Source organism: Pongo pygmaeus, chromosome 15 (assembly GCF_028885625.2).
Source record: "Pongo pygmaeus isolate AG05252 chromosome 15, NHGRI_mPonPyg2-v2.0_pri, whole genome shotgun sequence".
Lineage (NCBI taxonomy): Eukaryota > Metazoa > Chordata > Mammalia > Primates > Hominidae > Pongo > Pongo pygmaeus.
Window position 1 is genome coordinate 34,387,812 of NC_072388.2, and position 144,179 is coordinate 34,531,990.

General features: G+C 37.9%; 1 long non-coding RNA gene across 1 annotated transcript; it reads left to right on the plus strand.

The window, feature by feature from the left end:
* Positions 1 to 8,860: 8,860 nt before the first annotated feature.
* LOC134738106 (uncharacterized) lies at positions 8,861 to 99,253 on the plus strand. Its single transcript, XR_010123650.1, has 3 exons — positions 8,861 to 9,119; positions 98,085 to 98,229; positions 99,079 to 99,253. It is a non-coding gene; the product is annotated as an uncharacterized LOC134738106 (long non-coding RNA).
* Positions 99,254 to 144,179: the final 44,926 nt, after the last annotated feature.

Below are 144,179 nucleotides of genomic sequence, written 5' to 3' on the forward strand. Positions count from 1 at the left end.
TTCCTGAATATCTGAGGATAAGGAAGATAATTAAAATTAGGAAAAAAATTAACACAATGTTTGAAATGATTGTTCTTAGACCCTGAGGGAAAATTAAAATGTCAAAAATTTAAAAATAGTTCCTCTTTGGACACATTCCAACTCCCAATATTACTTTCCTATCTTGTGAGCTGCTTTCTCTCTGACTCCTCTCAATTGCTTTTTTCCTTGTTTAATATTCTTAACTCCTACCCCTCCACTTTTTCTGAGACAGAGTCTCCCTCTGTTGCCTAGGCTGGAGTCTAGTGGTGCGATCTCAGCTCACTGCAACCTCCGCCTCCCAAGTTCAAGTGATTCTACTGCCTCAGCCTCCCAAGTAGCTGGAATTACAAGTGTCCGCCACTACTCTCTGCTTATTTTTGTATTTTTAGTAGAGGGGTTTTGCCATGTTGGCCAGGCCAGCCTCGAACTCTTGGCCTCAAGTGATCCGCCCTTCTTGGCCTCCCAAAGTGCTGGGATTACAGGAGGTGAGCCACCATGCTCAGTCCCCTTTTTACCTAGGTTATCACCACCAAACCCCAGTCCTTTCTTCCTTTATTATGCAAAATGACTTAGCTCTACTTCTAAATTTTAAAATCTGTTGTTTTTCCAGTGGTTCTCAATTGGTGAGTGGTGGTGTACGTATGAGTTTGCCTTTCAGAAGCTATTTTTGTTGTGATAACAAAGAATTATTCGGCTCTAAATGTCAATAGCACCGAGGCTGAAAAACCCCAATCTATAAAAACTGTTTATTTTGCTTTTGGGAACCGTTTTCCTTCACTTGAATGGTGTAATTTTGGGGGAGCCCAAATTACCTAGTAGTCATAGTATATACTATGTAAGTCATAGTGCCTACATAATACCTACAGAGTAAACCACAGTACCTGCTCTCTGACTTACAGTGAGCACCCACAAGGCTGGGTCCAATTTTGGGGGACTCGGTATGGACATTTGGATCAAGTTGGACCAATCCTCACCTGGATTGTATTCTACAGATGCCTTCCTGCATGTGTGGAGGGAGGGAATTTACAGGGATATTCACTGCAACACCATTTGTGATAGCAAAAGCTCAATAACAACCCAAGTGCTCATCAATAGGTGACTGATTTAATTACAGTAAAGCCGTACAAAGAAATACTATCATGGTCGTTTGTACCAGTACCAGGTTAACTGGGTAAACTTAGAACTACATTTCCCAGAACCCCTTTCCTGTAGGATTCTAAGCGAGAATTGGCCAAAAGAGGAATTAGTGGGACATTTGGAAGGTGGAAGTGAACAGTACCTGTTACTCTCTTAAAGGCATGGAGATTGGATGGGAGACAGACTCAGAGAGGCTGGTGGTTGCCGGCAAGCCCTCACTCTTCTTTGCCCCATGTTCAACTTCTCCTCCTGACTGGCACCTTGCTAGAGACCCACAGAGGAAACAGCTTCCCATAGATTCCCCTCAGCTTCCCCTTTGTTGACCCGCTTTGTGGCCTGAAGTACCGTAGGGGCTTCTCATATTGACTAGCAACTCTTCAGAAATGTCAAACTCTCCCTCTCAGATCTTTACTTCCCCAGCTCCCCCAACACTTGTACAAGGTCTAATTTGTATACTGTCTCTCTCAGCCCATTACTTTAAGTGGTTTTGCCTCCCTGATAAACTCTGGCTGATACAACTACATGACCTTAAAAAATAATGCAGCAGCTCCATATACCAATATAAATTCATCTCCTAGATAAAAGGGAAAAGAGCAAGGTGCTAAACTGATGAAAATTTTTACAGATAAAGCTAGGGCCCCCTTTGACCAATACCTCTAATCCTGGTCCCCATTTCTTTCCCCCAGAGATTAATACTATTATTAGTTCTAAGTCAATTCTTATGGTCTGAGGAAGAGTCCTTAGCAAATTGTAACTCCTGTAGGAGACATTTTGCTAAGATTCTTTTATTAACATATATATAAGTAACATACAATAAAATGCACAGATTTTAAGTGCTCACATGATGAGTTTTGATACCTGTGTAACATCACCCCTTAAAAAGATATGGAACATTTCTACCCTCCACCATTTTCCTTGTGCAATTTTCTAGAAAATTACCCTACTTCTGCAACAATGATCTCATTTCTAGCTCCATAGATTTGTTTACCTGTATTTGGCTTTCGAAGGAATGGAATTATATAACGAGTACTCTTATGAGTCTGGCTTCTTTCATTCAACATAATGTTTTTGAGATTTGTCCATGTTGTTTTATGTATTAGTAGTTCATACTTTTTATGCTTGAATATTCCATTGTATGAATCTACCTTCCTGTTGATGAACATTTGTTTCCAGTTTGAGGCATTCTAAATTCCTGTAAGTTTTTTAATATAGCAAAGAGATTGTTGAGATTATGATTATTAGTATTTGAAACATTGTACAATCTCTAATTTTCCCAGAGAACTTTACCTCCTTCCACAAGGAATCACAAATTAGGTACAAAGTTATGATTTCTGTTTTTTTTCGGAGCCTTTCCATAGTTGTGGGAAAGAAGATGGATAAAGTTATTGTTAATCTGCAGAGGAAGGAATGATGCCAAGTTTTTCAAGGCTTCCAGAGTCACAGGAGGAGTCACTTGGTAAATCCAGGAGCAGAAACCAGGTACCAGTTGGAAGACTACAGTGTGTTTGTTCAGACCTGTGGGCCTCCTGGATCCTTAGCAAAAGACCACAAAGACAAGTGTTGAATGCAGCTTTTAAAAGTATGGAAGGGACAGTAAGACAATCCTAAGCGTGGACTAGAATATAATTTAAGGTTTCTGTGACACGGTGTTAGAACTCTTTCCTAGAATTATGAGAGCTGAACTAACAGCTCCCAGATAATTGAAGCATAATAATTAATCTAGAAAAGTGGCCTCTTCTTTTCTGTGGTTGAACCTAAGTGTAGTTTTTACTTTTAACTAAAACTAGGTCAATTAAGATCATTGCAACTCTGTGATTGAGGATGTGTGGTATTTATTGGGAATTTAAAATAAGATTTTTGTTCTTTTATAAATTTTAATATAAATAGATTGTTTTCCCTATAGTATTTAGTGTTCCCTATAGTATTTAGTGTTAATTAATGGGGCTGACACAATTAATGGCATCAAGAACATATAATTATGTTTATTATACTAAGAAATTATGCAATTATGTAATTGTTTTAATGGGTTAAGTGATCTTATAGATATTTTTATCTGTTTTTGCAACAGCTTTATCCTGATTTCTTTGTGAGAAAGCTTTTAATGTTTCAAAAATTTTGAGATAGACTTTTGTTAAATTAATCTCATGAAAAATAGTATATCTTTTTCAGTAACTGGGGATTTTCATAAAAGCCATCGAAGATATAATATTAAAAGAGCTGCTGTTAAGATAGCTGTTGTCATAAAAAACTGTTGATGAATTTTGAATTTTGACTATTAACTGTCCATGCTAATCAGATATTCAGAGAACAATAAGCAGCATTTGCTGAATTCATTTTTAAGGAAGTCTCAGTTAATATAACTGATTCTTTTAAATCTCCTCCTAAAAGAAGGTATTTCTTTGAAATATGCTCTTGCTCAAAGTTTAAGATCTGCAACAATTTATCATGCTCTCAGAGTCTAGTCTTAAGCAATTTAATATCATTGTGACAGGTATTTATTTACCATTGAAGTAAGAATCATTATTTGCTGACACTTTATGATTTATCTTCAAGTAGTCCTATTAGATGTGATAGGAATGAATTAACTTAATTTTATCATGATGCTCATAACTTTATTTTCCCCACAGAGGCAGCAAAGCAGGCTTCTTGCATGCTACACATCTCATTTTTCTCTTCCCAATGCTGTTTTTTTTTCAGTTCGTGCTTCATTAGTAAAAATATGGGTCCTAACTTAAAACACCCTCAATTCTGAACCCAGAATATTCCTTTAAGTAGATATACTTGAGTAGGTCTGTTCTCTTGAAGGATAGCTTTCACCTAAATGCAGTGTCTGTTTAGTATTTTTGTACCATAGAATAATATGTTTTGAATGTTGTTATTTACCTGTAAGTTCTTTACCCTTAGTTTTTTGCTCTGTCTGCAGGTTAAGTGACTAGCCTAAGGTAAGAGCCAGATTTGGAGCTTGGAATCTGATAGCCCTTAGGGTGCTTTATTCCCTGAGCCAATCCACACTTCTACCTCAGTAAGGGAATTAACTGAGGGCTCAGCTTTTCCTCTGCAAGAAACCTGCTCTCTGGGACAGTAAGTCACGCCCCCTGTGAAAACATCTAAAAAACATATTCATCTTTGTTATTGCTTCATGGCATCCTAAGAGTACAGAGTGATAGCCTCTTCGTGAGGGAAGTCTACTGAAGGTGGGCTGCTGTGTAATGCCATGGATCTGATTTTTCAGTGGACCACTCTGTCTGTATTAATCATGTCGTTATACAGAGACCATAAGGCATGAATGACATTGCATGTGTGAAAAGAAAATATGAGTTTTGTGATTTGGCTGAATGGAAAAGTGCTGTGTCCAGCGTCACAATACCTTTTCTGACTTCAGCGGAATATTGCAGTCTAAATCACCACACAGTTCAGGTCTTATTTCCATATGGTGGCATCTGATACTGTTCATTTACTGTTTGAGTGTCAGTCTTGCCTCTCTCAGAACATATTGAACTGTTTGTGTTGGGGAAGCAAGTCATATCATTAGTATCCCTTAATACGTCTGCTATGGTCTGAATGTTTGTGTCTCCTCCCCTACAAATTTATATCTGGAAATTCTATCCCTCAAGGTGATAATATTAGGAGGTGCGGCCTTTTGGGAGGTGATTGGGTCGTGAGGGTAGAACCCTTGTGAATGGGATTAGCGATCTTATACAATAGGCCCAGGGGAACTCATTCATCCCTTCCACCATGTGAGGATGTGGTGAGAATGTGCTATCTATGAACCAGGAAGCAGACCCTCAGCAGACACTGAATCTGCCAGTCGCTTGACCTTGGACATCCTAACCTCCAGAACTGTGAGAAATTCCTGCTGTTATAAGCCAGCCCTTTTGTGGTAGTTTGTGATAGCAGCCTGAATGGACTAAAACAATGTCTAAGACATTTGGCTGATTTAATTGCTGACTGAAAGAACTTTTTTCAAGGATATGGTACATAATTATATGAATGTCCTTTATTGCCAGCAATACTGACTGTACAACTTATAAAGTATAATAGCATGATGATTAAGAGCTTGGGTTCTGGAATCTGGCTATAACATTTCTTCTACTTGCTATCTTTGGAATCTGAGACACATTCCTTCACCTCTTTGGGTCTTAGTTTCCTCATCTGTAAATAAGAATGATAAGGGTTACTACCCATAGTGTTGTTATGAGTTTTAGATGAGTTACTATTGGTAAAGCAGAGAACAGTGTCTGTCACATAAGAAGGGCTTGCTATTGCTATTTTAAGAAATAGTTAAGCCTATAGGGTCTTGACATCCAGGTTGGCTATAGTTTGTGGGTTCAGGAAACCTGAAGATTCTATTCACACCTGGCCTAGGACCTCTGTGAAAAGTTTTGAGTTATGACTCCAGAGCTGGCTCGGGAAAGTTCGCAATTGGTCAGATGAGTACATGTGAGAAATGGAATTGAGTATGAATATAGCCATTTGCAAAAATTTTGGCCTGAGGCTAAGATGAGTTAAATTGATTGACTCAGAAGTCGTGGCAATAGTCTAGCCCTATGTACTAGAAGTTCTGTTATTTCAGCAAGAAATAGTTAAAATTCATCAGAGGATCCTAAGGCTCAATGAAATTCTGAATTCAAAATCTCTTTCAGCAAAGTCACTTACCGTTATAGTAGGTTCCATTGTCTATAAAGAATTTAAAAAGTATACTAAAACCAACTAAAAGTTGGTCTTCCTTTTCTTATCAGCAAGCACAAGCAATTCTAAATAAGGCTCAGTGATAACATATCCCTTCCCATGAGTGGATCACTCCCACTGCCTCTTTCACCCACCCTGCCTCCTGCAAGCCAGTGCTGTGAAGCCCAAGCTAGCCATGTGGCAAGGGAGATGTCTGCCCAGTCTCCAGCTGCTCCAGCCATCCTAGCCCAGGCATGAGTCACTTGAGGGAAGAAGCCATCTTGGATGTCCCACCTAGTCTGGCTTCGAGAAGACTCTAGCTCCTGCTGCTATCTTACTGCAGTTTCATGAAGGATCAAATGTCATAGCCATCCAGCCGAGCCTTGGCAAACTACAGACTGCATAAGGAGTTGTTTTAGGGCACTATGTTTTGGGGGTAGTTTGTTATGCAGCAATTGATAAACAGAAAAGACAAGAGGCATGCAAGAAGAAGAGAGCCTCTTTTATCTCTTAAAATAGCAACAAGTGTCCTTGGCTGTGTGGGGTCTCCAGAGATCAGCTAATCTTGATGTTGATAGAGGCCAAAAGTACTTGATTTCACTACCGGATGGAAATTATATCTGTGTAGATGTTGCTAAGCAACAAGAGATCAGAAACCTATAAGGAGTGACCGTATAATGCAAAGCATTGAGTCAGCCAACTGAGTTCCTCCTGCACTTATTTTTTAGAACCTGCTTATAAAAGAAGCAATGTCCACAATGTGTGGGGGGAGGAAAGTCTCCTGGGACCTTAAAAGGAAAGCGTACACTTCATCATAATTTGCCTGCCATGATCAGCAAACTAAAAAGTCAATACATAACCTGAAAAATGGTCATTGTTTGTGATTTAAAAGAAGAGTAAGCTTTAGGAATAAATACTAACAGCACTGGGAACTCTGTCTCATCCTCACATCCTTTGAAAAGGCATTTGTAAGTGTTAAAATCCTTTCCCCTTGAAATACCGCAAAGCTGTAAATATTTATTAAAACATCCAAATCTGTAATGCCTTTCTGAGCTTAACAAGGATATTATTAGGTGGTCAATGAACTTGAGGGTTTTTTTTGGAAGTCAGTGGGACCTAAAAACTTTTCCTTTGGCTGGTCAGAGAAGCAGGCTGAGAAAGAGGGAATCTTACCAAGGGTTTTGTGAATAGCCTAGTAGCAGGTGCACGTGAAAACACTAATGGTCAGAATAAAGTCTACACCCCTTAACTGTTCCTCACCAGCAATCATTTTCATTATTTCTGCTCAGTGACCTTTCATTCCCTCCATTCTTCTCTGATAATTAGATTTCTTAAATTAAAAAAGGTAGGGGGAGAAATGGTAAGCTCAATAGAAGACAAACAGGAATTGAATGGATGTATGCATTTATTTTTAATATGTTTTAGCAAAACCTATATGTACCCGCCCCCCCCAACACATACACATCATTGGGCTTTAGAGTCCTTGCTGAGACGTGGGTTTGAGGGAGATAACCACACGTGGTGAGTTGCAGAGCCTGCCCTCTGCCTGCCAGTGTTGCTGTGGGGAGCGCACTCTCTGTCGAGCGCTGCTCTAGCAGACCCACCAAATCCCATGTAAGTGGTCAGAGCACAAATGAGGCTGTCGGTGGGTAGTCCTACCCTATTCATGAGCTCTTTCAGAACAATTTTCATTACTTTTTTTAAATACTGTTTTTGGCAAACACTTGATACTTGAAATAAAAAATGCATGAGTCACCTACTGGGATAGGCACAGTGTGTGGTTCATTGAATTTAGCTAAATTGTGAGTCATCCATCAATAGTCCTCTTGGTGAACATACTTGTAATAATTTCACACATTACAAACAAAAATAGGTATGATTTTCAAGATTCTTGAAGCTGTTTCCCTTGGGGATTCTTTGGATTGTGTTTAGAGTTTTATTGTGTTGCTAGGTGGTGAGAAACTTGTCAGCCTTGTTTTCAGATGGATCCAAGGCTTGTGTCTTTGTCACGTGGTAAAATAACTTTGGTTTGGGAGGCTCAGAGGCAGAGTATGAAGCTGAGCGTCATGAAGTGGGGGAAACAGGAATTAGCGATTAATATTTGTCCTAGTCAGATCATTGACTTTTAAGATTGATTTTGGCATCTGAAAAATGTTTGGCTCCGCTCTCAGGACAGAGTCAGAGCAGTAAGAATATGCACCTGTACCCCCCACCCCCTTTTTTCTGATAGGAGAGAGCTGAGCAGGGTGGTTGTGTGTCTGTGCACTACTGCCCTCTGTTGGATGGCACTAGAATTTCTCTGTATCCACACCCCAGCTGAATGAGCGCTCCTGGTTGGCTGGCAGGTGACCCAGGCAAATATGTCAGTATTGGACTAAGACCAATTAAAAAAAATAGTTGGCCTGTATAAGCTAAGAGAGATCTCTCTCTGGTGGAGAAATAAGAGTGTAGACTTTCTGACCTGTAGGGTTCTTGCTTCTATTCTGGTGGCTGCCAGGCAAGAGGCTGGTGTCTGCTGCTGAATGACACGACAGACTTTGTGATTAAACTGCTAGATCTTTGGCTTTTCAGGAAGTGAAGATAATCACAAGATAAAGTATCCTTACTTGCATTTTTCCCCTTTCATAAGTGCAATAGGGCATAAAAGGGCTTTGGCTTTTGGCTACAACCAGAGGTAAAAGTTTTTATATGGATATAAGAAGAGAAGTTAAAGCTCTTTGCAAACTATGGCTAAAGTGCCCATGTCAGTAAGATGTATACAGTGACCCAGGACACTGGCTGGGAAGTTTTCTTTGTTTTGGCAGATTCCTCTACCTTCCTTCACCTTCTCCAAGGTAGCGAGAGTAAGTGTCCAGGCAGGAGCCTTGGGGATCCTGTCCTGCCACTACTGGCTGAGTAACTTGGGAAAGTTGTCTGACTCTTGGACCACATTTTTTCTTTTGTGTAAAATGAGGCATTTGAAACAGATGCTATCTCAGAGTCCTTTCATTTCTGAGACGCAATAAATTATCTTTTCTTCCTAGATGATAATGTAAGCACAAAGAACAAAACTATTTAAAGACCACACACATACCCTCTCAAACAAATCACCTCCCTTTGGGAAAGCAACATGTTCACTGTGATAATTCAGCACCAGGACCTGAGGTGGTGGGAAGAGCTTTGGTTGGTTTGCTGCTCTCCAAGGAGCTCCTGTGCCGGCCGCATTGGACAAGCATCTCTGCCCTGCGCCGCAGAGTCTCCAGGACCAGCAGATGGCGCACTTGCACAGTCCACACATTTTCCAGGTTCTCAAGGTAAATGGTGCTGATTAACATCCAGAAATAACACCCACTGATGTTTGAACAAATTGCAGCGTTTTCCAGGCCACTAAAACCATGGCACTTTGTGAGCTGGAACATTTGCTAATATTTAAAATGGTTAGAAAGATTGTTAATCTATAATACTTTCGAGTGTTAACAGCCTCTTTCACCCACGCATCAGAAACCCTTAATAAATTGGCCTTTTTTTTTTTTTCAGGTGGGGAAATTAGGGCAGAGGGTCAATTGGCTAAGATCACAGCAGAACTAGTCCAAATAATTCAGACTAAACACCTTGGTGATCTTTTAGAATTGTCGTTCCTCTTGCCCTTCCTTTCTTTAATGCCCACTTCTCTTGGTTGTGGAGGGGAATGTGTGTGTTGAGTGGGGATATGGAAGAGGAATTGACATCTTCTGCACTTTGGGGCATTGCCACCTGCCATGGTCATCATAACTCCTGATCGCCACAACCTATATTCGGAATACCTGTGATAATAAGAACTGGCATTTATTGATTACTCACTTTGAGCCAGGCAATGTTCTAAGCATTTCTCACACATTAATCATTTAATCTTTCCAGCAGCCCATAAAGGAGGCAGAGAGAGGAAGTAACTTACCTAGAATAACAGATCTTTGTATTTTTCTAGGCTCTAAAAGCAGCAATGACTTCAATCTATTTTTTAGTGGTAATCACTCTTTCATCCCAGATATTTTCCAGCTAACAGATCATTGACTGATTTTTAATATTTAAATTGAGAAATTTGTGGGACCTTTGGTGATATCATGTAAGCAAGCCTTGGTTATAGTAGTTTGTAATGCTATTATTAGTGTAGAAGACTTCCTTTCACAACCTTGTGCTTAGAAGGAATGATTCACTAGAAATGGAAATAAGATGTAAATGAAATGAGGAAGCTTGGCAATTTAATCACTCAAGTAATACATATTTTCAAAGTGCTCACTTAATCCATTAGTCACAAGGCAGCATTAGAGATGTGTTAGGGGGTTTCACTCCAACAACATTTATTTATTTCAAAAACATACATAGTGGTTACTGCAGACCAGGCACAAATATTAGTTCACTTAATTCTCCTCACAACTATGATGAGCCCCTTTTACAGATGAGGAAATCAAGGTTCAGAGAGGTAAGAAACATAGCTAGTAAGTGGCAGATCAAAATTTAAACCAGCCCCTAGCTTCTGATCCAAACTCATAACTACTAGGCTGTGCTACCCCTATTAATAGGAAGCAGGTATGCTGGTGGGATGTAGAGTAATTTAACCAGAGTCAAAGACAGAAACAAACAGTTACAGTGTTGATTTCCTCCTAACAACAATCCTTATATAGCAAATAATTTCTTTCTTTCTCTCTCTCTCTCTCTCTTTTTTTTTTTTATTTTTTGAGACAGAGTCTTACTCCATCACCCAGGCTAGAGTGCAGTGGCACGATCTCGACTCACTTCAGCCTCCACCTCCCGAGTTCAAGCGATTCCCATGCCTCAGCCTCCTGAATAGCTGGGACCACAGGTGCATGCCACCATGCCTGGCTAATTTTTGTATTTTTAGTAGAGACGGAGTTTTGCTATGTTGGCCAGGCTGGTCTCGAACTCCTGGCCTCAAGTGATCTACCTGCCTTGGCCTCCCAAAGTGCTGGGATTACAGGTGTGAGCCACTGTGCCTGGCCATTATATAGCAAATAATTTCTAAAATAAAAAGTGAGACAAAAATTAGCTAAGTTAGCTGCTAGCCTTGATAAAGGAGAATAGGAATTATAAAGAACAAGAAACTGTAGGGAGACCTACAGATGTTTTGTTTGTTTTTGAGACAGAGTCTCGCTCTGTCTCCCAGGCTGGAGTGCAGTGGCATGATCTCAGCTCACTGCAACATCTGCCTCCCAGGTTCAAGTGATTCTCATGTCTCAGCTTCTGAGTAGCTGGGACTATAGGCATGTGTCACCATGCCCGGCTAATTTTTGTATCTTTAGTAGAGACAGGTTTTCATCATGTTGGCCAGGCTGGTCTCAAACTCCTGGCCTCAAGTTTTCTGCCTGCCTCAGCCTCCCAAAGTGCTGGGATTACAGGGGTGAGCCACTGCACCTGGCCTGTTTTTAAAAATGAGTAGTGATGTTTGTGATACTTAGAACAATAATTAGTTCATCATTTTTACTGAAGACTAAGCAAAAGGAAGTTGCGTGACATCACAGTTGTGTGTGAGTGAACATCTGTTGTTTTTCTCCTTCCCGTTTCTGTGATGATGTCATCCTTCACGGCATGTTTCCTAGGAGAAAAACCTTCTCCATTTATAAGGTGCATGGAGTCAGCTGGGGATCTTGTTGAACTCTGGATTCTGATTTGGTGGGTCTGGGATGCAGCTCCAGATTCTGCATTTCTAACCAGCTACTGATGCTGCTGGTGTGCGGCCTGCTGGGAGTGGCAGGACTCCTTCCCTTCCTCATCCTGCTTGGGTGTGGGGTTGCCAAAGACGGTACCTTCCACATCACATTCCTTCTACCTTCTGCATAGGAGTGGTTGTCATGTGATCCAGATTTGACTAGATATGATTCTTATCTGGAATTTGGTTCTCCTGCTCCCAACTCATATACCTAGGAGAAGCCTGGCTTCAGGAGGAGGCAAGGAAGCCAATTCACTGAGAGCTGCAGAAAGAGGAAAGGAGAAGGGGGAGAGAGAACAAGGATGACTGGATGATGTACTTCGAGTTCTGGAGGCCAGCTCTATCCAGGAACACAAGCCAATAAAGTCCCTTTATGCTTAAGCTAATTTGTATAGTTTCTGTTCCTTGCAATTACAAGGGTTCTGCCTAATACAGAAGTAATTTAGATTTGATATAAAGGAGAATACTGTAACAGGAGGGTGCTTTGCAACTCTTGCTAAAGACCATTGGGAACAGAACAGATACTGAGGTTATTTTAGGGAGACATGCAAGAATAATATTAAAATATTTAATAATTAGCATGGCATGGATGCTGACCAGTCAAAACAGACACCAGCCACAGTGACATTCTGGGAACGCCAGCCTTGGTCACCTGGATGCCATTTGTAGTAGGTACAGGATCTACAGTATTTTTATGTTGAGTTATATGCCTGCATTCTTTAGGCATATAATTTTGCTAAGGAGGCTTTCATTAATACTTTAAAAGATACAATGTTCTCTTACCTTTTTTTAAAGTAAATTATAAACTTCCATTTTCCCCCCAATATTTTTACACAGGGTTAATTCATTGTGATGTCAGGTGATCATCTTCATTTTTTTAGAATAATCTTCAGAATGTTCTCCTATAAAATTAATTTTAATATCCCTAGCCTTTACTTAAATAGAACTATCTTATATTATTCTAAATGTATTAAGTAGATAACTGATTAATATTACAAAAATGGATACCTTTAATCTTTAGGAATTCTAGAATATTAGATGAAGTCGAGAGTGATATTACAATTTGGTTTTATTTAAACATGCTAAAAATATACCAGAAGAAGCCAGAGTCAGTTTCCAGGAGTTACAACTATGGTGTATTCTATCTTTAAAATATGCTGTTATGAAGAGAAGTGGGCTAAAAGGCACAAACATACAGTAAGATAGAAGGAATAAATTCAATGTCTGATAGCAGAGTAGGATGATTATACTTAACAAACATGTATAGTACTCAGGTGATGGACACCCTAAATACCCTGAGTCACTCACTACACATTATGTGTAACAAAATGTCTGATGTACCCCACAAATTTGCACAAATAAAAAAAAATTCTATTAATCTCACCAGGAGTAGAATAAATTTTTGTGGTTGTGGATTGGTGGACAAGGGGAATAATAGTGATGGAAAAATCCTGGAGACGCTTAGGTCCAGTCACTCTTTTAATGCTTTCTTTGCTTACTTAGTTTAAAGGCGGGAGCACTGCATTAGAAGCCCAGAGATCTGGCTTTTAGTCTGACACCTCCCTGAATTCCACTCTGCACCCCCACCTCACCTTCTCAGTTTCTGCTTCCCCCACCCACCCTGAAGCCCCAGTCTTTTGTTGTAGAACAGCATTAGTAGAGTCTATCAGAGGGAAGAAGCTCTTTCTAGGAATAAGATGCTATACGTTATTCTTAAAGGGAACGTGCAAGCTCAGAGGCTAAGATTCTCCAAGAAAGAGTCAAAAGGCCTTGATACAACAAAGCAGGATTCCAGAGCAGCCTGGCATTGTTCAAGTCTGAAGTATGGGGTAGTTCCAAAATTGGGGACCGTGGAAATAGATTACAGGGATCTGTGGCTCTAGAACACACATCAGACCCTATGAATGCAGTGAATAAATACCTCGCACGTATTGTATTACTGTTTTCTAATCTATGGAAGTGCTGTTTAAATGACCAAATTACAGTTATTAAAACTATGAATAAAAGGAATGAATTCATAGTAGCTTTCTCTTATATTTTTTTCTTAAAGACCTAAGATCTGAAATAGGAAATGCTAAGTCTAGATCATATGGCAGTCTCCTCCTTTAAAAATTTAAGCATGTTAAAAAAATAAGTCCGTGAAATTTTATAGGTAACTTGGATTTTTTAAAAAAATGAAAACTGAAATTCTTTCAGCAGTGAATGTGTATGTTTTTTTAATTCCCTGGATTGATCAGAGGGTGCTCGCTCTCCATCCTTAGGACTGTGAAGAATTACCTAGAGGCAAGACAAGAGCTCATTAATTAAATATTTCCGTGCTGGACACTCATCTGCCTGACAGTTCTCTCATTATGTGCCCCTGAGAGGGGGACTAGTTGTCAGAAGCTGATGTAAAATAATTTTCTCACTGTTATAACTGCACGAGCAAAGGCTTGATAGCAGTTCTTCATGTCTATTAGGTAAATCATTTGAGGGAAAAATGGTTTTGCGCTGAAGGGAAAGTCAAAACATCTCATGCAAAATCTTAAATAAGTTGTTTTTTAAAATAAGAAAAAAAATGAACTTTCTCTAAGTATCTTCTGTTTGTGCCCCAGGGATCCCTCTACCTTTGCTGTCTCTTTCCTCAGGTATATTTCTCTATTTATTCATATAGGGAATATGCTATATGCCCTGATGTGCTATATCAGAAATACCAAGCGTGACTAATTCAGTTATCCTTAGTGAATATTATAAATTGAGAAATTTGGTATTCTTTATGGCCTTTTTGGTGGGCAGGATCTCTGGGTACTCTTTCCGTATTCTTTTGCTTGATAGAGATGAGCACATTTAAAAGCCAAATCTATGTCTATGGTCTATGTCTGCCTGCAGCTGACCCCAGGTGAAAATTTTGCTTTGTGATTTCTTTTTATTAGGTTGATGCAAAAATAATTGCAGTTTTTACAGCCTCTGGTTATGTGGTCAATTATTCTGGTTCCAGCTAATCACATCCTGTTTCCGTAATTGATTTAAATGCAGTAAAAGGAGGCACATCTTGAAATATAAAAAGTCATCAAAGATCTACCTCCAGAAAAGCACTGGATTCATAGTTTTACAAGCTAATTCCTTAAAACTTCAATGAAGGAGATACTATTTTAAATATTTCAAAGCTTCACAATGCATTTTATAATCACTCTGATGCTCAAAGAAAACAACATATAAAACTTCCATACAAAGATGCCTTAGTGCCCTGCCCACATCCCATGGGGCAAGAGTGGGTTCTGACTTAACCACAGCCAGTCTGTCATTTCTTCTGCCTCAGACTTCCCCAATCCCTGGGAGCTTGGTCAGCCTGCGTGCAGGAGCAGCCCAGGAGTGCGGGCGAGTTAGTGTCCCAAAAGAGAACTATCAGCCACTGGGGTTAAAACTCAATGAGGAGGCATTCCGGTGTGCATGGTACACAATTCCTCTGAGGGTCCTCAAGGGGAATGGAGCCCCAGTTGCCCTCAGTAGTAATCAGCTCATCAATGTACTCTTTATTGTCTTTTCCTCTGTCTCTGTCTCATCTCTCCACTCCCTCACTTCAGTTTCCTGGGATTACCTTTCAAGTAGATTACTGTACTAATGTCCCTATATCAGGCTCTGCTTTTTGGGGGATCCCAACTAGGACTGGAGGAAGACAAGTTTACTGAAAAAAGTAACTGCTGTAAACAACTAGTATTCTAGGGACAGGTTTCCAGCAGTCAGGGGCATCATGCTGCAGAGGCTCCTGCTTTAAGAGTCAGCTGCTGGACAGAATTCAGGAACCTCAGCTGCCATCCCACTGTTGCTGCTGCTGTTGGCTATCGCTGCTTTTGGTATTACTGTTGCCGCTGCATCAAGTTTAGACTGTCCTTGCGGCTGCTGCCGCTATCAGATATACCATCAGAAACCAGAAATAGGAAGAGGATGGCTTCTTCCATCCTCCAGTCTTCCAGTCTTCTCCCAGTGCCTTCCATTGGCAGAACATACCGGAAGCCAGCCAGAAGAGTAGCTGGAAGATTTAGTTTTTGGTGTTCCTGTCTCCTTAAATATCAAAGCACAAAATGTTATGAATGAGGCCTTAGAGCAAAATGATTGGCTATATAAAACCTATAACCAAAACCATACATAACTGAAATTCTAGCTTTTTAAAAGTCAGGAACAAGCGAAAGATTCAGGTTATCACAACTGTTTTTTTTTTTATTTTTTTAAGTTCAGCGGTACATGTGCGGGTTTGTTACATAGGTAAACTCATGTCATGGGGGTTTGTTGTACAGATTATTTCATCACTCAGGTATTAAGCCTAGTACCCGTTAGTTATTTTTCCTGATCCTCTCCCTCCTCCTACCCTCCAGGAGGCCCCATCTATATGTCCCTGTGTTCTCATTATTTAGCTCTTATAAGTGAGAACATGCAGTATTTGGTTTTCTGTTCCTGCATTATTTTGCTAAGGATAATGCCCTCCAGCTCCATCCATGTTCTTGTAAAGGACATGATCTCATTCTTTTTTATGGCTGCATAGTATTCTTGCAGCCACATTTTCTTTATCCAGTAAATGTACCACATTTTCTTTATCCAGTCTACCATTGATGGGCACTTAGGTTGATTCTATGTCTTTGCTATTGTGAATAGTGCTGCAACGAACATACAAGTGCATGTGTCTTTATGATACAATGATTTATATTCCTTTGGGTATATACCCAGTAATGGGATTGCTGGGTCAAATGGTAGTTCTGTTTTTAGGCCTTTAAGGAGTAGCTACACTATCTCCACAATGGTTGAACTAATTTACACTCCCACCAACAGTGTATAAGTGTTCACTTTTCTCTGCAACCTCGCCAGCACCTGTTCTTTTTTGACTTTTTAATAATAGCCATTTGGACTGTTGTGAAATACTGTCTCATTGTGGTTTTGACTTGCATTTCTCTAATGATCAGTGATGTTGAGCTTTTTTTCATATGCTTGTTGGCTACATGTGTATCTTCTTTTGAAAAGTGTCTGCTCATGTTCTTTGCCCACTTTTTAATAGGGTTGTTTTTTTCTTGTAAATTTGTTTAAGGTCCTTATAGATGCTGGATAGTAGGCTTTTGTCAGATGCATAGTTTGCAAAAATTTTCTCTCATTCTGTAGACAACTCATTTTTTTGAGCTGTATTGATATCTAGTTCACACACCATACATTCATGGATAATGTGCAACCACAATCAATTTTAGACAGTTACATCACCTCAAAAAGAAGCTTTGTACCTTCCATCCCATATCCCTTCCCCGCCACTTTCCTCCCTCTACCTCACTCTTAAGCAACCATTAATCTATTTTCTGTCTCCATAGATTTCTTTATTCTGGACTTACGTATAAATGCAGTCATACAATATTTGTTTTTTTGTGACTGGCTTCCTTCACTTAATGTTTGCAAGGTTCATCCATGATTGTAGTATTTATCAGTACTTCATTATTTTTATGGCTGAATAATATTACATTGTAGGATTATACCATATTTCACAATATTTATTTAACATTTTCCTTTAAGTTGTAACTAGTTTAGTTTAAAAAGAAGCACGAATCTTGGGAAATTAAAGGTAAAATTGTCCTTATTTTCTGATTATAGAATTGTGTGTCTTGAAAAGCCAAAAGGATTACGGAAAAATGATTACAACTAGAGAGTTCTGCATGGTGACTTTCCTGTATGCCAACCAGTTAGCAAACATTGTGAAAACTACTTCATTTATATCTACAAAAGCTTCTGTACTTATAAACAAAAATAAGATGCAATGTACAGGCTATACACACACACACACACACACACACACACACGTCTTCTCAGAGACATGCAACTTCTATAATTCAGAAGCCAACATGTTCCTGGAGTAAAGACATATTGTAAATTGAGTGTAAATTAATTTATAAATATGTTTCTTTTGTATCAAAATCCTAATAACATTTATATAGTAACTTTGTAGAATAATTCTTAAGATTACCCGAAAGAAAAAATGGATGGGAATATATAAGTAAAATTTTGAAAAAGAAAAGCAGTGAAGTGAGAGTATATTGTTAGATATTTAATGTATTATAAATTAAAAATAAATAACAGCTTGTTTCCATAGCAAGAATAATAAGTAAAATGTAATACGAAACCCAGAAGCAGAGTTTAGTAAGTATAAGACATTTGTATGTGATAAAAGTGTAATTACAATTCATAATTATTATTATTAACTCATCAATTATTATTGAATGGGACACCTGACTAGTGATTTTCAACCCTATAGTCATCAAAGTTCCTAGTTGCAGACAACAAAACACGTTTTAATAAATTCCCTTCTGCCTAAAATTAGCTAGTTTTAGGTAGCCTTCAGAATCTCCAGGAGAACTGGAAGAAAGTAACTGCCAACCTAGAATTCTTTACTCAGCAAAAGTAGCCTTCAAAGAGAAGGTGGAATGAAGATATTTCCAGACAAAAACCTGGGAGAATTGTTCACAAACAGGCTTTACTAAAAATAAAGTACCAGAGGGAGGTCTTTAGGTAAAAGCAAAATGATTCCAGACAGAAACACAGAAGCATACGAATAAATGAAGAGTGATTGAAGATGCAAATGGAACAAATATAAATGAATGTTTGCTATATAAACAAAAAAAGGGCTCATAAGGTTTAAAATGTATGTACAATGAAAATAATAATTAAAAAGGTGGTGGTGGGTTAAATGGAGTTAAAGTATGCTAAGGACATAACATTGGGAGTAATAAAAGAATTAGTTTGTACTCTAAAAAAAATCAAGAATGCATGCTGTCAAGGAAGGTAACAACTAAAAGAATAGTAAAATAATATATAATTAACAAGTTAATAGAGGGGAAAATGGAACAACAATATATGTAATTCATTAAAGACAAGAAGAAGAGAAAAAGTAACATAAAACAAGTTGAAGAAATGGTAAGTAAAACAGGAAAACAAACAAGTTGGTAAATATAAACCCAAATTTATCTGCAAGTACATTCAATATTAATAGACTAAATTCTCCAATTTAAAAAGAAAAGTTACCAAACCATATTAAAAATGAACTCTGCCCAATTATATTATACTTAGAAGAGATACATCTTGAATGTAAATACAAAGGAGGATTGAAAGTTAAAAGAAGGCTGGGTGTGGTGGCTCATGCCTGTAATCCCAGCACTTTGGGAGGCTGAGGCAGGCAGATTATGAGGTCAAGAGATCAAGACCATCCTGGCCAACATGGTGAAACCCCGTCTCTACTAAAAATACAAAAATTAGCCAGGCATAGTGGCACACGCCTGTAGTCCCAGCTACTTGGGAGGCTGAGGCAGGAGAATTGCTTGAACCCGGGAGGTGGAGGTTGCAGTGAGCTGAGATCACGCCATTGCACTCCAGCCTGGGCAACAGAGCGAGACTCCATCTCAAAAAAAAAAAAAAAAAAAAGTTAAAAGAAATACCATAGAAAACCTAAGCAAAAGGAGTTATTCTGATATCAACCAAAAACAAACATTACTATAAATGAAAAAAAGACATTTTAAAATGATAAAGGGTCAAAGAACCCCAAAATAATGCAATTATAAAATTGTGTGCATCTAATAACCTAGGTTTCACATATAGAAAGCAAATTTTTTAGAACTAAATGAGAAATGGAATCATAGTGAGAAACTCCAAAATTATAATGAGAAACTCCAAAACAAGTCCATCAGTAATTGACAGAACTAAAAGATGAACCCCACAAGACTGTAAGTATATAAAATATTTATTAATATGATTAATGAAACTAACAAAATCAATGTTATCCACAGATAGAATACTGTAACCAGCAACTGCAGAGCATGGAACATCATCAGTATTGCACATATGCAGAGCTATATAGCATTTCTTGACTCATTTTACAAGACAAAAATTGTACAGATATGTTCTTAGGCCTCAGTGCAGTTAAGCTAAATAACAACAGAGCGATAACAATAAAATGCCCAAATGTTTGGAAATACACTACTTAATTGTACAAAGGTCAAAGAAGACAGTACAATGAAAACTAGAAAATATTTTCAGTTGAATGATAATGAAAATATGGTATAGCACAACTTATTGTACAATATAACTAAAACCATGCAGAAAGGAAAATTTTTAGCCTTAAAATGCTTATATTATTTCACTGAAAAAGTCATGATCAAAGTGTCCATTTTAAAGAAATTAGAAATGCTACAGAAAATTGGGCCCAGAGAATGTAAAAAAAAAAAAGGAAAAAATGAAGGTGAAAACAGAAATTAAAGGAGTAAAAAACAAACATACAATAGAATAAAAAATGCCAAATTTGGTTATTTGAAAAGATTAACAAATTGATAAGCTTCTAGCAAGACTGATTGGGGAAAGAAAAAGAGTGAAGGCACAAATTTACTAATATCAGAAATGAAAAAGGGGACATCACTGCAGATTCTACAAAATTAGTAAGAAAATAGGAGGATATTACAAAGAACTTTATGTGAATAATTTTGAAGAGGTAGATAAAATGGACAAAGTGCTAGAAAATAACAGCTTAGCAAAAATAATACAACAAGATATGGAAAATCTGAGTAGTCTTATAGCCATTAAAATAAGTTGAATATCTTCCCAAATGGAAATCTCTAAGCCTAGATGCTCAAACCTTCATTTAAAAAAGCATCATTCTTAAATTATCCCAGGGAGTAGAAAAAGAGTAATTCTGCTTAATGTGTTTTATAAGGCCAACATAACCTTCATACCCAAACGTAACAAAGACATTGTAAGAAAGTACACTCAGTCTTTCTGTGAACTAAGATGCAAAAATTCTAAATAAAACATTTGCAAATTAAATCTATTGATTTATAAAACAATATATATATCTCAATCAAGTTACTTTTACACCAAAGTTGCTTTAATATTAAGGTAACTTATAACATGAAAGAATAAAGAAAAAATATGATTATCTTAGAAGATACAGAACAAACATTTGACAAGATTCAATGATTATTAAGAAAACTTAGGAATAGAGGTAACTTCTTTAATCTGAAAATATATGTCTTCAGAAAACAAAAAATTAGCTGGGCGTGGTGGCGCATGCCTATGGTCCCAGCTACTCAGGAGGCTGAGGCAGGAGAATCACTTGAACTTGGGAGGTGGGGGTTGCAGTCAGCTGAGACTGCGCCACTGCACTCCAGCCTGGGTGATAGAGCAAGACTCCATCTCAAAAAAACAAAACCAAACCCTATAGCAGCTTCATACATATTGGTGAAATACTGAAAGCTTTCTCTTTGACATCAGGAATGAGACAGCCTGCTTTTCATCACTACTATTCAACACTTTCTGGGAATTCTAGACAGAGAAAAAGGCAAATAAAAGAAATAAAAGTTATAAAAATTAAAAATAAATAAACATAAATCTTTCGTTATTTGCAAGTGGCATGATTATGTGTGTAGAAAATCCAAACAAATCCACAGAAAAGCTAAGAATTAATGAGTGAATCTAGAAAGGATCTTGTGTATGATGTCAATATAAAACAGCAGTAAACAATTCGAAAATAAAATTTGAAAAATATCACAATATCATCAAAAACATTAAATAACTAGGAGAAAAATCTAGCAAAAGATGTGTAAGACTTCTCTATAAAACATTATAAAAACTATAAAACTAAATAAGTGAAGAGACATGTCATTTTTACGTATTGGAAAACTAATTTTTTTTTTTTTTTTTTTTTTTTTTTTGGGTGAGTCAGAGAGTCTTGCTCTGTCACCTAGGCTGGAGTGCAGTGGCTCAGTCTCGGCTCACTGGCAACCTCTGCCCCCCAGGTTCAAATGATTCTCGAGCCTCAGCCTCCCAAGTAGCTAGGATTACAGAGGCGCCCACTACAACGCCCAGCAAAATTTTGTATTTTTAGTAGAGATGGGGTTTCACCATGTTAGTCAGGCTGGTCTCGAATTCCAGATCTCAAGTGATCCACACACCTTGGCCTCGCAAAGTGCTAGGATTATAGGCATGAGCCACTGCACCTGGCCTGGAAAACTAAATATTGTAAAGATATAAATTATTCCAAATTTATCTATGTAGATTCAGTGTGATTTCAAATAAAGTTGCAGTAGACAGTATTTATAACAAAACTAGGTGACATGGTGTGTGAGGGATGCAGATGGCCACCCAGTGAAGACTTGCTGCCTAGATGCAAGGACTTGTTAGCTACTTCAGGAGCTGTCTCAGCTGCAGAGAGCTGCCTTACCTGGGATCATACGTTCCCAGGGCAGCCCACATGCAATGACGGAATGAGGTGAGATATAAACTCCTGGCCATTTTGGCACAATATGGGAGAATTCTGACAGCATTCAACAGTTGGGTTCTGGGAGAGGATTGAAATTGGGAAGAAGCACATGGAGGAGCTCCAGTACTGGCAGGCAAAGTCCTATTTCTTTTTTTTTCCCCCACTCTTCATAAACATAATTTTAATTGCAACATAACAATCTCTCTTCTAAAAATTCCCTCCCTCCCTCCTTCCCTCCCTCCCTCCTTCCTTCCCTCCCTCCCTCCCTCCCTTCCTTCCCTCCCTCCCTCCCTCCCTTCCTTCCCTCCCTCCCTTCCCTCCCTCCCTCCCTCCCTCCCTCCCCCTCCCTCCCTCCCTCCCTCCCTTCCCTCCCTCCCTCCCTCCCTCCCTCCCTTCCTTCCCTCCCTCCCTGCCTCCCTCCGTCCCTTCCCTCCCTTCCCTCCCTCCCTTCCCTCCCTCCCTCCCTCCCTCCCTTCCCTCCCTCCCTCCCTCCCTCCCTTCCCTCCCTTCCCTCCCTCCCTCCCTCCCTCCCTCCCTTCCTTCCTTCGAATAATTTCAATCTTTATTTTAGATTCAGGGGATACATGTGCAGGTTTGTTAACTGGGTACATTGCATTATGCTGAGGTTTGGGGTACAGTTGATCCTGTCACCCAGGTAGTGAGCACACTGCCCAACAGTTTTTCAACACTTGTCCCCTTTCTTCCCTTCCCACCCAGTAGTTCCCAGTGTGTATTGTTGCCATCTTTCTGTAAGTGAGAACATGTGGTATTTGGTCTTCTGTTCCTCTGTTAATTTGCTTGGGATAATGGCCTCCAGCTGTATCCATGTTGCTACAAAGGACATGATTTCATTCCTTTCATGGTTGCATAGTATTCCATGATGTATATGTACCACATGTTCTTTATCCATTCCACTGTTGATGGGCAGCTAGGTTGAGTCCATGTCTTTGCTATTGTGAATAGTGCTGCAATAAACATATGAGTGCATGTGTTGTTAAGTTCCATTTCTTGATGTAGGTGGTGTTTGACTCATAATAATTCATTAAGCTCTATATTTGCCTTGTGCTGTTTTCTGCATCTATGTTTTACATTATAATAAGTACCTCATATCATATGGAAATGTCAATTCCAGGTTGATTATAGATATAAATGTGAAAATTAAATGAATGCAGGAAGTAAAAAGTAAAATTTCTAGAAGAAAACAAAGAAGAATATCTTCATGAACCTGAGAGTGCAAGGATTCAAAAAACAGGACTTAAAAAGCGCTAACTCTAGAGGAAAAGATAGATAAATATGACTAAGTTAAAATTAAGAACTTTTGTTCAGCAAAAGGCAGCACAAAGAGGCTGAAAAAGCAAGCCAGAGAGTGGGAGAAGATATTTGCAAAATATTAATACATACCCTCCAGAAAACTCAAATCCAAAATATATGAAGAAACTCATCCAAACTGATGAAAAAGTAACCCAATAGAAAAATGGGCAAAAGACTTGAGCAGGCACTTCGTGAAAGAGGATATCTAAATGGCTAATAAACATGTGCAGTCTCCAGCCTGCTGGCCGACCATGCACAATTTGGATTTGCCAGCCTCCACTATCATGCAAGCCAATTCCTCAAATCTGTCTATATATACACATCCTATTGGTTCTGTTTTTGTGGAAAACCCTAATACAACATACAATGTGTAATTATTTAGTACATCATTAAGAGCAAAAGCCTTTAGCAGTGGCAACTGTATACTGTTTCTTGAATGTGTTAGCCTCCCCCTCCTACCTATACCCAGCATCTAGCATATGCTAGGTTTTCACTAACTACTTATAAAATTGATGATTAGGCCAAGTGCAGTGGCTCACGCCTGTAATCCCAGCACTTTGGGAGGCCGAGGCAGGCTGAACACTTGAGGTCAGGAGTTCGAGACCAGCCTGGCCAACATAGTGAAACCCCGTCTCTACTAAAAATACAAAAATTAGCTGGCGTGGTGGTACACGCCTGTAATTCCAGCTACTTGGAGGCTGAGGCAGGAGAATTGCTTGAACCCAGGAGGCAGAGGTTGCAGTGAGCTGAGATAGCGCCATTGCACTCCAGCCTGGGTGACAGAGCGAGACTCCATCTAAAAAATATAAATAATAAATATTCACAAATGAATGCTACAGAGGGGGGTCTTAAAGGAAAAGGCTTTCATGTAATTTAGGAAGTGTTACGTACATAAAGTTGACTCAAAACTTGGGAATGGTTTTTATTTAATTTTTCTTTTTGATTTGTTACTAAACACATAAACAGAAGGCCTGTGGCTTTATAGAGATTATAACAATTGGAAGCAGAGGAAACTTTGTTCATTAGTTGGGATATGGGCAGAGAATGTGTGCTTTCCAGATTTGGCATTGGAAAAATAACACTTAGAAAATAGGAAAGTGGTTCTGTGTGGTCACCAGCCATGAGGGCCTTGAAAGGTGCTCTCAAACAACAACACAAATAATATGTGGATATCTTTCTGTCTGTCTCAATCAATCAATCTATTTAATCTATCATAGTTTTAAGTGACCAGGAGCAAAAGATGGGAATCTCAGAGGGACAGGAGGAAAAACTGAAACCAAAACCAAAACACCATGTTTGCTCTACATTTCCAATTTGAATTGAAATAAATGGAGTTTAAAGTATCTTACAAAGGATCAAAGCAATCAGATCGTGAATTAGAAGAAATAAAAATGAAGTTTAGAAGTGACAGATGGGAACCTGGCCTGGAAAGCAAGCTGAAGCTTTCTGCTGCTGAAGAGGTTCAGAGGAAACGATCAAAACATTGTGAACACTGAAAGCTTTTGCCACAATGAGAAGAGAGAATGCCCCAGAAACTCGAGGCCATCCAAAAAAACGACTTATTGTCTATAAAATAATATCTGAAATGTCCTTTTTCCCTCCTCTGGCCGAAAGCTAACCCCCTTTCTCTTACTCATCTCATCTTACAAGTCAAATTGCTCTTACCTGTGATTGGCCGAGGGAGGTGATGATGCCTTCAAATTGAATACATTTGGTGCATTCTCTAGTGATGGCTTCTATGACTCCAGCAAAGGCTGCTCTGATGCTAGAGGCTGGGAACTTTTGTTGGGAGAAACAGCTGAGAAGGAAGAGAACCAACTATCCTAAAAAATAGTCAGTGAGCTGATACTATATTCTTGGCATCACTTATAGGTTCCAGGGATGAATCAATGACCCAGACAAAGTTTCTGTATTCATAAAGCCTGAATTATATTGGGAAGAAACAGACAATAAACACATATAAAAATATAAAATAATTTCAGGTAGTGACAAATGCTAAGATACAGAGGAACTTGGGGGTGCTATTTATCAGGATTAGGTGGGGAAGCCCTGATGTTAAAGTTGAGACTGAATGATTAGAAGGAGGCAGCACATCAAGCTCTCCATGAGTAGAGTTCCAGACAGGGGGGATAACATCAGGAACAAATACATGTGTTTAAGGGACAAAAAGAAAGGCAGGTGTCAGGAGCATGGTGAGTAAGGGGAGATGGCAAGAGATGAAGTTGGAGAGGGATGCAGAGGTCAAATCACATGGGGCTTTAGGGACCAAGATAAAGAGTTCAGATTTTATTTTAATTGCCACGGAAAGCCATTGGCAGATTTTTCAGCAGGAGAGTGATATGATCTGATTTATGCATTCCATCCATTTTTGACCCTTTCACTTGAACTTTGGCTAGCAATTTTTTAGCCTGGCAGTGCCATTAGAGAGCCTCAAATTACTAGCTCTAAATCAAATTGATGAGAAGTGCTGTCATTCTTAGAAAAACGTTGAAGTCAACATAGCAAGAACCAACTCAATTTAAAACATAAGAGATTTTAACAGACTCTTAAAAAAAAAAGGAGATATATGCATGGCCAATAAGCATATAAAAAGATGCTCAACATTATTAGTCAGGAAAATGCAAATGAAACCAATGATGAGGTACTACCATACATACACTATAACGGCTAAAATTAAAGGCAGACAATATTGAGTGCTGACGAGGATATGAAGTGAGGGAACTCTCACACATCACTGGTGGGAATGTAAAATGATTCAGCCACTTTGGAAATGTCTTGGCAATTTCTTATGAAGTTAAAATATTTACTTTTTTTGCCATATGATTCAGCAATCCACTGCTAGGCAAGTGAAATAAAAACATATGTCCATACAAAGATATGTATACAAATATTCATAGTAACTATTCATAATAGCCAAAATCTGGAAGCAAAATCTGGAAACAATTGAAGTGTCCTTCAGCAGGTAAAGGGATAAATAAATTACAGTGTATTCATGCAGTGAAATACTATGAAGCGATACAGAGGAGTGAACTACTGCTATAAACAGTACAAATGAATATAAAAATTTTTCTTAATAAAAGAAGATAGATACAAAAAGAGTATATAAAGCAGAACTCCACTTATATGGAAATCAATAAGAGGCAATGATTGACAGTAACAGAAGGCAGATGAGTGGTTGCCTAGGGGTTGGGGGTGGGACTGTAGAGGACTTGAGGAAACTTTTTGGAATGATGGGAATGTTATATATCTTGACTGTGGTGACAACTACATGGATGTATACATTTATCTACACTTATCAAACTGTGCACTCAAAATAAGTGTATTTTGTTGTTTGCGAATCTAAAAACATAGCAGGAAATACTTTCTGTATATTCTCATTAGGGAGCTATTACCTCTTAAAAAAAGAATCCTGTAACCTGGCTCTGTCAGCCTTGACCCAGTGAGGAGGTGAAGACCCTGGCTTAGTCAATACAGAGACACGACTTTCTTCCTTCCTTCCTCCCCTTTCCTACTTCCAACTCATTCCCTAGGGCCTCCTCTGTCCTCTGCTCTGACCCCTGAATCTTAGGTCACAGAATTTCCTGCCTTGGTTGTATAATTCACATCCTTAGACTTTGTTAGGGTGGCCTGTCATCTTCCAGGAGCTGTGGATCCAGTTGGTGTAATCAGCATTTCTTTTGGGAAAATTGGCTAATTCATCCTCTTACACCCTTTTGATTGGACCACTTTGTATCAGGTTATTTTCGAAGACTTTCAGTACTAATCTTTTCTCATTTTTGATCTAGTTCTTGCATTTTCCTGGAACTATTCAGCTTATTATTATAATTGTCTGTATTCCTCATTCCTTCCTTACACTGATAGAAATATGTGAGTATACTTTACAGACAGATATATCCTTCATAGAGGCAACAGAACACCCATAGATGCCAACAGTTACACGTGCTACTGCTGAATAATGAAGAGAAGACTTTTCTTTATGAGCACCCTAACTGTGGGGTGCCTAAAATTGGGTCTACCACTTGAGTAAGTGGCTGAGTTAAATATTTTGACTTGAATTTCATAACTTGTCACAGTGATCCCATTGGCAGTAGAGTGGTAGGTTGCCAAGAAGGCAATTAATTATCTCTCTGTCGCCCTGTGTATTAAATTTTGTTCCCTTTCCCTAAAGAGAGGTGATGCTATGGCTTACAACTACTGTGCTCTTGCAGAGCTCTCCACACCAATTAGAAGGGTTCTGTGTTATGACAGTCTTTTATAAGATGTTATGACACTCTTTGATAGAAAGCCGTTGTCCCATTGAAGCAGAAACTTCATCAGAAGCACTAAGAATCGAGGGTGTGCTCTAGATACCCCGAATGGGAGGGGACTCTGTGCTCACTGGGTCCATCAAACAAAGCGCCTCCCACATAGGTCTTTCCATGTGATCCAGCTATTTCCCTATGTTTATCTCCTAGCCCCACCCTTATTTAAGTACACAGTTGGAGGAAGGCTTGTAATATCACATTTAACTCGCTACTGGGAATGTTTTATTGTGTTTATTTAAAACTCTTAAAGCTCTCTTCTGTGAAAGGCAAACTTGCCCTTAGCACATGAGTGGGTAAAAGGTATGGGATTACTTCTTGATTAGAGTCACGCTTTTTGTTAGGAAAGGGTGAAAGTCACTGCTATAAGCCATGTCGTGACACTACTGGGAATCATGGATTTTAACATCTCCAACTCTAATTTCCTTTAGGAAGCCTTGTCTGTGGTCTCACATCAAATTTTCCTATCTGGACAGTGACAAGTCTAATCTCAGAGATGTGAGACCAAGTTGCTAATTACTTAGCACCCAAAATTCTTAGATACTGTTATGTTTCCATTATCAGGGCCAAGAACTGCATGAATAACTCATTGCATTGGTTGTCTCAGTCTCATTTCTCCCTAACTTTCTTTAGCTTTAAGTACAGCCAATTCAAATAACAAATAATAAGCAAACGAAACAACATCAAACCGGAGATTCAAAACTTGCTAACTTTCTTACCCCTGGACCTTTTCAGATCAAGGAGTCTTAAACTGAGCACATGGAATCTCTCCTTAAGAAAGTGTGAAGTTTTATGGGAAGATGTGCAATTAATTCAACCACTTGCAGTCCTAAATATATAGCTGGATACTTCTTAACCTTGGCATATCTATTCTTATCATATTTGTTGGTATCTTTGAATCCAAACAGGTTCTGGTTAGACCAATAGTGAAGAATTATGTTGAATTAAGTAATAGTTTTCAAAAGTGGATGAGATGTTAATGTTAATGGTGCTATCCAGTTTGCTCATTTTCATCTTGGAAAGTTTTCCTATTTTTGTTCAGAGGAATTACTCTGATATGTTTACCTGTAGTCCTTCCTGATCCTGATATACTGTCTAGGACAGTATATATGTCTATGTTTTCCTGTTCATCAGTACATAGCAGTCATTACTGTGCTGGCAGGTGTTTTGTTTGTGTGTGTTTTGTTGTTGTTTGGTCTAATATTTGATATGTAGAAATGTATCATAAAAGGATGAGGCAATGAAATAGACCTCTCAGAAACAGAGCTAAACTGGCCGGGCGTGGTGGCTCATGCCTGTAATCCCAGGGAGGCTGAGGCGGGTGAATCACAAGGTCAGGACATCGAGACCATCCTGGCTAACACGGTGAAACCCCGTCTCTACTAAAAATACAAAAAATTAGCCGGGCGTGGTGGCAGGCGTCTGTAGTCCCAGCTACTCAGGAGGCTGAGGCAGGAGGATGGCGTGAACCCGGGAGGCGGAGCTTGCAGTGAGCCGAGATTGCGCCAGTGCACTCCAGCCTGGGCAACAGACCGAGACTCCGTCTCAAAAACAAAAAAAAAAAAAAGAAAAAAAAAAAAAAAGAAAGAAACAGAACTAAACTGTAACTCAGGAAGCCTGAATTCTACTCCAAGCTTTGCTTTGTACTAGCTATATAATTTTGGGCAGATCACTTTGATCTGTATCTTCGTTTCTTCATTTTAAAAGATGGAGGTGATGATGTAACTTTAAGTATTATGTGGAAGCAAACACAGAGCCAGGCATAAACTAGATGTTGAATAAATGTTTGTTAACTCTACATCTAAAAATATTAATGTTCTGTAGCTCTAAGTTTTTATAGATTCTACAATAGCTGTAAATGTTAAAAAAAAATGCTTGTGTTTCTCAAAACCAGAAAGTGGCAGAAGTTGAGGATTATTGTGATGAAGGTAACAGTGATGAATTCTGAAGAGCATGCATTTGTTTTTAATCCTTACATTATTGTAAGATGTTGGTGCTTACCAACATACTAGGGTCGAGGTAGGAAGAAGGGAGAAGATACAAAAATGAACAAGATATTATTCCTGCCTTCTGGGAGCTTACAGGCTCAGGCCTACCATCAACATGATAGAAATCTTGGACACTGGTGCATTTGTTTTACGCTCTATGAGCGTCTCAACTTCAGTAGAGAATTGTTAATTTATTTGAAGTTGTTTTACATTTGTAACGGTATAAAATATATTTTATAGGACTTTCTACTTGTATTTAGTTAGAAGTTTGTTCTTACTTTAATCTAGAATAATTTCTGTCATGTTTCCAGCTACTTTCCTTTAAAATTCCCCTTAATCATTATTTACCCTTGTTATCAAGAGCTAGCCAAACCAATCTCATAGTGTATGTGTTTGTGTGTGTGTTTATGTATTTTTTCCCTCTTCATTTGTTTACTCCATTAGTTGTGATACAGGCTAAATTGCTGTAACAGAGACCCAGAAATGCAGTAGCTCTGTCCTATGTGGTCATTTGAGGACTGGGCTGGTGAGTCAGCTCTGTTCTGTTGAACATGTGGCTTCCATTTTAGACATCCAGGGTAGCTGTGTTAATTATTGACATTTCTCAGCCAAAAGGAAGAGGGCACAGGAGGTCCATGGCAAGGAGCTTTATCATTAAGTAGGTGACTCAGCAGCTACACACAACACTTCTATTCACATTACGTTGGCCTGAACTTCATGTTACTACTTCTAGCTGGAAGGGAGGCTGGGAAATGTACTGTCTAGATGGGCAGTGGGAGATTCTATTACTTAAAGGAAAAAAAGAGAATGGGCACTGGCTGATAACTAGCAGTGTCTGCCAGTCACTTACTCCTCAGTCAATATTAATTCACATGTGAATACCAGTCTCTCATTCGTTCATGTTCTCATTGGCAACATAGGGATGTGACCGATAATTCCAGAAAGACAAGAATACAAGAATGTTACTGGTCCTTGGAATTAGTTTCTTATGTCTGTCTGTCTGTCTGTCTGTCTGTCTACCTACCTATCTATCTACCTTATTTGTCCTGTGGGTACACAATTATCTGTAATTCTGATGTATGAACCTCTTGGTTATGGGTAGGTTCATTTTTGCCAAAAAATCTGTATTTCATTGGGAAAGTTAACTGCATGCAAATGAATAACTAGGAGTTAACTAAGAGTAGGAATAATTATAAAACACTTGTCAAAAGTGAAGTGCCATAGCAATGCTAAAAAATGACACTAAGAAAAAACTGATTGTCGTGACTTCAAAGGAAGTGTGAGGTTGGAGTGTTTTGACGTGTATAGCATTTAAATGATCTAAATAGGTGTTTAGGTGCTCACATGAGAGACTGTTCTAGCTACTTAGGGGGAAATAAGAGTCTGTTCTATCCACTCAATGCTTAGGTGTTTCCGTGAGAATTTTATCATCTTTAAATATTATTTAAAAAGTAAAGATTGTGTTGTTCTTGGTTAAATTTATCTAAAGGAAAAACATTGCCTAACAAAAATAAGACATTCTTCTTAGTTTGATTTGTTTCTGGAGCCTCTGCCTCTGATATGATCTGTTGCCTCTAGACCCGTGTGTTGACCAGACATACAGGAGTTAGTGCTGCAAACCAGCAGTGAACTCTTGTCAGAGATGGAACTTTGGGTTAGGCAACTTTCTTGTTTTAAAAACATGTCTTTATATATTTATTAGATATAGGAGGCCTCTCCAAAGGCAATAATCTGGTTATTTGAATGTTAAATGAAAGAGAAAGGAAGAGATTATATTGCTTGTAAGTATCAGTAGTTTTAAAATAAGAAAACAAATAGTTTGTATAGGAAACCTTGGAGTGTTTGAGATATCCCAAAACTCAACACCGTCTATACCCACGAATGCTTTGGTTTAAAATATTTATTCTGGTGTGTTATTTAGCACAGTGGTAAAACCTCTGGCTCTGGGCTCAGTTAGAGTTGAGTTCAAATCTATCCTGTGATCTTGAGCTGCCAAGATCTTCTTTCTCCATACCTGAGTTTCTTTACTGGTAAAATGGGTACTGGAATAATAATAATACATAATAGGGTTTTCTTTCTTTCTTTCTTCTTCTTCTTTTTTTTTTTTTTTTTTTGAGACATAGTCTTGCTCTGTCGCCCAGGCTGGAGTGCAGTGGCGTGATCTTGGCTTGCTGTAACCTCCACCTCCTGGGTTCAAGTGATTCTCCTGCCTCAGCCTCCTGAGTAGATGGGATTACAGGCACCCGCCACCACGCTCAGCTAATTTTTTGTATTTTTAGTGGAGACGCGGTTTCACCGTGTTGGCCATGCTGGTCTTGAACTCTTGACCTCAGGTGATTCGCCCATCTCAGCCTCCCAATGTGCTGGGATTACAGGCCTCAGCTACCGTGCCTGGCCTCTAATAGGGTTTTGAGAAGTGAGATGAAGCATGTGAAATGCTTATCATAGAATACGGTGAATGCTCAACAAATGTCAGGGATGATTTTCTGCTTTTCTTTGCTCAGATATTCTGTGAAGGGCAGCATTCACAATATTTTTCTGTGGATGATTTCAAATCTCAGACTCACTGGGGTTCCATAGAAATATTCTTTTATGATGTGGCAGTATACCTTAGTGGTTGGGCCCAAACATCTTCCACTAATCTCTACCTGTGTACCTTGGGGCGAGTTAGTTAACCTTTCTGTGCCTTGATTTTCTCATTTGTAAAATGGAGATCGTAATAGTACCTACCTCATAGCGTTCTTATAAAGACTGACTGAGATATGTGAAAGTTCTTGTGACGATTAAAAGGTAGGTCAAGTGCTTAGTTTGACACACAATAAATGTTCAACAAATGTGACATTAATTTTAAGGCTTAAAATTGTTAGTTTTTTTTTTTTTAGTGAATTGGTAAATTAGTGAATTTGGGTGTCTAGTACCACATTTTGAATATAGTTCAATTCCTCATTTTAAGAACAGTTCTTTCAGTACCCCGTGGTCTTCAAAGCAGTTTCTCAACTACAGGGTGCACTATCACGAATAAATGACAGAAAGAAGCACCACGCCGATAATCTAACATTCTAAATTACTGTTAAGTACTTAGTTCTAACACCCACCCTCTGGTTTGTTATAGTAGAAGCTAATTAATAAATGTGGGTGTTTTTATTTTCCCCTTTCTCCTTTTTAACTTCCTAATGAAGTAAACAGATGTCAGACAACTGGCACCAGAGGTGAAGAAAACTGGCAGTGCTATGGTTAACTTCCTTTCCTAAAGGACATGTGGGCTTTATCCTAGTGTCCCAACTCGTTACTTAGAGTGTTGATGGAGAGGCCTGAAGAAAAGGATCCCAGGGAGAGAGCAGGTGTGTCGGGCTGCTGGTGTTCTCCCTCAAAACTAACTGCAGACACAATACAGGTGACCTGGCAACACTCAGAAGTACCAGCCTTTGAGCCACATCTAGCGGCCTGTGATGCTGGGAATCCGCATAACCTTGTGAATGCTTTGAAGGCAGGAAGGTATCTTACTAGATTTGGTTTCTCTGGCATCTAAGTAACACTGGCATATAGTAGGTGCTTAATAGCTTTTTGCTGATCAGATACCTGGAAGTAAAACATACATCTTTATAATTTTGTATTAGATTTGATTTTATTTAGATGTTGCCAATGCTGGGAGATTATACTCTGCTACTTGATACTAAACAATTTTGTAAAAGTTTATATTTACTAAAGAAACTTTCTATTTAAAGAAATCTGTGAAAATCCCTTTGTAAAAATTGATTAATTTTTAATACTGTATGCTTTGTATATTTCTGTCTCTGTAAATAAAGAAGCACGAATCTAAAATAAACTGTTACCGAACAGGCATAATAGCCAGGAGAATCTGAAGTAGCCCCTTCTTCCATTTAAAATGTAGATCTGTCTTACTCCTTGCTTTCTTCTTTGGGGGCTGCCTGCCACTAAATGTTAAATGGAAACATCTCTACTGGCAATTGAAGAAAATAGACATGAAGGCACTATAGACTCTTCAGAATGAAAGTGTTATATTTCACCATTCTCTTGTTATTTTAAGGTGTAAGGCTTAATTCCTGTAGAGCCTATTCCTAAGTAAGATTTTAAGGCATCCCCTTGGGGCAGAGGTGAAAGGGGTGGGGGAGATAGGGGAGACAGGGTGAAATTTGGGGGTTTCTTTCAGAAGCTGTGCGTAGGGGGCTCTCAGAGCAGCTCTCCCCCGGCTCTGCTCCCATTGGCTGTGGAAAGTGGGGTGGGGTTAGCCATTTCTGCAGTTGCTGCTGGGGCAAGGCATGGACCTCTGAAAGAACCAGACACAACCTGCCTGATGTGGATCACTCTGTGTGTTCTCCAAGAGAGCACTCCGGCCCACGGCTTGACCTGCCTTTATTTTTCAACAAAAGGAGGAAAGTGAATTCCTTCTAGAGCTTGTTTAGGTGCTCCTTGGCTCCTTGGTGCTGGGCTCTGGCAGGATACAGCCGCTGAAGTGTAGTACATTTTAAAAAACTCTTTCTGGGAAATGAAAATATGATTTTGAAGTAGTCTGTAGTATTGAAATGCAGCACTCTGCTTCTTTGCGAAGCAAGACTTACTGGAGGCTCACTGGTACAGAAGGGCCCTCAAGGCAAAGAGGCTCAGAAACAGCAGGAATGGGATCTTGAGAAAGGTACCGCTCATCCTATGAAACAAATTGCTCTAATTAAAAAAAAAATGTGTCATGTTAGCAAGAGGAACTCAGCTGGAAATGTGATGGTGGAAGTAAGTTGTAAAAAGCCTCCATAGAAATATCTACTCTACTGACTTCATAATCTCTGCTGCTTTTTTGAGGTGTGATGAAAGGGATCGGAAATTGTTGGCCGGTGGCCTCCAACACTTCTGGCCATTCCCTTCTCCCCTCACCCTCTTCTCCCAGGAAAAAGAATCTCTCCTTGAAAACATTTCCCTTTTATTTTCCTTTTCATCCTCCTGTCTGAGTACATGGCTTCAATAGGGAAAGATGCTTTAAGACATTAACATTTTATCAACTTAAGGCTCTTTCAGCCATCGCCCACAAATCCCTATGGAATTTTGAACACTTAAGGTTAATTAGTTGTGCATTTGTTAAAAAGTCTGTGCCCTTAATAATAAAATAGGACAATCAAAGGGAAAAAATAACATTTATTAAAATATATGCAGTATTTGAGATCACAAATTTCTATGTCTACCTGGAAGTACTAGCCTCTATTTTCATTAGGGTTTATATTCTTGCTTTTATTTGATTCTATTTGCATGAATTAAAATATTTTGTTTTATTTTGCCATTTGCTTTTAGAAATGCTAAAATTTAGCCAACTTTAATTGAATCATATTGTCTATTGGTATAGGAAATTCTCATTCTATTTCATAATAGAAGAGAAACACCAAAAGCAAAATGCTATATTGAAGCAAAATATAGTCTACCTGTTTGGGGATTATAAATCTCTGTAGGTTCTTAGAAGAATTATCCAAAATTCCCATAGAGACATAGTTTTTTTATGCCAGTGGTTCTCAAAGTTTAATGTACCTATGAATCACCAAAGGGATTTTTGTTAAAATGCAATTCTGATTCAGTAAGTCCTGGGCAGGGTCCAAGATGATACAGTTGTGACAAGCTCCCACATGCTGCTGATTCTTCTGATGCTTCTGGGATAGAGACACACTTTGTGGAACTAGCACCTACAGACATTTGCATTTTAGTTTCTTTGGTTTCAGCTGTATGCTTTCACTGGTTGGTGGAGCTCAAAGTTTACTTAGAAGAATTTAATAAAACTTACATTTTTGATACTGACTTAGCAATGATAAGCTTTCTTTTCTTAAAGGAAGAGAAGCTGAGATTCACAGACGAGTTCTCAGCTGGCCCTGGGCCCTCACGCCCCTTCTATAGATGTCTAATGGGACTCTGGAGCTTCTCCTTTGTTCTCCTAGTCATGTAGAATTGAACTTTGCATTCTAGATATCAATTAGAGATGGGTGGTTTTTTTTTTTTAAAAAAGTGTACGCCCATTTTAAAATATTTCCTTATCATCAAGCTTTTACCAAGAGCCCTGAAGAATATTCAATAAATCGAAGGCCTTAGAGATAAGAGCTTCTCTGTATATTTTTGGCTGATTATAATATAGAAATAAATATTTCAGCTAAATAATGATAAAATAATCTTTTTTAAACATTAGTTGTTTAAATGTTGTCTCTCCCATTAGACTATTAATTCCTTTAGGGCAGGGTCTACATGTTAGGTTGTTGTTGGATTGTTGTAAAGAACTACCCGACGCTGGGTAATTTATAAAGAAAAGAGGTTTAATTGGCTTACAGTTTTGCAGGCTGTACAAGCATGGCGCCAACATTGCTTGGCTTCTCGGGAGGCCTCAGGGAGCTTTTACTCATGGTGGAAAGCAAAGTGGGAGCAAGCACTTCACATGGTGAAAATAGGAGCAAGTGACAGAGAGAAAGAGAGCAAAAGGCGATGGGGTGTGGGGAGGAATCACCCACTTTTAAATGATCAGATCTCGCGAGAACTCACTATCATGAAGATGGCACCAAGCCATGAGGGATCCATCCCCGTGATCTGAACAGCTCCCACCAGGCCCCACCTCCAGAATCGGGGATTACAATCTAACGTGAGATCAGGGCAGGGACAAATATCTAAACTATATCAGTCTATGTATGTTTCACCTATGTACAGTTGTATAACCGTAGTTGCCAACAGGTTTTAGATAGAGCTGGCAAACCATAAATACTGGATAAATGGAATTCAAGTATCAAGTTGACATCAAGTTTGTCACACAAAAAGATCTCTGAAAATGACAATGGCCATTCATGGAGAAGGCTAGGGTTCTTTTTCTTCTTAAGACTTGCGGTTCCTCAGACATGTGTAGGCCTGCCATTGACTCTGTGTTGCTCTCTGAATCTTAATTTTCCCACTTTTAAAATGGAGATAAAACATCTGTCATGGGTAAGGAATGGTAAGAGTGAGCTACAGGTGTGGCTGTTTAGTGACTCTCCCAGTGTGCTTTGCTGGAAATAAAGAGACAAATGGCATATACAAAACACCCTCGGTAGGAGCCAGCCTTCCTCCCCACCAGGCAGAGACAATGTTCAGTGTTCATTACACTGTGTTTTACTCACCATGCAGAAAGATAAATTGTTTTAAATTTTTTATTTTTTTGAGACAGAGTCTTGCTCTGTCACCCAGACTGGAGCGCAATGGATCCATCTCAGCTCACTGCAACCTCTGCCTCCTGGGTTCAAGCGATTCTCCTGCCTTAGCCTCTTCAGTAGCTGTGATTACAGGCATGTGCCAGCACACCCCTAATTTTTATATTTTTAGTAGAGATGGGGTTTCATCACGTTGGCCAGGCTGGTCTCGAACTCCTCACCTCAAGTGATCCACCCACCTTGGCCTCCCAAAGTGCTGGGATCACAGGTGTGAGCCACCACACCTGGCCCATAAGATTACATTTTTTAACCTTCCTTGTAGGTGGGTAGGGCTGGAATGATATGATTTGGAAAATGAAATGTAGGTTAAAATGATGATATAATTTCCAGACTTGATCCTTAAACACATCTTGCATTGGCCGGGTGTAGTGGCTCATGTCTGTAATCCCAGCACTTTAGGAGGCCGAGGTGGGTGGATCACCTGCAGTCAGGAGTTTGAGACCAGCCTGGCCAACATGGTGAAATCCCTTCTGTACTAAAAATGCAAAAATTAGCAGGCGTGCTGGCACGTGCCTGTAATCACAGCTACTCGGGAGGCTGAGGCAGGAGAATTGCTTGAACCCAGGAGGTGGAGGTTGCAGTGAGCAGGGATTGTGCCACTGCACTCCAGCCTGGAAGACAGAGCGAGACTCCATCTCAAAAACAAACAAACAAACAAACACCATCCTGCATCAACTGCTAGCCTTCTCTTCCCATTTTCTGGTAGCATTGGAAGCCACATGCTCCAGATGGGGTAGCCACAAGATGAAAGCTGTTTAGGTCCCTGAGCTTGGAGGATAGTCACCCAAGACAGCCACATAACCGATATGGGACTGTGCTGTGAAAGAGGAAAAAAAACCAAAAAACCTTGATATGTGAAGCCACTGAGATTTTTGTGGTTACAATGGCTAGCATTAATAATCGTGAATAATTCTAATTAATATGCCTCTTGATACTTGTAAGAGATTTTTAGTCTGGGGGAGAGAGGAGAAGCAACAGGGGATAAAATGAGATAGAAGGGTTGTGGTGCTTGAGAGAAGGGGATTGGGGGTGAACATACCATGTTCAGAGTCAGTCTACTTCTAAGAGAACTTCGCCTTACCGTTCAACAAGAGCTGTGTTTATTGTCGGGCCTATTGGCATATTGTGAACACTTTCTTTTCGCAGTAGTCAATAGGTCCCCCCAGATGACTGGCTATGACACACATCTGTATTTCAAAACTCTGTCTGGGGCCAGGTGTGGTGGCTCACATCTGTAATCTCAGCACTTTCGGAGGCTGAGGCAGGAGGATCACTTGAGCTCAGGAGTTTGGGATCAGCCTGGGCAACATAGTGAGACCTCATCTCTCTCTCTGTATAAAAACTTTGGCTGGTTACTGTCCAACATAAATAAGTTGGACTCCTCTCTCTCTTACTTCCTCCCTCCCCAAATACAGAAAGTTCCTGGTCTTTTGTGAATCAAAGAACATGAAGGTGGATCCCTGAATATTCAATACAGCAGGATGGAAGGAAAACATCTCATTGGTGTCCTTGGAAAAAGGTATACAAAAGTAGCTCATAAGCAAGGAGAGTGTGAAAAGGCATAGCCCTCTTATAAAAATAGCTAACATGGCCAGGCGCAGTGGCTCACGCCTGTAATCCCAGCACTTTGGGAGGCTAATGTGGGTGGATCACCTGAAGTCAGGAGTTCAAGACCAGCCTGGTCAACATGGTGAAACCCTGTTTCTACTAAAAATACAAAAATTAGCTGGGTGTGGTAGCATGCACCTGTAGTCCCAGCTACTCAGGAGGCCAAGCAGGAGAATTGCTTGAACCTGGAAGGTGGAGGTTGCAGTGACCCAAGATTGCACCACTGCACTCCAGCCTGGGCAACAGAGCAAGACTCCCTCTCAAAAAAAAAAAAAAAAAAAAGCCAACATCTAATGGTGTTTATTATGTAACTGGCATGGCACTGTGCCAAAAGCTAGACACATATCGTCTCATTTAATCATCACTACAGCTATATAAGTTATTTGTTTTATTTAATAAAAGAATAAACTTTCTTTTTTTAAATAGAAGAAGTCACAGAAAGGGTAAATTGCCCCGATCCCATGGTTAGTAAATGCAAGACTCAATGATTTCTCATTGCTTTTGAGACGGATAACAAATACCTTAATGCACCTTACAAAATCCCATATGATCTGGTTCTTGTCTATGAACCCATCTTACTACTGAAGCCAGACATACTGAACCTTCTTTTAATTTCTCAATCATGTAATGCTTTTTCCCACTCTAGTAACTCTTTCCCCCGTTCCCCCACCTTCCTTTTTTTTTTTTTTTTTTCCTTTTTAACTTGGGAAATTCTTCCTTGACTAGGTCCTGACCCGACCTGAAATTCTGTCAGTCCTCTTTCTCCGCATACTCATAGTACCTTGCACTTTGGTTCCTGGCATTATCAGAAACATTTATTTGTATTATCCTTGGACTATTGTCTGTCTCTTCTAGAATGTGATCTCTGTGATGCATTATCTCATGTGAGGCATTAGCTCATTATCTCTATTTGGCCCATATTAAGCTCACAGTAAATGTTCAGAGAATGAATAAAATGAATGATCCTTAGATTTTTTAATTGGTCCCCAGAATAAATACTGATGGAAGATGGGATGAAGGTGGGAGAATAAGTGAAGAATATTGATATTTGAAAAGAACTCTGAGAACATATCACTTGCTGGTATTCTTAATAGTTTCATTGTGTTGGAAAGAGATTTCTGTTTGCTTTTTAAATATTTTTCACAGTTCTGCAATGATAGGTACTCTTGATATTTTTTGAAGACAGTATTATTCTATAAAACTGGAGGATGGTGGTACATGCATGTAGTCTTAACCATTTGAGAGGCTAAGGCTAGAGAATTACTTGAGCCCAGGATTTCATGGCCAGCCTGGGCAACATAGTGATACACTGTCTCTAAAAAACAAAAATAAACAAAACTCCCCCAATTTAAAATAACAAACAAACAAAAACTTGGAGTTTTCAAGCTCCTGGTGGTCCTGAATTTATCACAAAGGATTCTTGAATTTATAAAAATATTGGCCAGGCGCGGTGGCTCACGCCTGTGATCCCAGCACTTTGGAAGGTTGAGGAGGGCAGATCACGAGGTCAGGAGTTCAAGACCAGCCTGGCCAACATAGTGAAACCCTTTCTCTACTAAAAATACAAAAAATTAGCTGGGCGTGGTGGCAGGTGCCTGTAATCCTAGCTACTCGGGAGGCTGAGGCAGAAGAATCGCTTGAACCCAGGAGGCGGAGGTTGCAGTGAATAGAGAGCACACCACTGCACTCCAGCCTGGGGGACAGTACAAGTCTCAAAAAAAAAAAAAAATTGGCGTTTTGTGTAGATTGAGTAAATGACATGCTTTTACATATGTGTACATATCTACACTATTCAAAAATATATGTAGATGCTACTGTAAATAATACAATGCCAATTTATTTAATAGCATGAATAAATTTCACAGTAATTTTATATAATTATGCTTTCCCTCTATCAGCAGATACCTTCACTCTAATTGTTTCACATGTTCTTAATATGAAAAAATGGTTCTCATACTTAAATGGTGAAAAGAGAACTAAGTCTTCTGACTATCACAAAATTAATTTTAGAAATGTTATTAAAATAGAAGTGATCTTTAGGTATCAGTGTTCTAGTTTTATATTGTATTTTTACATTCCTCATAGAGATTGGCTTCTTAACTCAAGGCCATTTCCAAAATTATGTTTGGTTCTTCTTTTTATGAGATATCTCTGTGTTTGTTTGTTCTCTCCTTAGCTTTTTTGTGGTATAGAGAATACTCGTGGACTAACTACTAAAGGCAAAAATTCATATTTAAGGGAGGTTATAAATTAATTTTGACTTGTTATAATATTAGGAAAATATTGTCATGTTACAAAAAATTTTCATTTGCTCATAATTATCAATTTGACTATATTCGTAGGAATTAAGAAAAGTGGAAAAGTATCTTTCCAATAAATCAAAGTTCTTGCGGTATCTCTTCAATCCATCCTATGCATGTCTCCAAAGTAATTTTTCTAGATTTCTTATTTAACATTTTAGTTTCTGCTCAAACATCTGTAATGGCTCTAATCGCCTACAGGTTAAAACCCAAATATTTTAGCTTAGCGTGCCATGTTCTCCTCAATTTGTCTCCAACTTATTTTTCGATTTTTATTTCTCAATATGTCCCTGCAAATCTGCTAGAGTGTGGAGGTTAAGCATTTGGTTGAAATCAAGAGAAACTTGGATCAAGCCCTAGCTGTACCAGTTGCCATCAGGCATTGAGCTGAGTGCCTAACAATCAATATCACATTTAAACCCCACAGCAGCCATATGAGAAGTGTTATTATCGTGATCTTTACTTTGCAGGTCAGGACACCAAGACTTCAGGGAGTTAGGCAACTGGCCCGATGCCACGCCAGTTACGTATATGGCCTGGAGAATGAGACAGGTTTTCAGTTTCTGCAAATGGTTGAAACATGGTCAGTTTTTAAATTGAAAACTTGAGGCATACATGGTAACTTTGAACATATTTGATTTAAAAAAAAAAACAAATCCAAATCTAAAAGAGAGAATGTGAATACTGCCATAGAGTTTATCAAGTGGAAATTAACTTATTTCCACACTTTTATCCTAGGATTTGTTTCTAAATAAAGCCTGACATTTAAGGTAGAAGGATGATTGGAGGGGAGCAGAGTGCAGGGAGGAGCCAGCAGTGAGTGGAATGTGGAGCCACCTCAGGCCCTCTGTGACTTGACATGCCACTTGGTCTCCCTGAGCCTTACTTAGTTTACCATATTCTAGAATGTGCACCCCAAGGGTCTTCTTTCTGACCTCACACCATTATTATCAGGATATGTAAAAGTACTGGAAAATGTATCACATGCTGGGCAAATAAAAAGTACTATTACTATCTTCTGTTCAAGATGTGACTATTTTTCCCATAGCAATAGAGGATGGAATCATACTAATTTCTACCATGGAATCACACTGTTTTCCACCTTGGTGATAGGAATACTTTCTTAGGACATAACTTTTTTCCTACTTTCTCCTACATGATTGTATACATACTTGAATTTAGTTTAATTTTCCACTGACACAACTCCATTTTGACTGCTGAGTAGATTAATCAACTGATTCAGAAAATCACTAGAAGCTTGGTTGGCTGATGAATAGGACAGAGATTAATAAGCAACTTATTTGTAAGTTTTAAAAATATAACCAGGACAACATTAGCCAGTTGCAAAAATGTTGTCCTATTTTCTCTTTATCAATACCCTACCTCACTGTTCACAAGCTCTAAGCTAAGCTAAGGGAATATGTGCAGACTAATCAACATTCCCACCTGTGTAGCAAAACAATTGGTCAGTGGATGGGAGAGTCAGTACAGTTCACAGGATCTGCTTGATCTTGTTTCTCTTTTTATCTTAAGTATATGTGACAGCCTGATTGTAGCATGTGAAGTAAAACTGTACTCATGTGGTTAAAAAAAATACAAAACTTAAGTTTCTAGTGTTTTTGCATAAGAGGCAGTATAAGACAATATAAAAAGTACCATATCCGTAATTGCTACACATTGTTTTGCTTTCGTATTTGGAATAGATTTTGTGAAACCAAGTCAATCTTTTCCTAATGTTTAGTCCTCACATGATATAATACGTAGTAAATAGTGCCAAGTACTAAGATGTGAAATACAAACAAAACGACTCACAGAATACAAAGCATTCATTCCAAATACTCATAAAAATAAATGAAGAGTAATAAATGAAAATAGATAATGCACCTATTTTACTTAATTCTCATACATAGCATAATTTCACATTTAGAAAAGAAAAAAATACAAGATATAAATACTCTCCATAAAGCTGAACCGAAGCTTTGAAGAACTTTTTACTATAAAATTATTTATAAGCAGAAATGTTTGTCCTGAATATCAAGATGAACACTGGAATGTTTGTTTCAAAGAATTAAATTATTTCAGTGCTGTCCTAAAGCTAGTTTCAAAATTATGGAAAGGTTTTTGAAACCAAATGCATTTCTTCTTTTGAGGATATAGATATACACATGCACACACACACACACACACACACACACACACACACACACACACTCTTAAAAGAACTGGGCTCATTTTTCAAAATGCAGAATACATTTTTCCAACTCCATTATTCCTCTCCCTCTGGCTTGTTGAGATGAGCACTTTACCAGGATAAAGGATTTCTTCTGTAAGGAAGTCTTATTTCAGATTAACTGGAACCAATGCAGAATGCAAACACCATTCACTTTCTAGAATGATATGCTGGTGGGTTGGAACCCATCTGCTGCTATTGCAGAAAGTACTTGGCCAAGGTTGCAGTTTGGAAAGAGATGGAGGAAAATGGACAAGGGAGCACTTCTCAGAGTGCAAGTTTAGGCTCCATATGAGGAGCTTTCCCTTCCTACAGGATGGGTAGTGGAATGGCCTCACAATTTTTACCAATATTTTTTTTAGAATTGCTGTGGACCAGAAAATGCTGTATATCTCCTATTGTTTCCCATTAATATTTTTTTCTTTTTTGAGAGGGAGTTTCGCTTTTATTACCAGGCTGGAGTGCAGTGACGCAATCTCGGCTCACTGCAACCGCTGCCTCCTGGGTTCAAGCCATTCTCCTGCCTCAGCCTCCTGAGCAGCTGGGATTACAGGTGTGCACCACCAAGCCCAGCTAATTTTTGTATTTTCAGTAGAGATGGGGTTTCACCGTGTTGGCCAGGCTGGGCTCGAACTCCTGGCCTCAAGTGATCCGCCTGCCTCGGCCTCCCAAAGTGCTGGCATCACAGGCATGAGCCACCACCACCAGCCTATTTCCCATTTTAAATAGTGACATTATCGTGAGTATCCTGTCCTGGTTTCTCTATTGTATAGTAAGTGCGGTGAAAGCAGGGAACTTGTCTTTTTTAATTCATAGGTTATCAGACCAAGGGGAACACCCAGGGAAAGACTGAACACCAACTGGAGAGCCTAGATTTTAAGCTGGTTGCAGTAATTGGCTGAGACTTTAGGTTTTTTCTTTGGGTTGGAGTGTTTTAAGTGTAGAAAGAAGAATGAAATATTTTAGTGACCAGAAGGGCAGAGAAAAATCCTACCCATTCACCACACTGTTTTTTCTCTCTAGACAGGAAGTTATTTAGATCACTTTTGGTATGACATTTTAACAAAAAAGGCTGAAACTGGAGTTATGGTTGTGAATGAGATGGAGTAAACATGTTTCACCCTTTCTCTCCCACTGAATATAACTGTAAAACCCAAACAGAATGCATGATGGCAATTATTGGAAGATTCCGGAAAGTAAATAGGAGCAGGCAGATTGGAACAAAACAGAATTTAAAGTATAATCTAATTCGTGGTGAATTTACTATTTTCCCTCTTCGATGTACCCCAACTTGAACTCAATGTGCCTGTTAACCTGGAAGTGAGCACTATAGTTCAGATGGAAAGGGCTCCAGGAGAAGCCTCTGTCCTTGGTTTGAAGCCTAGGAAAGGAAGCCCCTAATGCTCAGGGAGAATGTGAAAATGCCCTCATTCCTGTTTTCCGATCTTTTCTTTTCTTCATTCTTTTATTTCCTAGCCCACTGAAGCAATTCTGAATGGTAACAGTGGCAGCAGCTATGAAAACCCCAAAAGCCAAAACTCTGAGGAAGAGGACCATTCCTCTCCATTTGGTGGAGCTGTTGTTCCAAGACAGTGGGACAAACCCCTGTTGATTCCCTGCCTCTGTTCTTCTGCTTTGGCCAGGACACAGGTTTGGTCTTGAAAGTGTGTGACACAGAGTGTGACACAGCAGGGTAACTAGAACTCCAAGTGTTTGTCTAGTGGACCGTGTAGGGGAGGCCCAGGGAATGGGAAAGTATTGGAGAGATCTTGGAAAGGGAGGGGCTTGTGAAATCAACCCTATAAAGTTGTTCATGAGCACCAAGCTCACCTTTAAGCTTCACAAATATAGGTCTGATCCTCATTTGCATACCAAAGACTTTGAGAACTGAACTAGTAGACTGTCCAGGTCTCAGACTGACCATTTGGCAGTACACACTTAGGAAAGATCCAAAAAGCATGACAGAAGCTTTGAAAATTGAACTGACTTTGGAATCACAGTCTATAGAGAGTGTACTGAAACTTGTAGCTTGTACATACTCAGGCAATTGCCTGCTAAAACCAAATATCAATATTCTCCACAGAACTTAAACAAGACCCAGAGTGCCATGATATAATATTCAAAGTGTCTAGAATATGATCCATAATTACTTAGTGTACAAAGAACCACAAAAATCTTGACTCATGGAAAAAGACAACCAATATATGTTAATACCAAAAGTATACAGACATTAGAGTTGTCTGACAAAGACTCTAAAGCAGTTATTTCAAAAATTTTTGAAGGAACAGTCATGCTCTTGCAACAACAGTTAAATTAGAAAGCCTCAGCAAAGAAATTGATAATATAAACAAAAAAAATGGAAATTTTACAATTAAAAAATATAATTACCAAAAAAATTAAAAGGCTTTCTGGATGGACTTAATAGCAGAATGGAGATGAAAGAAGAATCAGTGAACTTGAAGATAGATCAATAGAGATTACTCAATCTGAAAAAGATTTTTGAACAACTGGAAAAAGAATTAGTAGAGCTTCAGGGACCTGTGGAGCAATAAAAAAAAAAAATCAAATTTTCTTATCTTCAAAGTCTCATAAAGAAAGGGAAAAATGCAATACTGAAAAACATTTGAAAAAATAATGCCCTAAATCTTGCAAGTTTATTGAAAGACAAAAACTTACTTAAGTTTATACTTATTAAGAAGTTGGGCAAACCTCACATAGTATAAACTCAAAGAAATCCATATGTAGAGACATTGTAATCAGACTGCTGAAGTCTTAAAACAGCCAGATTAAAATAATGCATTAACATGTAGGGGAATGATGATTTGAATGACTGGATTTGTCATCAGAAAGCAAGGAGGCAGGGAGGAGGAGACACAACATTTTTAAAGTACTAAAAGAAAAGAAGCGTCAACCTAGAATTTTGTTTCTAGCTAAAATATTCTTCAGGATTAATGGTGAAATGAAAATGTCTCAAATGAAGAAAAAGAGTTTAGAGGCAGAAGACCTATTCTAAAAGGATTGCTAAAGGAAACTTTTCAAACAAAAGTGAAAGGATACTGAAAGGAAAGGTAGAACATCAGGAATTAAAGAGACATGGAAAACATCTCAGTAAATATAATAATAGAGTATTCTTATCCTCTTGAGTTCTCTATGTTTGGCCGTTAAAAGCAAAAATTGGAATTTGTGTGATGAGGTTCTCAGTGAATGTAGTCGTAAGTCAAGACAACTGTAGCGTAAGTGGACAGGCTAAAGAAATATACAAAACGGTAGGGTTTCTATGTTCCAATTGAAGTGGTGATATATGGATTCTAAAAAAACTGCAAAAAATTAAATGTGTATCTCAAGTGAAATGACTAAAAATACCATACAAAATAGGAATAGATACACTAAAATGAAATATTTTAAAAAGGCTTAAATAACCAAAAGAAGGCAGAAAAAACAGGAATCCAAAAAAAAAAAAAAAAAGGAGACAAAATAAATTGAAGAATGGGAACCTAAACCCAAACATATAAATAGTTACATTAAATGTAAATGATCTAATTGCACCAATTAAAAGACAGATATAATCAGAATAGATTTAAAAACATGACCTAACTTACATATTGTGTACAAGAAACTCACTTCAGTTTGATACATAAGTAGGTTAAAAGTAAAAGAATGGAAAAATATGTACCATGCAAACACTACTATAAAGAAAGCTGTTAATATCAAATAAAGAAGACTTTAGAGCAAAGAAAATTACTAGAAATAAAAAGTGCTATTACATACTGCTAAAAGGATTAACTCAAGAAGAATATACAAATACTAGATGTATATGCCACTAATAATAGAGCTTTAAGATATATAAAGTAAAAACTGACAGGGATGAAAGGAGAAGTAGACACATCTATAATTATAATTAGAAGCTTCAACAATCCTCTCTCAGCAATAGATATAATGAGTAGACGGGAAATGAGCAAGAATATAGAACTGCAGAATGCTTCAACCAACTGGATCTGTCACAAAACACTCTACCTAAAAGCAGCAGAATAGACATTCTTTTCAAGTGTATGGAACATTCACCAAGACAGACCATCTCATAGATCATAAAATAAGCCGTAAAAATTGAACCTCATTGAAATAGTACAAAGTATCTTCCGAGGCTACAAGAAAATTAAACCAGAAGTAACAGCAGAAAGATAATATCTCTAAATACTTGGCAATTAATCATCAAATTTTAAAATAATGGGCAAAAGAGAAAGTCGCAAAGGAATTAGAAAATAGTTTGAAGTAAATGAAAATCAAAATACAAATTGTAGGATGAAGTTAAGTGTTTAGAGGGACATTTATAGCACTAAATATGCATATTTTAAAGAGAAAAATGGTCTTAAAGAACTTAAGCTTCTACCATGATACACTTGAGAAAGAACAAATTAAACTCAAATCAATAAGAATGAAGGAAATTATAAAGACAAAAGCAGAAATCAATGAACTTGAAAACAAAAAATAGAGAAAAATCAAAGAAACTAAAAATTGGTTCTTTGAAAAGATCAATGCAATTTGTGAAGCTCTAGCAAGAAAACAGAATGCAAATGATTGATATCAGGAATGAAAGAAGGGACATTACTATCAACTCTAACATTAGAAGGAAAATAAGAAATATGACAAACAATTCTACTCACATAAATTCAACAAATTAGATGACATGAATTAGTCCTTTAAAAACCACAAACTCCCAAAACTCACCTCAGATGAATAGGTAGCCTCGATAGTTCTATAACCATTGAAGTAATTGAATTTGTAGTTAAAAACGTTCTGAAAGAGAAATCTCTAAGCCCTGTTGGTTTCACTGGCAGTAAGAGGATTTTGAACGTTCACAACACAAAGAAATTATGTGTTTGAGGTGATAGATATGCTAATTACCTGATTTTATCATTACATGTTGTATACATGTATTGAAATATCACTCTTTTTCCCATAAATATGCACAATTATTACATCAACTAAAAGGGAAAATGTCTTTACATGAATCCCAGGTGCTCTTAAAAATACTTATTTGAGCATTAGGAGATATACCTAATGTAAATGACAAGTTAATGGGTGCAGCACACCAACATGGCACATGTATACATACATAACAAACCTGCCTGTTGTGCACAAGTACCCTAGAACTTAAAGTATAATAATAAAAAAAAGAAAACTTAAAAAAATCTTATTTGATAAACCATAAAATGCTCAAACATTACAATGGGCTTTAAAATAAATTCAAAGGAAAATACAAAAAGAAAATTGGTGGTGATAAAAACAGGTGAATATAATTATTTTGATAACTTTTTTTTTTTTTGAGACAGGGTCTCGCTGTGTTGCCCAAGTGGGAGTGCAGTGATGTGATCATGGCTCGCTGCAGCCTTGATCAACCTGAGCTCAAGCAGTCCTCCCACCTCAGCCTCTTGAGTAGCCCTGACTACAGGCATGTGCCACCACGCCTGGCTAATTATTTGTATTTCTTGTAGAGAAGTGGGTTTTGCCATGTTGCCCAGGTTGGTCTCTAACTGCTGGTCTCAAAGTGATGCGCCCATCTCGACCTCCCAAAGTGCTGGGATTACAGATGTGAGCCATCGTGCCCGGCCAAGAACACTTTAAAAACTATAATCATTGGAACAAACAGAACTCAACAGATGGGATACATTTTTTACTAAACCCAAAGAAAGTAAATTGAAAAGTGATGTTGAGAAACTAATCCCAAACATAAGACAGATAAGGGGATAAAAAATATGAAATAAAAATGAAGAAACATAGTATATAGGTTGAGGGACTCCAATACGTGTCTAGTGAGAAGCCCAGACATAAAGAATGGAGTGAAAGGTGGAGAGGCCATAGCTAAAGAGATAATAGCTGATAATTTTCAGAATTGAAGAAGGACATTAGTATTCACAATGAAAGTACACATTGAGTGCTGGGCTCAGTAAATATATGTTGAAAGGTGACAAGAAAAATTACCTCATAATTAGATACAAATGTACATGAGAATTTATACCAACCAATCTCTGACACTTGCACGTATTACATTTTATTAGAGTAAGTTTTGTAAATGGAATTAGAATTGTTATTATTTTCATTTATGTAGCCTCCAAAGCCCCTAGAAAAGGGCTTTGCTTATTGTAGATGCGCAGTATATTTGTTGAATAAATGAAAGAAAACTTAGGGAAGAAAAACAACTTCCCTCTATCTGGCTTTCCCGTATCTGTGGTAATTAATCAGGGTATAACTGCCTCACGCTGACTTTTTCAAGTGTGAATGGGAAGGAGTGGGTGTCTGAACTTGTATCTTTCTAAATCATTTTTCATGGATTTTGTACTCCTAAGGGAGGAATTTTTTTAGGGATCTGAGGTTAGGATGCTTGCTCTGGCTTTGTTTTGAATTCAGATCATAGCAGGTAAGAGTCTATAACTTAGTCTCACCTTGCTGAAATGACAGGCTTGGCTTTAGTGCAACTTTGTTTTTAACTGCCTGTGTCCATCCATCCAACTACGGAAGTCAAGGCACTAGGGTAGTTTGGTCTGAGGAAGATCTGAATGGACCATTTGCATTCTAAGCTTTCATCAGTGAAAAGCAGTGTTGTTTCCTCATGTGTTGCGAAATAAAAATATGCTTTTAAGAGGACATAGTTTGTCTGCCATGACTGAGTTCCTGGACCTGCCACCCTCATGCTATTTCAAGGCCTCTTCAATCCTGTCTTCTGTCTTGGGCAGCAGCAGCCCTCAGCTCCCAGTGAAAACCTTTTCCATATTCTTTTTTATGCTGCATTTTTGCTTAAAATGCAATATTCACGTAATTTAGGTGATAACATAGGCATGGTTTTCCCAATATTTCCCTCATCTTTCTTCCTGATAATGAATATTTAGACAAAATCCTAATCATCTACTTTTTAAAAATCCACTGGAATCACGATTAAAAAACGAAATTGCAAATTTCCGTGAATTTCCATCTCCCACTCCCTTCCCGTGAATTTCCCTCCTATGGATTCCAAGGTCATTGACAGAATATTGAGCTAATCAAAAGCAAAATGTTTCAGTAGTTTTCAAACACTGATTTCAAGGGGTTGTTTGGATTTTCTCTATATTAGTATTATGATATTTCAGGATTTCCAGTTAGATGTATGGGAAATAATAATTTTAAATTAGTGTCTAATTAGAAACAACTAGGAACTCATTCCACTCTGTAAAATTCAACAGGGATCATTCTTCAAAAAGCCATTAAAATCAATGTGTTATTGACAAAAAGATTTTGTATTTCTTATCACTTACACAAAACTTTGGAATTTTCTTTCTTTGCTCTTGACAATCAGTAGCTTTATCCTGTTAATCATAAAACATTTTCTTAATAGAAAGATTTATCTAAATTATGGGAAAATCAATAGTTACCTGAGTATGAATCTTTTTTTTTCTCTCACTGAGGAAAAAAATATGAGAAATAGAAGTGTTAGTGGCATATAGTTTACATATTTTTCTTAATAACTTGCAAATAAATGTCACATTATTTTTGTCTATGTAGAATGCTAAATACTGTGATGTCATGGAGTGTTTTGTAGGCGTAGCCCCTGATGAACAAGGTAATTTGTATGTTTGTGTGCGAGTTATACCCAGATATGATATTACACCTTAGTCCCTGTCTTTGTGGTTGCTAAAGTTACGGGTTCAAATTAGAAAAAGATGGTGGTTGGGAAGAGAGGTCTTTAAAGATTGCTCACTCCTGTAATGTGTAGATAAAGACTAAATATTTGAAATCATAATCCTAAGTACAAGTATCATTAATAAAATGTAACCCTTAATCAACAATATCATATTTTATTATAGCATTGAAATAAAAAAGAAACACGGGGAAGTTGTAGCATTTCCCACTGTTAGTTTATAAATAACAATATTTAAGCATAAAATATTAAACCAACATAATTAAGGCTCTTATACCTCAAGAGTCAGTTTGCAATAATATTGAAAGTATCTAAATTACTAAATGGTAGAGGAACAGACTCCCATGTAGTCTGGCTGCACTAAAATAGAAATGTCTCAGTTAAAGTCAGTGCCACGTTTTCTAAGGAACCAATCAGGCTTATGCAGTTAGTTAGAATAAGATGCCTGAAGTGTGAATGCATAAAGTTGACTGTCATACACCATGACCTCTGCAGCTCTCCAGTGCTCAGTTCATGCTTCTCTTATAAGTGTAGCTTCTTGAAGGCTTGTGTGAGAGCTGTTGAGAATGAGGGTAAATTTCCTAATATTTCTCCTGCTTCAGGTAGAGTGTTAGAAAAAAAAAAGGGGGGGGGGGTGGGGAGGGGCTTAAAACATTTCTTTTTTGCAGATATTTTTGGAAGGTTCAAAAGTGGAGAGGTGAAAGTCAAATATGTCACATTTCATGTACTTGAGCAGCTGCAAATTTCCTACTATAGAAAAAAATGATGGTCTTGTGGATGGTTCAGATGTACACCTCAAGATAATTGAAACTTTCACCAGGGGTTTTGGACTTTCTATAAGAAAAAAAAAACAATAATTGGAAATTGTTCATTGTGAATACATTAGATTTCTACAGACAAAACATTCATGAAGTGCAATTATAGCTAGTTTTGCTATATTAGTATGACTGTTAATAGCATGTTTGTTTTTGAAATGGGTTATGCATTCTGATAAATGTCTGCTTTAATCTAGTCATCTGTGTATCACTTGTCTAAGTACTCTCATTTAAGATGCCATATCCCTTCTTGTAGCAATAAAGGGGTAAAGCAACATTAATATTAAATAATTAGAAAAACAAAAGGGGAATGATTAAACATATTTACATAATTGAAATAACACTGTGTCGCAGTGGGAAATCGGGACAATGTTGTCTCCTTTCAAAGTAATTCATAATTCAGATTTTTAATTATGGCATATTCATTCATTTAAAGATGATTCTGGATGAGAGGGCCACTAATGAAATACAATCATTAGCATCTAAACAAAGTAATTTACAAAGTCTCCTTTAGGGGAAAAGATTTCTAGAACATCATCAATCACACAAGATATGCAAAAACAAGCAATTAAACCACACACAAGAACTACAACAGCCTTATATATCAGTAATGTACACATGAAAACATAACTGATTACAATGATTAGACTAGGGTAGTGTGGTTAATTTGTATTTTGTGTAGTGATTCCATGGAAGAATGCACCCGGACAGACACATTACACACAAGAGGAACTTTGTTTCATTCATACATACTTAAAATACATTACCAAAACTCCGCAAAAAATCCCACCTTGAAATTTGAGTCATTTCCTGGACATCCATGTGGGACCAAAATTCTGCCCAGTTTAATAAAACATCTTCCTTTCTCTTGCCCCTCTTTTTGCCTGCTGCCTGCTTTTATAAACTGGCAAAATGTGGAATTAGGAGAGTATTTTGTGAGAGGCAGGTGCTACATTGGTTTCTCATTATTTGCTCAAATCCTGCTTTAGGCTTCCAGTGACAAAGTGCTTCCTGCCCTCACGGGGTCAGTGATTTACTGGCTCTTCCGCCACATACACAATTATGGATCATTAAGCATGCAGCAGGCCTAACAGGATAGTACGATTCTCTGACTTTTAATGCCTGTATACAGTATCTTGCTAACTGTACCCACAAAGGGGCTGGTTTCAAACACTGCTCCTATGGGCAGAATTCTAATCTTGTTGAAAACCTACACTACTTCCTTCTGCTGGCTGTTTTTTCTTTGTGAAGGTAGAAGGAAGGCTTTGGTGTCAAAGGAGAAGAAATTAGAAGAGTGCTGTTGTGTGGGGAGGGGGTACTCTACCGAGGAGCTGGCACCCCGGTGTAGGCTGAGCTGCCTTTGATAACCACCAGCTACAGAAGCCAAAATATGCTCTATTTAGTACTCGAAGGATAAAAATACTAGTTAATTTTCAACAGTGCTCCTTCATTTGACTTTACAATTCACAACAGTGAACATTAATGCAGGAATGGCTTGGTTGAGGAGGAGTTTAAAATTAGAGCCCCTCTTCTCATTAGCCCCAACAGCCTGACCCAGGGTGACTGAGAAGCAATTTGTCGCCAGATTCTCATTTTTCTCCTGTTATGGCTCCTTGTAAATGAAGCGCGGCAATTTATTGTAGCACCTCTAGGAGTCAAGAACATAATGTGTAAAACACATACAAAAAAATCTTTCTTCACATTCATTAACACCCAGCACATAGAGGCTGTTCACTTTTCCCTCTAATGAAGGAGGGGGATCTTAAATCTGAAGCTTTCCATCAAGTGAAGAAGTCCTCTTCAGGCCATTAGACAGAGGCTGAGTTGGATTGAAGAAAGGTCATTGACAAAAACCGAGAATGGCAATACGAGGAAAAATAGAAAATGGATAAAAGGAGAGACTTTACAAGCCTCGAAGAATGGAGAGTACATTTTTGGCATCAATGATCAACCCTTCTCGTCTCCCAGTGTGTTTTCTGTTGTCAGTGAAGAAAAGAATATCTGGCTTTTTATTTAGCTGGAAATTGCTCTAGTGTTTGGTCAATTCTCATTTCTTCACCCTTGATCTGACCTTGCAAGAGGCATTAAGTTCGGTTCATTTGAAGAGTGTATTGTCTATGATCTTTAAAACATGTCTGCTTCTTGCCCCTACCCCCGGGCTTTAAAAAAATTGTAGTGTCCGTGGTTTTAATGCATTCTGATTGTGTAATAGGCTGCTCTCGCCCAGGGCTGGCTGTGTGCTTTTATCTTACTTGTGTGATTAATTCTGATTAATGATTTTGTTGTGTGGGGGTCCCACAAATGGTGCCTCCAGATGAACCTAATAACAAATTACTATACAGAGAAAATTGCAAGAGAGTCCGGGAGTCCTCATCTGGATTAGATACTGAACGTTGGTGTCTAGTGTACTCAGATGCTCTTCCCTACTTTATAATGTACTGATAGGCACTCAATATTTCTGGTAATAATGGTGGTCTTTTAAAATTCATTTCAGAAAAGTGAAACTTTGAGTTTGTAGAACCAGATGAAAATGTCAGTAAAATCTGACAGATTTTCTTTTGAGAGTTTCTTGAGTGTCTATATTAAGTGCCAGCCAGGTACCATGCCAGGCAGATAGCGTGAACTAAGTTGCTCCTCACAACACCATATGAGCATATGAAAATAGAAAGAGGAGATTACATATAGTAATATAGAGTCCAGATATTATTATCTTCCTTCCTCCTCACTATGCAGATGAGGAAATTGAGGCCCAGAGAGGTTAAATTACATGCTGAAACCTGTAGTTAGAAAGGGGCTGAGCCAGGATTCCCACCCAGGTTGTATTTTGCCAAAGCCTGCACACATCCTCTTGGCCTTACAAGCTACCACTGAAGGCATTTTTTGTTCTAAACTCCAATAACACCTGCCTCTTCTTGTTTCAATTAAACTTAACAAACATCTTTTTTTATGCTACACATTAAAATTTTCTCTTTAAACTATTGAGGTTTACAATACTAAGGTTCTTAAAATTCCATTTTACTGAATATATCAAATTTATTGCAGGGAATTTAATAATACCGTCTCTTTTCTACTTAACCCAAATAGTCAACTTTCATTTTTATGTTGCTTTATTCTTCTATTGTTTATCCTTCTTAATCTTACTCTTAGTATATCTGATACTTGGTTTGGACTTGCTATACGGTCAATTGATCTTTGGTTTTTAATATTTTATTTGTCCTTATTTATAAAAGTAATGTCTACTGACCAAATATGGTTAATATTTGAAGGACAAAATTTGACAGTTAAAAAAGGTGAAATTAAAGAAAATTTGAGAAGAATTCAACCATATTGTTCTGCCTTTTGGGTCTTCAGTCAGCATCCAAGTAGAACAGGCTGGTGGCGCTGTCTGGTATTCTTAGGTCATTCCTAGATGGGATCTCAGATTTTACCTGGGTATCTGCTGCCACCTGAAAACTCCATGAGATACAGACCTCAGCAACTTAACAGTGAAAGAACATTAGATGGTTCAAATGGCACAGCTGAATGTCAGTGCCACCTTGTGATTGTGATTGCATGCATCTTTCAAAGTTCAGCTGGACTGTAAATTCCACATGGAAGGGAGGGTATCAGTCTTACTGTGTTCCTAAGGGCAGAGCATAGTACCTGCCAACCAGTAGACCCACAAGTTATTATCGATGGCAGAATTCTTCTTTAACTAAAGGAGGCCTGGAGTGTCTGCTCTCTATAGGCTTTAGATAAACTTGAGCAAATGTGCATTAGCCAGAAACTGATGGTCAACATTTTCTGATTGTTTATTATTTTACTTAGAATCATTCAATTACTTTTGAATTGCTGTCACATCCTTCCATAATTCTTATTTTCTTCAATGGAATGTGATTCCTTGGGGGACAAGAAGTTTTTCCGTATAATGCTTTTTGTATAGTAAGCACTAAATAAAAATTGTGGATTGATACTCTAAACATTTATTCATCCTTTGATTGACTCAGAAAACATATATTTGGAACTACTGTATGCTGCCAGGCTCTGAGCTAGGTGTTGGAGATAAAAAGGTGAAAAATTCATGTTCTTAATAAGCTCAAGAATAGTGAGGAGAGACAAATACATAAACAGATGCAAAAATGGAGTTTCTTCACTGATGGTATTCCATGCTGAGGAGCCACAAGCTCTGTTTACACATCCAGTATCTAGGACTGTGGAGTTGCTATAGTCAATTGAGCTTTGGTTTTTGGATAATTGACTGAATTTATTTCTCACCTTCCTAACATCTGCTTTAGTGTGAAGACCCCAGGATACAGATTATGAAGTCAATCATGCTCAGAGTTTGAAACAAATACATTCAATATCTTCAGAATTGTCCCACTCAGTTAAATCTTTATTCAGTTTCTATATGATGTCACTTGGGTATTTGAGGGCTGTTTTCAGGTCCCCATAAGGTCTTCTGTCTTCTAGTTCCTTCTGCTTTATTTCATATTTCCCACTTCTGTAAAACATGAAGACCATAAGAGACAAATTTACAGTGAAGCTAAATTTTAAGGTATCTCACTCACATAGGGCCCTAGAGATGTGCTCACATGGGCATATATCTTTGTAAAACTGCTTCCCCTCTCCACTTGGAGTTCCCATTTGTCACACTTCCCCTCAGGTAGAGTATTGTCATAATGGCCTTGAACATTTCTGGGGTGCAACTAAGGGAAAATGGAGTTGGACATGCATATTGTCTGGATTCAGTGGGATCCATTTATGTGGCTTGAAGTCACTTCTGCATATATTTAAGTTATTCCAGCTACTGTAATCCTGATTTGAAATTTGAAATGAAACATGAAATTCCAAGGAATCCTGAATAGCCAAAACAGTCTTGATAAAGAAGACAGTTGGAAGACTCACATTTCTTGATTTCAAAACTTATTACAAAGCTACAGTAGTCAAACAGTGTAGCAATGGCATAAGGAGAGACATAAACCAATGAAATAGAATTGAGAACTTAGAAACAAACCCTCACATATGTGGTAATTTGTTTCCAACAGGAGCAACAAGACCATTCAATGGTTTCTTCAACAGATAGTTCTAGGAAAACTGAACATCCATATGCCAAAGTACCACTAAAGTATTCTTCAGGCAGTAAATAGGTGGAAAAGTATTGTAGAGGTGTGTCGAGCCCTTATGTAATATAAATATTATGTTATTATAACGGATTTTGTGGTATCTTAGTAACTTTTCCAAATTTAATATTTCTCGTTCTAAATAAATATCTACTTTCATATCTAATTTTCTCCTTATAATTATTTTTCTTAAAGAAATCCCTTTTCTCTACACCAATTGTATAAGCTTTAGGCCCCCTAAAATCTGGATTTGCATGTAGAGTTCAGGCAGGATCTCCACTAATCCACATAGCACATGGCATGACACATAAACTAGTTGAATTTCAGCTGCGCTCCCTCCCTGGGCTGGGTAACCTCACACAAAGTCCATATTATAAATTCTACACAGCAGCCCTGTCACCTGCTATATATGATGTTTTGAGTGGGTTTGATCTCAGTAAAAAGTAAAACTGTCTTCTTCTAGACACCACAGTTCTAATATGAATCTTCAAAAGAGTTAATGACTGTAGTTTGGGCATTGAGGCAATTAAGCACTCTGTGATTTCATAAATTTAAAAAATATTTATTGAGTACCTGCTCTGTTCAAGGTCCTGTGAGAAGCAAAAAGATGAGTGAGACCAAATTTCTCCCTCAAGTCATAGTTTAGCAGGGCTGCTAAGACATATTTATAACTTAGTACTATGTCATAAACAGTGGCACATCCCAGAGAGGCTCCGAGGAAGCATGATGGGTAGAGTGATACTATCAAGTATTGTCTAAACTACACTTTGAGAGTGAAAGAAGATGCTTCTAATAATTATGCTAAAACCACAGACATAAAGTGGGGCAGCCCCGGGCACACCAGCACCAAGCAGTTGCCTGGTTATGGAGAACAGTAGTTGAGGAAAAATCACAGTGGAAAGAGGAATCCATGTTAGATATAGAAACTGAGGCCAGAGAACCAGTGAGTTACAGACATGTGAAGTAACAGATCATAGACTTCTGATCACGACTTGTCTCAAGGTTGACGAGACCATGGTGCTCCCGATGCCTCAGAGAAATGTTCATTGTACGTTATTGTACAGTGAAAAAACTCAGACACTAATAAGATTACATATCTCTGAGTAGTCTCTATTCTGAAGTCACACATCAAAAAATATTTTTCAGCAGTGGTCAAAAGCATTTTCTTAAGAGAGAGTGTTTTCTGGTCAAATTCTGTTTTAAAATTGTAGCATTATACTGTCTGTCCTACCTTTATCAGGTTGTCTGCAACCTGATTAGTTGCTTAAAAGATTATTATTTCCCTGTGTTCAACCCACGTGTCTCAAAGGACAGGGCTGAGAGCAACCAATCAAAACCCAGGGTTTGGAAATGGCCAAGTATCATGAGGAATAATCCATGGACTATTTTAGATACAAAAATTCTGACAGCTTGTTCTTGTGACAAAGATGTTAACAAGGAAAGAAAATGGCACTAATTTAATCTATTCTTATAGTTCATTCTAAAATGAGACTAGCATGACACCAAGTTATAATAATAAATACTATAGTAATTTCACAATTCTTCCTACGTGCTGTTCACAGTCCTTTCACATGCAAATATGCCATCCATTGCCTCATGACAGCAATTTTAAGTGCATTAAAGAGTTCTGAATCTTCTTCTTTTTTTTTATACTTTAAGTTCTAGGGTACATGTGCACAACGTGCAGGTTTGTTACATATGTATACATGTGCCGTGTTGGTGTGCTACACCCAGTAACTCGTCATTTACATTAGGTATATCTCCTAATGCTATCCCTCCCCCTTCCCCCCACCCCACGACAGGCCCCAGTGTGTGATGTTCCCCTTCCTGTGTCCAAGTGTTCTCATTGTTCAGTTCCCACCTATGAGTGAGAACATGTGGTGTTTGGTTTTCTGTCCTTGCAATAGTTTGCTGAGAATGATGGTTTCCAGCTTCATCCATGTCCCTACAAAGGATGTGAACTCATCCTTTTTTATGGCTGCATAGTATTCCATGTTGTGTATGTGCCACATTTTCTTAATCCCGTCTATCATTGATGGACATTTGCGTTGGTTCCATGTCTTTGCTATTGTGAATAGTGCCACAATAAACATACGTGAATGTGTCTTTATAGCAGCATGATTTATAATCCTTTGGGTATATACCCAGGAATGGGATGGCTGGGTCAAATGTTATTTCTAGTTCTAGATCCTTGAGGAATCGCCACACTGTCTTCTAAAATGGTTGAACTAGTTTACACTCCCACCAACAGTGTAAAAATGTTCCTATTTCTCCACATCCTCTCCAGCAACTGTTGTTTCCTGATTTTTTAATGATTGCCATTCTAACTGGTGTGAGATGGTATCTCATTGTGGTTTTGATTTGCATTTCTCTGATGGCCAATGATGATGAGCATTTTTCTTGTGTCTGTTGGCTGCATAAATGTCTTCTTTTGAAAAGTGTCTGTTTATATCCTTTGGCCACTTTTTGATGGGGTTGTTTGTTTTTTTCTTGTAGATTTGTTTGAGTTCTTTGTAGATTCTGGATATTAGCCTTTGTCAGATAAGTAGATTGCAAAAATTTTCTCCCATTCTGTAGGTTGCCTGTTCACTCTGATGGTAGTTTCTTTTGCTGTGCAGAAGCTCTTGAGTTTAATTAGATCCCATTTGTCAGTTTTGGCTTTTGTTGCCATTGCTTTTGGTGTTTTAGACATGAAGTCCTTGCCCATGCCTATGTCCTGAATGGTATTGCCTAGGTTTTCTTCTAGGGTTTTTATGGTTTTAGGTCTAACATTTAAATCTTTAATCCATCTTGAATTAATTTTAGTATAAGGTGTAAGGAAGGGATCCAGTTTCAGCTTTCTACATATGGCTAGCCAGTTTTCCCAGCACCATTTATTAAATAGGGAATCCTTTCCCCATTTCTTGTTTTTGTCAGGTTTGTCAAAGATCAGATGGTTGTAGATGTGTGGTATTATTTCTGATGGCTCTGTTCTGTTTCATTGGTCTATATCTCTGTTTTGGTACCAGTACCATGCTGTTTTGGTTACTGTAGCCTTGTAGTATAGTTTGAAGTCAGGTAGTGTGATGCCTCCAGCTTTGTTCTTTTGGCTGAGGATTGACTTGGCAATGTGAGCCCTTTTTTGGTTCCATATGAACTTTAAAGTAGTTTTTTCCAATTCCATGAAGAAAGTCATTGGTAGCTTGATGGGGATGGCATTGAATCTATAAATTACCTTGGGCAGTACGGCCATTTTCACGATATTGATTCTTCCTATCCACGAGCATGGAATGTTCTTCCATTTGTTTGTGTCCTCTTTTATTTCGTTGAGCAGTGGTTTGTAGTTCTCCTTGAAGAGGTCCTTCACATCCCTTGTAAGTTGGATTCCTAGGTATTTTATTCTCTTTGAAGCAATTGTGAATGGGAGTTCACTCATGATTTGGCTCTCTGTTTGTCTGTTATTGGTGTATAAGAATGCTTGTGATTTTTGCACATTGATTTTGTATCCTGAGACTTTGCTGAAGTTGCTTATCAGCTTAAGGAGATTTTGGGCTGAGACAGTGGGGTTTTCTAAATATACAATCATGTCGTCTGCAAACAGGGACAATTTGACTTCCTCTTTTCTTTACCCTTTATTTCTTTCTCCTGCTTGATTGCCCTGGCCAGAGCTTCCAACACTATGTTGAATAGGAGTGGTGAGAGAGGGCATCCCTGTCTTGTGCCACTTTTCAAAGGGAATGCTTCCAGTTTTTGCCCATTCAGTATGATATTAGCTGTGGGTTTGTCGTAAATAGCTCTTATTATTTTGAGATACGTTCCATCAATACCGAATTTATTGAGAGTGTTTAGCGTGAAGCGCCGTTGAATTTTGTCAAAGGCCTTTTCTGCATCTATTGAGATAATCATGTGGTTTTTATCTTTGGTTCTGTTTATATGCTGGATTACATTTATTGATTTGTGTATGTTGAACCAGCCTTGCATCCAAGGGATGAAGCCAACTTGATCATGGTGGAAAAGCTTTTTGATGTGCTGCTGGATTCGGTTTGCCAGTATTTTATTGAAGATTTTTGCATTGATGTTCATCAGGGATATTGGTCTAAAATTCCCTTTTTTTGTTGTGTCTCTGTCCGGCTTTGGTAGCAGGATGATGCTGGCCTCATAAAATGAGTTAGGGAGGATTCCCTCTTTTTCTATTCATTGGAATAGTTTCAGAAGGAATGGTACTAGCTCCTTCTTGTACCCTGGTAGAAATCGGCTGTGAATCCATCTGGTCCTGGACTTTTTTTGGTTGGTAGGCTATTAATTGTTGCCTCAATTTCAGATCCTGTTATTGGTCTATTCAGGGATTCAAGTTCTTCCTGGTTTAGTCTTGGGAGGGTGTATGTGTCCAGGAATTTATCCATTTCTTCTAGATTTTCTAGTTTATTTGTGTGTAGAGGTGTTTATAGTATTCTCTGATGGTAGTTTGTATTTCTGTGGGATTGGTGGTGATATCCCCTTCATTTTTTATTGCGTCTATTTGATTCTTCTCTCTTTTCTTCTTTATTAATCTTGCTAGTGGTCTATCAATTTTGTTGATCTTTTCAAAAAACCAGCTCCTGGATTCAGTGATTTTTTTTTGTCTCTTTGTCTCTTTTTTGCCTTCTTTGTCTCTTTTGATCTTTGTTGGTTTAAAGTCTGTTTTATCAGAGACTAGGATTGGAACTCCTGCCTTTTTTTTTTTGTTTTACATTTGCTTGGTAGATCTTCCTCCATCCCTTTATTTTGAGCCTATGTGTGTCTCTGCATGTGAGATGGGTCTCCTGAATACAGCACACTGATGGGTCTTGACTCTTTATCCAATTTGCCAGTCTGTGTCTTTTAATTGGAACATTGAGCCCATTTACATTTAAGGTTAATATTGTTATGTTTGAATTTGATCCTGTCATTATGATGTTAGCTGGTTATTTTGCTCATTAGTTGATGCAGTTTCTTCCTAGCCTCGATGGTCTTTACAATTTGGCGTGTTTTTGCAGTGGCTGGTACTGGTTGTTCCTTTCCATGTTTAGTGCTTCCTTCAGGACCTCTGTAGGGCAGTCCTGGTGGTGACAAAATCTCTCAGCATTTGCTTGTCTGTAAAGGATTTTATTTCTCCTTCACTTATGAAGCTTAGTTTGGCTGGATATGAAATTCTGGGTTGAAAATTCTTTTCTTTAAGAGTGTTGAATATTGGCCCCCACTCTCTTCTGGCTTGTAGAGTTTCTGCCGAGAGATCCACTGTTAGTCTGATGAGCTTCCCTTTGTGGGTAACCCAATCTTTCTCTCTGGCTGCCCTTAACATTTTTTCCTTCATTTCAACTTTGATGAATCTGACAATTATGTGTCTTGGAGTTGCTCTTCTTGAGGAGTACTTTGTGGCGTTCTCTGTATTTCCTGAATTTGAATGTTGGTCTGCCTCGCTAGGTTGGGGAAGTTCTCCTGGATAATATTCTGCAGTGTTTTCCAACTTGGTTCCATTCTCCCCGTCACTTTCAGGTACACCAATCAGGTGTAGATTTGGTCTTTTCACATAGTCCCATATTTCTTGGAGGCTTTGTTCATTTCTTTTTACTCTTTTTTCTCTAAACTTCTCTTCTCACTTCATTTCATTCATTTGATCTTCAATCACTGATACCCTTTCTTCCAGTTGATTGAATCGGTCACTGAAGCTTGTGCATTCGTCATGTAGTTCTTGTGCCGTGATGTTCAGCTCCATCAGGTCATTTAAGGACTTCTCTACACTGGTTACTGTAGTTAGCCATTCATCTCATCTTTTTTCAAGGTTTTTAGCTTCTTTGTGATGGGTTCCAACTTCCTCCTTTAGCTTGGAGAAGTTTGATCATCTGAAGCCTTCTTCTCTCAACTTGTCAAAGTCATTCTCCATCCAGCTTTGTTCTATTGCTGGTGAGGAGCTGCATTCCTTTGGAGGGGGAGAGGCACTCTGATTTTTAGAATTTTCAGCTTTTCTGCTCTGTTTTTTTCTCCATCTTTGTGGTTTTGTCTATCTTTGGTCTTTGATGATGGTGACGTACAGATGGGGTTTTGGTGTGGATGTCCTTTCTGTTTGTTAGTTTTCCTTCTAACAGTCAGGACCCTCAGCTGCAGGTCTGTTGGTGTTTGCTGGAGGTCCACTCCAGACCCTGTTTGCCTGGGTGTCAGCAGTGGAGGCTGCAGAACAGCAAATATTGCTGAACAGCAAATGTTGCTGCCTGATCCTTCCTCTGGAAGCTTCATCTCAGAGGGGTACCCAGCCGTGTGTGGTGTCAGTCTGCCCCTACCAGGGGGTGTCTCCCATTTAGGCTACTCGGGGGTCAGGGACCCACTTGAGGAGGCAGTCTCTCCATTCTCAGATCTCAAATTCCACGCTAAGAGAACCACTACTCTCTTCAACACTGTCAGACAGGGACATTTAAATCTGCAGAGGTTTCTGCTGCCTTTTGTTTGGCTATGCCCTGCCCCCAGAGGTGGAGTCTACAAAGGCAGGCAGGCCTCCTTGAGCTAAGGTGGGCTCCACCCAGTTTGAGCTTCCCTGATGCTTTGTTTACCTACTCAAGCCTCAGCAATGGTGGGTGCCCCTCCATCAGCCTTGCTGCCACCTTGCAGTTTGATCTCAGACTGCTGTGCTAGCAATGAGCGAGGCTCTGTGGGCGTAGGACCCTCCAAGCCAGGCATGGGATATAATCTCCTGGTGTGCCATTTGCTAAGACCATTGGAAAAGTGCAGTATTAGGGTGGGAGTGACCCGATTTTCCAGGTGCTGTCTGTCATGGCTTCCCTTGGCTAGGAAAGGGAATTCCCTGACCCCTTGAGCTTCTGGGGTGAGGTGATGCCTTGCCCTGCTTTGGCTCTTGCTTGGTGGGCTGCACCCACTGTCCTGCACCCACTGTCTGACATGCCCCAGTGAGATGAACCCGGTACCTCAGTTGGAAATGCAGAAATCACCCGTCTTCTGTGTCGCTCATGCTGGGAGCTGTAGACTGGAGCTGTTCCTATTCAGCCATCTTGGAACTGCCCTCAGAGTTCTGAATCTTCTTATACTTAGCTCCTAATTACATTGCAGGAACATACACAGAATAGTACCGTATACTGGCACTTGGTTGATAGCATCTCTCTCTACAGTGGGTTCCTCTCTTCTCTTGACAGAGCATCTGTGTTCAGGAATGTAGGTTGCACCAGTAAGATAATCACTAGGAGTAGTGAAAGAGGGAAGTAAAATTTGCCAGAAATGAAGTCGTAATGAAATACCCAATACACCTTTGCTTTGCAATAGAAATCTGCATTTATATAAAGTTTCTTTTAAAATGGAGAATTTTAAAAGATATGTTTAAAGATTTTTTAAAAAGTTTTTGAGGACGTGCTTGAAAAAGACCACATTATAACTATGAAGAGAAGATATTCAAGATCAGTGCTCTTGGGTATCCCTTCCTTGCCTTTGGGGCAGTCAACCGGCCACAGGTGCATTGGGTGCAAATCACAGTATTGGTATTGGGTGAAATTCCAAAGAAAGTAGAAGTGTTATGATTTTTTTTAGGACCTTAAAACCCACACCAATTGAGATTTTCTCACGTGTTAGTGGTTGCTAGTGGCTGACTCACAGAATGCTTAGATCTAGTGGGCTGGATGAATGTGGTGTTTTTTGCTGGCTTCAAAGAGAATGAAAAGTCTGGAGAAAGCATCTTTCCCAGATTTAATCTAGTTTATGACCCATGGTACTATCTAATGCAAGCTTGTTTAACCTGTGGCCTGTGGGCCACATGCTTCCCAAGCAGCTTTGAATGTGGCTCAACACAAGTCTGTAAACTTTCTTAAAACATTAGGATTTTTTTTTAAGCTCATCAGCTATCATTAGTATTAGTATGTTTTATGTGTGGCCCAAGACAATTCTTGTTCAAATGTGACCCAGGGAAGCCAAAAGATTGGACACCCCTGGTGTAAAGGTAGCCCAAAGTAAGTATATTGGAAAATCCTTCACTTCAATGAAACTATTGAGAAGTGGTGGTCAATTTCATTACCTGCTTTTGTTTTTAAATACTTTCTCACATTTGGTGGTTTAATGGCAAGTGGTTGTGAAGGACTGAATGAAAATGTCTACTTTCTGGGAAATGACTTTGGATTGGGTCCCTCCCACCCCTTCTATTCAAATTTCTATGAATCCAAAATTGTTAATGAAGGAACATTCCAGGTGACAATGCTTCTCACCCATTTCTTTAGCATCTTTCCCACCAGGAGCATGAAGACCAGGCTCTGACCCTGTCAGTAACTTCTCTGTGTGCTTGTTTAATTAATTAAAGACTGTAGGTATATCACAGCCTCTGAAGTCGGCTTAATAGCCTTAATTATGCAGGAAAACAATACACTGTGTAAATTAGTACACACCAGACATGACATAATTACCAGGGCGGGGTGGACAGCATTTTGTTGAAGTGCTGCTTTAAATGACTCATTTCAATGCTGAAAATGTATTTTTTTTTGCATTTGAGAGCTAATGTACTGAATTGTTCTTTCAGAAATCTGGCTCCAATTGCTTTAAAAAGCCAGGTAGGAGGAAAATAATAAATTCTGTGTCTTCTGGGATAAAAACCACATTTTGTATTATACTGCTGGGCAGCACAATCACTGTAATTCTGGAAGGTTGCTATTACTGTATGAGCAAACTTTTTTTTTGTATTACTACTGTTTATTTTAATGCAGGAGCATGTTCTCTAGTAGACACATAATGAAAATGGCCTTGTATTAAAATTGTTTACCTGCTGTTTGCTGAGAGGAGTTGTAAAATTGGAAATAGAAAAGACTTCCTATGTCACCTAGCCCATCCCAGGAAGGGCAAAGAAAAAGATTATATCCTAATGCAGCTTTTCTTGGGGAGTCCAAAATAGGCCACTGTCTTCACACACCTCACAGAGTAATTTCTTGGAGGCAGGATGGGATTGTTTGTGTCAATTCAGGAGGAAAAACAGTATTTCTACAGATGTTGAAAAAGAGGGGTAGCAATTTATTGACAAATTTATTGACGGAGGTCCCATGTTTGAGGACTTTAAGATCAAAAGAAATTTGTAACATTCCCTAAATTGATTGTGCTGAATTATGCAATCAAATCAAGTAGGGTTTTCCTACTAATGTATCCAGTTATGTGGGTCAGTACATAAGCATTGAGAGGAAAATGATATTCTCTCTGGAGATAAAATGTAATATAACAATGGCTTGTTGAATTTTACTTGAATTTTACTACTTCTCCTTTCCTTCCTAAATTTTCCAGAGGCCATGAGAAGAAGCAAGAAATAGCAAAAATGTATATAAAATCAGGAAGAAGCTGATGAGACATAAAAGGCCTAGATAATTTACATCAGAAATGAACCCCTTATCCCTCAAAGGTTGAAGTGACATTGTAGTAATAAAGCTGAATTCGCCCTTGGCAAAATTGTGGAGCAGTCCTTGTTGTCGCTTCTCCTGGTTTTGAAGACATTTCCATCCTTTTCTCCACCCTTTCTCTCTCCTGTTAGTCCCCACCTACCCCCTGCTTTTCCACCCTGGGACCCAAGAACCCAAGAACCAAAGAACCCCACCTAGTCAACCAGAATATTCACCAAACTAAATTGGAAAGAAACTGATGTTGGCTATGTACCCATTTACTTTATAATTTCAATTTCTCATTTTGGCATACCCCTTCTGTCAGACAGACCTCCATTGTGATTAGAGAAGCTCTTAGCAAGTCTTTGTCACTTGAGAATTTCAAGGGCCTTCATACAGTGACTGTGGTCGGCAGCTGCTAATATGGCCCCTAGTGATCCCTACTTCCTGGTGTTTGTCCCTGTGTGTCATTCCTTCCGCTTGAGTGTGGCTGGAACTAGTGACTTGCTTCTAACAAATAGAATATGACAAATATGATGAGATACCACTTCTGAGATTAGGTTGCAAAAAGACTATGGCTTCTTTTTTAGGCTCTCTCTCACTCTCTCACTGGCTTGCTCTGTCTGAGGGAGACTGGCTGTCATTTTGAGTTGTCCTGTGGAAGGGAACAGAAGGAAGCCTTTGACCAACAGCCAATGAGGAGCCAAAGCATGCTAATGACATGACTAAGCTTAGAAGCTGATCCTCCTCTGTTAAACCTTCAGATGAGAACACAGACCTAAATGACAGCTTCCCTGGAATTTCATGAGAGACCTTGAGCCAGAGATATCCAGCTAAGCTATGCCCAGGTTCCTGACCCACAGAAAATGTGAGATAACAAATTTTCACTGTTTTCAGCTTCTAAATGTGGGGTTATCTGTTACACAATGAATGATAAACAGTGAACTACCTCATTTATAACAAACATAAATTTAAGTTAAAACGATAATTAAACTGAACTCAGACTAACGAGTCCTGGTGGTTGGAACACAGGGCTAATGAGGCTTAAGTTTATAATTTTTGACCCACTTATGAAACCAAGTAGTTGCTTAGCTTTTGTCCTGATCACAGGTTACACCACGTTAGGCTACATTATAAATTTTTCTTTTCATTCCAAGGGTATTTCCACATTTAGTTGACTGTGGAACACTTTTTCAAGCAGAATTTCGTGAAACTAGTGCTCTAAGGAACAAAGTTGGGGAAACATTGGTAAGCTATTGTCTTTTGTTGGACATACAAATTGTTTGCAGTTTTTAGCCTTTATAAATAATTCTCATCTTGGAGAACATCTTGAACCGTTTCCTAGAATACATCCCTTAAAGTAAAATGGCTGGATAAAATAGTGTAAATTTTTTATATAAATTCTCGAATTACTCTTCAGAAACATTACACCAATTTTATATTTCAATCTTAGTGTGTTTTCCTCAAACCCTAACATTGGAAATTATTTTAAAATATTTGTCAATTTGATGGGTGAAAACTATATCATGTATTTTATAATACATTTTATGTTTTTGACTACAAATATAATTAAACATTACACTTTTCTTTGGCAAATTGCTTATTTTTGTTCATCTTTGCTCATCTTTCTATTCATGTGCTTGGCTTTCTTCGTTATTGTGTGGAAGTTTTTTATATAATTTTCATGTGAATATAGTGCTTTGAAGCCAAATAGCAAGGTAAGAGTTTGGAGAACCAACAAAGGACAGAGGTTGGGGGCACATTATTTTAGACAGCATGGTTGGTAAGACTGCTCAGAGGAGGTGACATTTGTTTGTCAGAAACACCTTTTACTTGCCTCCGTGCAGGAGATTGTGCATTTGCCCCTCTAGGTTCTCTCTCTGCCCTTCCCACAGAGCTGCTCTCTGGGAGGCTGGCCCGTAGACACTGCGACAAACACTTCCTCTGGCTTCTCATTGGGCTTAGCAAATGAGGAGCCCAGCAGGAGATCAGAGGGTGGAAGAAGAGTGAGACTGGGATATTTCTTTCTCTGCTCCACTCTCCTCAGTGGTCACCTTGGCTGATTGTAGTCCTTGACTGAAGGTCATTGCTTCTCCCAAAGTAGCTCTTTCTACCTGACCCTCTCATTCTTGGTTCCAGCAGCCACACTATCCCTTCCTCCCCCAGCTCTAGAAATAGTAACAGTTCCATCTCTTGTAGTTTACCTAATCCCAAGCATGCCTTTATCACTAGTCCTTTGCAAATATACTATCTTTAAATTATCCTAATTTGAGTGTGCCATCTGTTTTCCTTTTGGATCCCGTACTGGAAGCTGTTGGCGCCCCACCCAGATCCCTTCTACCAGGCCAGTGTACCTGTCTTCCTGCTACTGTGACTGTTGGCTGCTTATGGCTTACAGTTGCACTCTTCTTCAGAGAATTGCCTTTGGCCCCTGGGAGCCACCTTGCTCAGAAATGCCTGGGAAGTTAGGCCCTCCTACCCTGGGGGCAGCCTACAGTCAATGCTGGCTGATTGGAGGGACAGGGATACAAAAGCCTAAGCCCTTAGCCAAGGTAACTTGAGAAAAGAACAAAATGTGATGAATCATTTTACCAGATTCTCGGCAGTAATATGAAACCTCATTTAAAACTGTGAGATACTTTCCCAGCTAGACAAATTGACTGATAGAGAAGAGAGAGAAGACAGACCAATGTATACTTGGGAGTTTTTATATGAGAAAGGGGATAAAATCATCAATAAGTGATGCTGAGGAACTTGGCCATTATATAGTACAAGATAAAATTAGATCGCTGTACCACATCATTCACAAAAATACATTCCAGATAGCTTAAAGACCTAAATGTGATCAGCAAAGCTCTAAAACTTTCAACCAAAAAATGGGAGAATATTTTTATGCCTTTAGTAAAATATGTTTTTAATTAACCAATAGAAATTGTATATATATTTATTGTATACAACATTGTTTTGAAATATGTATACATTGTGGAATGGCTCAGTTGAGCTAATTAACACATACATTACATCATGTACTTATCTTTTTTGTGGTAAAAACAATCTAGTCAGTGATTTTCAAAATGTTATTAACTATACAACCATGTTGTACAATAGCTCTCTTGAACTTACTCCCAAGATATAATTCTTAGAGAAAGCACAAAAGGAAAAATTAATACACTCTGATACACCAAAACATAAAACTTCTGTATAAAAGGTGACAGAGATGAAAATAAAAGTCATAGACTGAGAAAAGACATTTGCAACTCATATTACCAATGAAATATTAATATGCAGAATATATAAAATGCTCTTAGAAATCAATAATATCAGATATAAATATTGTTAAAATATATAATGGTAAACTGACAGAGGAAGATAGATGGCAGATATGGTTTGGCTCTGTGTCCCCACCCAAATCTCACCTTGAATTCTAATAATCCCCATGTGTCATGGGAGGGACCCTGTGGGAGGTAATTGAATCATGGGGTGGGTTTTTCCCATGCTGTTCCCGTGATAGTGAATAAGTCTCATGAAATCTGATGATTTTATAAACAGCAGTTCCCCTCACATACTCTCTCTTGCCTGCTGCCATGTAAGACATGCCTTTCTCCTCCTTTACCTTTTGCCATGATTGTGAGGCCTCCCCAGCCATGTGGAACTATGAGTCCATTAAACTTCTTTTTCTTTATAAGTTACTCAGGCTCACGTGTGTCTTTATTAGCAGTGTGAAAATGAACTAATACGATGGTCAATAAATATATGTAAAGATGTCCAACTTCTTTAGTACTTAGGAAATGTAAATTAAAACAAGGACAAAACATTTTATATTTACAAATTTATTAAGTTTGATAATATTCACTGTTGGTGATAATGAGAACAAAACAAGAACTCCAAGGCATGGCTGGAGGGATGGAAAATAAGTATAAACACTTTGGAAAGCTATGTTGGAACTACCAAGTAAGGTTGACAATGTATATTCTCCATAGCCCAACAGTTCTACTTCTGGGAGCTTCTCAGGGAGAAACTCTTGTTCAAGGAGACATATACAAAGACGTGTATTTCTGAGTTGTTAATTGTTACAAGGCTAAGAAAATCTTATTGTCAAACAGCAGGGGGTTAAGAAAAATACACTGTTGTTTGTTGGTCCAGTAGAATGCCTAAGAATGAAAATGAATGAATTGGATTTGAGTGTATCAACATAGCAAGTCTCAGAGACATAATGTTGTGGCTAAAAAAAAAAACAAACAAAGTTGAATATAGAGTATCAAATATTTAGGAAGTTTATCCAAAGGAAAGAAATAAACATATATGAGTATGATAATACTTATTTCAGAAAAAGGGTTACTTCTGAGTAGACAGGAATGAGGAAGAGATGGAAGGTGGGACTATAACTGTGTTTGTAATGTGTTGTTTCTTTGAAAATGACAATCTAAAGGGAATGTAGCAAAATATTAGCACAGACAATCTCAGTGGTGAATATATTAATATCATGTGCCTTGAGTGTAAATATAACTTTAAAAAGACTACATATTAAGGCCATGATATATAAAAAATTTAGATGAACAATGAAAATAGTAAAGCTTATAAATAATGCCTAAGTTATTTGTCTTAACGGCTCTAAAACACCAGTTAAAGTCTTGATGGAGAAGATACTTGATGTAAGGAATTAATAAACAACACCTGGGTCTTTGAACGATGCCTAAGCCTTTTGTCTCAAGGTGGGACAACCACGTGGTGATAATCATACTCCAGAACTCCCTTGGGGTCAGGCTGGGGCTAGACTATAGCTGAAACCACATCTTGAGTTTCTTCCCCTGCCTTATCCTGTTCCCCTTACCTACCTCATTATAATTTACTCAGGAGAGAAGTCTGTCAGTTAATCACTTGTATAGAGATTCCTGTTTCAAGTTGTATTTCTAGAGACCCTGATCTAAGATAGAGTTTGACTGACACAGCCTTGATTCTTGAAAGAACATTTTCACTTGGTATATAATTCTAGGTCATAACTATCTAATCTTGAAGTTGTTATTCCATTTACTTCTAGCTTCATTGTTGCTTTTGAGAAGTCAGGCATCAGTCTAAGTGATATTACTTTGTTGCTGGTTTGCCTCTTTACTGTCTACTTTAAAAATATTTTTATCTTTGGTATTCTGCAAGTTCATTACAATAGCTCTACATGTGTGTTTCTTTTTATTTACCCTTCTAGCATTTGTTTGGCTTCTGGAACCTGAGAATTTATGACTTTCATAATTTGGGAAAATCCTTAGCCATTTACTCTTCAAATATTGTCTATTTCTATTACCTTATTTCCAAACTTCAATTAGATTTATTACTCTAGCCTCCTATCAATCACTTTGTTATCTTAGGCTATAATCTGTGTAATTTCTTCAGATTTATTTTCCAATTATTAATTTTCTCTTCTATCATTTCAAATCTGTTCAAAAATATTATTTACTATATTTTAAATTTCTAGACTTTTTAAAAAATACCTAATCATTCTTGTGGTGTCTTATTTGTATTTTTATTGATATATCATAGTTGTACATGTTTTTTGGGATACATGTGATAATTTGACAGATGCATACAATATGTGATCAAATCAGAGTAATTGGGATATCCCTCAGCTCAAACTTTTTTTATGTTGGGAACATTATAATTCTTCTTTTTTGTCTATTTTGAAATATATAATAAATTATTGTTAACTATAATTTCCATACTATACCATCAAATACTAGAACTTATTCCTTCTAACAATATTTTTGTACCCTTTAACCAACTCTTCTTCATTCCCCCTCCCCACTTCCTTTCCCAGCCTCTTGTAACCATCATCCTGTTCTCTACCTCCATGAGATTCAGTTTTTTGGCTTCCACATATAAGTGAGAACATGTGATGTTTGTCTTTCTGTGACTGGCTCATTTCACTAACATAATGACCTCCCATTCCATCCATGTTGCTGCAAATGACAGAATTTCATTCTTTTTTATGGCTGAATACTACTTCGTTGTTATATATACCACATTAAAAAAATTACTCATCTATTGATGGACACTCAGGTTGATTCCATCTTTTGGCTATTGTGAATAGTGCTACAATAACCATGGTAGTACAGATATCTCATCGACATACTGATTTCCTTTCTTTTGGACATATGCCCAGCAGTGGGATTGCTGGGTCATATGAGTTCTGTTTTTTAGTTTTTTGAGGAAGCTCTGTATTGTTTTCCATAATGGCTGTATATAGTGAATCATTTATTAATTGTAGTATTATAATGGCTGTATGTAGTGAATCATTTATTAATTGCAGTATTGACACTCTTATTTTAAGGGTATTTATTACATAACCATTATATTCTATATACAATACTTCTAATATCTACAGTATTTGAGTTTTACTCTTTCAGATTTACTCTTCTTTCTGCTCACTCTTAGTGTCTTATTTACTCTTATATTTTATCTTTGTGAGCATATATATTTTTATACATTTTGCAGGGATTTTGTTGAAGCCTGGGATTTAGGGTAGGTTCCTTAATAGATGGTTTACATTAATTGTATTAATTAATTTATTATGTTGGGAACATGGTGACACTGCCATTCCAGCATTAGTTTAAAGAAATTTCTCAGCTTCAAATTAATTGGATCATAGAGGTAGAGAAAATTCTGGCTCCAAACATACGTGAAGAACAGATTGTTATGTATTCTAGAAGAACATTTTTTTCTTCAATTTGGGGTCAAGTCTTAGACATGCATTGTTTTTCCTGTTTTACTTTGGGAGGAAAGATTTTCTTTCTAGCTCAGATTTTCCTTGTAGGTGTAGTGTTTTTTTCTTTAGGGGGATCTGTGTACCTGAAATAGGAGGAGGTCTCCAATCTAACTTTCTCTTTCAATGGGCTCTAGGTTTTGTTTAAAAATTGAGATCAGAGCGTCCAATTCAACTTTCTATAATGATGGAAACGTTCTGTATTTGTGTTGTCCAACATGGTATCCATCAGCCACTGTGATTATTGAACACTTGAAATGTGGCTTATGTAATTGAGAAATTAAATTTATAATTATTTTTAAAAATTTAAAGTCACAGGTGGCAAGTGGCTACTGTACTGAACAGTGCAGCTCTGGACTATCAGGGATCAGCCATTGTCCCAGGACAGGCATTGTTTTCAGTATTCGCTTACCTTTTGAGATTAATGTTTTTGCTTTAACTTTTTGGTTTCTATAATTTTTTTAAAAACTTCTCAAACGATTAAAGTATCTAAAAATGTATTTTTAAAGCAATTTTAGCTGTTCTCTGCTGGGAAAGTTTTTTTTTCAAGGTATGTAGTTTGCTGTGTTGCTGGGAATAGAAGTTGTAGATGATATATAAGCAGATTCTTGAATGTGATGAGGAAGCAATTCATCCAAAAATGAGATATAGTGGAGAAAAAAACCGCAAGGTCCCTGGGGGAAGGAATATCTTTGAATATTTAGGAACTATCAATACTGCAAGTGTAGCTAGTGTGGAGTAGCAAGGGGGAAAGAATAGTAGAAGATAATGTCAGAGAGGCAGGCTAGAGATAGGTCTTTTTAGAGTCTTACAGAGCATGGAAAGCATTTTGGATTTTTATTTCAACTATGGTGGGAAACCATTAGTAATTTGAATGGGGGTGGGTGGTGTGATGTGATTTATGTTTTCAAAAGATTGCTAGGATAGTTCCATGGAATATAGGTAGCAAGATCAGTTGGGTTTTGGAGTAGTTTAAGTGGGAGATGATGAACACTATATGGATTGTCTCTGTTCTTAAAACACACAAAGAGCACCACATACCATGGCACATTGATATCAATAGCATGCCTTTTGTTACCAACATTGTTCATGCTACAATGCCCTCATCTGTACACCTGCTCCAAGGCAGGCCACTTGGAAGATGAATTCATGCAATGAGGGATTTTAATGCCATAATTTTACTAATGCAAACTCTGCTTCCATTAATTATTTTCAACAAGATATATTTTAGTAAATTCCAAAGTCTTCTTGTTTAAGGTAATTTCTCATTCAGTTCCACAAATTACCTGAAATATATCATTGAATTAAATAGAATATCTGAGAGGAAAGGCTGTTTATGGGCAGGGCATCGTTTATTGAACATAAGTGCCATTATTCATCATTATGCTCATTACAGTACAAAGGATTTATCTGCTTTTGACATCTGGCCTTTTAAAGTAACCCAATTTTGGCTGCATGTGAAAGGTTAAGAAGTACAGTCCATTTCTCTAATGATAGAGCTGTAGAAGCTAATGGCAGCATAAGCCATTCTAGACAACTAGGAACAACTTGAGTAGTACTTTTAATTACTTTTAGAGGAAAACCTGAAAACCTATCAAGAAAGAAAAATGGAAGTTTACTTTATAATGAAAAAGGTTTTACTTCTTGTTATTACTACCATGGATAGGGAAGAGAAAAAAGGAAGCGTATCTTAATATGAATGGAATTTAGTTCGTGTGTGTGTGTTTTTTCATGGGTAATTTACCCTGAAGAGCCCCTGCGTAGTAGAAAACTTGTAGGAGTAAGAACACGAGGAATAAGAAGTTGGAGTCAAGTATGAGTTCCCATTCTGGCTGAATAATTTGTTGAGTGGCCTTAGGCAAGTTGGTTTTCCTCTTTGGCTTCATGTTCTAATATTCCACCGTTTTGCAACCTCTTTTCCCTTAAAGAAGGTAGTCAATTACTACTGGAGAAGTGTCTCACTTGTAAATAACTGCTTGACAGCTGTGATGTCTGCCTCTGCACCTGTGAACCACAGAGGCACTGACTTCAAAATTTTCTGTCTGCTGCTCGTGCTGTATGTGTTATAAGCTTTAGTAATAATTTGGATAATGAAGGTGGTAATGATAATGAAATTGAAAATGCACAAACTTGATATTTGTTGTATTTTAAATCTCTTTTATTAGGAAGTCTTCTAAAAAGCCTTAAGAGATATTGCTACTGTGAGCATAACCTACTTTCAATACCCAATCAATGTCTTTTGCCCCTAATTTTTATTAATGGTTGTATTAGGGTTCTCTAGAGGGACAGATATATATATATATATATGTTTATTAAGTATTAACTCACATGATCATAAGGTCCCACAATAGGCTGTCTGCAAGCTGAGGAGCAAGGAGAGCGAGTCCGAGTCCCAAAACTGAAGAACTTGGAGTCTGATGTTCAAGGGCAGGAAGCATCCAGCATGGGAGAAAGATGTAGGCTCAGAGGCTAGGCCAGTCTAATGTTTTCGTGTTTTTCTGCCCGCTTTATCTTCTAGCTGTGCTGGCAGCTGACTAGATGGTGCCCACCTAGATTATGGCTGGGTCTACCTTTCCCAGCCCACTGACTCAAATGTTAATCTCCTTTGGCAACATCCTCACAGACACACCCAGGAACAATACTTTGCATCCTTCAATCCAATCAAGTTGACACTCAGTATTAACCATCACAGTGGTAGACTCCCTGCAGAGCACTGTCTCTGTAAAGAAAGGACAGGATGAAGATTAACCATTAGACATTTAATTTTGGTGGTGTTTTAAATTTTTCTATTTATACTTTAGAAGTAAGTTTCTAAGATTGCTTATCTAGGATTGATAAGAGGTAAGAGTAAGAAGATATGATTATGAGGAGGCATGGGTAAGAGAGAGGGTAGCCAGTTTCAGGGTTCAGGTGGGGATGGTTGGAAGAAGAATAAGAGTAAGAATGGAAGTATGAGGAAGGGAGATAGGGCAGGATTTATTCTATTTACCCAGTAATTATGCTTATAATACAGGCCCCTTATCAACTCATTTATTTATTCAACAAATACTTGTTAATTGATGTTATGCTAGGTGCCAGGGAATAAAATGCAAATAGGATATCATCAAATAGTGAAGAGAGATCTTCATAGGCTTACAGAAGAGATACAAAACAAAATTATTTGGGAGTCTAGAGAGAAAAGAAGGTTCTTTGTTATTCTTAAGTAGGTCAGGAAAGAGATATTGAATGGGTAGGAGTTTTTTCATTTGACAACAAATACTTAATGAGCACCTATTATGTGGCTGGCTTTATTCTTGCTATTGAGAATATAGCATTAAACAACACAAAGTCCTTATTCTTGAGGAGCTTTCATTCTGGAAGTGGAAGACAAGAAAGTTACATGCAGTGTTTCTTTTTTTCTTTGTAAGTTATAGAGAAAAAAGCAGAATAACAAGGTAGAAAATGGATGGTGCTATTTTATTAGGGTGGATGAGGATGGCTTCACAAAGAAGATAACATTTGAGCAGAAACACAAAGGGAGGAAGGAGTAGGCCATGCAGATATCTAGGGTGTGAGTGCTGCAGGCAGAGGCGACAACAAGCACAAAGGCCCTGAAATGGGAGCAGCTTGACATGTTTTAGGTACGACAAGGAGGCCAGTGTGGCTGGAACACAGCATGCAAGGGAAGAACAATAGAATATGAGATCATAGAGATATCAAGGGGACCATATTCTGGAGGGTCTTGCAGCTTATATATGAATTTTAGATTATACTCTGAATGAGATGGGCAATACTGGAAGGTTTTGAGTAAATGATGATTATGATGCTGGGTATAATTAACAGATTATGTGTGCATTGAAGAGGGGGGCAAATAAGGAAGGAAGCTGGGAGGCTCTCACAACAATCCAGTTGCAGGGTGATGATGGCTCATATCTGAGTGGTAGGAACAGCATAATGAGAAATGGTTGGATTCTGTGTGTATTAAAAACGTGGAGCCCAGGAGATTTGCCATTGGATTGGATATATTCTGTGAGAAAAAGAGGAGTCAAGGATAACTCCAAGGTTTCTGACATGGAGATGGAGCAACTATAAGACAGATATGTGATCTTACATAACATGGAGCAACTAACATGGTGAAGGCTGCAAAAGGAGCAGGTATGGTGGGGGAGGTATGGGGAATTAATACTTAAACATCTAAAATTTCACATATTAAGATATATTTGTTAGACATGCAAGTGGAGATGATGAGTAGATTATTGGCCATATGAACCTGGAGTTCAGGGGAAGAATCAGAAGTGCATTTGAGAATTATCTACATATTGATAGCAATAAAGTCCTGGGACTGGATGAGATTTCCTAAGGAGTGAGTGAAGTAGAGAAGAGGCTTAAGCGTGAACCCTGGATCACTCTGATATTTAACATCTGGGGTGATGAGGAAGAAATGGTAAAGGAGAGAACAGGAAGAAGTGGCTGCTAAATTAGAAAAACCAGGGTAATTCAAATGGAGAAAAGGACGGTTTTTCTAATAAATGGTGCTGGACAAAGTGAATATCCATGTGGGGGGAAAAATGAATCTTAGCCCTTAACTCACTCTATATACAAAATTAACTCAAAATAGACCGAAGTATCAGATCTGAAATGAGATAAAGCTTCTAGAAAAAAACAGAAGAATATGTCCTTGGTATAGGCAAAGATTTCTTAGAACACAAAGTTATAAAAGAAAATAAATTGGACTTCAAAACTACTCTTCAAATACACTGTTAAGAAAATGAAAAGGCAAGCTGCAGACTGTCAGAAATTATTTGCTGTACATATAACATTTTTAAATGTATTTTGGATATAAAACCTTTGTCAGTTATAACTCAATAAAAGAAAACTCACTAAAAAATTTGGCAAAATTTTAGACAGTTCACAAAAGAAGATACGTGAATGACCAAGAAACACATGAAAAGATGTTCAACATCATTAATCATTAAGGATATTCAAATTAAACTACCACTACATACCCACTAGAATGGCTAAAATTTAAAAGATTGACATAACCAAGTATTGGTGAGAATATGGAACTCTTATACATTACTTATGGGAATGTAAAATTATACAACTACTTTGAAAAACAATTTAGCAGTTTAGTATAAATATCCCCTTTCTGTACAGTCTAGCAAATCCACTTGTAGATATTACCCAAAAGAAATGCATATATGTGGCTGGGCGTGGTGGCTCACGCCTGTAATCCTAGCACTTTGGGAGGCTGAGGCGGGTGGATCACGAGGTCAGGAGTTCAAGGCCATCCTGGCTAACACGGTGAAACCCCGTCTCTACTAAAAATACAAAAAATTAGCTGGGCGTGGTGGCAGGTGCCTGTAGTCCCAGCTACTCGGGAGGCTGAGGCAGGAGAATGGCGTGAACCCAGGAGGCAGAGCTTGCACTGAGCCGAGATCGTGCCACTGCACTCCAGCCTGGGTGACAGAGCGAGACTCCGTCTCAAAAAAAAAAAAAAAAAAAAAGAAATGCATATATGTCCATACAAAGACTGCACATGGATGAACATAGAATCTTTAATAATAATAGCCTTGAACTGAAAACAATTGAAGGTAATTGTGGAATATCCATGCAATGTAATACTGAGCAATTAAATAATACCAAACTGCTGATATGTGAAAGAACATGGATGAGCTCCAAAAACATGTTGAAAGAACAAAGCCAGATGTAAAACAGTATATAGTGCACAACTGCATTTCTGGAAAATTGTAATACAGACTAAAATAATCTATAATAACAGAAAATAACAACTGGGCTCCAGTTTTAAAATACGTACAGAATCCATGTGTGTCTCATTATACTGTTTTGCCACCCAGATCTGAGCCACTATCACCTTGCAACTGGATGATTATGAGAGCCTCCCAGCTTCCTCCATTATTCGCTACCCCCCAACACACACACACAACATGTGTATATATGAATATAGATTTTACATGCAATTATGGTCCTTAGTTTAGAACATACATAAAAATCAATTTTATGTGGGTTAAAAATTAATAGGCTATATTTTAGAGCTAAAACTATAGAAAAACTGAATGGATCATGAAGTGTTCCCATATATCCCCCCGTCCCCACAGTTTCTCCTGGTTTCAGCATCTTGCATTAGTGTGGTATATTTGTTATAATTAATAAACCAATATTGATAGATTATTATTAACTAAAGACCATAGTTTACATTAGGGTTCTCTTTGTGCTGTATAGTTCTGTGGGTTTTGACAAATGCATAATATCAGGTATCCACCATTACAATACCATACAGAATAGTTTCACTGTCCTAAAAGTCCCCTGTGCTTCACCTATCCATCCCTTCCATCACCCTCCAAGAATCCATGCAACCATGGACCTTTTTATTGCCTCTATTGTTTTACATTTTCTAAGTTGTCATGTAGTTGGAATGACAGAGTATGTAAACTTTTCAGACTGGAATCTTTCACTTTGCAGTATGCATTTGTTTCCTCTGTATCTTTTAATGGCTTGGTAGCACATTTCTTTTTAGTGCTAAATAATGTTCCATTGTATGGATGTATCACAGTTTGAATTATTCATTTATCTATTGAGGGACATCTTAGTTGCTTTCCATTTGGGGCAATTATGAATAAAGCTGTTATCAACATTGTGTGCAGGTTTTTGTGTGGCCATAATACCAAAACACATTCTAATTCATCTGGGTTAAATACTTAGGAGCATATTGGTATTTGTATTAAGTCCATGTTTACCTTCATCAGAAACTGCCAGATTGTGTTCTAAAGCAGCTGTGCCATTTTGCACTTTCCACCCATAATAGATGAGAGGTCCTTTTGGTCCACATTCTTGCCAGCCTTTGATATTGTCAGGTTTTTTATTTTAGTCATTCTAATCCATGTGCGGTAGTATCTCAATTTTCAATTCCCTAATGACATGTGATGCTGAACATATTTTCATATGATCATTTGCCACCTGTATATCTTTGATGAAGTGTCTGTTCAGATAGTTCTTCCATTTTTTAATTGGGTTATCTTTTTGTGGCTTGTCTTTGCATCCTCTTAAGAGTTTTTCAGAGCAGAAAATTTTAATTTTAATGAAGTCCAACTTGATTTCTTTTATGGATTGTACCTTTGATGTTCTAAAAACTCATTATCAAACCTTGGATCATTTAGATTTTCTTCCTGTGTTATCTTCTAGAAGTTAACATTTTGAATTTTAAATTTAGGTCTATGATTCATTTTGAGTTGATTTTCGTGAAAGGTATAAGGTCTGTGTCTCGATTTTTTTGGAGTGGAATGCAAATGTCCAGTTTCTCTAGTACCATTTGTTGAAAAGACTATCTTTTCTCCACTGGATTGCCTCTACTCCTCTGTCAGAGGTCAGTTGACTGTATTTGTGTGAGTCTATTTCTGGACTCTTTATTTTGTTCATAAGTGTAAATCAATTTGTCTATTTTTAAAATTAATACCGCATCATCTTGATAATTGTAGTTTTAAAATAAGTCTTGAAATAAGGTAGTGTCAGTTTTCAGATTGTTTTTATTTTTTGATATTGTATTGGGTCTTCTGTTTTGTTTTTCCATATAAACTTTAGAATCAATTTGCTGATATTCACAAAACAGCTTGCTAGGAATTTGATTTGGATTGCATTGAATCTATAGATCAAGTTGGGGATAACTGACATCTTGACAATATTGATATTTTTTAATGCCTGAACATGAAATATCTTTCCCTTTATTTAGATCTTCTTTGATATTTTTCAGTCTTATAGTTTTGCTCATATATATTTTGTCAGATATATAGATATATATATCTATAAATATCCCAAGTAGCTGGGATTACAGGCATGTGCCATCACGCCCAGCTAATTTTTGTATTTTTAGTAGAGACGGGGTTTCACCATGTTGGCCAGGCTGGTCTCGAACTCCTAACATCAGGTGGTCTGCCTGCCTCAGCCTCCCAAAGTGCTGGGATTACAGGCGTGAGCCACTGCGCCTGGCCAGATTTATATATTTTATCTATATATGTATATAGTTTATCTAAAAATATTTTTCTCATATATATGTATATATTTTATCTAAGCCAGATTATATTTATATATTTTATCAGATTTACACCTATTTATTTTGGGTGCTTTTGGTGCTAATGTAAAAGATATGCTTTGAATTTCAAATTCCAATTGTTCATTGATGGTATGTAAGAAAGTTATTGACTTTAATATATTAACATTGTGTCATGCAATCTTGCTATTTGTCATAATTGCTTATTAATTCCAGGAATTTTTTTTTCCACATAGACAATCATGTCATATGTGAACAAAGACAGTTTTATGTGTTTCTTCCCAACCTGTATGCCTTTTGTCTTCTTTTCTGGTCTTACTGCATTGGCTAGGACTTCAGTGTAATGTTGAATAGGTGTGGTGAGAGGGACATCCTGGTTTCATTCCTTATCTTAGGCAGAAAGCAACTAGTTTCCCACCATTAAGTATGATGTTAGCTGGAGGTTTTTGGTAGATATTCTTTATCAAGCTGAAAAAGTTTTCTTAAATTTTTAATTTGCTGAGAGTTTTGATCATGAATAAATGTTGGATTTTTCAAATGCTTTTGCTGCATTTATTGATATGATTTTTCTTCTTTAACCTGATTTTATGGATTATATTAATAAATTTTTGAACATTGAATCAGCCTTGCATACCTGCTGTCTGGTTGTGATGGACTGATTTGCTCGTATTTTGTTGGAGATTTTAACACCTGTATTCATGAGATACATTGGTACATGATTTTTCTTTCTTGCAATATCTTCATCTGGTTTTGATATTAAGGTGATACTGGCCTATTAGAATAAATTAGGAAGTGTTCCCTCTGCTTCTGTTTTCCGGAAGAGATTGTGAAGAATTGTTATCATTTCTTTCTTAAATGTTTGGTAGAATTCATCAGTGAGACTATCTGGGCCTGGTGCTTTTTGTTTTGGAAAGTTATTAATTGCTCATTCAATTTCTTTAATAGATTCAGGCCTATTCAGATGGTCTATTTCTCCTTGTATGAGTTTTTATAGATCTTTTGAGGAGTTAGTCCATTTTATCTAAATATTATCATGTTGTGGGCATAGAGTTGTTCAAAATAGTCTTTATTATCCTTTTATTGTCCATGGGGTCAGTAGTAATGTCTCCTCTTTCATTTCTGATATTAATAATTTATTTTTACATTGTTAGCCTGGCTAACGGTTTATCAATTAGATTGCTCTATTTTTGGTTTTGTTGATTTTCTTATTTCTTCCCCATTTTCAATTTTGTTAATTTCCACTCTAATTTTTATTAGTTATTTTCTTCTGCTTGCTTTAGGGTTATATCACTCTTTCTCTAGTTATCTAATGTGTAGGCTTAGGTTACTGATTTTAGGTCTTTCTTCTTTTCTAATATGTAAATTCGGTATTACAAATTTCCCTCTAGACATTGTTCTTGCTGCATTCTGCACATTTTGATAAATTGTACTTTTATTTTCATTTATTTTTTAATTTTCTTGAAACTTCTTCACTGACCCATGTTATTTAAAAGTGTGTTGTTTAATCTCCAAATATTTGAGATCCATCTAGATATTTTTTATTGATTTCTATTTTAATTCAATTGTGGTCTAAGAGCATACTTTGTATGATTTCTATTCTTTAAATTAGTACAGATGTTTTTATGGCCCAGAATGTGATCTATCTTGGTGAATGTTCCCTGTGAGTTTGATAAGAATGTTTATTCTGCTGTGGTTGGGGAAGTGTTCTAAAAATGTCAATTAAATCCAGTTGACTGACAGTGCTGTTCAGTTCAAATATATTCTTACACTGATTTTCTGCTTGCTGGATCTGTCCATTACAGATAAAATCTCCAACTATAATTGTGGATTTATCTACTTTGCCTTATATTTCTGTAAGTTTTGCATAATGTATTCTGGTTCTCTGAATACACATTAATGATTATTATGTCTTTTTGGAGAATTGACACTTTTGTTAATATGTAACACTCTTCTTTATCCCCAATAAATTTCCTTGCCTTGATTCTGCTTTATCTGAAATCAACATAGCTTCTTTAGCTTTCTTTTGACTGGTGTTAACATGGTACATCTTTCTCCATCCCTTTACTTTTAATCTGCATTTCTACACAAGCTGTGTATCCCTTATCCAAAATGTTTAGAATCAAAAGTTTTTCAGATTTCAGACTTTTTTGGACTTTGGAATATTTGTATTATATTTACAGGTTGAACATCCCTAATCTGAAAATCTGAAATGCTCCAATGAGCATTTCCTTTGATCATCATGTCAGTGCTCAAAAGACGTTGGATTTTGGCACACTTTTGATTTTGGATTTTCAAATTAGGGATGCTCAACCTGTGTCTGAAGTGGGATTATTGTTGGGTCTTGTTTTTGATCCACTCTGATAGCCTTTGTCTTTTAATTGGTATATTTAGGTCATTTAGATCTACTATGGTCTGCATGTTTATGTCCCCTCAAAATTCATGTTTTGAAATGCTACCCTCCAAGATGATGGTATTAGGAGTTGGGACTTTTGGAAGGTTGTTGAGTTATGAGGGTAGAGCCCTCATGAATGGTATTAGTGCCTTTATAAAGAGGCCCAAGGAAGTTTGTTCACAACTTTCACCACATGAGGACCCTGAAAGAAGGTACCATCTATAAACCAAAAAGTGTGCTCTCACCAGATATTGAATCTGCTGGTGACTTGATTGTGGACTTCCCAGACTCCAGAACAGTAAGAAATAAACTTCTGTTTTATGAACTACTCAGTTTATAGTGTTTTGTTATAGCAGCCTGAAGGGACTGACTTCTAAAGTGATTATTGATACAGTTGAATATCTGCCACATTTTAAATTGTTTTCTATTTGTTTCACTTTTGAAAAATCTTCCCTTTTTCTAACTTCTTTGATTGTAATTGAACATTTTTTATGATTCCATTTTCCCTCCTTTCTTAGAAATCAATTAAAAAATTTTTAGGCCTTGACCTAGAGTTTTCAATATATATTTACAAATAATCTAAGTTCACTATCACATAATAGTATGTAGCTTCATGGGAAGTGCAAATACATTATAACAGAATCTTCCCAATGTCTTCTCATTCCTTATAACATTGGTGCATTTATTCTATTTATTCGGAAGCTATATATGTTGTTGATATTATTTTTTTTAAAAAAACCTTCCTTTATACCTTCTTTAACACTCTTCCTTTCTTTATGTAAATCCAAGTTTCTCACTTATATCATTTTTCTTCTCCCTGAAGAAATTTTCACATTTCTTGCAAGGCAAATAAATCTATTGCTGACAAATTTCCTCAGTTGTTTGTATGAAAAAGCCTGTATAATTTTTTCACTTTTGAAGGATATTTTCACTGGATATAGAAATCTCGGTTGGTGGTCTTTTTCTTTCAACACTTTAAATACTTCATTCCACTCTTCTCTTGCTTGCGTGGTTTCTGAAGAGAGTTCCAATATAATTCTATCCTTGTTCCTCTGTAGATAAGGTATTACCCACCCGCCCCCACCCTCTGGCTTTTTTCAAGATGTTTTGTTTTTGGTTTCCTACATTTGGGATATCATATGCCTAAATTTTGGGTATTCGTTCCCTTGGTATTCTCTGAGCTTTCTCGATCTTTGGCTTGGTGTTTCTTATTAATTGTGGGAAATTATGATACGTTATTACTTCTAATATTTCTTTTGCCTCTTTCTCTCATTCTTCTCCTGGTATTCCCATTATATGTATGTTGTACCTTTTGTCTTGTCCCACAGTTCTTGGATGTTCTGGCCTATTATCTTATGATAATCATATTATTTTGTGATTAAAATATCTCCTTTCTCTTCTCTTTGGTGGGCTATATTCCCTGGGTTGTGACTTTTAGAAGAGTTTCTTAGCCTTTTTCTCCCCTATGCTTACGTGAGACTGAAATCGAGGCTGGAGTTAGCTAATTGACCTTCCGTCAGGTCAGATAAGGCTGTGGTAGTTTCCCTGAGAGCCAGCCTTTGTTACAGAGGACAGAATGAAGACCAGAATGCTCTGGGCGTATTTCAAAATGGGTACTTTTCCCTTGAGTACATTTCAAAATTATTACTTTTTACCTGTCTTTGCTGGAAGCAAGAGGGAATTTTTCTCAGACGTTCGCTGTGATAAAGTGGTGGGTCTTTTGGAGGGAAAACTCATGAAAATGATTTTTCATTTCACTGTGATTTGTAACTGCAGTGCTCTGGTGGATCTAAGAAGAATGGTTGATTTTCACATTTTCAGCTCTCTTGTTGTGAGGACAGGAATGATGACTTGCAAACTCTTTACATGTCAGAGTAGAAATCATAAGTCTTCTATGTGGATTTTAGATATAAATATAAAAGGTAAAAAAGGTAAAATAGTAGAATTTCTACAATATTACATACAAATATATCTTCATGATTTGAGATAGACAAGTTTTTTGAAGGTAAAAAATATGCTAAAGAAAAAAATGAATAAATTGGACTTTATTAAAATAAAAAAACAAACTTTTTTTCATCAAAAGACATCAAGAAAAGCCAGGAATGGTGGCACACACCTGTAGTCCTAGCTACTCAGGAGGCTGAGGTGGGAGGATTGCTTGAGCCCAGGAATTTGAGTCTATAGTGTGCTACAATTGCCCTTGTGAATAGCCACTGCTCTCTAGCCTGGGCAACATAATAAGATCCCATCAAAAAAAGGCATCAAAATAGTGAAAATACAACCACAGAGTAGGTAAAGATATTCACAATACAAATAAGAACTTAATATTCAGTATTTTAAAAGATCTATGTCAAAGGGCTTGTATTCAGAATATGAGAACTACAACAACAACAACAACAAAAGCGAGGCACAGTGGCTCACACCTGTAATCTCAGCACTTTGGGAGGTTGAGGCAGGCAGATCACCTGAAGTTCAGGAGTTTGAGACCAGCCTGGCCAACATGGTGAAACCCTTTCTCTACTAAAAATACAAAAATTAGCTAGGTATTGTGGCGGGCACCTGTAATCCCAGCTACTTGGGAGGCTGAGGCAGGAGAATTGCTTGAACCCAGGAGGTGGAGGTTGCAGTGAGCTGAGATGGCACCACTGCACTCCAGCCTGGGCAACAGAGCGAGACTCCATCTCAAAAGGAAAAAAAAAAAAGAAAGAAAGAAAAAGAAAAAAGACAACCCAAGTTTTTAGCAGGCACTTCCAAAAGAGGACAGCTGTTTCAGTCAGCCTGGACTACTATAGCAGAATACCATAGACTAGTTGGTCAAACAACACACATTTACTTCTCACAGCTCTGCAGGCTGGAAGTCTGAGATTTGGATTCCAGCATGATTGTGTTCTTGGTGATGGTCCTCTTTGATTTGCAGATGGCTGTCTCCTCATTGTATCCTCACATGACAGAGAGAGAAATAATCTCTCTTTCGTCTCTTCTTATAAAGGCACTAACCCTGTTCATGACGGTTCCACTCTCCTGACCTAATTACTCCTAAAAGTTCTATCTCCTAAGGCCATCATATTGGGGGTTAGGATTTCCCATATAAATTTTGGCAGGGGCACAAATATTTAGTTTATAACAATATCCAAAATAGCCATTGAGCCTATGAAAACATTAGCCATGAGGGAATCACAAATTCAAATCATATCTCTACGCATCCATCAGAATGGCAAATATAGAAATCAAAACAATAAAAACTCATAATGTTGACACCCACAGTGTTAAACAATGGAAACTCTCACATACTACTAATAGGAGATTATTTGTACAACCACTTTGGAACATTCTTTGGCAGTATCTAGTAAAGCTAAAACATGTATCATTTGACCCTCAAAATTCACTCCTAGGTTTACACCCAACAGAAACACATCTATATGTGCACCAGAAGACACATTCGAGAATGTCCATAGCAGTATAATTTATAATAGTATAAACATTCAGATTCTAATAAGAGTGGAATGGATAAATAAATCTTGTTATATTTGTACATGGAATATTACGTAATAAAAATAAACAAGCCAGACATGGTGCCTTACCTGTAATTCCAGTGCCTTGGGAGGCCAAGGTGGGAAGATTGTTCGAGCCCTGGAGTTTGAGAACAGTTTGGGCAACGTGTCGAGACTCCATCTCTACAAAAAAATACAAAAATTAGCCAGTTGTGATGGTGTATGCCTGCGGTCCCAGCTACTTGGGAAGCTGAGGTGGGATGGTCACCTGAGCCTGGGAGGTCGAGCCTGCAGTGAGTTGAGTTGGTGCCACTGCACTCCAGCCTGGGTGACACAGTGGGACCCTGTCTTGAAAAAAAAACTACTGTTACAATATTAAGTGAAAGGAGACAGAATCTAAAGAAAACATGTTGTATGATTGTTTATGTAAAATTAAAACACAGGCACAAATAGTCAATGCCATTAGAATAGTGGTTACCTTCAAGGAGATAACGAGTGGGAGGGGACACAATGAGGGCTTCTGGTGAGTGATCTGGGTGGTAGTTACATAGAGGAGTTTACTTTGTAAAAATTAATGAAGCTGTTAACTTATGTACATTATTACTTCAATATGAAACTTACTTTATAAAACAGCTTATATAATACGTACCCTCCAAAATTATGCACACACTATCACAAACATGCTGAAAAGATACCAAAATGTTAACGGTGAATATCAATGAGTAGTGAGATTTTCATTTTTGTGATTTTGTTGTATTTTTCAAATTTACTTCAACGAACCAAATTACTGTTTTGATTAGAAAATATCATTAAATATTACTATCACTCTAGGAACTGTGTGAAAGATGGGTTGGGGAGAGGTAAGACAGGAATGTCAGGAGGCATTGGTAACAGCCACGTGAGAGGGGATGAGGGTCTGACTGGGGTTGTGTGGTTAGGGAGGTGGTGCATTACGTTGAAATCAGGAGCACAAGAGGAGTAGAGGCGTCTCTCTCTTTCCTCTTTCTCTCTCTGGGGGAGGGGCAAGGAGCTGGGGAAGTTCAGTTTTAAACATGTTAGGATTGTGTTCCCTTTGGGATATCCAAGTAGAGATGTCTGTAAATAATTTTAATTGTTACGTAAAATGTCTAATTTCAACATTACCATTTGATATGACCCAATCTGAATACATTGAGTCACCAAGTGAAGGAATTTTTTCTGTGACATCTTCCCTTCTTGGCCCCATGCATTCACAAATTAGTTTTTTATATCACATAAATGAGAAAACAGTGCCCTGATGAGTATTATATTCTCTGCTGGAGATTTTTCTCCTTTAAGATGAGTTTTCATGGCACAAATTACACCTCAGGAAAAAGGCACAACTTCTTGCAAGACAATGACTAAACTTTAGAAGATGAAGATTAAATGGCCAGAGAGCTATAATTATCTCATTATTAAAGATTCTAACATTCAAAAACCAAAGAATTCACTATTGAAACTCCAAGGTAGTTAAGTGACTGAGAATTATTTTTCTTCCTTATCCGTATACCTAATGTAAATCAGGGAAAAGAAATTGAGATAGAAAAAGGCCTTAACAATTTTGAGGTTCCGCAGTAAAAACTTTATCAAGCAAATCTAGTTAGATGATGATATACATACTACTATAGGTGTATAAGTAACTGGTTGCTACCCCAACGCTCCAAGAGTTCACAAGTGGTTCTTTAATGCATACACTATTTTGTATTTATTAGAGTATATTTTATATATACATATATAATAGCTTATTTTATACACTCAGTCTTGAAATTATAATCATTTGCAGCATAAGAAAGTCTCAATTAGAAGGTTGTCCTTAGATGACACAAGAGTAAATGATATAGTAATAATGGAAGACCAAATTTCAACCCATCTGCACAATTGAGTCTGCCATATCTTGCTAAATTTGCTTGATTGAAAATTTCTTCCTCTCTTTCTCTGTGTCCTATACAATTTCACAAAATAATCCTAAGATTTGGATGCCCATGTGCTGGCAGTATCTTTTAGTGGTTGATTGTTAAGTTTGATCATATAACCAAATTGTTGGTGAAAGGGATTTATATATATATATATTTAATATTCATATTGAGAAAAGCACAAAGTCATTTCCATTTTCTTAACCCAATAAAATGTAGCTCTCCTTTGGATAATTGTTCATTCAATAATATAGACTGGACTTTCACATTAGCAGAGATGTTGCTGCCTCCAATAGATCGTATCTTACGATCTCTGTCCTTTCCAAAATCATGCTCTGCATGAAACTTTTGGTTTATGGGAGTTTCCCCTCATGGCAGTACCAACTTGAATGTGTTCTGTAAAATGTCACATTGTCCAAAACTGGTTTTTCTAGCTTTTGTGAAGATTATGTGGTCTATGGGTTCTGCCTGGTAAGTTTTTGTACATCACCGTATGTCTCTGCTCATGGTGAGCATTGCAGACTGAGAACAGCTCTACTTTTGATGGATGTTTTTATGTTTCCTCAGTGACTGATTTTTATTAGTTTCAAAAAATAACAATATATGAAAGCACACAAGCTGATGTTTCTGAAGGGCATTGTGATGAAAGATTAGAATGCTTATTGCCTTCCTCCTGATCAAACAGTGTGTCTTAGAGAGCATGGGTACATTTACTTTGTCATCAAAAAGAATAAAATCTGTTGACATTGTTACTTGTCACTCATCTTCATTCATTCTTTTTTCTTTTTCTAATTATACTTTAAGTTCTGGGATATATGTGCAGAAAGTGCAGGTTTGTTGCACCCATCTACCCGTCATCTGCATTAGGTATTTCTCCTAATGATATCTCTCCCCTAGCCCCCCACCCCTTGACGGGCCCCAGTGTGTGATATTCCCCTCCCTGTGTCCATGTGTTCTCATTGGTCAACTCGCACTTATGAGTGGGAACATGCGGTGTTTGGTTTTCTGTTCCTGTATTAGTTTGCTGAGAATGATGGTTTCCAGCTTCATCCATGTCCCTGCAAAGGACATGAACTCATCCTTTTTTTATGGCTGCATGGTATTCCATGGTGTATATGAGCCACATTTTCTTTATCCAGTCTATCATTGATGGGCATTTGGGTTGGTTCCAAGTCTTTGCTATTGTGAACAGTGCCGCAATAAACATACATGTACATGTGTCTTTACAGTAGAATGATTTATAATCCTTTGGGTATATACCCAGTAATAGGATTGCTGGGTCAAATGGTATTTCTGGTTCTAGCTCCTTGAGGAATCGCCACACTGTCTTCCACAATGGTTGAACTAATTTATCCTCCCACCAACTGTGTAAAAGCATTCCTATTTCTCCACATCCTCTCCAGCATCTGTTGTTTCTTGACTTTTTAATGATTGCCATTTTAACTGGCGTGAGATGGTATCACATTGTGGTTTTGATTTATTTGCATTTCTCTAATGACCAGTGATGACGAGCTCTTTTTCATAAATGTCTTCTTTTGAGAAGTTTTATATCCTTAACCCACTTTTTGATAGGGTTGTTTTTTTCTTGTAAATATAAGTTCTTTGTAGATTCTGAATATTAACCCTATGTCAGATGGATAGATTGAAAAAATTTTCTCCCATTCTGTAGGGTTGCCTGTTCACTCTGATGGTAGTTTCTTTTGCTGTGCAGGAGCTCTTTAGTTTAATTAGATCCCATTTGTCAATTTTGGTTTTTGTTGCCATTGCTTTTGGTGTTTTAGTCATGAAGTCTTTGCCCATGCCTATGTCCTGAATGGTATTGCCTAGGTTTTCTTCTAGCATTTTTACAGTTTTAGGTCCTATGTTTACATCTTTAATTCATCTTTTTTTGTATAAGGTGTAAGGAAGGGGTTCAGTTTCAGTTTTCTGCATATGGCTAGCCAGTTTTCCCAACACCATTTATTAAATAGGGAATCCTTTCCCCAATGCTTGTTTTTGTCAGGTTTGTCAAAGATCAGATGGTTGTAGATGTGTGGTATTTTTTTCTGAGGGCTCTGTTCTGTTCCATTCGTCTATATATCTGTTTTGGTACCAGTACCATGTTGTTTTGGTTACGGTAGCCTTGTAGTATAGTTTGAAGTCAGGTAGCGTGATGCCACCAGATTTGATCTTTTTGCTTAGGATTGTCTTGGCCATATGGGCTCTTGTTTTGGTTCCATATGAAATTTAAAGTAGTTTTTTCTAATTCTGTGAAGAATTTCAGTGGTAGCTTGATGGGGATGCCATTGAATCTGTTAATTACCTTGGGCAGTATGGCCATTTTCATGATATTGATTCTTCTTATCCATGAGCATGGAATGTTCTTCCATTTGTTTGTGTCCTCTTTTATTTCCTTGAGCAGTGGTTTGTAGTTCTCCTTGAAGAGGTCCTTCACATCCCTTGTAAGGTGGATTTCTAGGTATTTTATTCTCCTTGTAGCAATTGTCAATTGGAGTTCACTCATGATTTGGCTGTTTTTCTATTATTGGTGTATAGAAATGCTTGTAATTTTTGCACATCGATTTTGTATCCTGAGACTTTGCTGAAGTTGCTTGTCAGCTTAAGGAGATTTTGGGCTGAGATGATGGGGTTTTCTAAATATACAATCATGTCATCTGCAAACAGAGACAATTTGACTTCCTCTTTTCTTAATTGAATACCCTTTATTTCTTTTTCTTGCCTGATTGCCCTGGCCAGAACTTCCAATACTATGTTGAATAGGAGTGGTGAGAGAGGGCATCCTTGTCTTGTGCCAGTTTCCAAAGGGAATGCTATTGGGGAACCTGCCCCGATAGTCATGTAGGTTCTTTTCTGTTTTCCCTAAGCATTGGCTGGTTTAAGAAATAAAGAGACAGAGTACAAAAGAGAGAAATTTTAAACCTGGGCGTCCAGGGGAGACATCACATGTTGGTAGGTTCTGTGATGCCCCACAAGCCGCAAAACCAGCAAGTTTTTATTAGGGATTTTCAAAAGGGGAGGGAGTGTGCGAATAGGTGTGAGTTACAGAGATCATGTACTTCACAAGGTAATAGAATATCACAAGGCAAATGGAGGCAGGGCAAGATCACAGGACCACAGGACCAGGGTGAAATTAAAATTGCTAATGAAGTTTCGGGCACCATTGTCATTGATAACATCTTATCAGGAGACAGGGTTTTGAGAGCAACTGGTCTGACCAAAATTTATTAGGCGGGAATTTCCTCTTCCTAATAAGCCTGGGAGTGCTATGGGAGACTGGGGTCTATTTCACCCCTACAGCCTTGACCACACCTGGGGGCAGGGGCATCTATAGACCCACCCCCAGGCGCGTATTCTCTTTCCCAGGGATGTTCCTTGCTGAGAAAAAGAATTCAGCGATATTTCTCCCATTTGCTTTTGAAAGAAGAGAAATATGGCTCTGTTCCGCCCAGCTCACCAGCGGTCATACTTTAAGGTTATCTCTCTTGTTTCCTAAACATTGCTGTTATCCTGTCCTTTTTTCAAGGTGCCCAGATTTCATATTGTTCAAACACACATGTTCTACAACTTGTGCAGTTAACGCAATTATCACAGGGTCCTGAGGCAACATACATCTTCCTCAGCTTACGAGATGACAGGATTAAGAGATTAAAGTAAAGACAGGCATAGGAAATCACAGGGGTATTGATTAGGGAAGTGATAAGTGTCCACGAAATCTTCACAATTTGTGTTTAGAGATTGCAGTAAAGACAGGCATAAGAAATTATAAAAGTATTAATTTGGGGAACTAATAAATGTCCATGAAATCTTCACAATCCACGTTCTTCTGCCATGGCTTCAGTGGGTCCCTCCGTTTGGGGTCCCTGACTTCCCGCAACAGAATGCTTCCAGTTTTTGCCCATTCAGTATGATATTGGCTGTGGGTTTGTCATAAATAGCTCTTATTATTTTGAGATACATTCCATCAATACCTGGTTCATTGAGAGTTTTTAGCATGAAGGGGTGCTAAATTCTATCGAAGATCTTTTCTGCATCTATTGAGATAATCATGTGGTTTTGTCATTGGTTCTGTTTATGTGATGGATTACATTTATTGATTTGCATATGTTGAACCAGCCTTGCATCCCCGGGATGAAGCCAACTTGATCATGATGGAAAAGCTTTTTGATGTGCTGCTGGATTCAGTTTGCCAGTGTTTTATTGAGGATTTTCACATCAATGTTCATCAGAGATACTGGGCTGAAATTTTCGTTTTTGGTTGTGTCTTTGCCAGGTTTTAGTGTCAGGTTGATGCTGGCCTCATAAAATGAGTTAGGGAGGAGTCCCTCTTTTTCTTTTGTTTGGAATAGTTTCAGAAGGAATGGTACAAGCACCTCCTAGTTCCTGTGGTAGAATTTGGCTGTGAATCTATCTAGTCCTCGAATGTTTTTGGTTGGTAGGCTATTAATTACTGCCTGAATTTCAGAACTTGTTCAATTTCAGAACTTGTTACTGGTCTATTCAGGGATTCAACTTCTTCCTGGTGTAGACTTGGGAGGGTGTATTTATTTGTCCAGGAATTTATCCATTTCTTCTAGATTTTCTAGTTTATTTGCATAGAGGTGTTTATAGTATTCTCTGATGGTAGTTTGTATTTCTGTGGGATCAGTGGTGATATCCCCTTTATCATTTTTTATTGCATCTATTTGATTCTTCTCTCTTTTATTAGTCTGGCTAATGGTCTATTTTGTTGATCTTTTCAAAAAACCAGCTCCTGGATTCTTTGATTTTTTGAAGGGTTTTTTGTGTCTCTATCTCCTTCAGTTCTGCTCTGATCTTAGTTATTTCTTGTTTTCTGCTAGCTTTTGAATTTGTTTGCTTTTGCTTCTCTAGTTCTTTTAATTGTGATGTTAGGGTGTTGATTTTAGATCTTTCCTGCTTTCTCTTGTGGGCATTTAGTGCTATAAATTTCCCTCTAAACACCGTTTTAGCTGTGTCCCAGAGATTCTGATACGTTGTGTCTTTGTTCTCATTGGTTTCAAAGAACATCTTTATTTCTGCCTTTATTTTGTTATTTACCCAGTAGTCATTCAGGAGCAGGTTGTTCAGTTTCCATGTAGTTGTTCAGTTTTGAGTTTCTTAATCCTGAGTTCTAATTTGATTGCACTGTGGTCTGACACTGTTTGTTACGATTTCCATTCTTTTGCATTTGCTGAGGAGTGTTTTACTTCCAATTATGTGGTCACTTTTGGAATAAGTGCTACGTGGTGCTGAGAAGAATGTATATTCTGTTGATTTGGGGTGGAGAGTTCTGTAGATGTCTATTAGTTCTGCTTGGTCTAGAGCTGAGTTAAAGTCCTGAATATCCTTGTTAATATTCCCATCTTATATTGACAGTGTTAGTCTCCCACTATTATTGTGTGGGAGTCTAAGTCTCTTTGTAGGTCTCTAAGGACTTGCTTTATGAATCTGGGTGCTCCTGTATTGGGTGCATATATATTTAGGATAGTTAGCTCTTCTTGTTGAATTGATCCCTTTACCATTATGTAATGGCCTTCTTTGTCTCTTTTGATCTTTGTTGGTTTAAAGTCTGTTTTATCAGAGACTAGGATTGTAACCCCTGCCTTTTTTTGTTTTCCATTCGCTTGGTAGATCTTCCTCCATCCCTTTATTTTGAGCTTATGTGTCTCTGCATGTGAGATGGGTCTCCTGAATACAGCACACTGATGGGTCTTGACTCTTTATCCAATTTGCCAATCTGTGTCTTTTAATTGGGGCATTTAGCCCATTTACATTTAAGGTTAATATTGTTATGTGTGAATTTGATCCCGTCATTATGATGCTAGCTGGTTATTTTGCCCATTAATTGATGCAGTTTCTTCATAGTGTCGATGGTCTTCACAATTTGGTATATTTTTGCACTAGCTGGTATCTGTTGTTCCTTATCATGTTTTGTGCTTCCTTCAGGAGCTCTTGTAAGGCAGACCTGGTGGTGATAAAATTTCTCAGCATTTGCTTGTCTGTAAAGGATTTTATGTTTCCTTTATTTATGAAGCTTAGTTTGGCTGGATATGAAATTCTGGGTTGAAAATTATTTTAAGAATGTTGAATATTGGCCCCCACTCTCTTCTGGTTTGTAGGGTTTCTGCAGAGAGATCCACTTTTAGTCTGATGGGCTTCCCTTTGTGGGTAACCTGACCTTTCTCTCTGGCTGCCCTTAATATTTTTTCCTTCATTTCAGACAATTATGCGTCTTGGGGGTTGCTCTTCTTGAAGAGTGTCTTTGTGGTGTTCTCTGTATTTCCTGAATTTGAATGTTGGCCTGCGTTCCTAGGTTGGGGGAGTTCTCCTGGATAATATCCTGCAGAGTGTTTTCCAACTTGGTTTCATTCTCCCCATCACTTTCAGGTACACCAATCAGACGTAGATTTGGTCTTTTCACATAGTCCCATATTTCTTGGAGGCTTTGTTCATTCCTTGTTATTCTCTTTCTCTAATTTTGTCTTCATGCTTTATTTCATTAAGCTGATCTTCAATCTCTGATATCTTTCTTCCACTTGATTGATTCAGCTATTGATACTTGTGTGTGCTTCATGAAGTTCTCATGCTGTGTTTTTCAGCTCCATCAGGTCATTTATGTTCTTCTCTAAACTTGTTATTCTAGTTAGCAATTAGTCTAATCTTTTTTCAATGTTCTTAGCTTCCTTGCATTGGGTTAGAACATGGTCCTTTAGCTTCAAGGAGTTTGTTATTACCCACCTTCTGAAGCCTATTTCTGTCAATTTGTCAGACTCATTCTCTGTCTGCTTTTGTTCCCTTGCTGGTGAGGAGTTTTGATCCTTTGGAGGAGATGAGGCATTCTGGTGTTAGAAATTTTCAGCCTTTTTGTGCTGGTTTTTCCTCATCTTTGTGGATTTATCTACCTTTGGTCTTTGATGCTGGTGACTTTTGGATGGGGTTTTCTGTGTCTGGACAACCTTTTTGTTGATGTTCATGCTATTTCTTTCTGTTTGTTACTTTTCCTTCTAACAGGCCCCTCTGCTGCAGGTCTGCTGGAGTTTGCTGGGGGTCCACTCCAGGCCCTGTTTGCTTGGGTATCTCCAGTAGAGCCTGCAGAACAGTAAAGATTGCTGCCTGTTCCTTCCTCTGGAAGCTTTGTCCCAGAGGGGCACCCACCAGATGCCAGTTGGAGCTCTCCTGTATGAGGTGTCTGTCGACCCCTGCTGGGAGATATCTCCCAGTCAGGAGACATGGAGGTCAGGGACCCATTTGAGGAGGCAGTCTGCCCCTTAGCAGAGCTTGAACGCTGTGCTGGAAGATCCGCTGCTCTCTTCAGAGTCATCAGGTAGGCATATTTAAGTCTGCTGAAGTTGTACCCGCAGCTGCCCCTTCCCCCAGGTGCTCTGTCCCAGGGTTATGAGCCCCTGATTTGGGCTGCTGCCTTTCTTTCAGAGATGCCCTGCCCAAAGAGGAGGAATCTAGAGAGGGAGTCTGGCTACAGTGGCTTTGCGGAGCTGCGGTGGGCCTCTCCAAGTTCGAACTTGCTGGCAGCTTTGTTTCCACTGTGAGGGTAAAACCGCCTACCCACACCTCAGTAATGGTGGTGCCCCTCCCCTCACCAAGCTCGAGTGTCCCATGTCAACTTCAGACTGCTGTGCTGGCACTGAGAATTTCAAGCCAGTGGATCTTAGCTTGCTGGGCTCTGTGGGGGCGGGATCGGCTGAGCAAGACCACTTGGCTCCCTGGCTTCAGCCCACTTTCCGGGGGAGTGAACAGTTCTGTCTCACTGGTGTTCCAGGTGCTGCTGTGGTATGAAAAAAAAAAAAAAAAAAAAAACTCCTGCAGCTAGCTCAGCGTCTGCCCAAATGGCTGCCTGGTTTTGTGCTTGAAACCCAGGTCCCTTGTGGTATAGGCACCGGAGGGAATCTCCTGGTCTGCGGGTTGGAAAGACTGTGGAAAAGCATAGTATCTGGGCCAAAGTGCACCATTCCTCATGGCACAGTCCCTCAGGGCTTCCCTTGGCTAGAGGAGGGAGTTCCCCGACCCCGTGTGCTTCCTGGGTGAGGCGACGCCCCACCGTGCTTCAGCTCGCCCTCCGTGGGCTGCACCCACTGTTTCACCACAGTCCCAATGAGATTAACTGGGTACCTCAGTTGGAAATGCAGAAATCACCTACCTTTTGCATTAATCTCCCTGGGAGCTGTAGACTGGAGCTGTTCCTATTCGGCCATTTTGCCTGCAATCTGGGATTTATATTTTTAGAGAGTCAATCCATGATAGATTACCTTGTACTTTTGTGAAGAGGATGTTATCATTGTTCCTGATTTAGGGGAAAATGCTAAGAAAATAAGTGATTTTCAAAAACCTTGCCATGATTCCATCAGTAATGGAGTTTGGACTGGTACTGGGAACCTCCAGGTATTGACTCGAGACCACATGCTTATATGATGTCAGTTCTCTTCAACGGAAGTGTTTTTAAGCTTTCCAAAATTTCCATAAAAACAAAAATGGATGGTAGTCTTTTTTCTTTTTGAAGAAAATTTTAGCTATCTTTACATAATAGCTGCTTAAGAAATGAAAAATAAAGCAAGGTTAAAATCTGAAGCAAGAGTACTTGTCTCAGGTTTTGTTGTATAAATTAAGTAAAATAGAAAACAAAAATAGCCATGCTAGGTGGTACACACCTACATAGAAGGCTGAGGCAGGAGGATTACTTGAGCCTAGGGGTCTGAAGCCGGCTGGGGCAATATAGTGAGAGTCCATCTCTAAAAACAATAACAAACTTTAAAAATTTTGAAAAGAATAAAAGCATAAATGGGGAGAAATTAATTAAAAGGAGACACTAAAAAATAAGTCACTGCTCCCACATCTTCTCTGCACTCCCCCAAGGTGCAATTTTTTTACTTCTTTTCACCTTTATTTCCTATGGAATCCAGCCTTAACAATGGAAATTGGAAAAAGCAACTAGACACCATGGAGGAAAAAAAAGAACAAAGAAATACATTAAGGAACTAAAGAAAGGAAGGAGGGACGGAGGGAGGGAGAGAGAGAGGGAGGGAGAGGGAGAGAGGGAGGGAGGGAGAGAGGGAGGGAGGGAGAGAGGGAGAGGGAGGGAGAGAAAGAGAGGGAGGGAGAGAGGGAGGGAGAGAGGGAGGGAGAGAGAGGGAGGGAGGGAGAGAGAGGGAAAGAGAGAGGGAAAGAGGGAGGGAGGGAGGGAGGGAGGGAGGGAGAGAGGGAGGGAGGAAGAAAGGAAAATATAAAAGAAAATCTGAATGTAGAATATAAGTGGACTAACTTCCAGAGGTCAGGGCCACATGGGCTGAAAACATATTTAGAACCCGATTTTACAGGAATTCTGCACGTATCTAGAAGGGCTTTTGCCAGAAAACTGTTAAGCTTAACTTTCTATTGTGAATGTTTTGTGATATAAGGTAATTTTAGTCCTATATTCAAGGTCAAGAAATGTTTCTTTTTAAAATATAATGGCATGAATCCTCCTTTGTCAAGCTCATTAACAGAAAATGATATCTTTATAATTTGTCAGTGGATTTCCAATCAATTATCATCTAATGCAAAAATAATCCCAGGAGGTAAGATTAAGTATTGTTTAAATCATGGAACCAAGACCTATAGTCAGACATGACCTCAATAATGCAAATGCATTTGTGAATAGCTGGGAAGACAAATTCATTTATAACAACAGACGGTGTCAGGAGAAGATTAAAATATATATGCACCACATAGATGAAATAATTGTAATCAGGACAGCAGAATTGCCACAATTGGAGAATTTCACTGAATAGCTGAATTTCATGTATAACACAATCAAATTTTCTGCCTCATTCACTCTCACCAGTGTTCATTTCCTGGATGTTCTGACTAATTTAAACTATGGTTAATTGAAGACTGAAATATTCGGGAAACTATGACAGGAACAATTTGCTACGGAGTTTCCACCTGTACTCTCAAGACTTAGAAGCCATATGGATAGAATGAAATAGGTGAGATGAATCATATTTCGCTAAATGTTTGCCACAAAATTAGAGTTTTTACTTAGGAGGATATAAAGGAAGAGGCTATAAAATACTAAGGTTAAAGCATTTGTTGAAAGAAGGTAATATAAATAGATACAAATTTCAGTGTTCACTGGTAGAAAAGATTTCAAGCAATTTCAAAGTTGTAATCCTTGCATTTATGTGTTATTTTCTTATAAAGGGAATTTGCTTGTTCAACTGCACTTTAAAAACCAGTCATTCTTTTCATCATGCTAAATTAGAAAATTTTCCAGGAAAACGTCTTAAATGTATTAAAGTTAGAACTATTTTTTTTTTTTTATAAAACAACTATCCATACTTGGACATTCACAGATTGATTTTCAGTTTTCATATATAGACAGATAATTTGAAAACACTGGATACTACAACCTGTACATTTCCCCACTGACCTCTATGTCCCCATCCCTTTACATTGTAGTTCTGCATTGCTGCCAGGAGACATCAGAACCATTTTTACAATATAAATACACTGGAAGGAAGAGATTCCTGTAGAACATTAACAGAAAATGATATATTTATTAATATGTCTTTGCTATATATATCTTTGTAACAATGTAATATATCTTTGTAACAGTGATATCTTTGTTAATTCCTACTACTTAATGTTAAGTTAATGTCATAGGACACTTAATTTCCCCAGGCAGTGCCATATCTTTGACCAAAATGGATGAAAATATCAAATGTTAGACCTGGAAGTAACCTTGGGGTATCCAGGGGAATAACCTCATTATGCAAATAAAGAGCCGCAGCGGTCCATTGACTACTTCTCACAGCTGACGAGTGAATATTCTCCAGGATCCCATCATTCTTGGCCCATCTCGCCTATCTCAAGTCATTTTTTGCCCTCTCCCCACGTGCAGTCAGAAGACCGGAAGTGGAGAGGTGAGCAGTAGATAGAGCAGTTTATAAGACAATGTTAAGACCATGATGAAAAGACAGAGGAAGCAGTAAAAAAGAATATGCGACACTTAGAGCAGGTAAGTGTGCTTGCCCCATCAAGCCACGCACAGCTGTCCTTCCCCTAAGGTTAGGACCTGGCTATGTTTGTCTTATGTTCTTATGGCCTCTCTGGTGATTTAAAGGCACATTCTCTCTCCATCTCTGTCCGTTTCTCTATGAGATTATTTTCACTTTGACCATTGCCCTCATTTATTTACCCCCAGCATAATGACAACAGATTGAGAGTTAAAAATAAATCCCTTGTTTTCAATCTATATAAAAAAAAAAAGCAGTTAAATTTAAGGATGGGTCAAAAAGAGAGATATCACAGGTATTTTGAAAATTAGTGTTTTAGGTATTTTAACCAATCACCTTTCCTTTAACTCAACTGTAGTTTTCAGCTAAGGAAGTTAATGAAACAGTTAGATGGGCATTTCCTGATCTATTTATTTTTCCTTTTTGTTTTTTTTGTAGATGATGTCTTGGAATGTCTGCTTCAGGACGATAATGAAACTAATGATTTAGGGCAGTAGAAGAAGCCGTGGGAGGAACTTTCACATTTGGTGAAGCAAGTACAATTTTGTTAGGGCTTTTTGAAACTACATTTGAAAACTTGCTTAGTGGTTTTATGATTCGTGGTATATATCAAATATTGAAAAGCTGTCAGTGAACAGGATGAGAAGTTCTCTTTTAAATACAGTCAGAGGCACTATAAATACTAGCAATTCTAAACTTACTGCAAAATAAAAATTACCCAAAAGAACTGTCATTCTAGAGTGCTTACATGCTTCTCTTATCAGTCAGCCAGGATTAACGATAAGTTCAAAAGTCTTCATATTGTTTTGTCCATCCATCCACTTGTCTGTCTGTCCATCCACCCAATGGCTATTGTGTGCAGGATTTCATGCTAAATAATATGTGAAAGTATTCTAGGCACCCTACAGCTACAGCTTGCTCACACGCTTCCTCTGTCTTCAGACAAGTCCTAAGTCCTTGCTGACTTTTTAATAAAATACGCTACAGAGAACATAAGGACGAAACATGTTCCTGGCAAAGCAGAGTGAAATATGTGTAAGTTATTAAATTAAGGCTCAACTACGTCTGAATTTTTAGTGCTATATGTTTTAAATTGTTTTAAGTGAAAACACACTAATAGATTTCCTTTATAAAAAGTTCAAATATTCCAGACAAATCAAAAATATCCTAAGCAGGGTGTCTGATGTGTGTCCTTCCAGACTGAAACATATACATATTCTTGGTTTTTTAATCAATAGACTCACATCATATGTGTTGTGCTACATCCAGCTTTTTGCACTTAATACATCTGGGAGATATTTCCTTTATTGTTACAGTTGTCCCAAAAATCTCTCTGTGGTTGCTAGGGAATGTACCTTTATCTTTGGTTTTAACAGTCATATTCATGTGTCAGGCAGAAATAGAAGGTATGATAATATAGATCTTGCCTAATAGTGAATATCGTGAAACAACTGTGCAGGGATTGCCAATGTTTGGTGGTTTTCTTTCTAAATTTTTGCTCACTTCTATTAAAGGGTTGAAGCGTTAGCAGACAAAACTCTAAATATAGTTGGCCTGCACTGGAAGGTTAAAAGTACAGTTCTCCTAATAGAGTTCTTATCATCACTAAGGAAAACACCATCTGAACTTTATAGCGACAGGCAGGTTAGGACAGGCAATTCAGACACTGTAGCCATGAATTCTAAGGTGGATGATAGAGGCTATACCATAATCTTTCTCTCTCTGGGATAGAATGACTTTCATGGCTAATTAGTTCTATGGCCCAGAAGGTCAATTTCCTGGATGTTAGAGCAAGCACATTTGTAAAAGAGAAACCATTTTAAACCCAGCAATAATGAGTGCAAAGTTATTTCAATACTTTTTCTCCTCTTTGCAGATGATTAATCCTATTTCTGTTTCACCAGCTTATTTTATGTTGAAATCTTAATTATTTTCTAATAAATGACTGGAAATGGAAGAAGCTAGCTGGCCCATTTCCTCTGTTAGGTTTTTTTTCCCTTTTTTGCACACTGGTGAAAAGACATTGATGCACAACTTCTAGAGATGCCATGCTTACTTATGTCATTATAAACAGCTTATTCTAACTGGGACCCCACAACCACAGGGAAAAACATACAATTTTATTTACAAAGAAGACTAAACCCATTTTAACTTCTGTATCAAATGCTCTGAGTAGGTTGGCTTCGATAGTCATGTTCAGTCCTGGGTAGAATGTGGTCTCATTATACAACTTCACCACCAAATCCTAGTTCTTGATGTTATCCAAAGCTGCCTTCTTCCTCAAAGACCTCAGTCCCCTCCCAAAGCCCAGGGGAGTGTAAACAAATCCCTCTCTCTCAGGGTTACATGAAAAGCCAAGTCATCATCCAACACAATAAAATAAGCTGGTGAAGGAAAGAACCAATCAAATCTCTTTGATTCTGAGACTTAGGGAAAGCACTTAGGAAACCTCATAGTCTGCCCATCAGAGGGGAAAAAACGCTCCAATTAAATGGGAAGAGTACTCATTTTAAGCACTCTAAAATGTTAAGATTTAAAAAATACAGTGCTTAACGTTCTGTAGAGCTACAACAAAGAATATGCTAACCTTGGTATTTACACACCAAGCTTCTGCCAAGCCATTTTATAATGTACGTTAGAAAAATTTCATGCTTTCTCACAAAAAGACACCTCCTCCCTCCCCTGCTGTTGGCCTGCATGTTCCCAGGCATGTGAATTGCATCCTTTTGAAGTCCAGTGATGCTGGTAGCTTGAAGGGAAAGCTCTTGCCAATAATATTGTTGCTCCCGATGCTCAGAACCGTTGCTGCTGAATGGCTTATTTTCTATCTTGATATTTTCTCTATATGACTTTGGCTGAATAGGTCACTTTTTCATCAAGCTAGTTTCATGTGTGTTGTCTGTGTTCTAGAAAATGGAATTAACTACCACTTTCTAGTTCCATTTCCATGATCTTTACCTAAACAAAAGAACACCCTCTCTTTAATAAAACATTATGCCTTTGCATTCCATTAAAACCTATTATTGGGAGTTTAAACTATTGATTCTGAATGAATATATATATATATATATATATATATATATATATTCTACTTTTTGTGTGGCTGCAGAAATACTTTGCTATTACTCTAATTATATGCTGGAGTTAGAATCCTTCCAGCTAGTTAAGGTTGGAAGGATTCTAGTTATGCTGTCTACTGTATTTTGTAGCATAACTAGAGTACTGTCCACTGGAGTGAAATAATAGAAGCAGAAACTCAGATTTAAAAAGAAAGGAAAGAGAGAAAGAAAAGTTTTTAATAAAAGTTTACTTATTTAGAGATGGGGTCTTGCTCTGTCACCCAGGCTGTAGTGCAGTGGCACGATCATAGCTCACTGCAGCCTCAAACTCCTGGGCTGAAGTAATCCTCCCACCTCAGCCTCCCAGGTAGCTAGGACTGCAAGTACATGACATTATGCCTGGCTAACTTGAAAAATTTTTTTGTTTAGAGATGGGGATCTTGCTGTGTTGCCCAAGTTGGTCTCAAACTCCTGGCCTCAAGCCATCCTTTCTCCTTGGCCTCCTGAGTAGTTAGGATTACAGGGATGAACCACTGTGCCTGGCTAGAAAGATTTTAAGAATAGCTTAGAACGGCACTAAAAAATGCAATTATTAGAATTTAAAACTTCAGAGTTAAAACAGAGATCTAAGACTATCTAGTTAACCCCTTTATTTTACACATTAAGAGAAATTATAAAGACATTAAAAAAACTCTCTTAAATCCCATAACTGGGTTAGTACTAGAAGGGACCGAACCTGCTACTTGATTCAGTCAGAGATCTTCCAGATTTACATGTTAAATATGGGAGGCAAAATTTTAAAACTCAGCTATGGGACAAACATACTGCCTTAAATTTTTTTTTTAATTTTTAAATCTATGGAAAATGTGTCCTAAATATATAATTGTAATATTAAGAATAGCACTCAAAGTTCTATTTATGTCAATTACATAAATGATACACTCTAAAAAACATTTATGAATATGCATTACCATTATTCTTGGTGTCTCAGATCTCTGATGAGTATGGTTGTGTGTATATCTGTGTAAGTACACAAATACCTTTGAGAGAGAATGGAGCAAATGGATTCAGGTACAATCAGAATCTCCTAAACTGTCTATTTCTGGCATCCACTTTGACCAGAATAGCTTTTTGAAGTTCAGTAGTGTTTGCTCTCTTTCTCTAGTTGGTGATTACATATTCAATGGCAATTTAAATGGGAAGTAGGGATGTAGGACAGGTTAATTTATTTGTTGCAATTCATCTTTCTACCTATCAATCTGGTTGTGTTTCCGGGAACAATAAACAGTACCTCTTTGTCCTCCCAGTTTCTGTACAAAATGAGAAATGAAATAGAAGAGCCAGGTAGGAGAGGAAAAGCAGCTGGTAGAGCTCTATGTCCATGGAAGGAAATAAGGAGTTGGGGAAGAACGTTGCCACTTTTCTTACACATATTGACCTCCTGCTGTGGCCCAGGCACTATGCAAGGGACAGAAGATACAACAATCCTTGCCTTTTAAGAGCTCAAGATGAATTAGATTTACAATAAATACTTACGGTACTATGCATTAAGTACTGTAATAGCGACATGCAAAAAATCTAGGAGCATAAGCTCTAGAACGTTGAACTGTGTCTGGAAATAACAATGTGTGCCCTGGGAAATGGGCAGTGTTCTTTGAGATGTTCAGCTTTATGTTTGTGTTTTCAAAAGGCTAGACATTTTCTGATGCTGGGAGAGGGTATCATCTATGTTTGTTTCATTTTGGAAATGTGTATCTATGTTCTTGCTTGCAAATAGAAAGTATTTTTATAAGTAAAAATATTTATAAATAAATATTAATATCTTCTGTAGGTTAAGAATTTCCCATGTTTGCATTTTTATTATTTATTTTTACCTTCTTTCCTGTGAAAGAGAATGAATGAGTTCAAATCGATTTCTCAGTAGCAATAAGGAAAGAATAACCTCAATTCAGTATTCTGAACAAGAACTCCAATTAGTTTAACAATTTAATCAAACAGTTCCTTTAAGATTTTCATTTGCTCATTGGTGTTGAAACTAAACATTGGTTTTGACATTCCTTAAATATACCCTACTCCTACTATACTATATACCATATTTTTTCACATGTTCTTTATATTACTGTAAGCATGCCAGAGCACAAAATTAATATTTTTAGTATTCTATTCAGCATTGTGGTGCCTGGCATGTTGTATGTGCCCAGCATATTTTGAAAATAACCTAGAGTTTAATTCACCGGAAAGCGCCATTTGAATCAGCAACCTGTACCATACTTGAAGTGAGAAGGAGAACTTCCTCTGGGATCCTGGACTCAAAAATTTTTTTAACACCAAGTTGCCCTTTCCCAGGTTGCCAATGTCTAGTGTGGTCTAGGAAATAAAGGGGAAAGTGACCTATTTGATAGACTTTTAGACAGTTCCTTCTGAGGATCCTGTGGCTGTGAGTGTCCCAGACCCTGAGTGGTTGGCACAGCATCAGTATTGCCAGTGTGTGAAGTACTGACTTGGGGCTATGTAGATACATTTGCCTACTAGGTTAGTTTGAAAAAAGCGATTTAACCTTGTATGTAGTTAAAATACCATATATTTCTAACTTAATAGCTTTCTGCTACTGTAATTTTTGTAGTACTTGTATTTTCAACTACATAAATAAATTGGCTGTGATGGGCTATCCTAGGAACCTAACTAACTACCAATTATAATATTGTTTCCGTGGAAATATAGATTTTTGAGTTCTAAACAATAGCCTGATAAATGAACTTTTGGAACATAATCCTTCTGTAGGTTAAGAATTTCCCATGTTTGCATTTTTATTATTTCTTTTTACCTTCTTTCCTATTATCTCTTTCCAATGCTGAGGTCTAATGGTGATCGAGTGTGATTATAAACACACTATCTAGTTGCCCTTCTTTTGAGATAGCAGATACTAAGATAGCATGATATAATATAATGGGAAATGGAGATACTAGCTACACATTTCCTACTTTTCAGCAGTGGCAGAAAAATAATTGAGACGATATTTGTGAACACTAGGAAGAAATGTGCTATATTGAAATCTGAATGTCATTATTCTCCCATACGCTGTATGAGGAAGAAAAATGTAAACATCATTATTGTTCTTCTCACTCCTTTCATTTGAGACTGAGTGACCTTTCAGAGCCCTTTATTCTGAACAATCTAATTGGGCATTTCTCAAATACTTATGGATGGTAGCTTCTATAATCCCATTGCTTTCATGTGTGAAATGTGTACAGTATCACTAACCAACCCCCAATACAATTTTTATTTGTAAATTTAACAAGATAGGGAAAAAATCAGTTTCAACCCCGGGGAAAATAACTATCAAAGGCAAGCAAGATGCATTCCTGGACAAGAAGCTTGTAAAAGCAGAAGGTCTGTTTAAGAAATGTTTTGCCACATGAAGAGGCTGGCTAGGTGGTGGGAGGGGATACTTAGAGATCTACTGACCTTCTCCCTCAATAAGCTCTTGACACAGATGACCATACCCAGGGAATATTAGCAAATGTGGGGTGTATTTAGCATGTTCTGCAAACATGGGTTATTTAACCTTTCCCATCTGCCTTGTTCTTTCCAACTAGAAGCAATAGCAAAGCTCTGGCGAAGGCTAGCAAGGAGAAAAATAAAAGCTGGAAGTTCTAATCAAAACTGTAATCAGATAGATGACAACTAGTGAAGATTATTAAATTTTCTTTGCTCCCTTGATGAATTTAATAAAGAACTAATCAAAGATCATTAGAAGGCTTTTGTGCCTGGCTTGCATTGTAGCTGGATTGCAATCTGAATTTGTGTTTTAGTGGGCTTCCAGGGGTTGGGTTGGACATGTAAATATATTAAAAACCGTAGATGGTTAGACAGTTTTCAGAATTTTTAGTTAATGTAAAAGCCCATGAAAATGTATCAGCTATTTATTGTGCTCATCTACTCTGCCAACTAAAAATATAGGATTTTGATTTTGATCTTTAGTAATTAGAATTTAAAAATTTGTATCAGTGTCTAGCTCAAAAATTTTCTAATGATCTTTGATTAGTTCTTTTCTTAAATTAACAGGAAAATAAAAAATGGTATCATTTAATTTCTAGAGCATAAAAATATGTAAATAACTCTGTAACTACCAGAGCCACTAGAAATTTATAGAAAATTGTAGTAATATCTGAAGAGGTTTCTTATCTTCCCTCCCCAATTCTGAACATTTGCCTAATGTTTCTTGTTTTCAAATGATCTCCCCATAGCCTTCCAACTTTAAGTACATTTTAAATATTGCATTTATAGTGTCTCAAACTATGTATTTTGTTTTCCTGATTTATGACCCATATATCCCATCCATTTCCAGTGCTCAGTTTTTCAAGCCTCATTGTCTGGTTGGTCTAATTCAGTCTCCTCCTCACTTTCCCCAAGCACAGATTCCCAATAACTTAGGATTTCTGTCAAATTATTACATTCTCCCATCTCAAAAAGCCTCCCAGCCCTCTGAATTTATGACATTTGGTTTTGATTTGTTTTAGCTGCAAAATACCTCTATGATCATAAACTAATTGGCTCTTGTTAACATAAAAACTTAAAACTTGCTTTGGTTTTTTTTTAAGTATTGGTTATATATTAATAAAGTAGTTCTTAGGTTCTCACCTATCTTTTTCTGCCAGAATAGAAAAAATTATTCTGGAATTACCAGAATAAAGGCAACAAAAGAAATAGTAGGCCCTTTTATCAGATTCCACAGATAAACTTTAGTCTTGTGCTATCTATTTATAGCAAAATTAGGTATTTAAAGGCAGTAACTCAACTCTGAATACATATTACAGGAAATCTATTTCTGTAGTAGTTCCTACATTTCTTTTTTATGAGTTAAAACATTTCATGACTATTTAAAGTATATAGAAGAATTTTAAAAAATGTACGGAGATGGGTAGTGTAAAACTCTACACATATTAGATGAGTCAGACCCTTTCACTAAGTACTGGTAGAGGCAATCAACAATGAAACTCTGAATCATAGCCCTCTTCTGTTGGACAAAGGAAAAGTAGCTTGGAGCTCTGAGACTAGACTCTGAGCTGTTCACATTCAATGCTGAATTAAATGTCAAATTTCCAGACAACCTTGGAAAAGAATGCTTTAATTTAAAAAACTTTTAGCTAACTCTCAGCACCATTCTGCTTACAAGGGCCAAATATTAAGACAGTTAACTCTTAGGTAGAAGTGACTTGAAATTAAGTCTATAGGAACTTCAGTTCTATAATGATATCTATCTTCAGCACAGTCCTGAAGACATTTGTCTAAACCTGTTCATGTTTCTGATGAAGATGCTGCCCATCTTCTCTTATTTAACATTCCTGGTGCCCTTTGATCTTGGAGATTTAAATTTCTCTTTGACCTGAAAGACATCTTTCAGGCAGTGCAGGCAGGCTGGAAACGAATTCTCTCAGCTGTTATTCTTCAGCAAATGTCTTTCTTTAACTCTTGTTTATGGAGGCTCTTTCTGCTGGATATAAAACTGAGATGACAGTTTTCTTTTTCTTTCAGTACTTTAAAAAAGTCATTTCATTGTCTTCTGGACTCCATTGTCTCTGATGGGAAGTAAGTGATCATTCTTATTTTTGTCCCATTGTATATAAAGTAACTTTTGTTTCTCCTTGGCTGCTTTTAAGTTTTTTTTTTCTTTATCTTTGGTTCTCAGCAGTTTAGCTCTAACGTGCCTAGGTGCAGATTTCCTTATATGTGTCCTGTGTGGGTTCGTTGAAATTCTTGTATGTGTAAGTCAGTGTTTCTCTTCAAATGTGGGGAGTTCGGGGCCATGATTTCTTCCAATTATTTTTGCCTCAAATTATTTTCTTCTATTAGGACTCAATTACCTGTATGCTAGGCTGCTTGATATTATCTCCTTGAAACTCTACTTATTTTTCTTCTCTCTACCCTCCAGAGTCAGGCATGTCTATTGGTTTGTATCTAAGTTCATTGACTCTGTATGTTAAGTCTGATCTGCTGTTAAGCTCAATTTTTATTTCAGTTACTATGCTTTTCAGTTCTAGAATGTTCATATAGTTGTATTTGTAGTTTCCATTTATCTGCTATTTTCCGTTTGATTACTCATTAAGATCATATTTTTGAGTCTTTTAATGTGATTTTTATTTGTATGTCTAGTGATTAAATAGTGAACACTGTGGACAACACACTGTAGATAGTCTAGATTCTGCAGTCTTCCTCTAAAAATGGTTGATTCATATTTGAGGTGGCAGTTCATTTAATGGCTTATTACTTTGTGTAGACTTAGTGTTTTGCATTGCTAGTATAGATCTGTGGACAGTCCAAGATATTTTCAAGATCTTCTAACCTTTCAGTAGTCACTTTCCAAACTGTGTCTCCTATATAAATCTTGTCAGGGTTTGGTTTTAGGCTTTGTTAGGGTGAGTCTAGAGTTGGTCTTTCTCAAGGGGCATATTCCTTATTCCTAATATGTGCACTTTGTGGTGTCTCAGAGCTGGATGTCAGGAGTTGTAACAAGATGTTAATAAATCTCTCCTCTCTGGCAGGGCCGGAACTCTGACATCTCTGCCACTGCTTTTCCCCAAGCACTGCTCAACCTCTAGAATCTTGGTTCCACTTGCAACTGCATAGCATCTGACATCTAGTAAAGCTCAGGTCGCCTCACACTGCACATGTACAATCCAACTCTCAGCCACTGATTTGCAGGAGATCCCTGCTGGATTCTGGGGTCCTGTCTCTCTACATAGCTCCCTCCATTCAGGCTCCACAGTTTCTACTTGTTTCAGTTACCCTGAACCCTGATGTCTGCCTCCCCAGCTCAACAGGACTACCATGCTCTGCTCAGACTCCAGGTCTCTGTACCATGGTCAGGAAATTGTATCCAGGCACAGAGCTGAGGCAATCATGTAGCTTACCTCATGCACTTCCCTTCTCTCAAGGAGCACAGCCTTACATTGCTTGTTATCCACTACCTGAAATCAGATGCTTCACATATTCTGTCCAGTTTTAGAGTAGTATTAGGCTAGTACAGTATCAGTCATCCCATTATGGTTAGAGATGGAAGTTCAGGAGTCATTATCTTGATTTCAACCCTACCTGAAATCACATTTCCACATTGGGAAGAATGTAGGAACCACAGCACTTTCTATGAAATGTCATAAACTAGGTCCCAGCCAGTTGCAAAAACTCAAAAGTTCATGTGGCTTAAAATCATATAGGCTATGCCTAGCAAAATGCCCAATATGCCCGACAGAAGCAATTTTATAAATTATTAAGTCATTTGCTGGATACAGAAAGAAAGGAGGAAGAACCCACTCCTTAGAGTTATGACTTATCTACCAATTAACTCTATGATCTTGGGCCTACAACTATATTTAACATGTCTTTGGGATCACTGGAGTAACTTCATTGAACACTAAGAAAACCTAGTTGGAAATTTATATTTGTAATTTGCTTTGATTATATCCTCTGAAAGATACTTTCCAAAATGAGACATCATTGTTGTGGTTTTCTTTCAGAATTAAACAGGTTTCCAAATTGGCAACTGGGATGACAACTTGGGAGGGCTTCTCCCAATTTCAGAAAGAGCTTTATTCCCATAACTGTATTAAATTCATGTAGAAAGAAAAGAACCAACAACAGAAGAAAAATGTGGGTAGCAAATAGCAGTTTGGGAGTGTCAAGGAGGTGGGAGAAGGACTTTTCAGTTAAGAAAACGATACAAATACATACATATGTACATAATGTCAGGTGAGCGATTAAACTGTCCTTTCTCCAGAGAGCAATATTAAGGTTTCCAGGGGCCAAAACAGTATACTGATGCAATATAATTATACCTTTGGGCGAAACATCAAAGATGCAATAAGTGAGAGCTAAGGAGGCTACAACCCAGCTGAAATGCCATTATTTAATGAAAGACCAACAGATGCAACAAGAACACTTACCACCAAGGTCTAGTGTTCCCTCTCAGTGCAGTCTTAAGCCTAATTCCTCTTCTGCTTGGCCTTTGACCTGGTCTCTCCAGTTGACTTTTCCACAACAGTCTTCACTCACAGGCAGAGTAGAAATGGGATGCAAGAAAAGCAACAGGTCCCAGATCACTTTTTTCCTCTTTCTCTGTTCCTCTTTCAGTTATGAATTCTGTTTTGCTTTGGAGAAGAAAAATGCGATCCCCTTGGATATTTTTTTCTGGGCCATCACCAATTTATCCTGTTCCCCCTACCCACCCCTGACAGTATTTTATACTTTACTGTTCAAAAACTTGAGATGTCTTGAGTACTAAGAAGTCTGAAGGAGTTTGTATTGGGAGCCTGGCCTCCAATATTTCTGCGGGATAAGCTATTCCTTCATGCTTGAAGGTGAATGCACGTTATGGGCTTGCCCAAGGAATTTCTGGCACTGGGCCTGCAAGGCTGTTTTAGATTAATGCAGATGGGATTTGGGGTAGCCGTGCCTACAAATATCCTGCAAAGATATTTTGTATCAAAATGGCAATATTAAGATGAATCAACTCAATGAAGTCTTTGGGTACTGCAAAAATGTTGAATGTTGCATAATCACTTTCTGTTGATCTTTTTCTTCTTATTATTATTATATGTGAATATACATGAGGCTTCCTGCCTTCATTGCCACAATTTAATGGGACGAACTGCGGGCACACAGTCCTTTCTCACTTTCTATGCTTATTTCTCTGACATACATCATTGCTGAAGTCTGTTGTTTAAGCAGTGAAAAAAACACGCAATATTTCATATAAGGATTATCCATAAGACCCCAAAGTCCTTAACTCTTCTGTCCTTCTGAGGCCATCCTTTTCGTTAATAGCCATCCCCTAAATTGTGGAAAGTCTAACATGTTTTTCAATTTTCCAGCAGATTCTAGAGTTGAGACTTGGTTCTTCCCATTTTCCTCTTGCTTCTGACTTTTTCAATTTCTTCCCTCCATCTGCCCACTGCCTCTTCCAGGCTGCCCCAGCCCATTCTAGTTTGCTTTGCTTCAAAATATGGACTCACCACCCTTTTCTTCATGACGATGCTCTTGTGATTAGCAGTGTGTTATTGTATTTTCTTGTTTTATATGAGCAATGTAGAGGAATGCTAGCACAAAACAGGGACTGACTTAAAATTGAATCCTGGTCACACTATTGCTAAAGTTTTCTGAGGTCTCCCCCTCGAGGAGTCCTTAGTGGCAACACTCTCAACTGGGTATTTCTGGGGCCTGCTCTCTGGACTCTAGGAAAGCTTTTTGTTTTCAATGTCTCTCTCTCATGGTCTGACCTTCCTCAGCCCTGCAGTGGTGGGTGGAACCCACTCCAGAATTCCTGTGACTTGATGATGCGGAGACACTTGGCTCTCTTTCAGGCTGACCCTCTCCCTGCCCAGACTCTCCTGGGGTCCACCCCCACACTCAGAAAAGCCCACTGAGTGCTTTCCCAACAAAAGAGCAGTTTGCTCTTTAAGAGGAATTCTGCCACCCTCTTAGAGCAACCAGCTAAAATGATTTTCAGCTTATAATTTTTGGTTATAACCATAGTTTCTCTAAGTTTGCAAAATGTTTTAAATAAAGCGATTTGACAGAAGATTTAATAAGGTGATAGAAAAAATGGGGGGTCCTGTTGTCAAGAGTGGTGATTCTAGATGAGGCAGGAAAAGTTACGGATAGAAGAAAAAGTTCGTGATTTACTGTTTCTTCCAGTGACCTCAGCAATGTGTGTTAGAGAATAGGTTAGACAGGCAGCAATAATTATCTAACTTGCAGCTTCTCAAAACCCGGAAAATAAGGCAAGGTCTGGTGGCTCATACCTGTAACCCAGTCCTTTGGGAGGCAAAGGCAGGAGGATCTCTTGAGGCCAGGAGTTCAAGACAAGGCTGGGTAACATCGAGAGACCCTCTCTCTACCAAAAATAAGAAATTGGCCAGGATTGTCATGCGTGCCTGTAGTCCCAGCGACCCCAGAGACTGAGGTGGGAGGATCACCTGAGCCTGGGAGGTTGAGTCATGATTGCACCATTGCACTCCATCCTGGAAGACAGAGCAAGACCCCATTTCAAAAAAAAAAAAAAGAAAAACCTAGAAAGAAATCTATTCTAAATTGAAGTAACCAAGGAGCAGAGCCATAATCCACAGAGAGAGACACAGGTTCAACAGAGGCTATGGAAAAGGAATTCCAAGCAACTTCTCATATTCCAGGAATGCAGCTGAGGCCTGGGGAGCCAAAAGGCTGCTCTCAGAGGCAAGCACATTCCAGGTGTCACCTTAGGATTCCACTCAGGACCGTGATGGCCCTGGGAGGGAGGGGAATGGGCTTTGCAGACTGAGACTTGACTGCATGACATCTACATCTTCAATGTTATTCTACACTGTTTAATCGGTGTAATAAATGGAACTTCCAATATTACAATATTCTAATATTCTTCGAATATTACAATATTCTTCGAATATTACAATATTCTAATATTCTAAGTTCCATTATTTTGCCAATTAAAAAAACTGTGTGTTAAGAGTGCTTTTGTATTTCAGGGGTTCCTGAGGACACTGAGAAAGGGAACTATATCATATGGCAATATTCCATAAAATAAATTATGTGGAGATAGTATAAAAATTTGCAAGGATACAGACACAAGGCATGTAATTATTACAAATACATAAAGAATGTATGACTACTTTTAGATATAATCACCTAATAAATTTCAACATTTCCTTATTAAATATCTATTGTGTTTGTATAAATTGTATCATTTAAAAATAGATGTGAAATAGTACTTAACAATAAAAGGTTTGTAATAAGGTTTTTGGAATCAGAATAAAGAAAAACTTTTGTCCTACTGAGGATAAGTTGTTCAATACAGTGAAGTCACATGCACATGTCTTGTTTTGGATTTACTTTCTCCCAGTTCTTACAATATCACCAAATAACAAAAAATTTCTACTTACGACTTTACTTTCCTATACGTTGTCAGTTGAATTATTTTTCTGTATATTTCCACAGTGTGATAAATATTTTTCAGGTTTAGAAAAGAGTCATTTAAAGCTGTTAAAATTTAAAAAGAAGTCTATTCGTAGCATATACTTAGTCTAATTGCCTTAAGACTCTTCTGGGACATGTAGCAATGAAAAATGGTGGATGGATAATGGTGTACGTCTTTTCAGCAGGATAGTCTTACAGGATAGTGGTAAAAAACAGGCAAAGAGACATACACCAAATTTTTTTTTTTTATCAAGAAGCAGCTGCAGATTTATTGCTTTTAAATATGTAAATTTTAATTAAATCATATGTACAAAGATAGTATAAATTTTTTCATTCTTCTCCTGGCCATGGACACTAGAACTCTACATTCTCCAGCCTTTGGACTCTGGGACCGGCACCAGTGGCCCCGCAGGTTCACAGGCCTTTGGTCTGAGACCCAGAGTTACACCATCAGCTTCCCTGGTTCTCAGGCCTCCAGACTTGGACTGAGCCGTGCTAACAGACTTCCTGGTTCTCTAGCCTGCAAATGGCCTATTGTGGGACTTCACAGTCTCTATAATTGTGTGAGCCAATTCCTCTAATAAATTCCTTCTCATATATCTATATCCTGTTGGTTGTGACTCTCTGGAGAACCAATAGGATTCTGACTAATAATATATTTGTAACTTGCAACTTAATTTGGTTGAAAGATAGTCATTGCAGATTTGTAATAGCCGGGAATTTAAAATAATCTAATGTCCATTCACAGGCTAATTATAGAACCATATATACATCACAATCTCATTTTTATAAAAATCATGTAGTTTTATAAACAGAAATAACTGAAAAGCTATTTGTCAATCTGTTAATGATGTCACTATAGAGTGGGACTGTGGGAGATGTGCTTTTCTGCCAGTGTATTTTTCAATTATTTGAATCTTTTAAAAAGTTTTATACTACTTTTATAATCAATAAAAATCATGCACATACTCAGTTTGGGAACTTAAATTGCCTTGACTACTTTCTGAATAGGAAATAATAAAAAGCAAATAGTTCATTCTTACGTGTAGAACTGGGTAGTGCATGGCAGTAATCAAAACAATCCAAAGGCAAAATGACATATGTCAAAGACTGGTGCTTATCTTGAGTGGTGGCATGATAGGTGAATTTTGTTAATAATATTTTTGCTTTGTGCTTTTCTGTGTTTTCCCAGTATTCTGTATCAAGCACGTAATGTTTTGCAATTAGCAGGAAAGCTAGAGTGTAAATGTTGCAGATGCAAGCAGAAAATGAGAAAGCTTTCAAATAAGACTACCCTCTTCTCTGTGCTAACCTCTCTTAACCAGGGCTACATCCTCCAAAAATATAAAAGCATTAACTTGACCTTCAGCAGCCCTTGTTGTACAGTTACACTTTTTCTAGCTCCTACCTGCTAAAATAATCTTTCAACCCACAATGAGAGATTAGAACCTCAGGTAAACAGACCTGGCTGGATCTGATTCAGGAAGAATCCAGGAACCCTCTTTGCTTAATAAGTCACCATGGTATGGCTGTTAGAGTGAGGCTGTATTATGCTTTGCCGGCAATTGCCGGCTAATTGAGCCTCATCTTTTTTTTTTTTTTTTTTTGAGACAGAGTCTCACTTACTCTGTCACTCAGGCTGGAGTCTGGAGTGCAGTCGTGCGATCTCAGCTCACTGCAGCCTCCTCCTCCTGGGTTCAAGAGATTGTCCTGCCTCAGCTGCCTGAGTAGCTGGGACTACAGCTGTGCATCACCACACCAGGATAATTTTTGTATTTTTAGTAGAGACAGGGTTTCACCATGTTGGCCAGGCTGGTCTCAAACTCCTGACCTCAAGTGATCCACCCACCTTGGCCTCCCAAAGTGCTGGGATTACAGGCGTGAGGCATCGCACCCGTCCTTAACTGCAATCTTAAAGAGAGAAACCAGGAAAGACAATTCTCAAACGGAACTTAAACTCTCATCCCCTCCATGGGTTTATCAGTGTGGGCAGTACAAAGGGTGGTTGGTCAGTCAGAGCCAGTACGAAGGTGATTAGTCAAAACGATTTTCTGAGTGATTGTCTGAGAGAACGACCAAGCCACCTCCAAGGCTGCGATCCTACTTGGGGATCAAGAGTATTAAGCGCCATGGAAGCCCAAGCTGCAGTGTGCACTGTTTGCCATCTCTCCTGGAGCAGGCACCATTCATATATGTGTTAAAAGCAAGCTGGTCACTGTGCTAAAGCTGACGGCTCTAGTGTTTGAAGAACACCTATCTCATGACTTACACAAGTTGGGGGGGCGGGGAAAGAGTTCCTCAGTAGAAGACAAAAGGAAGTGCTGTAAGTTCAAGTCAATGAGGAAAAGGAGACTGGAAGTTAGTGTTCAGAAGAGGGTGGTGATGAGGAGAAGTCTTCTCTTAGGGAGTAAGTCTGAGCTTCCCTGATCTGTGTAGGTGGTGCCTTGAGGTGCTGAGGGGGATCAGAATGATTCCTTCTCCTGAGCAGTGTTGGTGAGAGATGCCTAAAGGTAGAGAGAGAAGCAGCCTCTTGAAAATTGGTGTACCCAGGCAGAAAATTCTTGCTCCTCTATGTCAGTGATTCCCCCACCCGCACCCCAGCATTTAATTTTGAAAACTTCAAATATACAGAAGGTTAAAAAAAATTGTGGTAAACTGTCATATACTCACCATCTAGGTCCTACCATTAACATTTGTGTGTGTGTGTAAAAATCTCCAACCCCCATCCATCTTATTTTTTATGCATTTCAAAGTACGTTTTCGCATTGAATACATATGGACACCGCAGGAACAACAGACACAGGGACCTGCTTGAGGTTGGAGGGAGGAGGGTGAAGACAGAAAAACTACCTGTCGGGTAACTGTGCTTATTACCCGGGTGGCAAAATAATCTATACACCAAACCCCCATGACATGCAATTTACCTATATAACAAACCTGCACATTATCCCTCAACCTAAAATAAAAGATTTAGAAAAAAAAGAAAATAGAAGGTTGCCATGGGGAGGAGAAAACGAGGAGTTGTTAACAGGCATGCAATTGTAGTTTAGAAGATGAAAATGTTCCAGAGATATGTGGTGATGCCTGCACAACAATATGAACGTACTTAATACCACTGAACTGTACATTTAAAAATGATTAATATAGTAAATTCTGTTACACTTTACCACAGTAAAAAAGTTAAAAACAAACAAAAGTAGGTTTTAGACATCAGTGCATTTCTTAAATAGTTCAGTATGTACATCATAGAGTTGAATATTGATTTACTTTTTTCTTTTATGGTAAAATTTTCAAAGAACGAAGTGAGTCTCTTGAACTTAGGAATTTGAGACCATCCTGGGCAACATGGTGAAACCCTGTCTCTACCAAAAATACAAAAAATTAGACAGGTGTGGTGGCACATGCCTGTGGTTCTGGCTACTCAGGAGGCTGAGGCAGGAGAATTGCTTGAGCCTGGGAGACAGAGGTTGCAGTGAGCTAAGATTGAGCCACTGCGCTCCAGCCTGGGTAACAGAGTGAGACCCTGTTTCAAAAAAATAGACACAGACAATTACAAAAACCCAATGAAGTTCTCTTATACCCCTTCCCAGTTAATTCCCACCTCCTCCCCACCAGAGGAAACTACTGTTCTAATTTTTTTCTACCACAGAACAGTTCTGCTTGTTCTAGAACTTCATGCAAATGGAATCATATAATATATACTCTCAAATAAGGCTTTTTTTCTCTCAGTATGTTTTTGAGATTCATCCCTGTTGTTGCATATATCAATAATTCATCCCTTTTTATTGCAAGCACTCCCATTGAATAAATATAAGACAGTTTGTTGATTCATTCTGCTATTGGCAAATACAGGAGTTTTCAGTTTGGGGCTATCATGAATAAAGCTGCTATAGACATTCTTGTACAAATCTTCGTGTAAATGAAAAGAAATGTTTTCATTTCTCGAGTAATTACTTGGGAGTGGGATTGCTGAGTTATAGGGTAGGTGTATGTTAGTTTTATAAAAACTTTGCAGCCCTTTTTGCAAAGTGCTTATACCATTTCATACACTCACTCCTGATATACGAGAATTCCAGTGATTCTATGTCCTCACCAGCATTTAGTGTCGTTGGTCCTTTTCAATTTTAGCCATTCTGGAAGGTGTGTTGTGATGGTTCATTGTGATTTGAATCCACATTTTCTAGGCCAGTGGTTTTCCAATTTTGGCGTGCTACAACACATCTGGGGTGCTTGTTAAAGTATAGACTCCTAGGCCCCAACTAGACAGTGTTTGTGTGTTTATTAGTATTTGTGTTATATTTTTATTTGTTAAAGCTGGTAACCTAAACCCCAACACAGTTTTGAATTCAGAAGGTCTGGTGGGGTTGAGGGGAACAGGTATCTGCCTCTTAACTAGCTCCCTGGAGATTCTGCTGAATGTAGTTCAATAGACCAGCCCTGAGAAACTGGCCCTCTGGGGGTTGCAAACTGATATTTGATATCGGTGTGCATTCACTTTTACCTGGCAACTAGAATTGGTCCAATTTCTTCCAATGGTGGTTAATGGGTACTTTTCATGCTTAATAAAAGCTTTATTGCTACTATTTTAATCTTCAAAAATTGGAGACTTCAGGGATGAATATATTGTCTCATGTAGAACAAAAGAATCTAGATTTTCTGAACCAAATTCCAAAAGAAAGATGTTTCAGGAAACTGTGCCAAAAAAAATCCATATTTTTCAGGTATCTACAATCAGCATATTATTCTCAAAAGCTATTTTATGGGTCAGAGATGAAGAAGCTGATTACCATAATCTTATTTCCATGAATGGGTTAATGTATTTGATAGTTTTATCTAATTCCAGTAGTTTTATAGGCCTGCATAGCCTAATGGCAACTGGTAGGAAAAAGATTGAAAATATGTAGGCATTTTATTACCGTAATGGGTGCTAGGAGGGAGGGAAAAAAGGACAAAGCTGCTATTAACCTAAAGCAACAATAAATATATGTTATACACAAGCTCAGCCAAAGGAAAGACATGAACAATGAAAATACTAATAGTAATATTGAATTTGTTCAGTACCTTTTTATCAAGAACTCCAAGGCAATTGTGAGTGATGGCTCCCTAAATCTCGCATCTCTGTAAGTTAGGCAGGGTGGGGAATGACACCACATTTTTTTCCAGTGGAGAATTAAAGGGATACAATCTTTAATATAACGATAGGTACAAAGAACAGAACTGAAGGCAAGAATGGAAGTAAAGAGGATCCCAGGGCTCGTAACTTCCTTGTGTGTGTTACAGTACTCAAGCCTGGTTGTTCAGTCATTCTCAGAACACATCTTGGGTTGCATGATATGTACCACACAAACACAGACAGGATTCAGCTGGGCACAGGTGAAAAAACAGCACTGGTCTACATTTGAAAAATGTTGACAGTCAAAATGCTTCTCTTGAATTCTCGAGTTCCTATTTTTTCGTTAAAGAATGTGGCTAAAGAGGAAAGAGTACTATTAATATATAAGGAGAGCAAAGCAAAAGCATTCTCATGTCGCTTCTCGGGGCTTTACAGATAAATAATTAAACACAAAGCCCAAACTCCCCATTTCTGCCTTCAGTGATTTTTTTTTTTCCCCTTCTTCCTGCACTGAACACGTGTATCTCTTTAAGGATTGGTCTGGCCTGATGGGTAACCTGTCCCGCTGAAGGTTGGACATCAACACCACTGCCTTTGCTAAGGCTGGCTGTCAGCTTGCTTCTTGGAGCCTCTTCAGCTCTCAGACATCTGTAGCTCTGGGCTGGTTAGAGCTGAACATTCCACCCAGAAGAATGATCTCTAGATCTTGGAAAAGAGAAACCCCATTAGGTGTTTGGTTTCAATAGGAAGCTGTTTTTCAAATTTGCTGTTTTAGAGGGCATCTTTGGAAATGTTTGCCATAATTCTTCAAATTTCATTTGACAGATGGGGAAGTTTAAAGATAAACGTGATCTTGCTCCTTTGAAAACCTTGGCAATTCCTATTCTTCCAGTAGGAATCTCTAGCTCTTTTCTCTTACCTCATCTCTGTAATTGTTCCTACCTACGCTCCTCTTTCTTTCTCTTGTATCAAACTTATACCTCTTTATTCTCTTAATTTAGGCAGTGTATCCAACTAAGTTTAGGAAATATCATGTGAGCTCTGGGCCATGCTATTTCCAAGTAGAATTAGACATATTGGATCTCTGTCTTCATCTGAAAGCCCTTTTGGCCTTTTTTTTTTTTCCATCCTTTAATCATCCTTGTTGCTCAGTATCGAACCTATCTCAGTTCCCCATGACCCCCTTAAGAGAAAGAGACTAGAAAGAGATTGTGTCTCCTTTGTCAGGGTCTGGTTTTCAACATCATATATTAGCAATGCTTTTGGTTCAGAGGTCACCAGATGTACAGTCAATTTCCGCTAAAATGGAAAATGTTAAGATACAGGCCAGCATCTCCTTCCCCTCTATCTCACAAATTTTGACTTGCTGCCTATTTTTTGACCATTTAACCCTTTAAGAAGGAACACCAGGTAAGCGCTTTCATGCTCAATTATCTTTGACTTTCAATCTAAAATGAACCATTTACTGAACAGGGAGAGAAACATGAAAAGCAAATGCTATTAATGAATTATAGACTTCAGAAGCTGCACAGTACTTGTGCATTTTGCTCTGTAGTGAAGGAACCTATAAAATTGTACACACATTAGGAGGAAAGTTGCCACCCAGCATGCGTTAACGGCATAACTTCCAGTAATGTAAAGTAGGGACCTTGATTCTTAGGGCACATTTTGTTATCCTTTCTTTCTTAATAGGACAAGGTTTAAAAATATGCTACTGTGCATACACAATAGCTGCTTTTCACTTATGCTGTTATCTGTGCAGAAATTATTCTCTCAGGCAAGAGATTAAAATAAATACATAACAACTTTTTAGAATTGCTAATCCAAGTAAACTTCTCAGAGAAAATTCAGCCTTTGAAGAAGGCATCTTAAACCTTGATATAAACAAACATTAATAAAATGTACTTCTTCCTACAATGGACAATGATGACAATGAGATAGATATATGATTTGTTTTTTCCTTAGGAAGCCATATTTGCTTTACTGCTTTAGATTGTACCGGTAAGGTTGAATTTGTGTGTTTTAAACCAAAACAGGGTTAAATCAGGATGTTTTGAGTCCAGTGGCTAATAGGATGGAAAGTAAAACGGGTGGGTATAGGCTGGTGCTATTGGAAATAAGTTCTCAGAGTCCTGAGGCTGGCACTGGATCCTCATTCAGTCTTGTGGCCTTGGACAAGTTGCTGTTTTGTGGGGTTGGGAGGAGGAAGAGGATACTTTGTGCAAGGAACAGTGCTAGAAATGCTACTTGCCTTCATTTTAACCTTGACTTCTCATTTTCTGAAAGGAGGCGGCACAGGCTCAAAGAACTTCTGAATTAATCATTTGCTTTGCTAAGACAGAAATAGTCAATGCTTGACTTGTCTGTGTTTTTCACTCCATTACGTTGCTCCTCTCCTGCAGACTCCTTCCATTGCTCCTCTCCTGCAGACTCCTTCCATGTTCTGTTGGTGTCTCCAGGCTTTGCCCAAAGGAATCTCCAAGCAGGCTTATTCACTGGGAAGTTGGTACTCTACCTCTAAAGCCCAGATTCAGAGTTCTTATGTGTGTAATTTCTTTTTTCTCTCTCCTCTGGTCCCTATCCCAGACTCAAATTACCATCTAGTCATTCTTTTCCTGATACCACCTTGTCCTGCTTTTCTTTTTCTTCTGATCTTTATGGCTTCACACAAAAGGAACTCTTTACAACCTATGCCCTGATGTCCACTTGGGGGGGCTCCATCCCCTATTTAAAATCACAAATCTGAAGGGCGGCAGAAACTATCAAGGTAGTTTTTAGGTCCGTGTCAAAAAGTCATATAAGATGGTAAAGAAATTCTAGAACTGAATGTGACCTGAGAGAAGATGAAGTCATCACTCATTTTACAAATGAGGAAACTGAGGTCCTGATTTGCCCAAGATCATAACATGACTCAACAGCAGGGCTGAGCTCCTCTGCCTCCCACTCTGGGACTCCTTCTACCACATCAAGCAGGGACGAGTTCAAGGGTTAAAGACAGCTATAATCTCCCTTTGAAAAAGCCCAATACTATGTGTCCATTTACAAATTGTAAAACTGGAACTCCACATTAGCATAGTATCCTGAAATTTGTCCTGGCTTTCGCACTGCTACAGGTATTGGCCCTTGGATGCAAAAAATAAATAAATAAATAAATAAATAAAATTTTTTTTGCAAGAAGAACGTGTTGCCCAGAAGTACATGGAGTCACATAATTTGCTGCATGTTGTTCTTCCCTTATAAAATGTCTTTGCCTGGGCTCACTCGCCTGATCATAGAATCCAAACCAAATTATTTTCCCCGGGGATACCATACCATGTGTATCCATCATTGTGCCACTCACACATGTCTTCTAGCCCAGTAGTTCTCAAACTTTGGTGTTCCTAAGAATCATCTGGATGACTTCATTCAAGCACAGATGATTAGGCCCCAATCCCAGAGTTTCTGATTCAATAGGGCTTTTGTAGGGCCTGATAATTTGTTTTTCTAGTAAGTTCCCAGATGCTGCTGTAGCTGCTGGTCCAGGGCATAACTTGAGAACTACTGTTCTACCTCAACAGCCTTCCTGCAAGCCCTCAGCTCAGAAGCAATGCTAGACCATTTTGTTTTAAAGGAGTGACCACTAATTGATCCAGAAGTGGACATCTGACAGAGAGATTAGCCAATGAGCAGCAAGAGGAGAAGAGCATGTAGAAGCCAAGAGAAGAACGATAGAGTACAGAGGGGAGGGGGGAGGGGGAAGGGGAAGGGGGAGGGGGAAGGGAAGGGAGGGGGGAAGGGGGAGGGGAAGGGAGGGGAGGGGGAAGGGGAGGGAGGGGGGAAGGGGGAGGGGAAGGGAGGGGAGGGGGAAGGGGAGGGGGAGGGGGAGGGGAAGGGGGAAGAGGGGAAGGGGAAGGGGGAAGAGGGGAAGGGGAAGGGGGAAGGGGGGAAGGGGAGGGGGAGGGGAAGGGGAGGGGGAAGGGGAGGGGGAAGGGGAGGGGGAGGGGAAGGGGGGGAGGGGAGGGGAAGAAAAAAGAGAACATGAACTCTGAATTTCACAGCGATAAGCAGCAGGTAGAGCACTACCTCCGGAGCAGCCTTAAGTGATTGTCTTTATGAACCTTTTCCTTTCAGGTAGCCTGAGGGGCTTTCATGGAATGAAATGAACCGTCTCTACATAGAGATAATTATGGTCATTTTTCAGAACAACGGTGTTAGCTTTATGAGCTGCGTAGAGTTGGAGTTATTAGAACCCAGCTAGGGCTGGAGATTCTTTAGGGAATCTTTTTAACTTTTACTCTAAAAGAGGTAGAAGTGCTAAAAGTGCCAAGAGTGACAATTCCAGGATTTGTATATAGGAAGGGATTAGGGGCCATAGCCTGAACAGATCTGGAGCAACCAGGACTTGCCTTGAAGGTATATTTGTCTAAAAAGAGACAAGTTTTATTTAAATCATTTGCCTAATAGGTGTGGCTTAGAGGTAATGATGGAAATGACAGGAAACCTTCACATTGCCCCTGGTTTTTAGTAAGAAAATCAGCTTCAAATACCTGTATCCCATCACTAGCCTTTTGCCTCAGCCATGACTGTTACTACAGAGCCTCTGCTTCCACCACACGCCCAGGGTCCTTTCACTTCAGAGGGCCTGCACAGGCTCTCTGTCAGGTGCCTCTTTTGAAGGCAAACCATATGATTGGCTATGTTGTTGTTGAGGACTTCATTTGTAATGGATCTTTAGCGGTGTACATAATATAAAAGGCCCTTGGATATCCTAGAGAGATTCTTTGTTTTTCTTACTAACACAGGGATAACCAGACTGTTATAATCAGATTCCACCATTGATGGTGGTCTTGAATCTGAGGATCGTCATTGAAGAGTTGGTGTAAATTTCATTTTGAATATATTTAGAAATAATTATTTACCTTACAGTGTTATTGTTGATTCTCATATGGAGAAATACTGACTTTTAATGTCAATAAGATTTGTTTTAAAAGACTCAACAGTCAATACTGGTATGGGTATGGTGAGATTTTCATTTTCACATTTTTCTTACTATATATTATGTATATAGTGATATGATTATTCAGGAAAGCAGCTTGGCAATATATACATAAATCACGCACTTTAAATTTTCTATTCTTTTGCTTAAGTAGTTTCACTTTCAGAAATCCATCCTAAGGAAGTAAACAGTAATGCAGACAAAGATCCATGTCAAAGACATTCCCCACAGCCTTATTGACAATAGTCGTGGTGAACTCAGTGGATCAGGCTCAGTCAGCATCCTCCAACCTTGCTCTTGCTGGCCCCTCTGTTCTGCAGAGGCTGGAAAGCTAAAACCTATACCACCCTACATATAGAATCCATCTGCAAATTAGGTTACCCCCACTAGATGCACTCATATGAAATTTAGGAGGTAAAAGTGAAGCAGAGGACATCTTCCTATTGACTGAGGTTTTTCTTGTTTTTTTTTTTTTTTCTGATGACAAACGTGGTGGTGGCAATGCTGGGTTTTCCTGAAGAAGCAGTCCAGTGTCCATCACTTTTTTGGGGAGTATCAAGAGAGGCCTTAGCAGTGGTAGCAATGGCCCTGCTTCTTGGCTCACAGCTATGTATGGCAGTGTGTTCTTGAAGTCAGCAGTCTCAGCAAGGGTCTCTGGCTGCCCCACGTCTATCACTTCTGATGCAGCCTAGCATCTACTCTTTCAAACCATTTATTAGATCGGTGCAAAAGTAACTGTGGTTTTTGCCATTACTCTCAACAGCAAAAGCCGCGATTACTTTTGCAACAACCTATACAATTTTGTCAGCTTGTTAGTCCCTGGATTAAATGTCTTTCTGCCTAACCTAGGTAGGGAGCCGTCTGTCTCCCGACTCTTTGTGAGGCCTGACTGAAATCTCCAGCAACAATAAAAGATGAAATATTTTGTAGTGCATCTCTGTGATGCGCTAGATTTTGTAGACATTAAAAATAATGTTTTGGAAGGAAATGTAATGACGTGAATGTTTATATCATGGGAAGAAAAGAAAAAACTGGGAGGAAATTGATTCTAACATCTTAATGGTATTTATCTTTGGATAGTGGGGATATAAATGATTTTTTACTATATTTGTTGTACTTTATTCTTCAAAAGTTTTGAAATATACTTTATTGCTTTTGTAATCACAGGAAATAATAAAGGCCAGAGATTTTTCAAAGTATTTGCTAATTCATAATGATATACATTTTTAAAATGTTGAATCTAATTATTGGCTAAGTTTATTTAAAAGCCATCATTTGAAATTTTTTGCATATTTGCCTTGTAGCAATCATTTTTTTCTCTTCCGATTTACTCATTGCATTTGCTTATTATGACCGTGCTATGATACATTTCACTGTTACATGAAAATAGGTGTTTGGTTGGTGCCCAAAATAATTTCACATACACGTATTCAAAAGCATTCTCTTTTGCTATCTTGTAGAAAGCATATTATTTTAAAATAGCTATGTAATAACTAATAGAAGGTACTAGTGTTCAACTTGGTAAAGACAGAATCAGCTGAAACTCCCAGTTAGATCAACATCACAACCTTGATATACAGACTAACACTGATTGGGAGGAAGTTATGTCTATTATGCTTTCACTCCTAATCTCAGCTTTAGATAGAGTATTGTGATCATGATGTACTAGATGTTAAAGTTCTGATTAGTTTGTTAGATTCATAGATTTTAATCTTAAAATGTTGTCTTACACATTACTCTGCCCCATTTAAACCATATCCAACAAATGAAAACCCACCCTGTTGAACACCGACAATGAAGAAGTTTCTACATTCTTGGGGAATTTGTTTCTATTTCAGCTCTGAAAAAAATTTTTTAATCTAAATTCAATTTCTGACCTAAGGAAACTAAAGAGCATCTGCACAGCAAAAGAAACTATCAACAGAGTACACAGACAACCTAGAGAATGGGAGAAGATGTTCACAAACTATGTGTCAGTCAAAGGTGTAATATCTAGAATCTATACAGGAACTTAACAAGCAAAAAATAACCCCATTAAAAAGTGGGCAAAAGACATGAAGAGACACTTCTCAAAAGAAGACATACAAGTGGCCAATAAACATGAAAAATGCTCAACATCACTAATCAGAGAAATGCAAGTCAAAACCACAATGACATACCATCTCACTTAGAATGGCTATTTTTAAAATGTCTTAAAAAAACAATAGCTGCTGGCAAAGCTACAGAAAAAAGGGAACACTTACACACTGTTGGTGGGAATGTAAATTAATTCAGCTGCCGTGGAAAGCAGTTTAGAGATTTCTCAAAGAACTCAAGACAGAACTACCATTTGACCCAGCAATCCCCTTCCTGGGTAAATACCCAAAAGAAAATAAATTGTTCGACCAAAGAGACACATGCCCTCATGTGTTCATTGTAGCACTATTCACAGTAGCAAAGACATGGAATCAACCTAGCTGCCCATTGATGGTGGATTTGATAAAGAAAATGTGGTACATTCACACCATGGAATACTACACAACCATAAAAAGAAGAAAATCATGTCCCTCGCAGCAACATGGATGTGGCTGAACGCCGTTATCTTAAGTGACCTAACATAAACAGAAAACCAAATATCACATATTCTCACTTATAAGTGGGAGCTAAGCATTGGTTATGCATAGACATAAAGATGGGAACAAAAGACACTGGGGACTACTAGAAGGGGAGGGGGAAGGGACAGAGGGGAGCAAGGGCTGAAAAACTACATATTAGGTTCGATGCTCACTACCTAGGTGATAGGATCATTTATACCCCAAACCTCAGCATCATGCAATATAGCCGTGTAACAAACCTGCACATGTACCCCATGAATCTAAAATAAAAGTTAAAATTAAATAAATGAATTCCATTTCTTATTCTACCATTTCAGCTTATTTCTTTCTGATCCAGCCTTAATATTGATAGATAACAATGGTCTAAATGTAAAAGTTTATTATAAATTACCCTTTGATTTTTTAACATCCCAGGCAAGGGAATCTCAGTTTATTATCAGTCTTTTGACATTTTCACCCCACTTTCCCCCCAAAATCCATGGGGGCATGCTTCTGTTGTATCCAGTCCCCAATAAAGAAATATATAAATGTATGAATATATAAAAATAAAAGTATACAAGTCCTCCACGAGGACTTGACAAAATCACCCTAAGCTCTATAGATTAGAAGAGAAGATGATCATAGCTCTTTTGTCTTCTTCCCTGGAGATGAAATAGGGGAAGGGTATGACAAGGGAGAAAGTAAGATTTCTAAATAGACCAGAAAAGGAGCTATTCTTGATGGGATAGAGGAAAAGAAACCAAGTCATATCCATAGCTAGACTATTGTTCTTTTGGATTAAAAAATTGTACCCTGTAAACACATTCATTACCATAGCTTTCTATTCTCCATAGTGGAGGCTTAACTCCTACGATTAAAAATAATGGCACATGTTGCAATTTTACTTAGAGTGGGGAATTCCATGCAGCCGTATTTCCTCCTGGCACTATATCACAGAACCTCTTTGGTGTTGGTTTCCTGTAGGCATCTCATAAGTATTTTGACCCTTTACAAACAGATGCCAACAAAACTGAAATGCAAAGAAAGGAAAAATCATGTTGTTTGGGATAATCGAGGAAGGTATCATGGAGAAGAGGGATTTGAGTTGGGCTCTAGGTGACTGAGTATGATTTGATTGCTAAAAAGTGGAGAAGATGGTGACTTGCATAAGCAAGTCAATCATATTCTCTGCCATCACTGGCAATGCTCAGCTAATAACCAGTCTCTAGCCCACATCCTGCCAGTTGTGTATGTGAAGACCATGTCAAAGTTTATTGGTGAAGGATTTCAACCAAATCTTTCCATTTGACTAATTAAATTGCTAGCTTCTTTAATTTTTCTAATATAACTTTTAGAATATCTTATTTTGTTGATATGAAGGGGAAAACACCTTTTTAATGTGGAAACACAATCTCATAATTTTACTGTATTATCTATCTAATGAGATCCTATTTTTCTCCTGTACCCTTCTCACAAAATCAGATTGTGCTGACTATGTATGAATGAAAATCCCACTAAATACTTTGGAGCCATTAGTATAGAAATGAGCAAACTGGGATTGTATGGAGATGAAATATATCCCCTAGAGAAAAATAATGAAACAAGGGGAACAAATACAGCTGAAGCTGCCATATGTCAAGAAATGATTCTGTGACACACCATGTGGTGATGAGGATAAGCACTGGCTGCCAATTTGTACAGAGGAAAGCATGAAATTGATGTCAGATAAAGACTGATCTACGAGTCTGGAGAGGTAAAAAAAAACTATAGGCTTAATTCAGAGCACAGAGATGGTCCGGATTACAAATACCACCTGACAGAATAATTTGGTAACTAAATGATGAGACTGGCATTTCTTTTATATAATCTCCATTCCTCTTACTTCCAACAAGAGTTAGTGCAGCATGCCCTTCTGGAATTTTGTTATTAATTCCAGGACAAATATGTCAGAAGAATTCAGAAACTGAGATAGGAGGGAAATAGGGCCTCTTCAGTGTATTTTCTGAAATGCATGGAACCTTATGTTATCTGAACTGTGGTTTCTGTTTTATATTTCAAGGTACAGACGGTCTATTTGGCAGCATTGGTAATTTGCAGTGACAGCTAAAAATACAGCTGGAAAAAGTAAATAGGAAAAGTACTTAATGTTTGTGGCAAATGGAAGCTAAATCATCCTTTCAATGAAACCACCACAATTTCACGTTTTTGAAGGAACAAACACAATGCACTCTAAACTCAGACAAATGAGTTTATCTAGGGAAAATCGTAAGCAAACAGCAAAACCCTGATGTTGTTTATTTCTTGTAGACTAAGCAAATTATTCCCTATAAACAAGTTAAATCTTGCCTTTAACAAGAACTTAGGGCACTTGGGGTTCATTCCTCACCCTTGAGGTCAACATCAGGTATCCCTCCAAATCTCTCTTGGTGCCACTGTCAGTCACAATTTGGGGGTGGATAAACTACTGTTTCTGACTAATAAAGAGGGTCTCATGAATTTTTGTTTTTCTGAATGAGGGAAATCCAGCAGGAGAATACAGTCAAATTTGGAAAGGACAGACATAGTTGCATATTTCCATTGGCGTTCTCTCCTCTTCATTTCTGTCCAAGAATGCTGTCAGCAGAATCCCATCATAGTCTCTGCAGGTGCAACTCCATGCAGCACCAGGTATCTCTGTTCTCTTTGTTTTATGATCAGGGAGAAAGGATGAGAACTCACCAGAGAGCATATATTATTACAACAGATTTTAATATCAGTTTATTTCAGTTCTGCAAGTGCTTTCTTCTTAAATATTCTACTCTTCCACTCTCCCTCACCCCTAACTCCTTAAGGCCCCACTCTCACAAACTTTTCATATAGAACTATAGTTGAATTTACAAATGTGGTGGAAGAAAGGGGCTTGACCAATAGATTTAGGGCATCCATCATCTGCAAGACTAGTACCTAGCATATAGGAGGTGCTCAAAAAACATTTGTTGAATGAATAAACCTTATGTGTAAGATACATGAAAAATGCCCCAGAGGAGCCAGACATTGAACTTCTGGGTTTTGGTACCTAATGTTATTCTGAAGCTCATGTTTCAAATAGGGACCTGCAGCCTCCATTTTTTTTGGTGGGGGGACAGGATTTCATTAAGTCGCCCAGGCTGGAGTGCAGTGGCACAATCACACCTCACTGCAGCCTCAACCTCCCAGGGCTCAATTGATTCTCCGACCTCAGCCTCCTGAGTAGCTGGACTACAGGCACACTGCCACCACACCTGGCTAATTTTTGTATATTTTGTAGAGACAGGGTTTTGCTGTGTTACACAGGCTGGTCTCCAACTCCTGGGCTCAAGCTATCCACCCACCTCAGCTTCCCAAAGTGCTAGGATTACAGGCCAAATTTCTTAGACTAGCTTTGTGGGCAGCGCACAACTTATTAGAGTAGGAACATCATTTTTGGTAGTAAATACCAGCTATTAGTATAGCCTAATGCAAGGCTTCTCAGAAACTTAAGGAACAGACGTAACTGATGTTCTTTTAATCAGTCTACCATCTAAGTGTCTGCCAGCTAGAGCATTATTTTTAGGCTTGGGCATGTTACACATATTTATTGGCAAAGACAATTTATTTACATTTTTGTCTTCTTACCATTATGCATTGTGGTTTGCAAGGCAGTAAATTTAAGTGAGAAATGAGTAAAATAATAAATACAAGTTTAAACATCCTCAACAAAATACTAGCAAACCAAATTCAACAGCACATTAAAAGGCTCATATACCATGACGAAGTGGGTTTGATCCCTGGGTTGCAAGAATGGTTCAACATATGACACCAATTAATGTGATACACCACATTAACAGAATGAAGGATGAAAATCATTATCAACTCAATGAATGCATAAAAAAGCATTTGATAAAATTCAAAGCCATTTCATGTTAAAAACTCAACAAACGAGGAATCAAACTATAATTATACTCAATGGCAAAAAAAGCTTTTCCCCTGAGATTAGAAGCAAGGCAAAGATGCCCACTCTCACCACTGTATTCATAATATTAGAAGTTCTGGTCAGAGCAATTAGATTAAAAAAAGAAATAAAAGACACCCAAGGTCAAAAAGGAAGAGGTAAAATTTACCTATTTGCAGATGACATGATCTTATATATAGAAAACCCTAAAGACTTCACCAAAAAAAAAAGAAAAAAAAAACTGTTAAAATTAGTGAATGAATTTGGTAAAGTAGTAGGATACAAAATCAACAGACAAAAATTAGTTACATTTCTGTATGCTAGCAACAAACTATCTGAAAAGGAAATTAGGAAAACAGTCCCATTTATAATAACATCAAACTTAAGAATAAAGTTGACTAAGGTAGTGATAGACTTATACACTGAAAACTATAAAACACTGATGAAAGAAATTAAAGACATAAACAAATGGAAAGACATTCTGTGCTCGTGGATTGGAAGACTTAATATAGTTAAAAATGTCCATACTACCCAAAGTAATCTATAAATTGAAAGCAATCCTTATCAAAATCCCAATGAAATTTTTTTACGGAAATAGAAAAAATGATTCTAAAATTCATATGGAACTGCAAAAGACTCTGAATAGCCAAAACAATCTTAAGAAGGAAAAACAAAGCTGAATTCCTGATTTCAAAATATATTACAAAGCAATAGTAATTAAAACAGTGTGGAACTGGCATACAGACAGACATATAAACCAACGGAACCAAATAAAAGCCCAGAAATAAATCCATGCTTATAGAGTCAATTGATCTTTGACAAGGGTCCCAACAATACAATGGGGGAAGGATGGTCTGTTTAACAAATGGTGTTGGGAAAACCAGATATCCACATGAAAAGGAATGAAATTGAACACTTATATTACACTGTACACAAGCTCAAAAACTCAAATATTAGACGTGAAAGTGTAAAACTAGAAGAAAACATAGTGGGAAAGTTACATGCCCTTGGTCTTGGCAATGACTTCATGAATATCACACCAAAAGCACAGACAAAAAATGCAAAAATAGACAAGTAGGACTATATCAAATTAAAATGCTTCTTCACAGCAAAGGAAACAATCCACAGAATAAAAAGGCAACATACAGAATGACAGAAAATATTCACAAATCATATTTCAGATAAAGGGTTAATTTCTAAAACATAAGGAACTCTTTATAACTCAACAGCAAGCTCAAACTAACTTGTTAGCAAAACAAAAAACAACACACCCACAAAAAAACAAACAAAAAACAAAAAACAACCTGCTTTAAAAATGGGCTAAGGACTTGAAGAGATATTGTTCCGAAAAAGTTATTCAAATGGCCAAAGTTATATGAAAATATGCTCAATGCCACTTATGCAAATCAAACGACAATGAGATATCACTTCATACATGTTAGAATGGCTCTTATCAAGAGACAGAAGTGTTGGCAAGGATACAGAGAAACTGGAACCCTTGTACACTTGGTGATAACTCAAAATGGTGCAGTCAGTATGGGAAACAGTATGGAGGTTCCTCAAAAATTTAAATATAGAACTGCCATATGATCCAGCAATCCCACTTCTGGGTATTTATCCAAAAGAATTGAAATGAGGATCTTGAAGAGATATTAACATTTCCATGTTCATTACAGCACTATTCACAAATAGCCAAGAGGTGAAAACAATCTAAATGTCCTTTGATGGATGAATGGATAAAGAAAATGTTATGTATATACAGTGGAATATTATTCAGCCATAAACAAAGGAAATCCTATGATATGCTATAATAGCACATGGCCGAACCTGAGGACATTATTTTATGCTAAGCGAAATAAGCCAGAAGGAGAAATATTGTATGCTTCAGTTTATATGAGGTATCTAAAACAGTCAAACTCATAGAAACAGAGCAGAATGGTGGTTGCCGGGGAAGTGGGGAGAAAGAAATGGGAAATTGCTAATCAATGGGTATAAAGTTTCAGTAATGCAAGATAAATAAGTGCTAGAGATCTGCTGTACAACATTGTGCCTATAGTGTTGCACACTTAAACATATGTTAAGAGGGTAGATCTCATGTTGTTTGTACAATGAAATTTTTTAAAAATTAAAAAAGCAGCAAAATAAATGAACTGTATATAGATGAAAAATATTCTAGTTCTCAAACTCCTGGGTAAAAGGTTAAAATGCTGTGTCCAGGGCCTTAGCCCTGGATTCTGCATTTTAACAAATCCAAGCATCTGACGCAGAAGCATGTTAAGAAGCACTGATGTGCATGAAAGGGCCTTGTAAAACATATGCAAAAGAAAAGTCTAAGTTGTTAGTAAACTTTGCATAGTGATAGCCGACATTCATTCATCAGCTTCTGTGCCTCAGACCCATGATCTAGGTCACCATATTACCCCATTTTCCAGATGAGGAAACTGAGACATAGAAAACAGTAAATGGCAGAGCCACGACTCAGTACAAGGTGGTCTGATGCACCATCCACTCTCTTGACCACAGATTATCTCTTCTACTACTAGTTGCCTTCAACAAGCAGATACTTCAGAAGCTGTAGCTTGATGCTTCTTGGGAATTCTTCATAGCACTGCCACCTCTGTTATTATTCAGTTTTCAATATATTTATAGATGGAAAGATTTCAATGAATGAGAAACAAAGTTGGGATGTAAGAACCCTTAGGGGCACAGACATGCATGTCCACAACACATTGCAAGCTTCCTGGTTGTAGGATGAGCCCTGGGCAGGTGAAAATGTAGGTCTGACCCAGTCTAATACTTTTACATTCTTTGATTTATAAGTTGATTAAAGTTTTCGCCAACTCAGGAGGAAAAAATCACTAGAGTAGAATGTTATTCAAATTGTTTGGTATTAGGTGACTTGGTATGTTAGCGCTACTGAAGCAAATATAGACAAGACATTGGTTGATTGGCAGGATTTTGACTAGATTAATCAGACATTTGAGCATTATGAAAAACAATCATTTTTCTTTAACAATTATTGCCTTCTAAATGAATAAGCTAATATGAAAGTAACAAGTGAGACCTCACTAGAGGCTGAGATAGCTAACATAAATATGTAAGTTATGGTACAGACAAAAAGAATGCTAAAAATTTAGACATTTAAAAACATTTTATCAATTTAGAATTTCCTGTTTAATAAGTTTTATAAAACAGTAAAGTATGTGGATTACTTAAAGAGACTCGCTTCTGTCTCCCTTACTTCTTGATGTATTTTTTTCCTCTTTCTTTCTCCCTCTCTCTTTTTTATCTCTGTAATTGCTGGCACTTCTTTAATGTAGAAAATAGGCTCATTCATCTTGTCTTCTAATGAGCTTTATACAGTATAAGAAAACGTAAAGTCTGGAAAGGGGTGTTAATGTTGGATCCTAAGAGCCCCAGCATTTGTACTTTTGACTCTATCATCTTTTATCATGTAACAAAAGACATAAGCCAACAAAGTGTGCTATCTATAGAAAATACTTGTAACTGTTTTGTTAACCCAAGAGTTGACCCCTTTACATGTAATTTCAGGCTCAGAATCAGATCAAAGGCCCCAGTTTGCGTTATGTGTGCACTGTGACCTCTTCCATGGTCTCTGAGTTCCCTGAAGGAGAGGTCTAGGTCTTTCTCATTGTCATCTCTTCATGCCCAGCAAGCTGGGCAGTGTTTGAGGATGAATTGCTTGTACTATGAGGATCTTGGGAGATTTGGGCAACATATTTGCTGGTGAACTGGCACTTCGGCACCTGTGTTGTTATCTTTTTACAGAGTCAGTGTGGTTTGCTGGAAAGGACACTAGATAGGAAGTCAGGAGCTAGGAGTTCTTTCTTTGCCTATGTGACCTTAAGAAGTCCTCTTAATCCCTTCAGGGTAGTGTCCTCATAAAGTGTAATACTTGGGCTAAATAGTGTTCTTTAGTCTCTTCCAGCTTTAAAATTTATGTTTAAATAGAAGAAAATGTGACTATGATTTTTTGTCTTTTCATTTTGAAATAATTTTGAACCTACAGAAAAGTTGAAAGAATTGTACAAAACTGCTCCTGTTTACCTTCACTCAAATTCATCAGTTAAGATTTGCTCACATTCTCTCTCTCCACACTCACACACAAAATTTTTGTTCCGAAACATTTACGAGTTGTAGATGTTGTGCCCCTTTACTCCCAAGTACTTCAGAATGCATTTCCTAAGTACAATGATGTTTTCTTACATCACCAAGATGTATTTATCAAATTCAGGAGAGTAAATACTGATTCAATACTATTATCTAATAGCCCATATTTAAATTGTGCCAGTTGTCCCAATGTTTTCCATATCAATTTTTCCCCTGCTCCAAGACTCAATCCAAGATTACACATTGCATTTAATAGTTGTCATGCCTATTTAGTCTCTTTTGTCCTGAGCAACTTTGAGATTTTTGAAAATTACAGGGCAATTTTTTTGTAGAAAGTCTATTAATTTGAGTTTGCCTGATGTTTCTTCATAAGATTCCAGTTATACCTTTTTATCAGGAATATGACATTAAGTGAGATTGCGTTCTTCTCAGTGCATCACATCAAGAGGCACATAGGTTATGTTAAAAAAAAGTTAATGCAAATTTTATGGGGGAAACATTTTCCATTCTCGCTGGATTTGAGCTCTGTCTGCAAGACCATAAACAAATGGAAATTACCCAGGTATTGGAATTCTCTAGATTAAGTAAACTGACTGCCTGTATATTTTAGTTTCTATCTAAATAATTTTTATTTTGTGTTAGAAATCCTTTAAATAATAATTCCTGCACTCAACTAAAGAAACCTTAGTAAGTTTGAAAAGTATTTGAAAAGCATGATGAAGAGAATTCACATCCCATGTGATAACATGATGGGTTTTTTTTCTGTAAGAAAGAAATCCTAAAGGATCATCTTGCTAACATTATGCCGGGCAGGATTATGAAGGCTAAAGAGAAAAAGAGGGTCAAATAATAGAACAATAACAAAAACACAGCTCTCCTGACCTTTACTTCAATACTTTTTTTACTACATTGTTGCTCCCATGAATCACTATCTGGAAGCAAATCTGGCTTTAAAAAAAAAAAATAAAGAAGGCAGTTAGTCAATGACTATATGTCTTATGCCTAGTGTTCCATTATTGGAACGCTGAGCATGTGGGAGTTATTTATATCCTACTGCTCAAGGTCATCACCAAGGTCTGATTAGAAAAACTGAAAAATTGCAACCTCAGGCATAAATTGCTTAACATATTTCATAGCACCCTCAGAATAGCACCATGGACCAGTTGCAGTGATGATGTCCCAGTAAAAATAAAAATAATCACCTTGGATTCATTGGGCCACTTTGGGACACTGTAGTGTTACTGCAGAGCAGTAGATGGCACTGTTAATATACATTGATTTTAGTATAAAATCTGGAAAAGGGAAGTAGTATTCCAGAGATTTACTATGTGGTTGTTCCAACTAAAGTAGTGATACTTCACTTATTTGGTGAAGTCCTATCAAGTCTGTGGTTATTATGATACTTATATTCATCTCCCCTAACCTAACTGTGGAGTTAGGTTATGATACTTATTTTCATCTCCTGTAACTGTGGAGGTTTTGCTTTTTGGCTTCTCCCCCCTCCTCACATACAAATAATGCAACTTATACATTTGGCTCCAAGAATTTAGTACTTCATTTGGTACTGGTAAGTCATTTATTATTTACCTTACAATTAATATTAGAGACCTGGGAGGATACAGGGTCTAATAATTTTATGTATTTCTTAGCTAAAGAAATATTCTTGGGAACGTTTCATACTTTTGACCTGTTTGTATGTTTATATAGAAAGTTTTAATGCACCCAATTTTTCTGATATTTGATTTAGTTGCTGAAAATAAGTCAATGGTTATTTTACTTTTCATTTAGATAAAAAATCATGAAGATCTGTTTCATATTTCATGACATCACTGTTTATTTGGAATGAGTGGGCAAGATATTTTATAACTCATGTACAAGAAACCTAAAAAGAAATCTGGAAATAGCAACATCTCCATACTCCTTAATGAATTCAGGCCTTGATTATTTGCATTGAATGCAAACCTTTGCTGGCTGATCACATCTTTTAAACACCTCACTTAAATTATGCAGATAAAAATTACATTCTGTCCCTTTATTTAAAAAAAAACCTTGAAGAAATGATTAAAACTATGTTTAACCAAATGCTTCAGATGAGAAAAATCATAAATAATGAAATGATATTTAAATTTGCTTTTTTAAAAAATAAAATCATTTAGTTTTCCATCTCAGGGTGAGAGAAGTTACACCTTCTAGAACCATGACATCATATGAAATGTTGACATCTATTATCAACCTAATTAACTATTTGCTGTTCAAATTGTGGTGAAAGTACATTGAGACTTCTTTTGTACTCTTATCGCTTGTTTAATACCAAATTGCCTGGCATCTGTGTATCAAGGCTTTGATCTAATACTCTATCAGTTGTTGGCTCAGGCACAAGAGACTGCAGAGTACACAAAGCTGTCACTGCAGACTCCAGGGAAAAAGAGGCTGTTGATATACAGTCCTGATTAGCCAAGTCAGTCAATATTTGCATGACGCAATGATAATGCCTTCTTTATGTTAGATTGTTATTTCACTGAAGCAAGTAGGAAACTTCCTTTTCAAGAGCTCGATATATTTTTCAGAAATTCTTTTTTCCCTCTCAGGTACATATATGGCATTTTCTTTCATCTCTCTCCATTTCCTCTCCTGCCTTCAACGTTTGATCACACACAAATGCAACATAATGACACATTCTTGAGGAGTCCATTGTTTTTAGGATTTATATGTGAAGGAATTTTGTTAAAGTTATTATCTTACCTATATCAAAATATCAGAATCAGAACTACCTCTTTCATTTTTGTGTGCTTTAAAAGTTGGTTGTTTTATTCCTATTTTCTATTCTCTAACCTTCAGTTACTTGATTTGTAAACTCCACACACTGGTATCTTGATTCTACTTTCTAGCATAGACTTTAGGCTAGCACATCTTTTAACATTACTCAAATGTTAGGAGACATGAATCTTACAATATTCATATTTCAATGGAGGCAATAGAAAACTATATTGAGCTCACATCAAAAGTTGAACATTTCTCCATTCACTTTATTTCATATTATTTTAGAATTGTTGGCCTTTGCAATGCGGATTTGGTATTTATAAGATTCTGTTTATACTTAGCAAAATTTCTAATCACATTCTATTATCCGAGACGCTCTTTCTCTCTCCAACCCTCTTTCCACTCTTATCTTTTAATATATGAAAGGAAATTGATGGTGATAAACAACCAGACTGGTATCTCCTTTAAAGTCATTCAGTCATCATTTATGAGCCAAGGATTGCGTTATTTGCTGGAGGTGACAAAAACAGCAAGACACTGTCTCTGCACTCTGAGGGAGAAAAAAACCATAGAAGTTGGCGGGAGCCAGATCAGAGAGGGCCTTACAAAGAAGTTTGGGTTTTATCTTAAAATAGTATGGTGTTACAGCATTTTAAAATAAGAGAACCATGATTGGATTTATGATTTGGAAAGGCAAGGCTGCAAGATAAAGGACAGGGCAGAAGGGTGAGACTAGAAGTAGGAAGAATATAATTAGGAGACTGTATCAACAATTAGACAAAGCTAAATGTTCTTCACCTTTTGGGGCCTCAGATCCCTTTTTAGAATCACATATGTATATACACACATATAATTCACATATATCAGATGGTTCACAGATCTCTTAAAGTGTGTGAATTCCAGGTAAGAACCCTTTGAATAAATGATAAGGGCATTAATCAATGCACTAGCAGTGGAGATAGGGAATATCACAGATACGAGAGGTATAACAAAGAATCTATAGTATATATTGGCAGATTGAATATGAGAGGTGAGAGATGGCAGAGTCTCAGATGGCTTCCAAGACTCTAGTTACCTATGGTGACTGGGTAGATGGTAGCGCTTTCATCAAGGCAAAGAATAGAAAGAAACGTGTTGAGATTGTTGGAAAGCCTGTGGAATATTCTGGTGGAGGCATAGGACTCTAGAGTTCAGTAGAGGTGTCTGGGCTGAAAGTATTGATTTAGAATCTTGAGCCTGTAAGCAGCCATAGATTGAGTTCACCTAATGAGATAATGTAGAATAAGAAAGAGAAGGGCAGGCCATAATCCTTGAGGAACACCAGCTTTGAAGGCTCCATCAAAGAAAGAGGAGTGAACAAAGTAGACAGAGTTATAAAGAAAAACAAGAGTGAAGAGCCTTGGACTCCAAAAGAAGAAATAATATCCAGGAAGGCATGGGCCACAACATCAAGTATTTCAAGGACAAATACCTCAAATATTTCTTTGCATGTGACAATTAGGTAGTTATCGATGATTCCCACCAGAAGAGTTTCAATAGAATTGGGCTGAGGTGAAGGTGATAAGCCACACTGCTGAAAGTTAAAGAGTGAGTGGGAGATGAGAAAGTGGCTACGGAATATTCAAGGACATTGTGATGGTAAGATGAGTGATTGAACTAAAATAGATATATACACACATATATCCGTATTATATGTATATATGTGTATGTGTATATATATGTATATACTCTCTATCTATAGATACATAGATCTATATAGATATCTATATAGATCTCGAGATCTATATAGATATCTATATAGATATAAGGGCATATAATGATATATATAGATCTATAGATCTATATAGATATCTATAGATCTATATATCTGTATATAGAGAGTGAGTGTGTGAGTGTGTTGCTGGGTCAAAATACATGTACATTTTTAATGTGGATAGATATATATGATTGCCTCCCCCTAAAAGGTTATATTCATTCATTGCTATAATTCTTTATAGGAGTATCCTGTTTTCTACTCCATGGATAGATATATACTATTGCCTCCCTCTAAAAGATTATATCCATTCACTTCTATAATTCTGTATAGGAGTATCTGATTTTCTACCCCAACAGCTATATATTAACATGCCTTCCAAGTTTTTCTTGTCTGATGGCAAAAACTCTTTAATTTGCTTTCTGATTATTCACAAGTTTGCACATCTTCTTATATGTAATTTTTAGCTATTCATATTTCTTTATCCGTGTCTTGTTTATAATCTTCGTCCATTTTCCTATTGAGTTTGCTATTTCATTGATTTGGAAGAACTCTTTACAAATATTTTTCACCTGAAGATGTTAAAAGCATTTTCTTCCAGCCTGTGTTGTGTGTTTTAATTTTATTTATGGTGTCTTTATCACAACCATATATGTCAATCTTTACCTTTATAAAAATGTAAAATATTTTCATTTTATTCCAGTGTTTAATAGATTACATATGGCTTTGTTTCATCTGAAATTTGTGTGAGACATAATATAGAGCACAAACTTTATTCTTGTGAAATAGTTACTTGATTTTGCCAATACCATGCATTAAATATCCACTCTTCCTGGTGGTTTGAAATACCGCTTTTATTATAAACCAAATTCTATATATACGGGGGTCTGTTTTCAGATTTTATGTTTGTTCCATTAGTATGTTTGCCTATTCCTGCACTATGTTTACACTGCTTTTAAAAATAGAGCTTCATAGGATGTTTGATATCTGGTAGGATAAATACTCTTTTTCCTTCTCTCCTGCTCCTGGTCTGGGCTGTGTTTCCCTCTGGTTTTGTTCTTGTCAATACTCTCCCCTTTGATTTTCTATCTTCTAGGATTCCTTAGAGTCTCTTGTCTGCTGATGAAATTTTTATTTTCTAATATGTTCATTAAATTTATTATTTTAAAATATCTGTCTTTTCATGGGTTGGAGCCAGGAGTAGATGCATGTGTTTTGTCTGCCATCTCGATACACTTCCTCAGAGGGATGCTTATAAAATAATCTACATGTGGCCAGTTGGTTGTCACCTTACAAAGCAAACAACATACAGCTGTGTGAGGATTGTTAAGTAACCATTCTGTATTCTGGAAATCTTTTAATGATCAAAAACATTTTGATGTATAATATATTTTATAGGCCTCATTGTAAAGAAATGAATGTTGATACCCTAAAGTGCTGATTCAATATCTCTCAAAGTGTTTTCCCTTCAAATTAGTGTTTGTCTGTTTATATTCTGTGCTTGTCTCACCTTGGGGATGATTTCTTAAAACAAATTATTAGGCACATTCTGGCAATAAGAAATTTCCTAAATATGATGTTTAACATTGGTGCCTAGAAATCATAAGCAGTTCAATTGACTGTATTTTGTTATTTTTTTCTTTTGAATAGGGAAAGGGTAGAAGAACCTGTTTTCTTCAAAGATGAAATTTTCCATTAAAGGAAGCTATTATATTTCCATATCAGTACACTTATTTTATATCCAACCTCTCTAGGGGTGACTGCCTGTTCAGCAGGAAAGCCCTAAAGCTCATCTAATGATTGGGTTGATACATTTCACTGAAAAATTGAGACTAACTTTCTTACTGACTGTGAAATATAGAAACCTGAGTCATCATTACCATAAACTCATAGCAGATCTATAGTTACCTTTGAAATAAAAGGGGATTACAGGACATTCTTGTTTTGATGGTGGGCTCCAGTTTCTCATCCTCAAAAATTTGGTTCTCATATTAAAATACAAAAATTATGCCATATGAAGTGAGCATCCAAAGATTTCTAAATAAAACATGTACTGAAATTAGTAAAAATTTCTCACAGGGTTATATGGGATTAACAGCGATTTCACAAATGGGAATAGCTTTTTAATTCTTTCTACTTATTTACCTATTTATTTGGAAGTATGGTGTTACAAACTAGGGAGCGGCTAAGACTGGCTAAGCAATCATGCTGGAAATTATTGCATTGCTCAGCAAAATATCCTAAAAATAAAAGTATGCCTTACTTTTATGTCCAGGAACTTTTTATTATTTCTGACTTAGAAAATGTTATTTCTAAATTTTTAATGCTAGTTATAGTTCTTTCTTTTGGTCACCATAAGGCTTTCTAGCACTTTCCTCAAAGGAAGGGAAATTAAATAAATGGGTATAACTCAGTCCACTTTGGCGAGAACTTGTTTGTGAGCTAGAGTTTGGAGACAGAATAAATTGGACTATTTGCTAAAATGGGGTTTTAGGATTATTCAAGAGGAAACAATTTCATGTATGGCTTTTCACTCTGGTTAGTCTTTGATTGTAGATCCTACATTTATTACTGAGTAGTCAGTATGCTTACAACTGGGCATCCCAATGGCTAGGAGATAATGTGAGTCTCTGGACAAACACTCCTGCTGAGCCAGAAATGCTGTCAGAATTTCCTCAAAGAATGATCTCAGTGTTTGTCTTTATTCTGATTTCAATCACACGGTGATTTGTCAGGGCTTTATAAATGCAATTTAATCCTGTTAAGTTTCCAAGGAGGGGTGAACATGCAACAAAATGAATTAACTAGGCCAATCATAATCAAACACTGCAGAAAGCCAGGCAGAACCCACCATATGGCAAGGGTGTACAGATCTCATCCTGCCTGGGAAAACTTGACACTCTGCCTGGTGCAGGGGTTGGGATGGTAACTGAGGGAGGTAAGGAGGTAGGATATCCCTCAGGAGCATCACTCCTCTCAGGAGATCTGTTCCTATGACTTTCAACAAAGCACCACCGAATTGTCATTGTATTTTGTGAGTAGCTAAATTCTTCTGGGAATTAAGGAAAAAATTTGAAGTTGCCATGAAGGTAGCCTCTTCCCAATTACACCTTGGCTAAAGGTAGCACTCTGATTCTCTGAAGATAATTGGTCCATCTAATAAAATCACATTGAATCTGGAGCAATCCTGAGTGTTTTCTAAGCTCAAGCTAAGAAATGCTGCTTTCAAGGGGCAGCAGTACAGCGTTAAGAACGTGGTACGGCCCTGTGGGCTGGTTTTGCTACTGATTACTTATGTGACCTTGGGTGAGTGACTTAACTTCAATGAGCTTTTGTTTTTTTTGTTTTTTTTTTCATGTGTAAAATGCAGATAATACCCTCATGGTGTTGATGTTGAAATTAAGGGATATAATGAAAGTAAAGTGCTTAGTACACTGCATGGCATGTGGTAAATGCTCCATAAACATTAACGTTATTGTTATCAGTATAAGCAGGCAAAAATACCAAAACTTTTCTTCATGCAACAAATATTTATTGTGCATTTATTATATGCCAAACTTGCCAAATACTGGAGAATATTTGAAAAAATACCTTATTCAGTGACCAAAATAAGAATCTGCATCTCTGTTGTTGGCTATAGATGGCAATTTCTGCTTCCTGGCCTTACTTCTTTAAAGAAAAAAATTTCCCACGCGTTACTCACTTAGATCAACCCATTCCCACATTTTTTTAGTGTTGAAGGCTAATATATTTTAGTAATGCTTCAATGAACTGTGGTAGCAACAAATAAAGAAATTGACTTCTGTCCCAAAATATGGGAAGTAGAGTTGTAATCAGGATTACAGAAAAAAAGAAAGGGGTCAGTATTACATGCTGCTAAAATGCTTTTGCGTGGATTATTGTTTTATTTGGACCTCCTCCACCCTTTAAATCTGATACATGCTAAGATTTTCATGGGCACAGCCACCTCCTAATATATGGTTTTGCTTCTCTGTAAGCATGGAATCCCCTCTGCAGTTATGTTTGCTTGTGCATCTCCGGCAGCTGGAGGACGAATCACATCAGGCTGATGAGTGTGTCACGCTCTTCATCCCCCAAGTGAGTGCACTCCCAGGCCCGCCTTTCTGGAAAATGTTCTTTGGTGCAGGGTGGATGGTGGGCCAGGGAATTGTCTGGGCTTCCCATTAATCTCAGAGGATGGGAGGGTAATCCCTTCACAAATATGGGAATGGGGGCTGCTCTGAGGCTGGCAAATAATAAACAATGAGGGTTTCTTTTTTTTCTTTTTAATCCTGGATTCCTCCAGCCCTCCTCTCTGTAGTCCTCAGCAATAACTTAGCCCTTGTCTTCCTCTCTGAAGGATTTAAATGGAATGACCTTAATTCTCGCTTTGTTTGCACTCTATCTCTTAAGGAGCTGCAATGAAGACCAAGACAAACAGTAGATTAACAGTGCTACCTTTTATAAGGCTGATTAGTTCCTAAAATATGCTGAAAGGAAACAAAACCAAAAAGAAAAAAGAGTAGAAAGGGGGGTGAGACAGAAACCTTTGTCGGTGAGTTTGAAACAGCTCCGTTTCTTTCATTAGTTGCAGATATTGACCTTCCGATGAAATATTTTCTTTGTGTGGGAAGCCTTTGCCAGGGTAGCATTTATCAGGCAGGTGCCTGGTAAGTGTTTCTAAGCAAATATTACTTTACTGCCTAATTTTGGTTTAAGGGGAGAGTTGTACCAGGGATGAATTTGGAAAACATTTGATGATGGTTCATCTGCCACCCCTTAGAGCAGGGGCTATCAAGTGGTTGACAGTATCCAAATCAGAATTCCAAAGATGCTGTTCCATCTGGAATCATTAAGAGGAGCACAGCCTCTTAGAATCTCATTCAGCTCCTCTGGATTTGAAGGAATTTACAGAGAAACTTCCAAGACACCTCAGCTATATCCAAACGAAAGCCTAAGCATTATGGTTTGGCAGAGCTGAAAATGTGTCTCTGGAAAGAAAAAAATATACATAAAGCGCCACAGAAAATATTTCTGGGCATCAGCTTGTTTCCTTTGAGGGATGGGAGATTGTTCCTGAAATTGTTCAATTTAATTTAAAGTTAAATAAAAATGTGAAAGACCAGGGTACATTAATAAGATGATCCACCTGCATATAATAATAGGATAATTCGCATCCTCGTTGTCAGAGCAGAAAGGATCCCAATAAGGTCAGTCATTAAACTCAGTATGTTTCATTCTTTGGTGCCGTCTCACTTAGATTCTCAGCGCCACTTGTCTGCCCTTCTTTTCCACTATGCACCTTTATTGCAGATTTAGTTCCATTAGGTAGATGCTTGCATCATTATGAAGCCTGATTCCATCATTTTCAAAGTGCCAAGCCATTTGAATATGATACAGTCCTTGGTCATATTTAATCCAAACATTTACACACATCCAGCCCCTTCTTATCTTTTTAAATAGGATGCAGGGCTTATTTTTAAATTACATCCTCATTCATGCTCCATAAAAGCATCAAGTAAAACCATCCATGGGATTTACATTCTGGTCCACAGTTGCTGCTTCCAATTCCTGGCATGGCCATTAAATCCTAGCCTCAGCATAATTCTCGGCATGACACTCTTGTGTCGAGGCAAAAAAGGAAAA